Source organism: Aedes aegypti, chromosome 2 (assembly GCF_002204515.2).
Source record: "Aedes aegypti strain LVP_AGWG chromosome 2, AaegL5.0 Primary Assembly, whole genome shotgun sequence".
Classification (NCBI taxonomy): Eukaryota; Metazoa; Arthropoda; class Insecta; order Diptera; family Culicidae; genus Aedes; species Aedes aegypti.
In genome coordinates this window covers 327,453,708-327,597,886 of record NC_035108.1, presented here as the reverse complement: position 1 = coordinate 327,597,886, position 144,179 = coordinate 327,453,708, and the positions used below count along the sequence as shown (strand labels likewise).

Here is a 144,179-nt window from a genome sequence, read left to right as displayed (position 1 = left end):
TGATGCAGGATGTTGTTAAAATAACTAAAATCGTAACAAAAATACATATGAAGGGTAACATAATTATAACTGAATGTGATTCATTCCTAACAAAAATATATCAAATCCTGTTCTATGTGTTTTGATACAAAGTATCAAAATTATAATACTGTTTAATATACCCTTTCTAACAAAAATATATCAAATCCTGTTATATATGTTTGATACAAAGTATCAAAATTATAATACTGTTAAATATACGTTGTAACTTATCCAGTTACATGCTTTTTGATCAATAATATGAAAACTATATCAAAATATGATACGTTTGATATACTGCTTTACGTCGAAAATGGGTTAACCAACGTGCGAAGTTCGATTTTTGACCAACTTCGCCGTTCGCGACTCGCTTAGCTATATAATGCACATCTATTCCGTCCGCCGTGTGCATTATGCGCACTATTGAGAGTTGAATTGCGACGCGGCGAAGTTGGTCAAAAATCAAGCTTCGCCCGTTGGTTAACCCATTTTTCAATGCAAAGCAGTATATAAAAAAGTAGTTTAAAAATAGGCTTATGTAGCAACAAGTCAATTTTTAATCGCTTTCAATTATTCAATAATAGAATGATCATAACATATTGTGAACGCTGAAATTTATTGACCAATTCCAAAGATTTTTCTTTCATTCTCCTAAAATACAAACAAAGTAACTCATTTTTATCTTCAGTTTTTTATATTTATGAGGGTTTTCATAAATGATCTTATGAACAGCAATTTAGATTTCAAATTGTGCTAGTACAAAAAGCAAACAAAAACTTCGTCAAAAATTAAACTTAAATTTCTTTGAAATTCAACTTCTGAATTGTATTAAAACATTGAATCGGTGACAAATTATTTCTTACCATAGTAAATCAGAACGCGTGCGATCAGCTCGCGACATTGTTTAACCTTAACTCCAGCGACGGCCGGGGTTTCCCCTTGATAAACTCGGTGCTCAACAAATCGCTCTGTAGAAGAAAAATAAACAATGAAATTTATGTTAACTAGAATATATCTAATTTTAACCTTCGATGTATTTAACTTTCTCAGGATCTAGGCGAACTTTTTCCGGCATTTCGTTTTGAATCCGCTCACCTCCTTTCCGACCATTTGGATTGTTTGTTACACGACCCGTGAGTGTCATGTTTTTCAGACCATCCGTGAAGATTTCCATCAGCAATAGCTTGACAAAAATGTAGTCGCGGCTCCCAGCAGTTTCAGAAAATTTCTTCAACTTATTTTTGTCGGGGAAACCGGGCAATTCGGTGAACTTTTCGTCATGTGTCTTTCTCAACACTTTTGCATTTAGGGCGTCCGTCAATGTGAGACAGCGGAGTGAGCTTTTCTCATTAGCAAGTTTCAATTTCTTATTTTGCGCAATTAGGGCATTGTTCAGGTGGATAAGCTGATCGATCTTAGCCTGCTGTCCGCAAACACAGCCTATTAAAGTGAAAAAAGAAATGTCCACATAAAAATAAAACGTTTACTAAATGGTTAACAATTTGACGTTATCATCAGGAGAGTAACATGAGCCAATAATTAGCAACCCAACATTGATGGTTAGTAAAAAAACAAACAATTAAGTTGAAAAATATTAAAACTCATCAGACTTGTTGAGTCTCACTCTAACAATTTCCATCAACACTTTGCAGAAGCAAATTTCGAGTTTTAGTGAACCGATTAAGCTTTTACTGGCAACATATATAGAATTATATGATAAATTTTTCACATCGATATATGGAGTGGTACTTGAGATTTGCTTTTTCAAATGGATAGGGTGATTATGATGATGGCCAGTGTGGCCTTTAGCTGCATTTTTGGCATTTCTTGAATTTAGTATGGGAAATAGCAATTAAAGCTGGAAATGTTCCAATTTTCTTAGAAAGAATATTTTTCAATGTATATTTTTCAGGATTGTTATTTTTTAGGGTACTTATACTCGTCGAAAAAAAAATCTGAGGTACCGTAAAATGGGGCGAAGTTGATCACTTTTGAGTGTTTCTATCAAATAAATACTTTTTGAACAACAAAAATAATTTTAAGAAATTTAAGAATGAAGGCTGAAGATAATTAATTACTGAGTCTAGTAAACGACATTAAAGACGCCCTTACTGTTGAGGTCGAAATACACGTATCTGTCAAGGGATACAAACTCTAGTGGAACTAAATGGCGCAAAACTAAATGACACTTCGCTAAAAATTCTTATTTAAAGAGCACTTTTTTGTGTTTTTTTTTTCATCAGCTATTTAAGAACTACATTTACTTACGGAAATCGGTGTCTGCCTCGACTAGTGGATTTGGCTGAAAAGATCCGATAGCTGTGGGTGATGGTGGATGCATTACATCATTTAACGGCAGCTTTTCGATTGTTGGCAAATCAATCAACGGCTCTCGAACGGCACATCGTATTGTAGATGGAGCTTGTTGACGGAGCATAGCTTCCTTGATCTGAACAAAGGAACCAGACTGATGGCGGATTGATTTTGCTGCCTGTTGTTTTGCGGCGAACTGTTGCTGCGGAACTGCTGTTACTCCTACCTGTTTTCCGGATGTTTGCTTCTGGCCCGACTTTTGTTGTTTTACCTTAACCGCACCAGTCTTTGATAGATTCTTAGGACGGTCATCAAGGTCGTCGTCTGTTTCACACGCATTTTGTGTTTCCGATTCACAGCTCTCACTTTCGTCTTCTTCTTCTGACAGCCAATCTTTGAGAAACTGTAGATTTCCATCTGTTGGAAAATCAATCAAGGGTGCTCGGAATGCCAACCGTTTTGCAGGAAGAGCGAATGATGGCGTTTTGTTTACGTCTTGTTGTTGGTGAAAATCGTCCTCGGTCTGGTCAATGGAACTGGTGACTGATATTGCTGCCGGTCTCTTTTCACGGCCCTCTTCCTGCGATGATTTCACCTGATTAGTGGATGTCAACTCCTGGCTAAACTTTTTAACAGCTCCTGAGGGATCCTTTGAACGGCCCACGCACGGCATTTTGTGGTAGTTTTCATCCGCATTCGACTCGAAGTGCTCTTCATCGTTCTCTCCATCCGACAGGCTGCCACGGAGCAGTGTTGATCTTTTATTTCCGCGCTGCAGATTTTGTTTTTCGAGATAAATGACCGGTACACGGATGGCACATCGTTTAGCAGATGGAGGTGATACGGATACTCCATCACCCTGTTGACAGGGCGTGTTCTCCTTGCTGCGGACCAAATAACTGGAATGACTGCGGACAGACAATTCCACCGGTCGTTTGCCACTGCGATGTCGCTGCGGAACTGCTGTGGAAGTTGAAGGCTTTTCGGGGCTTATCTCTTGAATTTCTGTGTCGACATTTTTGTTCTGTAAGAAAACAACCAGCTTTGAGGTTAGAGCAAACATGTTAGTATTCGATCTACATTACCTGATGAGGAGCGAGCAAAAAATCAAGATTTTTCGATTTAGCTTCCTTCCGAACACTTCGATGTACTTTTTTCGATGCGGTCTGCTTAACCGCTGCCGAAATCACAACCTTTTTCTTCGATTTCGCCATTTGCACAAAAAACTTCCGAATCAGGCAATTTGTTAACACGTGTGAAGAAAAATGTAGTATTCAATCGACGACGGTGACAAGTTGACAACAATGTCGGTGGTGCAGGGCTCCCGTTTTTCAAGAGGAAGTTACGACTAGGGCTTAGCTGACATATCAATAACAATGAGAATAAATATACTGATTCGGATTGGAAAATGGGCTAAACAGTTCGACTTTTAACCAACTTCGCGGCGTCGCAACTCGATTCTCAATAGTGCGCATAATGAATATGGCGGAGGGTATAGATTGCGCACTATAGCGAAGCGAGTCGCGACGCGGCGAAGTTGGTCAAAAATCGAACTTGACATGTTGGTTAACCCATTTTTCGACGCGAAGTAGTATATTATGAATGAGTTTGGCAAATATAATTTCAAATCCTTATTGGATTTCATATCCTCAAATAAAAATCTATTTTAATGAAATACACATTATTATGTCAGTGTTCAGCAACAATATAATTATTTTATGTGCAACCAGGCACGGCTCACACAAATTTGGAGAAATAGTAAAAGTTTCGTTAAAAAACAACTCTATTTTTAAGCGTGAGTATTGATAAGTATTAGCGCATTTGCTCAAAAAAACACGCACGTGAAGAAAAAGAACAACCGCGGTTTGACTCTTTTTACATCATTATTGTTGGAGATATATAAAATTGCGGTGTTTCGTCCAACACGCAGCGAACTGGACTATCAAATTTCATACATTTTGCCTTATGAAAGGTGGAACGATTATTGCAATACGAACGCTTATGTATCGTTTTAGCATCACTCCACGTCAAGGCGTCGATTGGCGCGTGGTGTACGCTCGGGCCTATCGATCGCGAGGTTCTTGGTTCGATTCCAGGTTGCCGCGAAAATGTTTTTTGTTCTCAAATTCTGGTTTCATAAGGCAAATTTATGAATTTCAATCCGATTTCTTGTGGCGAATTTTCATAAGGGGTGTTTATGATTATCGTTAGTCCATTTGCCTGAGTGAACCAGTTGTTCCTTTCTTTCCTAAAACATTTTCCGTGTGGAAGTGGGGGACAATGCGCTTTTTTGGAAACTTTACTACAGTCGCGCGGTGTATTATATTCAGCGAACCAGACAATAGTGAAGCATTCATTCAGTTGCCGTAAAAAATATTGATAGTCGTTGTGGTAAACGCACAGCTTTTTAGCGGGATAGAGTTTAGGGTTGTGGGTTCGAATCCCATCGGTCAAGGATCTTTTCATAAGAAATATTTTCTCGACTTACACATGCAAAACCAGTAAATTGGCAAAGAAAGCTACTTATGGACGTGTTAATAACAACAATAAGCTGAGAAGCAGGCTCTAGTTCAAATGCATCGCCAGAAAGAAAAGAAAAATGATTGAAAACCTAAAAGAGCCCTTATCGCAAATTGGTCCGGATATGGCAACACTTCATATGAAAATGTGTATTCGTCGAATAATTTTCCAAAACAGCGAATGTTTCATTCCTGTTCGTTTCATTTCATTTCATGAAAATTTGCATATTCATATCAAAGAAAAATATAAAGCCGTTGATCATTATTTTCTTTGCCTTATTGTCATGGTCTTTTTCAAAATAACATCAGATGTAGAGTATAAATATACAAGACAATGTGATTTAACTTAATCAAAACAAAACACTACTTGAGTCAATCTTACACTGGTACAAAGACGTCGTAAATAATTGAACAAAACTGTGTATCATTGCCATGTGTCATTATGATTTTATGAGACAATGACTGCTTACATGTGAAGTTTTAAGGATTCACGTGAAAAATGTTATTCCGTTTTGAAATACCACAAAGTGCACAAATTTAACGCATCGCCTTATTCCGCACATTTGGTCCAAAATTTGGCAAAATTCAAGAAAGTTTTGATTTTTGCCCATATTGCTATCTGTATATGATGGTTATACATCACAATTGCACTTGATATTGTCATTAACCATCATTTCCAATTAATTAGATATATTGCAAAATGCGCGGAATTAGGGTCTTCATTACGGCACTTTGCGGAAGATTCACAAATAAGGTTTTAATTCTTTCATTTTTTTCTGGGAATCGTGTGAAAATTATTTACGATCAGCTTGAGCTTGAGCTTGAGCTTGAGCTTGATTGGCCGCCCGTGGATGCACTCCAGTATCGCCAGATCAGCTGCACTTACACAAGGAACCAACCGAATGACTGCTTGGGACTAACAGGCATCCTCAGTGTATAAGTGCTAGTGATCTTCTATTTTTAGGCAACAATGGCACCTGCCACGTCAGAATGCAGACCAATGAGGGGAAGGGGGAGGAATTGATGATGCATTGAACGGACTCCCACGTAGACCGTATATTCCACTGCATCCACGTCAGTTCATGCGGGAGTGTATGGATTGGGGGAAAGGCATGGCAGAAAGGTTTGCTTTTGTGGTTAGCAGACTGCCTATGTATCAGGCGTAAGAAAGGCGTGCGCGTGGAAGTAGGAAGCGTTAGGGAAACGGTTTCTTGTCCGTCTCTGGTTCTAGCGTTTTTGCTATGAACGAATAGTTTGAGTGGGATATATTTAGAATGGAAGATAGAAGCAAGTGAGAGATATACAACTACTACAAAGTACGAGGAAAGGGACGGGCCTGGGATTGAACCCATGACCTTCTGCATATGAAGCAGAAGCGGTAGCCATCAGACCACCAACCCCGTCATGTGTGAAAATTATTTGTGAAAATTATTTACGATCACTTGAAAAAGTAATCGAGAATTGTTCCAGACTGTGTTGCCGATTGTCCCTTTGTTTACCAGTAGTCCATTTTACGAAACGACAACAATTATTGTTGTTGCAACCGCCTCCTGTCAAAATTTTATTTTTCAAATAGACAAAGGGGAATTCCGAAACATCTAGTAGAATGGACTTCGACAAATTGATTGCATTGTAAGGAATAAGTATTATTAATTTGGAAGTATTAGCGTTATAAAAGCCTTAAGTCGGTATCTAAGATGAGTGAAAAGCGAAGACCCAATCATTATTGGTTAATGGATCCATGGTACAATCAACAATACGTTAAAAAGGTATGTAGGTAATTTCCAAACAAATTAATATTATATTAATCAATCTTTTTAATAGCGCAAGAAAGCAGAACAGCCCCGGAGAACTACTACCGATTATCTTGTCAACGATGGCGTCAACGAGGTTTTCATAGAATCAGGAGAAAGTTTGCAAACAGGTATGCACAAGTTAAACGTTCTTGATCCTCTTTTACAACATATGTTATTTCAGATACTTCTTCGGATATCTCCGATAACAACAACACAATCAATCCAACAGAAGTAAACAGTTCATTTTCAGTAGCATCAGAAAGTGAATTACCGGACCTTCACAATAATGAATTACACGTTTCCAATGAAGCCACTGATCAGGAAGATTCTCAATCCGATTTTAGCAGGCAAACGAGTTCGTGCAATGCATCGGAAGTGCCAAGTGATTTCGATAATCAGAACAGGGAAGGAATAGAGGAATCGGTGAGATGTTTTCTTATGGGATCCAACCACAATGTTGCATTAGAACTTTCACAAAAATCTATGAAGATCTGACGAAAGAAACATCAAACATTGTCACTGTTCTAATTAGCTGTTTGCAGTGGTACAAAATATAAAATTAGAAGATCAGGATCGATGGATTGCTATTTCAGCGTTTGTGAAATGTGAATAAAGGCCCAAATCGGAAGTTTTTGTACTCAGAGATGTTTACCGGGTAGAAGCGAATTGCAAAGGAATAACAATATTCACCATTAAAATGGAAAATTTGAATGTCAAAATTTGTTATTGGTTTGTTTGAAATAAGAGCTAAAATAACTAAAATAACAACTACCTTTGTATGAAACAAAAAAAAAACAAACTAATAACTAAATTTTGTCATTATAATAGCAACATAATAACAAAAGGATAAGCAATAGTAAACAACAAAATATGTTATTATTTAGGTATTGATTACAAAATAATAACTAAATAAGCTATTCACGAGTAGATCAAAATAATGCTAAAGTCAGTTCTTTGACTTAAAAAACTAAATTTGGTATGATTGAAAAATAAGCTTTTTGCTTTCCTATAAAAAGTTTTTGCTTTCCTGCAAAAATCTTTTACTCTTTAAATCTTCAATGGATATCATACGAATAGTAAAATTAACCATTATGGCAAAATGTGACATTGGTTTGTTCTCATAAATTATTTAAATACAGTTTTCAAATATCAAAATAATGACATATTTTACTGTGATGATGACGATGTTTGTTATTCCTTAGATATTTTTGCACAAATAACAAATTTTACCATGATAGCATATTTAGTTATTGATTAGTTATAACATGACTTTCAAGGATAAAAGACCAATGACAAATTTGGCTATGATTGTATTATTTGCTATTGAGATATTCAATGTCATATACTATAAACATAATAATGGTTAAACTAGATATAATTGCATAATTTGTTATTATTTTATCATTATTTTGTTATTCACCTCTACCCGCATTCACCTTAAGCACAAATCTAAAGAACCAAACAGTTATTTAAACTTCAAAATTTATCGATTGGTTATATGTTAGTGGTGAACAATCGATCAAGTTTTTGGCATAAATTATAGTATGGTTCTTTAAATTTTCGCTGTTGAGTAACACGGTTTCGATTTATCTGCACCTTAAGTAAAAGGGCTGTGATGATCGTATTTCGGGTTCTCCAATAAATCGCATGGGATTTAAAACTTATAAATTTGGACAGCTCTCAGTTAATAACTGTGGAATTGCTCATAAGAACACTAAGCTGAGTAGCAGGCTCTGTCCCAGTGGGGACGTAACGCCAGAAAGAAGAAGAAGAAGAAGAAATTTGGACATTTTTAAACTATACAGTAGTTTTTAATTCAAAGATAAAAATAAAGTAAAATATTACAAACTCATGCATTTCCTATGTATACTAAATGTATTGTATCTTTTTTATTCTAGGAGCTAATTGATTCAAATGATCAGTTCATCAAATTCAAGACGAACGTTCGTGTTAATGATGTGCTGTTTATGATACTTAATATTTACATTAAATATAAGCTACCGCAGCAAGGCGTAGAGCATCTTTTGCGAATGTTTAATGTGATTTCGATGGGTAATATTTTTCCAGAGTCTTTCGAATCGTTCAAAAATATGTTCCGAAATGATTACGAAATGGAGCGCATTTATTTCTGTCAAAATTGTCAGTACGGGTAGGGTTCTTTTTTTTATTTTATCTATACGATATTTGATATTAATGTTTGATACATATTTTCCAAATAATTATTTTTCAGATACACTGGTACACCCAGTGCAGAAACCAGGTGCCCGGTAACAAATTGTAATGCAAAAGAGAAAGATTTCTTCATTGCTTTCTCATTGGAGCAACAAATTCGGGAAACCGTTTTGAAATATTCCGAACAAATCAACAATTATGAGAAAAACATTATTGAAAATGATATTTGCGACATCAATAGAGGAACTCTGGCGCAGGCAACAATATCACGTGAAGACGGCCAATTCATAACGCTATCAGCAAACGAGGACAGCGCGGCACCGTACAAAAGTACAACTAAAAAACCACTGTATCCACTTTTTCTCACAGTCAACAATCTGCCTCCTCAATTGAGATTCGACAAAAATAACCTCATGCTTGCTGCTTTGTGGTTCAACACGGGAAAACCTGATATGGCATTATTCCATAAACATTTCATTCAACAAACACGACGTCTCCGTAAGGGAATCAAAATTGGATCCGAACACTACAAGATCCTAGTTCTGCAAGATTGTTTGGACTCGGTAGGCAGATGCGAAGTGTTTTGTTCGAAGCAGTTTAATGGGACATTCGGCTGCACCATGTGCCTTCACTCTGGAAAATCCATCAATAATCAAATCAGGTATCCTTACCAACGATCCAGGCTAAGAGATGATAGTTCAACAAGAAAGCTAATGCTAGAGGTTCATAATTCGGAAACGCAGAAGCCCATGCTTGGCATAAAAGGCTTGAGCGTTCTCACTGGTGTTCCTGATTTCGACATCATTAGAGGATTGCCTCCAGACTACATGCATTTAGTAAATTTGGGCCTAATGAAGCTGATATGGGAGCTACTTCTTGAAGGCGACGCTGAGAACAAATCAAAACCTTATCACATTGGGAAACACAAAGTGTTGATAGAACAGAGATTGCAAAGTATTCGGTTACCAAGTTGTTTTCCAAGACGGATAAGGAGTATATCTGAACATGCCAAATTCAAGGCCAGTGAATGGGAAACTCTTCTGTTTCACTGTATTTATCCTTGTTTTAACGACCTCCTGCCGAACAAATATATGCATCATTTAATGCTTCTGAGTTCCAGTATATTTCAGGTTCTCGAGTTCAAAATTTCCAGAATCACTATCTCATCTTGTGAAAAAAAGTTGGATTTATTCGTAAAGGATTTTGAAAAGCATTACGGTGCAAAGAACATGGTATACAATGTACATTTATCCTCTCACCTGGCTCAAACCGTTCGAAATCTTGGTGCTCTTTGGAATTCTTCACTATATCCCTATGAAAACGGAAACAGCATGCTAATAGGTTTTCAGACTTCGAAGAATCATCCTGTTCTTCAGGTTTCTCAAAAGTTCCTATTGAATAGGATCTGTCGTTTTGGTGAGGTGAAGAATTCACTTGCAAAGGATTGGATTTCGAAAGTCTGGAGTCCCATGCACCAAAAGATAGAGTTTAGTCAACATAATTTATCAATATTACCCGATCATGTAGATGTAAGTACTGAGCTAAAAAGAGTTGAGTTCTGCGATATCGGAAAGTATCATTACAAAGGCATTAGAATTTGTTCAAAAGATGTGTGCAAAAACTTCAAATATGATGATTCATTTATTCATGTTAACGGTGATTTCTTAAACATTGATCGCCTGCTAATAGATAAAAACAAAAATGCATATGTACTTGGCACAATTTTAAAAACCACAAAAATATTTGAGAACATGTTTATGTATGAGTTATCAAATACTCAAAAACTAAGTAGCATAAACGATACGCTTCGACTATGTGTAAATGTAGAAATTGTGATGGATGGTGAACCAAAAGACACATTAAAATACGTTTCGCTCTGCAAATCAAAAACGCAGATAGATTAAAGTAAATTAGATGAATAAAAAAAATAAACCAAATATTTATGGGTCTAGAAGAAAATGAAAATTTTAAATTAATGTAAATTATTTAAACTTGTATCAAATTTTATTATAAAACTGTTAAAATAAAGCAAAAAAAAAATATTCAAAAGAAATGTAACACAATATGTTATATTTTTGTTTTAATATTTTCTGTGAATAAAGGTCCCTAACAAAATTATATCATAATAAGATATACATATCATATTATGAAATAATTTTATTATATTTTTGTTATGCTCCTCTAGTCGGGTTGGTATACACTCGTGAGCTGCTTCGTGATGCGAACTTTTCCAGCACTGTTCTACCCAGACAACCAGAAATCGCATGAAAGTTTACGTTACAACTCGTTTATTCATACTAATTACATCAAACCCGCAAAACATCCTGGATAAACTCGTCAGTTTGATGAGTTTCCTCGCATAAAACACTTCTTTTCTGAGTTCATTTATACATTTTGTTTCGTCTCGTACACTCGTACAAAGTAAGTCGCATCAATCCGTAGCAGCTGTCAAATCAACATTTGTTATCATAAGATAAGTCGCATAAGATCACAGGTTGATTCGGTAGAATATTTATACACTCGCATTGTATGTTATTATTCATCACATAATTTATGAACGCATATCGCCTCCACTTTTGTACGTAGAAGGCCTTTTCGCGACATCTTATAAGTGAAATTTTGCACATATAAAGCCTCCAGGTGATTTCGTTATACGTACATTTTGGTTGTCTGGGTAGACATAGATAGAGCATTCCGCAGTTTTTGACATAGAGGCTTGATTGTAAAATTAAAAAAAAAACTTTAATTTTCTAACATACATTATTAGAATGATATAAAGTTATCTGTCATACGATTTGAATTAACCTGAAGTAATTATCAGAACTCCATATTTGCAAGACTTCCTGTAAAAGCTGATGTTCTTCAAGGCAGCGTTTTGGGACCAATATACACCCGATTCTGTTTTTGCACGGGGGATGCGTACCGTGCAAAAAAAGTTTTCAGTTCAAAATTTCAAAAACCGTGCAAAAAAAGTAACACCTTTTCTCGACGTTGCATGCAAAAATAAGGTTTTGACGAAAAAAAATGTATAGACACTTTTTTTGCACGGTCGTGTAAAAAAAAATCCGTGCAAAAACAGAATCGGGTGTATTACAAAAACATATTGATCGTCAATCAGTTCGGACGCGTTTTTAATCGCTCCCGGTCGCGCACTTTTAATTTAAATTGTTATTGCTAATGTTTCGTTTTTCTTTTTTTTTGTACGTGCCAGATACCGGTGTAAAGTGTTTTTGTGAAAATGAATTGTGAAATTTGCTTGTTGGACTCCGTTACCGACTCAATTATGTGGTCGTGCATTGGGTGCTCCCGTAAATTCCACCCTGCTTGCGTGGGAGTCAATATTCAAAGAGGATCGCTCCGGAAGAAGGAAAGAAGAATGGACACTTCATCCTTTGTGTTACCATGCTGCAGTTCATGTCAAACCATGGTTACTGCAAGCTTTGAGTTTAAGTCGCTTGCTGATCAACAGGCGCAACTAGCAAAACAAATTAACAAGAACACGGAGGTGATCCATCGTTCGATTCAACCGAACAGTTTGGGCGTGATCGATGAAGCCATTGACCGGTTGGAAGCTCTAGTGACCGATGTCAAAAATCAGCTCGCGACGGCAAAAAGCAGTTGTTTTGCTGGCAATGTAAATGGTGTTAAAAACCACATCACTGCGATGTTTGATGTTGCGCTTGAGTCGTCCAAATCAAGCATATCAACGGCAGTGCAGTCAATAGCAAACAATATCACTGACGAGGTGAAAGGTCTTAGCAAAGATGTAAGAGAATTAGCATCTTTGACCTTAGACATAACTTCGTTGGAGCCTATGAGAAACAACCCATTACTGGAAATAGATATTTTGAATGAGCTGAAAGCCATATCAGCAAATATTATGACGAACTCCAGCACCGAAGTTGAATCACTAGACCCCACATTGGATTCACCTCCCAGTTTAAATGCTGAATTGAATGCAAAAAAAGAGGACAACTCTGGCTGGCGACTTTTAGGTACGAGGAAAGTATGGAAAGCGAATTGGGAGGAATACGACAAACGCCAACTCCGCCGCTTGGATCAGCAAAAGCATGCCGGGAAGGCTCGAAGGCGACGTAAGCGGAACGCAACTCGAAATTCTACAACCAGCAGAAACAGCCGTTTGGAAAATAATGTAAACAACGATTGCAACAACAATTACACCAATGCCCCGCGCCGCACAGTTTTCGGCAGTCGTAGATACGATAATGACAACAGCAATAAATCAAATATGAACGCAAATTATCTTCCACCCGATCGTGACCTCCTTGCGGCGGCAAAAAATCAATTTTCTCGACCACCATCTAATTATCGTCCAACTATTCGATTTGAAAAACGGGAAACACTCAACCCTTATCAACCGGACGGCCCCACGAATCCACAACACATCATAGCACAGAGAAGTCCACCTTCACCACCTTGCAAAGCATGCGCATGCCAACATTCGTGTTTTCGTCGGACTTGACGCTCTCTTCAGAGGAAGTAGATGACAACTTGACGCGTTCTTCAGAGGTAGAGTATAAGCAAACGACCCAGATAGCATTAGATAGTTTTAATGAAATTAACTCATCGAGTTCTTCAGTTAACTCATCAGGTACTTCAAATGAAATTATAACTTATTGTCAAAATTTTAACAGGATGAGAAGCGCAGCCAAATTGACTGAAATTCATCGTAAAGTATCAGGTTGCGCATACTCTGTTATTCTGGGAACTGAAACGAGTTGGGATGAGAGTATACGGAGTGAAGAAATTTTTGAAAATAATTACAATGTTTATAGAGCTGATCGTGATTATCAATGGTCTGAAAAAAAGTCGGGTGGCGGAGTTTTAATCGCAGTTTCAGCAAAATTGAACTCTGAAATTATCGTTACCACTAAATTTAAAGAATTTGAGCACGTGTGGGCGAAAGTGCAGTTGTCTGGCGAGACACATATTTTTGTCTCCGTATACTTTCCTCCTAACAATGCGTGCAAAGAAACATACGATAATTTTTTTAGTGTAGCGGAAAATGTTATGTCTAGTTTACCCCCTGAAGTTAAGATTCATATTTACGGTGATTTTAATCAACGCAACATTGATTTTATACCAGATATGGACAATGATTATATATTACTCCCAGTCATTGGAGAAAGTGAATTGCTACAGTTTATATTTGACAAAATTGCAAACTTAGGTCTTAATCAAATCAATCATGTAAAAAATCAACAAAACTGTTATCTTGATCTCTTGCTGACAAACGTCTCTGATGACTTTTGTGTTAATGAGGCATTGACTCCACTTTGGAAAAATGAAGTGTTTCATACGGCAATGGAATTTTCTCAGTTTATTTCTAATACAGATTTCTATATTGACAATGAATTTGAGGAAATATTCGACTTTAATTCAGCTAACTATGACAACATTAGAAATAAATTAAATAACATTAACTGGCAATCGATTTTGAGAAGCAAAGATGATGTAAATAATTCAACAGAAGTTTTCTACAACTGTTTGTTCAAAATAATATTAGAAGAAGTACCAATCATTAAAAGAAGGTGTAATGGTTTTTCAAAACATCCTGTTTGGTTCAATAAAGAAATAATAAATTTGAAGAATCGTAAACAGAAACTACATAAAATTTACAAAAAGCATAAAAGTCAAGAGAATTTACAAGTATATTTGAATATGAGCGTACAACTCAACTCAGCAATGCGATTGGCATATGAAAGCTACAACTCCAAAACTGAGCAAGAAATCAAAACCTGTCCAAAGAATTTCTTCAACTATGTTAAATCTAAACTAAAATCCAATAACTTTCCTTCTGCAATGTATTTTAATGAAAAGGTTGGCCATACCTCACAAGATATATGCAACTTATTTTCAAATTTTTTTCAAGAAGTATACACAACATACTCTGAAGCTGATCGTGATTATGAATATTTCGATTTCCATCCTGAATTTCCTAACGATGTTGGTATCAGTCATATAAATGTGCATGAAATATTGAAGGGTTTGAAAAACTTGGATGTAACCAAAGGTAATGGACCGGATGGAGTTCCACCAATCTTCATGAAGACTTTAGCAATTGAATTAACTACTCCCTTATTTTGGCTCTTTAATATGTCACTGGAGTCTGGAGTCTTTCCAAAGATGTGGAAAAGCTCATACCTTATTCCCATTTTCAAATCTGGCAAAAAATCTGATATTATTAACTATCGTGGCATTGCCCTTATTTCGTGCATCCCGAAGCTCTTTGAGGCCATCATAAATGAAAAAGTATTCATCCAAATCAAAAACAGAATAACTACAGCGCAGCACGGCTTTTTTAAAGGGCGATCGACAGCCACTAATTTGCTCGAATTTGTAAACTATTCATTGAGTGCTATGGAGAATGGAAATCATGTAGAAGCTTTATACACAGATTTTAGTAAAGCATTTGACCGTGTTGATATACCCATGCTTATATTTAAACTGCAAAAAATTGGTATTGAAGCCAAATTGCTGAAATGGATTGAATCATATTTAACCACTCGCGAGCTAATAGTGAAATTCAAAGGAAAAAAGTCAACTCCAATACATGCCACTTCAGGGGTTCCACAAGGCTCTCATTTAGGTCCGCTTTTGTTTATACTGTTTGTGAACGATTTGTCGTTTATTCTTGACAAAATAAAAGTATTAATCTATGCTGACGATATGAAACTTTATTTGGAAATAAAAACTGCACAAGACATACATACTTTTAAACACGAAGTACAAATCTTCCACACGTGGTGTCAGAAAAGCCTACTACAACTGAATATAAAAAAATGTAACCTGATATCTTTTAACAGGAAAAGAGACATTCCCAATGTAACAATAACTTTAGGCAATCAAAATGTTGAAAAATGTAATAGAATCAGAGACTTAGGCATAATTTTAGACTCAAAACTTACTTTCATTGATCACTATAACACTATGATAAATAAAGCTAATAATGAGTGATTCCAAGCAACAGCACCAAAATTTGGTAAATTTTTTAATTCATTTTTTTCTATTGTGCTGAAACTTTGCACAGTTTTCCAGTTCCATCTAAATCGTCATTTTCCGATATCAAATCTTTAAGTTGAGTCACGACTAACTTTTCAAAAGGGTGTATGTGAAAATGGTTCAAAAATATTCAAAAAGCTGCACAGCAAAAACGGTTCGTTCGATTGTTAGACAACTAAAGAAACAAAGTTAGACAACTAAATAAAGATTCCAAAAAAATACACACAGTAAAAAAAAAAATTTTTTTGCATTAAAAAACATAATTTTTGACACAAAAACTCAAATATCTCAAAACCCTATCGGAATACCAACGTAATTTTTTGAGGGAAAACGGTTCATTATATTAGCTATCTACCATAAAAATTTGGTGATGGTAAACCAATAAACAAAAAAGTTATGACATTTCAAACATGTCACAACTTTCACATTTAGTAGAAAAAAAAATTTTTTTTTCGGTGTAAATTATTACGGGAACCGCAGTTTGTTGCTGATTTTATTGTTAAGGGCCTTGCGTGAATTAAACAAGTCGTTTTCATGTATTCATTAGTATTATGTATATTATATGTATGAATATTATGTATATGTATAAATATTATATGTATATGTATATATGTATAAATTAAAATGAATTAACAGATTACACGAAAATAATTTTTTTTTACCAGGATATTTTTTTTTAGAGTATGATCGATGAGTTTCTAAATGTTATATATAAACTTTAAAAGTTTTGAATTTGGGTATGCGTTATGAGATCATGAAAACATTTTATTAATACTTATTTATTTATTTATTGTTATTCAATTTTTTTACAATATCGAACACTTTTGCATCATTATCAGTACAGTTCGAGTATAGTTTTGCTTTAATTTTATTTTCTGACAATGGAATGAAACAGTGAAATTTTTGGGTTCCTTGGATCGTTTTCGCGTTATTATATTGCTCGCTGAGCTCTGGTCCTAATCTGGAGGTCCTAATTTGAAGAGGTTTCTTCGTACAGCTTCGTTGATTTCACGGTATTTTTTCTCGGGATAATTGACGTAACCCATCTTCGTCCATTTAATCGGAGTCACTTTTATTCCAGCTATCCCTTCATTGAAGCGTTCGATGTTGACCTTCTGGATGCACTCATCTTCTGATTGATTTGTTGAAACAGATGTCGCTGATGGTACCGTGGCAAGACTATCTGCACTTGGTACTTCTGGTAACTCCTCAGTTGTTGTCGGTGCATCTAGTAATTCCTCAGTTGTTGTTGTTTTCGAACTTCCTGCAACCTGATCCACCGATGATGTACAGATTGCCCGTTTGCCAACGTTTAAACGGCCGGACGTACAAATGCGTAAATTTGTATTCAATGTAGACATTGGAGCATAACCAGCCGCTTTCAGTTTATCGATGGTGCTTTCGGTGAGATTTCGTAGCTCTTTTGAACACTTTTTTTCTGCAAACGGCCTGCAACAGTTGAGAAAGCGACTACTCATGTTGATCGTTAGATTTTAATAAACAAAATCACTTTTAAGTTTTTACTGACTAGTTTGGTGTCGTTTGCTTGACTGAAGAAAAATTTTACAATTAAATCTTTTATAACCTTAGTGGTAGTATATTTTTAGCTTTTTCGTGAGTATGTTCATGGTATGTACCTATCATGTTTTTGATGTTGTTGAAGTTACTCGCTTTCTCCCAAATATGATTAACAAAGTCTATTCTCTACCAAGGCGGGTCTATACCCAGGTGTCATCAGATTTTAACTTTGTGGAGAAAACCAGCGCCGAGAAAACCGACCTGCTTTACGTATACTAGATCACCTGGGTATAGACCCGCCTTGTTCTCTACGAGGTAAACTTTTTGCAGGTAAACTAGTCGTATACCTGTATAGAAAACTTTTTTTGTAGCTTTTGTCTTCAATATTAGATTTCTTATAGGTTTCTTTTATCAAAAGGTTTCAACACTATTGAGAGAATTTTTCTTCAGTTACGTACAATAAAAAATATGACACTATCAAGACTTTAGATCACAACACTGGATCGCGTCTAACTTACTAATAGATGCTATAATAGTTATGAATAATTAAATAAAATATCATGAAAACAACTTGTTAACCTCATGTGGTACCCTTAATAAAAAATTCAGCAACAAACTGCGGTCCTAAAAAAAATTAACAATGAAAAAAAAAAAATATTTTCACTAAGTGTCAAATTTGTGAAATATTTGAAATGTCATAACTTTTTTGTTTATTGGCTTACCATCACCAAATTTTTATGGTAGATAGCTAATATAATGGACCGTTTTTTCTCAAAAAACTACGTTGGTATTCCGATAGGGTTTTGAGATATTTGAGTTTTTGTAACAAAAATGATGTTTTTTAATGCAAAAAAAAAAAATTTTTTTACTGTGTGTATTTTTTTTGGAATCTTTATTTAGTTGTCTAACTTTGTTTCTTTAGTTGTCTAACAATCGAACGAACCGTTTTTGCTGTGCAGCTTTTTGAATATTTTTGAACCATTTTCACATACACCCTTTTGAAAAGTTAGTCGTGACTCAACTTGAAGATTTGATATCGGAAAATGACGATTTAGATGGAACTGAAAAACTGTGCAAAGTTTCAGATATTTTTGAAATTGTCGATCAGAATCGACTTGCATGCCTCCGTGGAATCCCTCTAATATGTTAGGCTTAATTAAACGCTTCGCTTATAACTTCAATGATCCATACACAATAAAAACATTGTTCATTGCCTATGTTAGATCAATACTTGAATATTGCAGCATAATTTGGTCACCTTTTTCAACAGTACATGATGAAAGGATAGAGTCGGTGCAAAAACAATTTTTATTATATGCTTGGACAGAATTTCCATTACCAACTTACAATGCTAGATGTATGTTGATTAAGAGAGCGTCGTGAATATGCAATGATTTAATTTATAAACGATATTGTATCCCATAAAGTTGATTCACCAGAATTATTATGTAAATTAAACTTTTATGTACCATCCAGACGTTTACGCCATCGAGAACTATTTGCAATCAACTATCACCGTACTAATTATGCAAAATTTGGGCCAATGAACCAAATGATGACTACTTATAATAAACATTACAATTCAATCGACTTAACTTGGTCCAAAGCGAAGCTAAAACAATACTTCCGCACATTATCTTAAGAAGTAAAATTAGGTAATTGAATGTAGAAGTGTAACTAGCGCATAAGAAACTCTCTGTAACGGTCTACAAACATGATTGACGACAATAAATAAATAAAAAACAATATTTTCACATCTGACTAACCTGAGTTACCTCAGGGATATCAAAAATATTTGTTTGCGGATGACACAGGCCTCTCCACCAAAGGACGATGTCTGAGTGTCATTTGTAATAGATTGTTAAAAGTTTGGATATTTTTCTTCATACTTGCAAAAATGGAAGATTTCTCCTAATGTTTCCAAAACTACAGCGAGAACTTTGTCGATTGAATAGTGCACCTTTGTGTTTTGTCCTTGATATTATACTGCCAAATATAGAATCTAGGTCAATATGACCCACCCGTCCTGAAAAGGTTAGGTCTAATTAGCAATAAAACCGATGCAAAAGCAATAAAACAATGTCCCATCATATAACCAAGTAACGAAACGAACGATATATACTCCCAAATCCCGACCAACCACCAAATGTTGATCAAAAAAGGGAATGTCGCGATAAAACCTAATCCACATGTGAACCTGATTGATCCGCGTCTACCGGTATCACTTCCCATCATCGATTTCATCGAATCCCAGAGCAAAGAAGGCAAACACTTCATCCCATCTTGAACCACTCGGCGAAGATTCGATGGCTGTTTATTAAATCGAAATCAAATGTAATGTGGGTGGGTGCTTGTTGACTGACTATGAGCGATGTTGTCGATATTGTCATTCCGGAATCGTGTATCAAGAATAAATCAGCAATCTCGTCGGAAACGCGCGAGAATATACTGTTTGGTCCATCGAGCTCTATAGAGGCTGCAACAACTCTCAAAAAAGGCGTCTGGCATTTGTCGACAACATATTTTCGTATCGTCGTCCCCATATCAAAATATCACAATCGTAGCGACACCATCCGATGTCAGTTTTCACAATTCCTCGTACGGCATCATCATATGTACACATTTGCCTACTCCCGGTATAGGCCTTTGTAGACGACGACGCTTCATATTCCAAACAAGCGATGATGTATGAATGGGGAATCGTTTTTCCTCTCAACTCGAGCCAGCGGCAAAATACCTACTTTTAAGATCTATGTCGGGGAGAACTTCGTCCTTTTCACCTATCATTCATTGCTTCCGGACGATGTTCGGCTGCTGTACCCTAGAAACGATGGACGGCACACATGGGCGTTGCCAGGATTTCATTCATGAATTTATACAAAATACACATTTTTATACACAGCCTCTGCACCTTTATGTTAAACTTGTACTATAACTTGCTTTTTTTTACAGTGAGTAGATTATTGACTCTTGAATACGGGTTTCATATTCATAGACGATTTCATACAATTCTTTCAAGAAGAGATCACTTTATTTTTTAAAACCATATATGCAAAATTTTTAAAATTTTTTATTTCTTGCTGAACTGAAACACTATTCTGTAACATAACTTGAACAATTTGGAAGATGAGAGTTATTATGTTAGTTTTCATGATTTGTTTAAATAAAACATTTTTTATGAGGTTTTATGGCTATATTTTTATGGTAGTAAATGACTGGGTATTGCGTACCATAGGTACTTCATGTATCTGCAGGTATAAAATAGAGCCCATTTGTGGTTCTTAGCCTCTTATCCAGTAACTCATATCACTTGCCCCCCTGGGGTACGAGTAATCATAAGAAAAATCGAGTAATCAACCCAGATGGGACCTTGGTCGTATGCTGACATGGAAGGGGGCTTCTCTCTTCGGAGGGTGTAGCTCATCAGAGCATCTGTTCTCCTTGTTAAGAGCGGCTGATCATAGTCCTAGTGCCAGCATGGGACTCTAAACAGTGCTGTGCACGATGGTCCTCCGGCGAGATAGGAGATTGGTGCCGGACTTATAAGCCAGCCGTAAAAAATATCAGTACAGGAAAGATACAATGTAAATTCGCACTGGAACAATCGGCATAGATCCAGGCATTGAAAATGGACTAACGATTGGAAACTAGGATCATAGAACTGAAAATCTATCATTTTTTCGGGCAGTACCCGCATTTTTTTCGACGCGTAATTGGATGGTAGTCAATCAGCAGCCGAACGTGAAAATTGGTGATTGAAGGTCGTTTCTTCAATTTCAGCATAATCAACATGCACAGCCTCAGTGCGCATCGTACCTTCGTGCTGTGCGTACACGAATTCTCTCTGCTCTTGGAAGTTTTCTTAAAAACTACCTAAAGCAATAAAACAGTACTTTTCAGTGCTACAAAAACAGTACTTTTCAGTGCTAAAATTAAAAACGGTACTTTTCAGTGCTACTAAAACAGTACTTTTCAGTACTATTTTTTCTACTATTGATCCCTTTACGATCCTTGTTTGGACCCGTGCCTTCGATTTTTCGTTGGACCCGTTGGCGAAAGCTAGCGGTGGTAATCCTTCTTGGACACCGTCTTGGGAAAAAACCTTTCGAAGGTCACGTCTTCTTTCGTTTATTAATTAAACATGGTATCAACAACAAACAAAAGGAAGGGTGAATCTCTGAATTCACAACTTCCTTCCAAAAAAGTGGGTTTTAAAACTGTCACTACACGTGGCAAGAATGGAAGAAAGGACGCTTCCCCGGAATGCGAACTTTCTTCCAAGGGTGAAATGAATAATTGTATCGAAATGACCAATCAGTTCGATGCTCTAGACAAATTTTCCGAACACCAAATCGAAGCAGCCTCTAGCCCAGGCTCTTTGATTCAAGTGAGGAAGCAAAGAGTGCCGCCTATCGTGGTCAGTTGTTCCGAATTTGCGGGTTTTAGGCAGGAGATCTTGAACTCCATTAGGGGAATCAAGGTTTCCTTCCAAATCGCAAAGAAAGGAGACTGTCGCGTTTTGCCGGAAACTCTTAAAGATCGTGAACTTCTTCTCAGACATCTTGAAGAGAAGAAGCACAATTTTTTTACTTATGACGACAAAACTGAACGTTTGTTCAAAGTTGTCTTGAAAGGTCTCTCAAGTGACTATAAATCACCTGAAGAGATCAAAAATGGAATAAATGATTTACTTGGATTTTCCCCAGTCCAAGTAATCATTATGAAAAAGAGAACCCAATCTGGCATTGTTCGGAAAGGGCTTTCTCAAGAATATTATTTAGTTCACTTTAACAAAAAAGAACTAAATAATATTAAAGCTTTAGAAAAAGCAAAACTTTTGTTTGATGTCCGTGTGACATGGGAACATTTTCAGAAACCTGGAGGAAATTACCAGAACCCCACTCAGTGCCGTCGGTGCCAAAAGTGGGGTCATGGTACAAAAAATTGTCGCATGGATGCTAAATTCATGATTTGCGGAGGTTCTTCTCACGCCAAAGACGTCTGTCCAGTGAAGGAAGATACCACCAAATTCATATGTTGTAATTGCGGGGCTAACCATAAGTCCAATTTTTGGAATTGTCCTTCACGCAAAAAGGTCATTGAGGCTCGTGCCAGGCAGATGAAAGATAATATCCGTTACGATAACGGTCGTTTCCGGAATTTGTCTGGTAGAGTATCGAACAATGCTCATTTTTCAGTTAACGATCGCTTGATCATGAATCATACCCATCAGGAAGATCATAATCATGCTCATTCACAAACAAATATTAATCCGTCGGGTAGCCGTTCGAATCTTTCTATTTCGAATGTATCTACCCACGGTAAATCCTTTGCCGATATCGTAGCAGGAAATTCGAACTCCTCCCCTGTTCGATCCATGGGTACCCATTCTACTTGTTTCAAATCAAATGGAAAAAAAACCCTACCGCCACAGGTAACTCCTTCCCCGCTTCTTCGTCTACCGGAAATTCCAATGCAAATCACATGACATGTCTGCCTCTGATTTTAATTTTCTAACTGAACAATTGAATCTAATGATTGATGCAATGTTCAAAGCCACCACTATGACTGAAGCAGTCCAAGTAGGTGTAAAATTTACAAATCAAATTGTTATTGGATTACGTTTTTCTAATGGATCCAAATAATAATTTAAATATTTTAAATTGGAATGCTCGTTCTCTGAATGGTAAAGAGGACGAGCTGTTTAATTTTCTTACGGTTAATAACATGCATATAGCAGTTATTACCGAAACGTATTTAAAACCTGGATCTAAACTCAAAAGAGATCCTAACTTTTTTGTTTATCGTAATGATCGACTTGATGGGGCATGTGAGGGAGTTGCAATCATCATTCATAGGCGTATAAAACATCAACTGTTTTCATCATTTGAAACTAAAGTTTTTGAAACTTTAGGTGTTTCTGTTGAAACACAGTTTGGTAAATATACTTTCATAGCTGCCTATTTGCCTTTTCAATGCTCTGGGCAACAAGTTAATTTGCTCCAAACTGACTTGCGTAAATTGACTCGCAATAAGTCAATTTTTTTTGTCATTGGTGACTTTAATGCCAAACATCGGTCATGGAATAATTCTCAAAGTAATTCCAACGGCAGAATTTTATTTGATGAGTGCTCTTCAGGATATTTCTCAATTCAATACCCTGATAGCCCCACATGTTTTTCCTCTTCTAGAAATCCATCTACGATTGATTTGGTCTTAACCGACTCTAGTCATCTTTGTAGCCAACTGATTACTCATGCTGATTTTGATTCTGATCATGTCCCTGTTACATTTCAAATATCCCAAGAAGCAATTCTCAATCCTATCAGCTCCACTTTCAATTATTTACGAGCCGACTGGAATATATATGAAACGTATGTTGACTCTAATCTTGATGTTAACATTTCTTTAGAAACTAAACTTGATATTGACAATGCTCTTGAAACTTTAACAAATTCCTTTGTTGAAGCCCGGAGCATTGCAATTCCAAAATGTGAAGTAAAATTTGAATCCGTGATTATAGACGATGATCTTAAACTCTTGATCCGTCTTAAAAACGTGAGGAGAAGGCAATTTCAACGCACTTGCGATCCTGCTATGAAAATTATATGGCAGGATTTGCAGAAAGAAATCAAGAAACGTTTTGCTCCATTAAGAAACAAAAATTTTGAAAATAAAATTTCTCAATTGGACCCTGGCTCTAAGCCCTTTTGGAAATTATCGAAAATCTTGAAAAAACCTCAGAAACCAATACCGGCATTGAAAGAGGAAAACAAATTATTACTAACTAATTGCGAAAAAGCTCAAAAACTTGCTATGCAGTTTGAAAGTGCGCACAATTTTAATTTAGGACTTAATAGTCCAATTGAAAATGAAGTTACTCAGGAGTTCGAAAATATTCTCAATCAAGAGAACGTTTTCGAAAATGCCTGGGAGACTGATTTGGAAGAAGTGAGAACTATTATTAAAAAAATCAAAAACATGAAAGCTCCTGGCGATGATGGAATTTTCTACATCCTCATCAAGAAACTTCCAGAAAGTAGCTTATCATTTTTAGTTGATATATTTAACAAATGTTTTCAATTAGCATATTTTTCTGACAAATGGAAAAATGCTAAGGTTGTTCCAATTTTAAAACCAGACAAAAATCCTGCAGAAGCTTCTAGCTATCGTCCAATCAGTTTGCTTTCCTCCATCAGTGAACTTTTTGAAAAGGTTATTTTGAACAGAATGATGGCCCACATCAACGAAAATTCAATTTTTGCCAATGAACAGTTCGGATTCCGCCATGGACATTCGACCACTCATCAACTTTTACGTGTAACAAATTTGATCCGTTCCAACAAATCTGAAGGCTATTCTACTGGTCTTGCTCTTCTAGACATAGAAAAAGCATTCGACAGTGTTTGGCATGAAGGTTTGATTGTAAAATTAAAAAACTTTAATTTTCCAACATACATTGTTAGAATAATTCAAAGTTATCTGTCAAATCGTACACTTCAGGTTAATTATCAGAACTCCAGATCTGAAAGACTTCCTGTAAGAGCTGGTGTTCCTCAAGGCAGCATTTTGGGACCAATAATATACTATATTTTCACATCTGACTTACCTGAGCTACCTCAGGGATGTCAAAAATCTTTGTTTGCGGATGACACAGGCCTCTCCGCCAAAGGACGAAGCCTGCGTGTCATCTGTAGTCGATTGCAAAAAAGTTTGGATATATTTTCTTCATACTTGCAAAAATGGAATATTTCTCCTAATGCTTCCAAAACTCAACTAATAATATTCCCACATAAACCAAAAGCTCTTTATTTGAAACCTTCAAGTAGACATGTTGTCACGATGAGAGGGGTTCCAATAAATTGGTCAGATGAAGTTAAGTATCTAGGGCTCATGCTAGATAAGAATTTAACTTTCAAAAATCACATTGAGGGCATTCAAGCCAAATGTAATAAATATGTAAAATGTCTCTATCCCCTTATTAATAGAAAATCAAAACTTTGTCTTAAGAACAAGCTGTTGATATTCAAACAAATTTTCAGGCCAGCCATGTTGTATGCTGTACCAATATGGACTAGCTGTTGTAATACCAGGAAGAAAGCTCTGCAGAGAATTCAAAATAAAATTTAGAAAATGATTCTGAGGCTTCCTCCCTGGTATAGTACCAATGAGTTACATAGAATATCCAATGTTGAAACATTGGAACAAATGTCAAATACAATCATTAATAATTTCAGGCAAAAATCGTTACAATCTTCTATTGTCACGATTAATGCGTTATATGTTTAGGTTAAGTTAGGTTAAGTATATTAAAAACGTTTTTTTTCTCTTATAAGCAGGTGAAATCAACTCACCTGTAAAAAAACTGAACTGCTACGGCAAATGAAATGTAATATGTTGTTAACAAAATGTTAATTAAATCTTAAATTTGTTTTACCAAATTAGGATGATAGTGTTGTCAAATAACACAGAACACCTAGATATAAGAAATGAATGTAATGTTTGGAATAATACTAATAAAGAAATTAAAAAAAAAAAAAAAAAAAAAAAAAAAAAAAAAAAAAAAAAAAAAAAAAAAAAAAAAAAAAAAAAAAAAACATGCACAGCCTTCACCTAGCAAGTGACGATGACGATAAGGACGCTGTCTACATGCAGGTTTTTTTTTCTTTATTAACGAGATTTTCGGCCATTGGCCGGTTCATCTCGGAACTACATGTAGGTGCAACGTGAATACGACAGCTGCCCAAGCCAAAATCGTAGTACCTACTTCCAGCAGTGTTCCGTATCGGTACACCTGCAAATCACCCCAACAGACTGAATAACAAATCGACCACAATTTTATTGATAGACGGCACTTGTCGGATATAATCGACGTCAGAACCTGCGCGGCGCAAACATATATTCAGACCACTAACTTTTTTTTTTCTTCTTAGCAATGGAGGGATAATCTGCTCAACAGACTCCGGACCAAGGTGCAAGCAGTAAACAGGACTACACCCCCGACCCACTAAACCATTCCCATTGCCGCCAAACCCTTCGTCTCTCCGGGACCACCAGGAAGGCATTGCTTCGGAGAGGGGCTATTGCACATCGCAACCTCCATGTTAGCTGCGTAGCCATGCAGCAACGAACATCGATGACACGCTTAGGGGGGTCCATCAAGGTAGCATGCTGGCGCTTTGCAAGCTTCCCAGGAGGTCCTCACCTCCCATTGTCCGCTGAAAGCGGGCAGGGTCGACCACAACGCCCGCGCCCAGCTGCACCGCAGGTATCAAGAACTGATACTGCGGGCTTCGCCATTTGACCTACTGAAGGCTCAGGCCCTATCAGCTAGCACCAGCTGGGATTGCTGACGAAGGGGCCTCCACCTGCCCCGAACAACCAGAGGCTCGTATCCAACCCAGTAGGCCGGCGCCACGACAGCAGCGCTACCAGGATGTTCTCCCCGCGGCCACTTAATCGCTGTAAGGGTCGATTTCAACCGTAAGGCACCGGTATGACGTACGTAGCCGACTGCGAGCCCTTGGACCACCTGTTGCTTAGCGTTATTTTTCTAGATCCATCCACGACCCAGTTGCCGTTGCCGGCGGGTACTCGGTATGGGTCCGATATGATGACGATATCCGTCCCCCACTCAGCAACTGCCTGATACAGCAGTTGCTGAGCTGCGTCACAATGGTTCAGGTTCAGCTGAGTTACCTGCACTGTGACTTTTCGTTTATGGCTCTTTTGAAAGTCGGGCACCTTGAGCCTCCCGTTGGATGCTTGTTGTTCACGAACTTCCCGGAACAAATCAAGCACTTGGGAGGGTTCTTGCAGCCTAGTGCCTTATGACCTTCCTCACCACTTCGCCTACACAACTTGGTCCTATCAGGGCCTTTACACCCAGACAACCAAAATGTACATATAATGAAATCACCTGGAGGCTTTATACGTGCAAAATTTCACTTATAAGATGTCGCGAAAAGGCCTTCTACGTACAAAAGTGGAGGCGATATGCGTGCATATATTATGTGATGAATAATAACATACAATACGAGTGTATAAATATTCTACCGAACCAACCTGTGATCTTTTGCGACTTAACTTATGATAACAAATGTTGATTTGACAGCTGCTACGAATTGATGCGACTTACTTTGTACGAGTGTACGGGACGAAACAAAATGTATAAATGAACTCAGAAAAGAAGTGTTTTATGCGAGGAAACTCATCAAACTGATGAGTTTATCCACGGTGTTTTGCGGATTTGATGTAATTAGTATGAATAAACGAGTTGAAACGTGAACTTTAATGCGATTTCTGGTTGTCTGGGCAGCCCCATGACTTGTGTCCTACACCTAAAGCAGATCACGGGTTGCTCGTATATGGTCAGTGAGCATACTGACCAACCAACCTTGATCTTACCTACCTTAGCGGACTTATTTGCGTCCGCCACAGGTGGCTTTACTAAGGACTGTTCATTTAAGAAAGCTCGACCAACCAGTCTTCATAATTCTTTATAGATCTTTAACCAACGATGACGATCGCTAACGGTTCAAATCGAATCTATATCGATCGCTATCGAAAATCACTGACTGGTTGACATGGAGTGGACACCTAAATATTAGCATTTTGGTGTAAAAATTCCATAAAAACAAATAAAATTTTGTTTCAGTGTGATCTCAAGTGTTTATTTTGACAGCAGACAAAAGTTGACATAAAATAATTATAAATTCTAAACGATGGGTCGAATTGACATGGCGACTCTCAATTTTTTTCTGCACAAATGGTGTACAGAAAAACTGCCGTTCCGAGATTTGGCTTAAATCGCGAAGTGTCCAAATTGAATTTTTTCAACGCTGTGGCCAAAACAGATATTCCTGACGACGTACGATACATCCCAACAGAAAAATTTGGGAAAAATGATTTGGTATGGCAAGCAATTTGCTCCTGCGGTATGAAAGTACTACATATTTCACGACGGGTTCAATCAACGGCGAAAATTACAAAACTGAATGCATTAAAAAATGGCTTCTGCCCATCTACTGAAAGCATACCATGCCTCCATTGTTTTTATCAGACCTAGCATCGGCTCACTATGCTTTAGCTACTTTGGAGATGCTCAAGAAGGAATAAGTCGAATTTGTAGAAAAATGATCGAATCCATCAAATTGCTCAGAACTACGCCTCATTGAAACATATTGGGCAATAATTAAACGGCATCTTAAGAAAGATGGAAGAGAAGCAAGCTCCATCGATTTTTTCAAGAAAATGTGGTCAGCAGTTCGAAAAGTCCCGAAAAAAGTTGTGCAGAATTTTATGGGAGGTATCTAAAGAAAAGTAAGAGCATTCTCCAGCAATGCTCAATAAATGTTCAAATTTATGTGAATTTGATCGAAATTACGTTGATTTCCATGTATTTTAGGTAAACTCATGAATTTGTTCGAAAATAAACAGTTTACTGTAAAAAACACGTGTCCAATTTCTTAAATGAACAGTCCTTAAGGCCACCTGAGTTCCTTCCGGACCTTTCCGTAGCTGAACGGCAGCGGTGGGCACATGTACCTCGCACTGTTGCCGCAGTGCCGTGACGAGCTCTTCTGCGTCGGTGATCTCGTCAAGGTGCATCACCTTCAGAGTCACTGCCTGCGTTAGAGCCCTCACCTCGACACCCTCGCCAAGGACCACTTCCGCCAAACTTTTGTAGGCGGCGCCCTTGTGCTCCTTGTCGCGCTTGAGCTCAAGGATCATTTCACCTGTACGAGTGCGTCTGACACTGCGTACGTCGGCTCCTAGATCTGCGAGCTTCGCGTCGCTGCGCATCGCCTTCAAGACTTCCGAGTACTTGGACTCTTCCGTCTTAATGATGATCGCATCACCCTTTTCGCGCTTGGCACCTACCCTCCTACCTTTCTTCGGCCTGGTATCCCTGCGCTCCTGTACTTCATGCTTCTTTTTCTTCTTCTTCCGCTCTACGGTTGTCCAGGAAGCGACCGCCCCCCCCCCCTGATCCGTCCTAACCTGTGGTGATTGAAGACCTCTCAATGGTCGCAACCCCCTGTTCCCATCAATCCGTGAGGGGCCAGCATTTTCGGGCCGACCCTTCTCGGCTTTCCGGGACGCCTGGCTGGGGTCCGATTTTCCGGCACTTCTGCCGACTTTCGGGGTTTATATTTGCCTGGCCTTGCGAGCGCCGTCGGGTAGCTCCTCCCCTGACAGCTGCCTCGCACGGTTCTGCGATTGCTTGTTGTAAGCATTCGCTTCCGCACTTTTGGGGCTACCCGCGAAAACGAAGGGCTCCGTCTGGGTAAACTTCGGCACCTTCAATTCCACGGGTTCTGCCGCTGCTACAGTCGCCATGGATTCAGCATGGTTCTGCTTGGCCGCAAACATCGACTTACGAAGTCTGAACAGGGCCTGCTTAAGGTCCTTGCTGATGTTAGACTTCGAGGACGCAAAGTCAATGATGGAGTCAAACTGCTGTGCAGCCACTTCCATCGCAGAGAGCCCATCTCTACTTTTATTGATGGTCCTCATCAACCACGCTCCTTCCATAACCTCACGTTAGTCGGGGATGAAATATGGTGTCCAGCACTGGCACTACGTGCACTGCTGCCTCCTCCTGCTTCCGCTCTCCTCAACGGAGACCTAGCTAACCCACTTCTTGCGAAGGGGTTCGCTTCCCTATTACTGCTACCAGCGCTATTACTGCTGGTTTGATTTGAATTTGTACTCATTATGGATCCCACGAGTAGCACGGGAAATGAGGTCCACTACGCCAGAGCCCTGCATTAACGCGGTAAGGGACAAATTACTGTGAGGGGTGCCCAGGTGCCCCACAGGCTCCGTTAATGGCCAAGCATCTTTTCACCCCCTCGACCCCTCATTTCTCAGCACGTTTTTTCACTTCACACCTTGAATTGGGGTTACCCTGTTTGGTGGACTCTTACCACCGGAACAGGTCATCAGTAGTTCTATTCTAAGCCGGAAACTACACAGCAACAGGACCACTACCTTCTGATGGTTAAAGTGCGACATAGACTTTCCGTTGTGAACAATATTCGGTACCGGTGTCCACCACGGGACAATCTGGAAAGACTCAAACTACCCGAAGTCGCAATTGATTAAGTGCAAAGCATTGAAGCAACGTTGTCGAATGAGGGATAGCTCTTGAGGACTGGTGGTCTAGTATCAAAGCAGCCATTAACAACGCAGCATAAGGTGTCTACCGTACACCTGGAGATCACATCAGCAAACAGAATCGCAAATCGACCACGTTTTGATCGATGGACGGCACTTCTCCGACATAATAGACGTCAGAACCTATCGTCGCGCTAACATTGACTCCGACCACTACCTGGTGATAGTAGTATGGTACCGACGCCCGTCTCTGTACAATCTCGAGCGGCTGAAACAACCGGATGTCACCAATGCGTACGCGCAGCATCTTGAGGCAGCGTTGCCGGATGAGGGCGAGCTCAATAGGGCCCCTCTTGAGGACTGCTGGAGGACAGTCAAAGCAGCCATTAACGACGCTGCCGAAAGCATTGTCGGATATGTGGAACGGAGCTCAAGAAATGATTGGTTCGACGAGGAGTGCCAGAAGGTTTTAGTGGAGAAGAATGCAGCACGGGCTGCAATGCTGCAGCATGGTACTCGGCAAAACGTGGAATGATACAGTCTGAAGCGAAAACAGCAAACCCGCCTATTCCGAGACAAAAAGCGCCGCCTGGAAGGGGTGGAATTCCAAAAGATGGACGATGGACGGTGTGCAAAACTTCGTGAAGATCTCGGGCGAAAACTCCAGTTCGTTCGAGTCTTGGCGGCGACTACGACAAGGCGACGGACTTTCGTGCCTATTGTTTAATATTGCGCTTGAAGGTGTCATGCGGAGAGACGGACTTAATAGTCGAGGCACGATTTTCACGAGATCCGGACAATTTGTTTGCTCCGCAGACGACATGGATATTGTTGGGAGAAAATTTGAAACGGTGGCAGATTTGTTCACCCGCCTTAAACGCGAAGCAACAAGAGTCGGATTAATGGTGAATGCGTCGAAAACAAAGTACATGCTGGTAAACGGAACTGAGCACGACGGGACCCACCTTGGAAGCAGTGTCACGATAGACGGGGATACCTTCGAGGTGGTGGACGAGTTCGTCTACCTCGGATCATTGCTGACGGCTGAAAACAATGTTAGTCGGGAAATACGAAGGCGCATCATCAGTGGAAGTCGTGCCTACTACGATCTCCGGAAGAAACTGCGGTCAAGAAAGATTCACCCCGCACCAAATGCACGATGTACAAAACGCTCATAAGACCGGTAGCTCTGCATGAGGCATGGGCTATGCTCGAGGAAGACTTGCAAGCTCTTGGGTTATCGCCGAGTGCTTAGGACGATCATCGGTGGCGTGCAGGAGAACGGTGTGTGGCGGCGAAGGATGAACCACGAGCTCGCTCAACTCTACGGCGAACCCATTCAAATAAACTGTCTCATACATTTCAGATTTGTTTTCTGAATCCAGTTTCAAATTTGAATTGAGTGTAAAAAATTATTTCCAGAGAAAAAAAAAGTTCTTTTCGTGAACAAGTTGCAAATTTCAAAGAAAATTGCCTAAACTTAGGCGTTTAATGTAGTTTATTCTGTAATTCATAAAGTTCAATTGCAAAATTTACCGATTTATCAACAAGTTGTGAGATTTGTTAGATTTGATTCGGATTCAGTGACCCCATATTTAGTGAATAGCATGTCTTTATATTTTTAGAACCTATCACAGTATTTAATCAACTTCATTTTGAGATCAAAAACGTCACTTTTAAATTTCTCAAAATTATGTTTGTAATTATAGATTTTTGTCAAAATTTCCTTTACATAATCCGATAAACATCTGACCAGTACTTCAAAAATGTTTGTATGATAATACATGCATCCCACCACATTTATTTGAACATAATCCTTCAAAAGTGATCAACTTCACCCTATTTTATGGTAATTAATGTTTTATCAAACTCTTTCGATGTAGTGAGTTCAGCTTCATGAAATGTAGTACCGTAATCCAGGGTAACATTGATCATTTTTCTGAATGTTTCTTGAATATTTCGTTTGAAAATGCAAATGTTGCAGGTTTTATATTTTTAAAACAAATACTGCCACCCATAGCTCGAGACTATATACTGTATTTTGTTTATTGAAAGATTTAAGCATGTTAAAAAAAATGTTTTAGGCGATTTTTTGATTTAGTTGATATGGGGTAACATTGATCACCTATATAAACGACGTTCGGTAATACTGAAAATATCGTTACTTACTTAAATCATGGCCCCTGAAGCTGAATATGAAGAAGCGTTTGGTTACAAGTCATTTACTTTTTGAGTTATTTTTAAATTAAAAACACCTCGAACCGCGGAATACGCCTAAAGGTAGGCAATTTCCTATGGGAATTTTACATTGCAGTACAGTAATTCAGTAATGTTGCCTAATTGAGCATACTTATAAAAGTTTTGACAACGGAATCGTTTTCGGCGATGTCATTTTTAGTAAGAGCCACATTTTGCTTGCTTATATCGTTTGCAGAACTCATGTGAGACATGAATCTTCGGTAGTGTCATTCTTAACAATTAAAATAATTATTTCGAAAAGTTGACAAATTCACGCATAAGGTAAACGCAATTTTTACAAAAATATTAACTTTTATTAGCTTATGAATATAAGAAACAGAAGCACCGTTCATGATTTGAAAATGTTTCATCAATAAGTGATATTACAAACTTTTGATGAGGTAAGTCATTCCGATCAATGTTACCCCGCTGATCAATGATACCCCGGATTACGATACCATTAACAAACAGATAGCGAAATAAATCGCTAAAAATTCAATAGCTGCTTTCGATAAGTGCAAGAATATAATGATTGAAAATCAGATTTTTATCTGCTCTAGTCTTGAAATGGCAGCATGTTACAGCCTGGACACCCTTTGTGTGACCTGTTTAGGCTAAAGTTTGCTACGATTTTTGCAAGAAGAAATGTTTGAAAAATAACCGAAGATTTTTTCCTATCTAGAGTAATCCCTGGAGATGTTACAAGCGATGATCCCTGTAGAAATCCTTCGATAATCTTAGCCATTTCGAAGAATCCATGCCAAATCGGTCAGTCACAGAACTCGACCATCTTCGATTTGGATTAAATTTTTGCACATGTTTTCAATATGGTAGAATAAGTGGTTTTCATAAAATAAGGTTTTTGTGTAAATTGGGTTTTGAGTATTATTTTTGATTTTTTTTTTCTAGATGAAAAACAAAATATTTTTTCCGCGTATACTTTTTTCTTGTAGCCTTGAACCGTTTCACTATAAGTTTTCCATAGAACGTCGATTAACTATTGTTTCGTCCAAGATAAGGCTACGTTGAGATCGAACAACTATTTTTTAGGTAAAGTTCTTAAAACAACTTGCATGCAGTGCCGTAGCGTGCGGTTGGCCAGGTTGGCACCCGCCAAGGGCGCCAGCCTAAAGGGGGCGCCAAAATGCGTGAATCACTCGGTAAAATTCTCAAAGGTGCATATTAGATTAAAGCTTATTATTAGTAACAATTCCAAAAAAATATAGGACATAATAAAGAAACATCCAAAACAGGTTTTGAAAGGCTTTAACAAAATATGCAATAAGTTTCCTATATATATTTTTAAAGTTTGAAGTTCAAATAAAAACACATAAATTAAGTTTGTTAATGAGAAGAAACAAAGATTTGTATCATTCAGATTTGTATGTATGCTAAAAGTTAGACAGTATGTTTCAATCACTCGTTTTTTTAGTAAAATTACAAAAAAATATTTTCACAGAATACTGAACATGAATCTAATATTATCCTGAGTGGGATCCACGAAATTATGGGCAGATTTTCAACAGAAAATTGGGCAAGATTTTCACAGAATCAATTACAAGATTCTAAGCAGCAGGCTCTTGCTTTATCTTGATCGGTCTTTCACATAATTCTAGGCGTCATTCTGATATAATGTTGCATAATTTTTTCATAACTCTAATCATTTTGTAAACTGCTCTATACCTAGACGAAAATTCTCACACCAGACATAATTCTAGAATTTGTAATATATTTTTAACTAGTGTTTCCAGCAAACTTCGTCTTGCCATCAAGTAGTCTGTTGAAAACCGCTATGGATCGTCCCATACAAAATGACAGTTCCGTGCATTCTCGTTCTTTCAACGTTCCCGGTGAATATCCTGGGATATTTATACACACAAACTCGTTGGAACCCTTGACGAACAAAACGGAGAAAAAATCATTCAAATCCGTTGACCCGTTCGTAAACCATTTCGTGACATACAAACACCATTTCTTTTTTATTTATATAGATAACCGTAAACATGTTCTACACTAGCTGAAACTCGTTTGGTTTAAAAAAAAATGCGGTGGAAAAGTTGAATGTAACTATTTGGACTTCTTCTTTAACATTATTGTTAATATTTGATCACCTTTCAAGAAGTTTGCATGACTGACATTTTTCATGTTCACCTTCTCTTCCACCGTAAAGGTTCTTGGAAAAAACTTTAGATTTTTTTGTGAATATTTCCATTTTTCGATATCTCACTGTGAAGAATGCTTATGCTTGAATGGTAATAGCAATTCCTTGAAAGTAAATTGAAAACTCTTCAATATATTACACATATTTTTTATTGATTTACAAACAGCAGTTTTGCAATGAAGCTTTAAACATTATTTAAATGTCTTGACTAAATCTACGCAAAATTTCAAATAAAAATATTTCCTTTCAAATCCTAGAGAATTTTCTTTGCTTTCTCTATGAATTTCCTGAAAAATGATATTTCTATAAATGTCCAAAGAATCTAAACCATCCTATCATATCTCAGAAAATATAACAATTTTTCCTTTACGATTACTATTATGAGGTTGGTCTTTGTTTAAGAATCATAATTTTGTAAAGGATTGCTATGGCTTTCGAGTTGTATTTCTGGCATAAGCTCTAATATTCTTTCCAGTTATTCAGAGCGAAAAGTTTTAAAACTCTGCTTGAAAGCAAATGGTCCGACATGTACAGGAGAATTTCTTTAAAAATTTGCATTTCACCAAAATTTACAAATTTTGTTTGAAACATCTAGTAGAAACTGTACATTTGTTCTTAGCTATATAAACTCTATATTTCTTCGGAATTTGTCAATTCAGATATTATTCAAAAGTACTCAGAAAATTTTAATTAAAAAATAAAAGAATACTCATTTTTTCTTGCAGGAGATTTAGTCAATAATTTAATATGTTCTGATCTCAAGGAAATAATATAACCTTTTATGACACTTTTGATGATTTTCATAAAAATTATCGTGGAAATCGCTTAGAATTTTTTTTCTCTGCTGAGCATTGATTAAGGGGCGCTGAAATGGAGGTTCGCCAAGGGCTCCATGAAGCCACGCTACGGCTCTGATTGCATGCATAAACTCATAGGCCATTTTTAGATGTTATTATAGATGTTATTATAAAGTATTATGAAGTAGTCTCTAGCAAAATTCTACTCTTAGGAACAATTTTCTGATTACTCCTATGAACGGTTATTAGATAAACTCATTGAAGAATCTTAGGAGAAATGTTGTGGAATATAAAGAGGAGTCCTGGCAGGAATTGAAACCTTATTGAATTCATAGTAATATAACTGGTGAATCAGCTTGACAGAAACCATTTGAGTAGCAGATTCTTGGCAGATTTCTTGAACTGTCTAAAACACTTTAGATAATATGGTGAGAAGATCTTTTCCGATTTCGGAGGCCTAACCATTTGGTGGATTCCGAAAATTCACCAAGAGATCTATCATGAGGCATTTATTTTCTTAATATGAAGCCTATGCTAGAAACAATCTTTGTAAATTTAAACAACCCATCTCGCTGCCCCCTCTGGCTACGCCCAACGACGGCGCAGCCACTCGTTTGCCGCCAGAAACGAAAAAGTCGTTTGCCTCCCATCCATTCTTGGATGGGGCATCACTTTTCCAAATTTGACTCTTCCATATCTTCAAGTTCATATCTTCTGATACACATGGTTCGTCCTGCACACTTCTTTCCCTCTCTCTCCTTCTACTGGCTGAGGGAAACGAAATGTGTTCCATAAATCCGATACACATGGCTTAGAGTTATCCGAGAATGGAGCTGGCCGACTGGCTGGGAAAACTTCTTTGCGTTGTTCTGTCTCGAATGAGGCGTTAGTTCATATTGCAATGGTTAGTCTATTGGAATCTGTTGATCGTCGGACTACCGAGAACTTTGCCACGCACCGTGTGGCAAAATGTTCACTTTTTAATACTCTACTTTAAATATTGCTTTTATCAATTTTGAGTATTGAATTTATTGTGTTTTAATGATTTTGCCAATTCTTGTATAGAACTGAGTAAAATACCCTTCGAAACCATCATTTTCTATACATAATATGTTGATTCGTTTTCTGTAGCATATGAAATCTGATGACTGTAATAAATTAGGCACTCAAATCAGCATACAAACTGCTAAAGTTGAATGCAAGTTGGCTGAAATCAGTAAATAAATATTTTTCTAGAGTTAATATTTCAAACACTAGAGACTCAGCAATACTAAATTGAGCAAATGGCGATATTTCTGGACAAAAAGCGCTGTGTAAGAGTAGCGAAAGAGAACCCTGATCTTTCTGGTGTTATCCTTGGAGCGTTTGCTTGAAAAATCTTTGGAGTAATTTCCGAAAGAGACCTCGTAACCATTCTAAATTTTATTCTGGAGTAAGTCCTGAAGGAAAAGTTTCAAAAGGAATCTGGAAACAAACTTTTTAGAGTAGATTTTCTTGTAGTTATTCTTGGAGAAATTTCAGATTTGACAGATTTCTTGGAAGCAATTTTTTACTTACGGACGAAGACTTTCCCACCTAATCGATTTCAGCTTCAATTCAATTTAGATCAATTGTCCTCGGCGCTGATAAATTTCATAAAATATTGCGGGGAAATTTAAAAATTTGGATTGCCTCGCGGAAATAACGCGCAGCAAGCAATCCCCGCACAGAGCAAATGAACCACAGTAAGCATTGCGGTTCTGGACATGCTTTTTTGATTCGATGACATTTTAGGTTTGCAATATAACGATAGATAAAGTGCATCTCATCATTCAGGTCAATATATTTCCATAAGTGCTTTGACCGTATTTATAACCGTAATGGCTCACAGTTGCTCATACTATCAGGTTCAAAATATTCAATTCCTCTTACATATCTCTTTTAAAGCTATGGGCTCCATGTGTGTGGTTCAACCAACCATCCGCGGTTGTTAGGCGGTCTTTACAGTCTCCCGTAAATTATGGGATTTAAACTGTTCCTCTTGTTAGATGGCGGGCAATCTGGTATCCCTATCATTTACATGTCTTTCAACGTAGTAGTAAAGGCAAAAATTCAATGATTTTGAACCAATACTTAATTCGAAATCCAATATGCTACGGATACGCGGTAAACTGAATTTCTAGATTTTCCAGATGCTACACGTCCCCATGTGTATTATTTGTGTCTAAGTGATACTCATTAGCATCCCACATGTAAAGATTGTTCACTCAATCCAACACCTGCAATTTTTTCGTTAAGGTTTCGACCAAAACCTGTGAAGCTATCAAATTTATTCTGACAGTTGAAACAGCATAAATAAAATTATTGCATTTCTTAGTCAGCGGTGACTATGATGATTTTTACGGAAAATTAAGCGATCAACAACTGTGGATTTTCCCGGAATCAAAATTTATCTTGCAACGCGTAATATCTATCATCCTAGATTCCATTCTCAAACAGTGTGCTAACACACTCTAAAGAATTTCTTCCGCCAATGATGCCAATGTCCTGGGCATGTTCAATCCTCCCTCTTAGTTCACTCGGTCTTCATCCGCCCTCCCAAAATGCCATCAAATCAACACATGTTTCCACCCACCAACGGAATCCACCGGAGATCTTGACAGCCCCCTAAGAACACCCCTTGGCTTCTTTTCTTCCGTTTCGCCTCAAGTTCAGCCTGGCACAAGCACCATCTCCGGCTGTGATGCCAACGACGACGACGTCGACAATGACGATAGGGTAATGATATAAATTTGAAAATATGACTCAATTTATCTTATTCTTCTTTCGTCTACTCTCGTGACTTTTGATTATGGCATTTTTTCTCCTTTCAAACGCCCATCCCCCCGAACTTGGCGGTATTTCCATTTGTGGTGTGTTATTCTCTGCAGCAGTGACGACGATTCTTGTCTCGTCGCGAACAACCGTGCGCGAACTTTGATCTGGATGGAACGATTTGCAGGCGATCGCTGCACTATGGGCCAGCAATGAAAATTTCATAGCATAGCATAGCATAGCATAGACTGACTGTACATGTCAATGGTTGCTACTCCGTGATTGATCGGAACTGGTAAGAATTGCACTACGATCCAAATGAATAAGGGATGGGAGTTTCCGCTTACTCTCGAAGTGCAATTTTAGCAGATCTAATATTATTAATCAATAACGGCTCCGGCCAAGTCCTTACAGTCAGTTGGGATGGGGAAGGAATGTTAGGGTGTAATGATTGTTGCTTCTAGAGACCGAGAATACCTCTGCATCTCCACAATCACCACGGGAAGGGTGTTTATTAGTGAGGGAGGAAAAGATCTGGGAGTCACTTCTGGTCGGTGATGCGATCCATGGACAAGGGGGAAATATACGACTTGTATTTAAAACTAGTTTTGTATTTTTGTCTCGAGAAGTTTTTGGAAAAAATACGTCAACATCTATAATGTCGAACAATTCAAAAGACGTTTTTATTAATGACGAAAACTGAAAATTACATGTATATATTTTAACTTATATGAAACAGGAATAATGCCGACAATTGTAGTGACGAACCATACATAGTTTGTTTGAAAATTACATATGAGTATTACTGTGCATTTTGTCTCGATATGGTAGAAGTTTTAGAAAATACGTCAACATTCACAATGTCGAACAATTCAAAAGATAATTTTCAATAATGTCAAAAAGAGAAAAATATATGTTTATTCAAATTGTATATGAAAAAAGCATAATGCCGACACCTATAGTGACAAACCATACAAAGTTTGTTTTAATATTACATAAAAGTTACGCTTTCAAGAAAATATGTGTTATCATAAGCATGAAACGAACTCACCAGTTGGTAATCCATTCTCGACTGAACACAAAACTGACACTGACAGCAAAACTTCTTGGCGTCCCGAAAATAAACCGTCTTGCTTGGGCCTTCCCAAATACGTACCCAGGAAGACGCTCCAAAACAGGGGAAAAAAATCTCCGGCGACGAAAACACGCGCGAAACCGTCAGCAAAATCAATCGGACGACGCAAAACCGAACTGTCCTGCTTGGGCTGATAATTTCGTAACAAAAGTCAAAAAATGAAGCTCTTCTATCGCATGAACTGTATGGGAAGAATCTCTTTTAATACTGTAACCTCAATCTACGAACTAGATCTGGGGTTCGTAAATTGAATAAAGTTAGGTTGGGCAGAACATCGGCCTTAGTGGAATAACACTAGTTTACAACATTTCTGAACTTAGTAAGCTGAGCTCCATTTTCAATGTAAAATCGTACGCTGAATCCAAAAAAAATGTCAAAAAAATTCACAGTAGAACCGTTTTTGAGATACGCTCAATATTTGATTTTTTTGGTTTTTCAAAAAAGTACATTTGCTAAAATTGATGTATCTCCGGATTTAGAGCACCAAATCTAAACTTTTTTTTAGCAAAATAAAGCTAATTAAATGTGCTTTCTACCGTCTCAACATCACTTTGTTGTGCAATTTACGGTTTTCTAGATATTTATGGCATAATCAAATTTTTTCGATATTTTTGAGTAAAATTTAACCAAATTTTCAACTTTTAGCTATGTTTTAAGCACGATGCTGATGTTTTAAAATTCGTTTATCATGTTGAACTCAAGGTATGTAAAAAACCAAAAGAAAAAAGTACCTAATGACTGAAATCGGTTGAAAATTGAAGATGTTATGGCATTTTTTGTAGAACACTTGAATTTTGAAGTTTTTACGATTTTCAAGCGATCTCAACAACATGAAGAAAATTTAATGCATTTTCATTTAGATTTGCTTAAACTTTCAACAGTTAATAAGTCTTAGTTAAGATTTAATGTTGTGTTATCAATCCATAATTTTAGATCACGACTAATCTGTAAAAAGGGCGTGTGTATTAACAGAGCTTCTACTTCACTCAGAACATAAGTTTTATCTCTACTTATTATCTCTACAACAATCAGTTCATTTCATTTATTTCAAAGCTTCCTTAAATTAAGCTATAAATTCACATGTAAAAAATATATGTTTGAAAATGGTTGTTTGAATCACTCCGTCTGTTATGCTTGCAATTTGTTTCTCGAAAGAGAAACCAACAATAATCGCCCATCATCGCTTCATCCCAAAATCCTTGATAACGACGTTCCATTATTTTCATTTGCTGATGAAAACGTTCCCCGTGCTCATCGCTTTCGTCGCCGAGGTTTTCAGGGAAAAAGTTCAAATGCGAGTGTAGGAAATGTATCTTCAGAGACATATTCACACCTGTTAAAATAAAATGTAAAATTTTACAGCTGAAAGTAAATAAAACAAAACTTTAAAATTTACCCATTCTCTTGTAGTTTTTGAGTAAATCGGCTACAATTTCTTCATAGTCTGGGCTCCTGGTGTTCCCCAAATACTCCGCAACTACACGCTGGAACGATTTCCATGCTTCGGCTTCATGATTGTTCAATACGGTGTAGAAATCTTCATCGTTTAACATTTTTTTAATTTGAGGACCAACGAACACACCTTCCTCAATCTTGGCATCCGACAAGTTTGGAAAAATGGATTTCAGGTATCCGAAAGCTGGTCCTTCCTTGTTAAGCGCCTTTACAAAATTCTTGAACAACCCAAGCTTTATGTGCAGTGGTGGGAGTATTATCTGTTCCTTCGCTACGAGAGGATGGCACCTTACATTCTCTTGACCAATTGTAAAAGACTTTCGTTCGGGCCAATTTTCCCGAACGTAATGTTGTTTACGTGCTCGGCTATCCCATTTGCAAAGAAAACACATGAACTTAGTATATCCCTGTTGCAAGCCAGTCAACATTGCAACAACTTTGAGATCTGAGCATATTTTCCAATTATGTTGGTTGTAGCATATCAGGTCAAGTATAAAAGCCATCGATTCGTATGATTCCTTCATGTTCACGGCATGAACTAGCGGAATCGAAGGCTTATTGTTCCCTTGATGCAGCAGAACAGCTTTTAAACTTAATTTACTACTGTCGATAAACAAACGCCATTCAGAAGGATCATATGGTTCACCGAATTCTTCAAACAAGCCTCTTATGTCATGGCAAAAGCAAGCACTGTCTTTTTTGGAAAAATATTTTCCAAATTTTTCATGACGCTTTCTGTAGGAAGTAACTTTTGTATCAGCAGAAAGAAAGTTTCGTTCCATCAAGCGCGATGCCAACAATTCTGATTTTTCTTTTGATAAGTCCAAGTCCCTTATCAAGTCATTGAGTTCCGCTTGTGTAAACAGCATCGGTTTTCTTTCGTATTCCACGTCGCTTTCATCAAAGAGTGGTTCGTCACTGTCATCCACTGAAGGCTCTCGTTTTCGCTTTGGACAAACAGGATAAGGAGATGAATCTTCATGTGGAATCGGTTTTGTCATTGATTGAACTTGTGGATATTCAACTGCTTTGTGACGTCCGTGTTGCATGACTTTGGTTAAGCAGAAATAACAATCCGCTGCATGACAAAATGGTTGGAGCCATATTGTCGGTACAACAAAGGACAAATGGCGGCTGGTACAAGATTTGTTAGTTAGTTAGCACTTGTTAGTCATTTGAATGTAGAAAATTAAATAATTACCTTTCTTAAGACATCCATCTAGCCAAGCATGTTTTGCACGAACTACACACAACGTTTGGAGTCCACGTTTTGTCGAGGTTTTTGGGATCAGTTTTGAAATAAAGCCGATATGCAGTTTGCAATGAACTAGTAAAATTTACCGGTGTCGTAAAAATGTAGTTTCCGCAGACGAAACAAAATTTTTGCGGATCATTTTTGCACTTAAATTCACGCTTTGCCGCACACATTGTTTCACTATGTTCAACAAACAGTACTACCTGTCAACAATGTTTTCCCTGCGACGAAAGTGCTGCCAAAATCATTTTGTCATAACAAAGTTATAACGTTCAAACGCCAAACAGACAAGCAGCATAAACTTATCATTAAACTTGAAACCACATCAAAAATAGTTATAACCACATCAAAACAGTTAAAGGACCAAACATTTCAGGAATCAGTCAGGAATTTATATTTCTTGTATCACATTAATCGCCATGATCATTCAGCCGTTGAGCCAGCAACACTGAAGAAAGCTTGACATCGCAGTAGCCTGAACTTTCGTATGCCATAATTGAACACGGATGGCTTCGGAAATTTTTCTTTTAAGTTGCATACAGTATGTAGCCAAGGCGGATACATCTTTCACGTTCTCAAATGAGTCCATGGCCTTATTTTATACACGTATTCATTGTAGTTTGTTTGCTGGATTTAATATTGAATCATATAAAGTTCATCATCATCATTATTAGCTTGAAATATATCAAGACTCCATGTTAGTAAAACTGGCCTTTTTTAATATATACGCAAACACATAAATTCTGCTTTTATATACGCCCTTTTCATTAATTAGTCGTGATCCAAAATTAATAATTGATAAAACGGTTAACAAAGCATGGAATCTGTACTAAGAGTCATTCAAAGTGAAAGGATTTAGTGAAATTTATATGGATTTCGTCTTGTTGTTTTAAAAGGTCAAAACTTCAAAATTCAAGTGTTCTACAAAAAATGCCATAACATCTTCAATTTTCAACCGATTTCAGTCATTAGGTACTTTTTTCTTTTGGTTTTTTACATACCTTGAGTTCAACATGATAAACGAATTTTAAAACATCAGCATCGTGCTTAAAACTTAGCTAAAAGTTGAAAATTTGGTTAAATTTTACTCAAAAATATCGAAAAAATTTGATTATGCCATAAATATCTAGAAAACCGTAATTTGCACAACAAAGTGATGTTCAGACGGTAGAAAGCACATTTAATTAGCTTTATTTTGCTAAAAAAAGTTTAGATTTGGTGCTCTAAATCCGGAGATACATCAATTTTAGCAAATGTACTTTTTTGAAAAACCAAAAAAATCAAATATTGAGCGTATCTCAAAAACGGTTCTACTGTGAATTTTTTTGACATTTTTTCTTTTGATTCAGCGTACGATTTTACATTGAAAATGAAGCTCAGCTATTAAAGTTCATGACTTTCATTTGTATTTGTAAACTAGTGTAATCAATATTTAGTTTAGTAGAGTGTAGGCGTTAGACGTGCAGTACTAAATAACCATACCGTAAGTTGATTTCAGACGCAAACCACAAGAAAATAAAATAAAATTGATAATTTTCATATGACTTTCTGACATGCATAGACAACAGTACAGGCTAAGGGTTTTTAAACAGTGTACAATGGTCGGGCTCCATATAACGAGGCGGCCAAAACTACCAAAATTTTTTTTTGAGATTTTTATTATTTTCATAATTTTAAAATATACCTCATGTGTTATATTATTATGATCCTTAATTGAAATTGAACTAAAATATAAATTTCTATGTTTTTTATGACGGCAAATCGGCTGAAGTCAAAACATTGAAAAATGTATCAATAAAATAAAGCACAAAATTTATAATTTAGAAATGCAATAATTCCCCAAAGTTACGCACTATCTGAAAGCTTATGGTTCATTTTTTTTTCGAGCATGAGGATGGAAAATAAATATTTGGTTGAAGTTTTAAAACAAACCCACCCTTCCCTGTCAGCATACGACCAAAGTTCCCACCGGGGTTAACCGATCTTCCCTAAGGTTACTCGTACCCCGGCCAGTATCCCGAGGAGGTAGGGATAGGAGTTGCTGGGCAAGAGGCTAAGGACCGCACAGAGGGATCTATTTTATTCCTTCAGGTACGCCATGCCTAGCCATTTACCAACCATCTCGATATCCTCCTTATTTCGATATCGCCATATCTCGATGTGTTTCTGTTGATTTTTCGTTCTCGATTTTCTCTCCGTATGTCGATATGGCCAATATCGAAGGTTATTGGACCAAAGTTTTGGGATTCGAAACAAATTAGGAGCGCAAAATGACGTTTGTTTGTGAAATACTTTCGTGGCAACGGAGTGTTTTTCCATCTAGTATTCATTAAAAATTTGTTCTTTGTCTCGATCTCTCCCTATCTCGATGGCCCCTTCAATATCGAGATGTGGAGAGGCGACTCACAGTGGGACGAAACTGAAAATTGACGGTCAAAACCTCTTAGAGGCGTTTTAGCCCATAGGTGTCTTCGGGACATTGTTTTGAATTAGCATCCCGAGTAATAATAAAAAATAATATTGATATTAGACTAAATAGGGCACCCGAGCAAAAATATTTTTTTGAAAAAATTTTTTTTTTTGGGCGGTCATACTTCAGCAAAGTTTTAGTTCTTTTTATTTTCAACAGGTTTGCTGAACATACTTGATTTTTTTGACTTCGTTTTCACGGTTGAATTTTTAAATTTAACCTATTTTACCATAAAAATCAGTTTTTTGACCTTTTCTATGCTCAATGTGCAATTTACGAACATGACATGTTCTACAACATTTTATATATTACAAAAATACACAAATTTGCTGAATATACCAAAGCTGTGAAATCTTCACATTTCAAGATATAATGAAATTATGTTAAAATTTATATAATTTTCGACGATTTTTCTAAGCAAGTTTCTTCTGGATCGGCACTTTTCGGCAGCCATATTTAGTATATTTTGATGCCTTATTATATCAGTTAAAGCCCCATGGCAACAGAATGATCGGGTCTCACAGGGCTTATTGATTTCAACCATTTTTTTTGACGAGCTTGGAATTTTGATCTTAAATAGTTTTTTGACCTTTTGTATACTCACAGTGCAATACTCTGTATTAGTTATATCATAAAATAACATATTAGAAAACACCTTTAACACACTAAAACTGCTCAATTTTAGCATCAAATTGTAGTTGTCGACGATAATTTGGCTTCGGTCACAATGCGTGAAAAACTTAAGAACAAATAATAATATGGTCGGTGTTCAAACAGACTAAACCAAGTGTTTTTATTGATTTTAGGAAAACGCCAGGCATTCAAAATATCAAAACATTTGCATTATTTGTTATGATGATGGAACTTATCTTTTTGATGATACGTCTGTATCAAAATACCATTAGAAAAATAAAAAATCGTGTTACCAACATATCTCTATGACACCAAAATATCATCTGGTCCAGTCTGTCTGAACACCGATCATATGTATTTTATGATAAAAAGTAAAAAATATTGAGAGCAAAACATAATTTCACCTGTTAAACACAATTCCTCTCATTTTTCAACCATTACCATTTTCAACCATTTCGTTGTGCCGGCCGAAGTAAACTTTTGTCCGAAATTGCTGATACATGAGAAACCTACCAAGTAAATTCTCAAAAATAGTATTTATTTTAATAAAACATTGTTTTTGATAGCTTGTCAGCTTATATTGATGTCTTCGACATAGTTGTTGAGATTTGTGATGTAAGAAATCCCAAGTTTATTGATTGCACTATGAGCGTACAAAAGGTCAAAAACTATCTGATGACAAAATAAAATTCCATGCTTCTCAAAAAATGGTTGAAATCAATTAGCCCTGTGAGACCCGATCATTCTGTTGCCATGGGGCTTTAACTGATATAATAAGGCATCAAAGTATACTAAATATGGCTGCCGAAAAGTGCCGATTCAGAAGAAACTTGCTTAGAAAAATCGTCGAAAATTATATAAATTTTAACATAATTTCATTATATCTTGAAATGTGAAGATTTCACAGCTTTGGTATATTCAGCAAATTTGTGTATTTTTGTAATATATAAAATGTTGTAGAACATGTCATGTTCGTAAATTGCACATTGAGCATAGAAATGGTCAAAAAACTGATTTTTATGGTAAAATAGGTTAAATTTAAAAATTCAACCGTGAAAACGAAGTCAAAAAAATCAAGTATGTTCAGCAAACCTGTTGAAAATAAAAAGAACTAAAACTTTGCTGAAGTATGACCGCCCAAAAAATTTTTTTTTCAAAAAAATATGTTTGCTCGGGTGCCTAATATAAATATTATTTTTTATTATTACTCGGGATGCTAATTCAAAACAATGTCCCGAAGACACCTATGGGCTAAAACGCCTCTAAGAGGTTTTGACCGTCAATTTTCAGTTTCGTCCCACTGTGCGACTGTAGTACTTGAGATTTGCTTCTTCAAATGGATAGAGTGATTTTAATGACGTCCCGTGCGGCCTTAAGCATCCTTGGGAGGAAAAGCTGTTTGGTACCGACGTGATCGAATTCTCCCCACTGATCAATTTACAACCGCATTACGGTATGTATATTTGATTTTGAATTACATTCAATTAAATATTTGTACATTTTAAAATTTTGTAAAAACATTTTGTCGCAAAATTTTGAATTCTAGCCCATAGCGCGGTGCCGGTGTGGGAAGGCTGTGTGCACGCGACATTAAGACCGACCGGATCAGCGGGTGAAAAAGTTCTGATACGGAAAATTCAATCTCTTTCAGGCGGCGGTGGCAGCGTGCTCCACATTATCGGGACGAGTGGGAAATCGACGGTGAAACAGACACAGACAGTGATTTCTTTTCTCGGAAGACTCGGTTTGCTGCTATACTTTTCACTTTTGCTCGTCACCCTCATCGCCATCCATTGGTTCGATTTGTGGGGATTTGGTGTTTGAGTGTGAAGTGTGGAAGGCGGAAAACAAAATAAATGGATTCGAAACGCCTTTTCATTGATTTATTTCGGTTTAGCCGGATCAAGTGGGATTACGATGATAATTCACTTTTGAGGCACAGAAAGTTCTGTGAAAGAATGATAAACAGATATGATATGGATTATTTTTTTAATTCCTTGATTTAACACGTACAGATCCAGAAAACGATATTATTTCCAATACCGCATTTGAACAAAGATTTAATATATTTCAGGTTTCCGTCATGAAGAGGAATTAAATTGGTAAGTACCATAAACGTTTGACGTGATAATTAAAAAAAATCCTTCCATGGCATCAAGCAGCCAAAGTTTACATTTAATAATTAATAATCAATAAGTTAATTTGCTCCAAACTGACTTGCGTAAATTGACTCGCAATGAGTCAAAATTTTTTGTCATTGGTGACTTTAATGCCAAACATCGGTCATGGAATAATTCTCAAAGTAATTCCAACGGCAGAATTTTATTTGATGAGTGCTCTTCAGGATATTTCTCAATTCAATACCCTGATAGCCCCACATGTTTTTCCTCTTCTAGAAATCCATCTACGATTGATTTGGTCTTAACCGACTCTAGTCATCTTTGTAGCCAACTGATTACTCATGCTGATTTTGATTCTGATCATGTCCCTGTTACATTTCAAATATCCCAAGAAGCAATTCTCAATCCTATCAGCTCCACTTTCAATTATTTACGAGCCGACTGGAATATATATGAAACGTATGTTGACTCTAATCTTGATGTTAACATTTCTTTAGAAACTAAACTTGATATTGACAATGCTCTTGAAACTTTAACAAATTCCATTGTTGAAGCCCGGAGCATTGCAATTCCAAAATGTGAAGTAAAATTTGAATCCGTGATTATAGACGATGATCTTAAACTCTTGATCCGTCTTAAAAACGTGAGGAGAAGGCAATTTCAACGCACTCGCGATCCTGCTATGAAAATTATATGGCAGGATTTGCAGAAAGAAATCAAGAAACGTTTTGCAGATTTAAGAAACAAAAATTTTGAAAATAAGATTTCTCAATTGGACCCCGGCTCTAAGCCCTTTTGGAAATTATCTAAAATCTTGAAAAAAACCTCAGAAGCCAATACCGGCATTGAAAGAGGAAAACAAATTATTACTAACTAATTGCGAAAAAGCTCAAAAACTTGCTATGCAGTTTGAAAGTGCGCACAATTTTAATTTAGGACTTACTAGTCCAATTGAAAATGAAGTTACTCAGGAGTTCGAAAATATTCTCAATCAAGAGAACGTTTTCGAAAATGACTGGGAGACTGATTTGGAAGAAGTGAGAACTATTATTAAAAAATTCAAAAACATGAAAGCTCCTGGCGATGATGGAATTTTCTACATCCTCATCAAGAAACTTCCAGAAAGTAGCTTATCATTTTTAGTTGATATATTTAACAAATGTTTTCAATTAGCATATTTTCCTGACAAATGGAAAAATGCTAAGGTTGTTCCAATTTTAAAACCAGACAAAAATCCTGCAGAAGCTTCTAGCTATCGTCCAATCAGTTTGCTTTCCTCCATCAGTAAACTTTTTGAAAAGGTTATTTTGAACAGAATGATGGCCCACATCAACGAAAATTCAATTTTTGCCAATTAACAGTTCGGATTCCGCCATGGACATTCGACCACTCATCAACTTCTACGTGTAACAAATTTGATCCGTTCCAACAAATCTGAAGGCTATTCTACTGGTCTTGCTCTTCTAGACATAGAAAAAGCATTCGACAGTGTTTGGCATGAAGGTTTGATTGTAAAATTAAAAAACTTTAATTTTCCAACATACATTGTTAGAATAATTCAAAGTTATCTGTCAAATCGTACACTTCAGGTTAATTATCAGAACTCCAGATCTGAAAGACTTCCTGTAAGAGCTGGTGTTCCCCAAGGCAGCATTTTGGGACCAATATTATACAATATTTTCACATCTGACTTACCTGAGTTACCTCAGGGATGTCAAAAATCTTTATTTGCGGATGACACAGGCTTCTCCGCCAAAGGACGAAGCCTGCGTGTCATCTGTAGTCGATTGCAAAAAAGTTTGGATATTTTTTCTTCATACTTGCAAAAATGGAAGATTTCTCCTAATGCTTCCAAAACTCAACTAATAATATTCCCACATAAACCAAAAGCTCTTTATTTGAAACCTTCAAGTAGACATGTTGTCACGATGAGAGGGATTCCAATAAATTGGTCAGATGAAGTTAAGTATCTAGGGCTCATGCTAGATAAGAATTTAACTTTCAAAAATCACATTGAGGGCATTCAAGCCAAATGTAATAAATATGTAAAATGTCTCTATCCCCTTATTAATAGAAAATCAAAACTTTGTCTTAAGAACAAGCTTTTGATATTCAAACAAATTTTCAGGCCAGCCATGTTGTATGCTGTACCAATATGGACTAGCTGTTGTAATACCAGGAAGAAAGCTCTGCAGAGAATTCAAAATAAAATTTTGAAAATGATTCTGAGACTTCCTCCCTGGTATAGTACCAATGAGTTACATAGAATATCCAATGTTGAAACATTGGAACAAATGTCAAATAAAATAATAAATAATTTCAGGCAAAAATCGTTACAATCTTCTATTGCCACGATTAATGCGTTATATGTTTAGGTTAAGTTAGGTTAAGTATATTAAAAACGTTTTTTTTTTCTCTTATAAGCAGGTGAAATCAACTCACCTGTAAAAAAACTGAACTGCTACGGCAACTGAAATGTAATATGTTGTTAACAAAATGTTAATTAAATCTTAAATTTGTTTTACCAAATTAGGATGATAGTGTTGTCGAATAACACAGAACACCTAGATATAAGAAATGAATGTAATGTTTGGAATGATACTAATAAAAAAAAAAAAAAAATTAATAATCAATTGTGTAGTTTAGTCTTGTGTAGTTCAAAAATCTTCAAAAACAATGCCTTTTGACTACTGCTTTGTTAACTAATATGTTGATTGTTTTTGATTCCAAACAATGGAAAAAGTTTCACAAAAGTCAGGCTGTTGAGAGATCGGAAGAAATTTTCTTAGTAAAGCTCCAAATACATATTTTATCGTAAATATGCTTGAAAAATTACTGCTCAAAATATTTTTAAGAAATCTTAGCATCAAAATTGGACACCAAAAATCCCTAAGAATTAAAATTTAATAAAATTGACTCTTCGGTCGTCATGATGTGGGTTTCACCGTATGTTAATCCCCCGAAAAAGCTCATTATCATTTACCACTGGTCTGATGGTCAAATAGCTAATCTAACTGCTACAACAGCCATTCTTCTTTCCAACCCACAGCACTATGATTAAAATATGTCCTTATCAGGCTTCGCACATATGCACACATCTACACAAGCGATAACGAAGCCATTTCCGTCGCTTGTGCAAATACTTTCTCATCAGTTATATCTCCAGAATCTCATTTTCCCAACTCGTCCTCCATTTTTCGACGAGCTAAATAAACGAAACCTAATCTCTGCACTTTGTCGCCACCTACCGGTCGGCGAATTGTGGAGCCACACCGAAGCTTCTATTCCAGCGTTTCCCAACCAATGGTCCGCGGACCCATGAAATAAGACACCGATACGTTTTTATTTCCAATAGACGATTTGCCCTATGAAGGAGGCACCACACTAGACAACGAACTAGCATTCACGCCCAGTGGCACAGTTAAAATACGTTTCTTACGAAAAGTTTCCCGGACTGAAGTGGGAATCAAACCCACTCTCCTTGATTCGATGTGGCTAAATGCTTGGTAACACCAACCGCCCAGTAAACACATGATCGTATATGGTAGGATATAATGGGACAAATGTGGAGGCGATATACGTACATTTTGCATGCAGTCTAATGGCGCATGTACGTATATCGCCTCCACAATTGTACTTTTATGCGCTATCGTATACGAGTTTGTGTTTACTGGGCGCACGACAATGAAGCCCATCTGGCTCAATGACTACTAATGTGTTTCCATAATGTTGTACAACACAATTTTCTGTAAAAATTGAAAAGGATTCGCAGCCTCAAAAAAAGTTGGAATTCACTGTTCTATCCTATAACAGAACCCTAAACATATGTCATCAGCGAGGGTAACTCGAATAAATCATTTCACGCAACAGGAACCTCAAATTAAACACAGCACACTTCCCGAGAGTCGGCATCAAGTGGTGTGCTCCCTCCCCAACGACGAGCGACCGTGATAACGAAATGCGGCACTGTCACAATCTAGGTTAGGTTCTTGGTGAGGTCGAGAGTCAACATAAATCCTACACGTATCGCCGAATGGCATATGCTGTGGCCAATACTCAGTATTCCCTGATAGCACCACGTGGACTTTTCCGTGTGAGAAAAACTTTGACATTTTCTTCCGTGCTAGGCAATATGGGTATCGTGGGACGTGACGCAACGGGAAAATGTTGATCCCAAAATGCGTTTCCGTATGCTAAATTATGTCATTTGACTTGGCTTTGATACTCTCGTCGTCGGTCCCGCAGGATCAATGTATCATAATCAGTTTAACGGAGCACGTACGTGGGAGCAAACGGTGTGGCGCGTCAATGTGGAGCTAAGTACAATTTGGTGGATGGAAGCATCTCGCTAAACTTATAACGAGAGTTGAAATGGGTGTATTTTTACTGCTTTAAGTTGAACATCGTCTTCTTTTTCTTCTTCTTATTCTTCCTGGTGTTACGTCCCAACTGTAACAGCGTCTAATTCACAGCTTGTAGCAGTCAGGAATTTTGTAAATAGTTTTTATATAGCTTGCGTAAATAATGGGAATAAAATAGTTTAAGTCTTTAAGAATGAATTTGAATTTTGAAAAGTATTCCCTGGGCATACACTATCATCGTACCTGTCACACGATATACGAATGCGAAAATGGCAACTTTGACAAAGAAACCTCTCAGTTAATAACTGTGGAAGCGCTCATAAGAACACTAAGCTGAGTAGCCGGCTCTGCCTCAGTGGGGACGTTAATGCCAATAAGAAGAAGATACGAGGCAAAATTAAGGAGACGAAAAATGACGTTTAGGCGAAATATCGGTTGCTTTTATTTTTTATTCTCAATTTACTTATATTCTAATTTACAGCTCACTTCGCCATTGGGCATCACTAGAGCGAGGATGAATTCGACTGTTGTACTAGAGCACAACGCCTAAATTCATACTTTTCTGTTACTTAATCTATTTTTGGATCTACTGCTTCGCTGTCTCTTTGCGCTCTCTACTTTTCGCAGGTAGATCGGAGAGCACGCAGAAATGCTTTTTCTCAGTCCAAGAGAGGTCCATTTGTTCATAGCCGTTTTGTCGATTGCCGTGTTAATTCGAGTACAGTTGAGCGTTTGCTCAAAGGAGGGTCAAGATGTCAGTCCGTTTTCAGGCAGCCGTGGTGTTGGAAGGATGGGCTCGTGTTGTTCTTGAGTGGACTGACGATTTTTTTTTTGATGAGGGGGCTGGGAATCAGACCCATGACCATCCGCTTATGAAGCGAACGTGTAGCCAACTATGCCACATTGCCCCCCAAATATCGGTTGCTGGGATACTTATTTAACCCTTTGGGGCCTGATTTTTTCCAAGAACTATTATACAGTTTTTTAAACGCCTTTCAATAGTTTTGGTGCTCAAAATGGTAAACATAACAAGAAATGATGACAAATATTTTTTGGGAGGTGCTAGGTCTTCCAAACTGCTCTTGAGTTCATAACTTGAAGTCTATGCTTGTAATAACAACCTTGTTCATCATACAAAGTGATGAACTGTAATCTACCGTATATTCTGAACCTTCTGAGTGTTCAGCAAATATTATCAGATCATTTCGAATGTTCTAGATTATCTAACTTGTCGGGATGTTCAGTACATAAGATCTACAACGCGATGAGAGTCAGGATTTAGTGGTAATAAATTAATAACCACGAAACGAAGCACTTCCGAAACATGGTGTATTCGACAAAGTTTCCAGTCATAATTAGCGACATTTATTGGGAAGCATCCATAAATTATGTCACGTAAAAATATACTATTTTCAACCCCCCTGCTTTTCACCTTTTTTTGAGAACAATTTGTGAAAACGTCAGTAGAGTCTAAACGCGTAAACGAGTAGAAACACGTTTTGAATATATGTGTTTGTCGACGAATCTTCTTCTTTTTTCTTGGCATATCGTTCCCACTGGGAGGAAGCTGGCTTCTCAGCTTAGTGTTAGTTTAGCACTTCCACATTTATTACCTGAGATCTTTCTCAGCTAATGACCTTTTTGCATGGATATATCGTGTGGCAGGCATGCGCCCATACTCTGTGCCCAAAGAAGTCAAGACTCTTTCCTTTACGAAAAGATCAGGTAATCGTCATACAAATCTCGTGCTCTACTTCTTTTTTGCAATCGTGCAACACGACTATCCGTGTAGAGGCGTCACTACTGTACTGTCACAGACAAACAGACGTAACACTCTTGAGAAGCTCATGGTACATGCGTTTAACGATGAATTTGAATTTCATTTGACCGACGCGATCGTTCCTCCAGAGGCGCTAGTGTTCGACCGCTTTGACTTTTGATAGTGTACACGTTGCTGAATGATGCGAACAAAACTTACAGGCAATTCGTGTAGTAGTGTGCGTGTTAGGCAAACGTCAACTAAAAATCCATCATGGCAGACAGTGCTTCGCGCGGTTATTGCAACAGATGGCAGTGTGGACTATAAGACTATCCATGAGGACACTTCGCGATTGAGTTGACAGCTCAAAGTGCAAGCACATTGAACACTAAACTTACCGAAATTTCGTTAAGCGTCATCAGTGCTTACCAATCTCCTTTGTTCCCCAAGCGATGATTGTCAAAAATTCATGGTAAACAAAAAAATTTAGCTGATCACAGCTGTCTCATGGATTGCCTTATTGTCAGTTAAGCACTTGGTACACTCTTTGCCAAGGGTGCAAATTTTACCGCACGCATAAGCTAACACTTCAATGGAAGCTTGCGCAGTGACGACATTATTTATCTCCACCTCTTTCCCTCATTCGGCGTCGCTCCGTATAGCCGGGAGGCTTTAGAAGTTTCACGACACTCTCACCCAAATCTAGTTGAGAGTCTTCCATAGGGCACTTGGTGGCTTTGTTTAGGTGCTAAACGGCTCCATTTTATTCGGCTGCAAAATGCATCGTAGTTTCACACCATTTCCCAGCCGAATCAAATGAGGCCGTAAGGCATGTCACTAATGCACTAATGTTTACACGCGTGGAAAAAGTCAGTCAGAAAGAAAGAAGTAAACAGTTGGGATTTGTATGGCTGTGCAGTAAATTTTCTGTAACTGCAAAGCATCCGTAAATACGAGTAGATAAACATGGTTTTGTTTCTTATGTTTTCATGTCTTTTTGAAGACAGTCGAGTAACTGAAGAAAGTATGGGTTCACATGCAAAAAACGGTTGATTCACAGGATGTGCAGAATCTCATGGCCGGGGTTGAGGCCAAGGTGCGGGCATTTACGCATGGACTGTAAATAAAATACGAGTAAAATGGTAAAATGAAGTTTAATAGTTATTTCTCAATCCCTGAAGTTTTGATGGCAATCGGATGAAAACTCGAATTTTGCGAATCAATTTTGTGTGTGGCAATTTCATCGTGGACACCCTTTACCCTATGCCCAAGGCAGTCAAGAATATTTTCATTACGAAAAGATCCAGGATCGACCGGGAATTGAACCCGGAACCCTCAGCATGGTCATGATGAATACCCGCGTCTTTACAGCTTCGGCTATGGGGGCCCTATATAACCTGGTAGATTATATAACTGAATTCTATTTAGCGAAAAAAAAACACCGCCACAAGGGCAGATTTGAAGTTCTGAGCTCCAGGATAGTTTGGAAAAGCTTTTGAGATTCTCAGAGGTCAATAGATTCCATTTGAGTTGAAAATATTATTATTTGCAGCGTTGCCAGATCTACGGAAATTTCCGTAGATCTATGGAATTGAGCACTTTCTACGGATCCGTAAGATAATTCTACGGAAAATGTATATTTTCTACAGAAAGCTACGGAAATTCTCATTTTTCTACGGTAATTTACGGATTTTTCCAACGGAAATCTACGGAATTGCAATGCCGGGGATCTCTCCCCCCCCCCGCTTATCACTTTTCGTCTACGGAATGATTTCCAAAGAAATCTGGCATCGCTGATTATTTCTAGCGCAAGCAACTACTGCTGTAAATTTCGAGAATTGAGCTTCGGGATAGTCTGAACGTCGTCAGGACATGAAAAGGCATGTGAAGCAGCGTTTTTCTTGACACAATAGGTATGTATTACCAAGTACGAACATCAATTGTATTTACAAAAGGCATTTTAAGCTACTTTTATACTAAGTATTCTATTTGTCAGACTTCTGCATGTTCAGGATGTTCTAGGTTGCCAAGTAGGACATTAAGGCATACACCTTGAATTTTTCCCTGACAGGGAAGTATATTTGCAAGGACTTTTCCGAAGACAGTAAATTTTATTCATTGGTTCTTTTTATACAGCTATTTTCCGACTGCGGTCATAAATGACCGTGCCGGCCCCAAAGGGAAAACTTTGATCATTTTAACGAGAAAAGTTACTGAAACAAGGGTAGACCTGAAGTTCTGAACTCCAGGGTAAATTGGAGGGCCTGGAATATCCCAAACGTTCCTTGAAATAGCTCTTGAGATTCTCAGAGGTTGGTAGATTCTATTTGAATTTGTAATGTTATTGTTTTTAACCCAAACAATTACTGTTACGGTTGTAGATTTCAAAGAGTGTGCTTCAGGACAGTTTGGACGTCCTAGAACATCCCAGGACATAGCAAAGCAAGTGAAATAGTGTTTTCGTTAAAAGAGTAATTCTGTATTATCAAGCCTGAACATCATTTATGTTCACAAACAGCATTTCACGCTTCGTATGTACTTATAGTTCAATTTTCCAAACTTCAGGATGTTCAGGATGTTCTAGGTTGTCAATTAGGTCATAAAGGCATATACTTCATATTTTTCTCTGATAAAAGAGTATATTTGGGACAACTTTGCCGAAGATAGTATATACATTTGTTCATTGGTTCTTTTTTTATAGCCTTTTTTGTACTGCGGTCATATATGACCGCGCCGGCTCCAAAGGGTTAAATAAGATGAGAAATACCCTGAGTCTCCGTTCACGATCGACCAAGAATTAGATTTGATCTGCTCTAGAATTTCGGAGTTGAGAAGTAAGTTAGCGAATGGGTTGGATGATCGATCGTTCTCCCGTTTGAAACACTGGTAGGGGGTAGGGTCTCCAGGATAATGACCAGGGATGGTGAGTTGGAGCGAATGCGGAAAGAACTGCTAAAGGATATACGAACCGAGTTGAGTAAATTTGAGGGACGAAAAGAGCTAGCGCAACGGCCAGATCCGTTTAATCTTGAAGATGAGGATCAATCCAAAAAACGGCACAAGGCTGAAAGAGCAAGTTGATCAAAACGGGAATCAGGAAGGGGCAGAAGATAGAGCTAGCGCGAGCGAGAAGGCGTTGGAGAACTTAAAGAATTGCAACAGAAATTGGAAATTTTGTTGCTCGAATCAAAAGAGGCTGAAGGTTGTGACAAGAATAGCGATATGGAAAATGAAAATTTGAAGGGTGTTAATGATGGTAGCCGAAGATACGCAGGTTCGGTGAGCCATACCGAGAATCAAAATGAGAGAGAGAAGGTTCACAGGGATTCTAGAGCTTATCTAAGCGGTCAAAGCTCAAAGCATAATGAATTAGCTAGGGATTATGCACAAGGGAATGAGACGTACGATAACTACAGGCAAAACCAAGAGCGTGGCAGTTACTCCAGACAGTAGAGCAGGAATTACCGGGCCGTAGAAAGGAACGATACAATAAGGGAGCGATTTCACGGGGATGTGGATTGTGACATCTATGACAGACGTCCCGATGGACTGGGCTTCGACAGGTTCGGTAATGAAAATTTGGAGCGAAGGAACGAAAGGTTTCCTTTGAACAGAACGAGTCAGATGCATCGAGAGGTAGTACAGTGACAGTATGAAGTGCGAGGACCGTGGAATGAAGCGGTGACCCGTAGAACGGAGGTGGATCAGGATGGGGATGCCTGCCGAGGTCATCAAGCTAGCAATGCCTTCCAAGATGAGCAGATCGGACATCCATTCGAGAGGTATCGCTCAAACGGACCTTGGAGACATCAGCAAGACGTACGGAGGAGCTACGATCAGCGTTGGTCCGGTAAAAATGCAGAGCGGCATTGGAGTCGAATCGAGACGAACAATTTAGACGAAGTGTTGGTATAGAACCTGAAATTCAGTAGGAGTTCAGTTCAGACGAATTCTCAGAAGACAAGAGGAGGTTTACCAGGAGACAACGCGAGCCGAGAGGTAACTGCAGACGAATTAGTGAGGCTGAGATTCGGGATACGGATCGTAGAATGGAGCACTTCAACAGATATTAACTGAGAACTCTCTTTAACAAACGATCATTTTCTGCATTTGTATATCTTGCGGCAAACACAAAAATACTTCATGCCTTGGATTTAGAAAAGCCAAGGTGATTTCCGACCATAAAAGATCCAAAACCATGTGTTGTAACCATATCTTCATTCATTTATTTTTCGCGATTTAAGGAGAAGATGAATCAAAGCCTGGCTTACGACTAATTGATTTCGCCGCCTTCAAGAATATGGCCATTCGTAGCACCTACTTCCAGCACATCCTTCCATAGCGATACACCTGGAGATCACCACAGCAGACAGAATCACAAATCGACCACGTTCTGATTGATGGACGGCACTTCTCCGACATTATCGACATCAGGACATATCGTGGCGCTAACATCGACTCTGACCACTATCTAGTGATGATCAAACTGCGCCCAAAACTCTCCGTCGTTAACAACGTACGGTACCGACGACCGCCCCGGTACGACCTAGAGCGGCTTAAGCAACCAGATGTCGCAACTGCGTACGCGCAGCACCTCGAGGCTGCATTACCGGAAGAGTGTGAGCTGGATGAAGCCCCTCTTGAGGACTGCTGGAGAACAGTAAAAGCAGCCATCAACGATGCAGCTTAGAGCAACGTCGGATACGTGGGACGAAGTCGACGGAACGATTGGTTCGATGAGGAATGTAGGCAGATTCCGAAGGAGAAGAATGCAGCGCGGGTGTCCCTGATGCAGCAAGGGACCCGGCAGAACGTGGAACGTTATAGACGAAAACGGCAACAGCAGACCCGCCTCTTTCGGGAGAAAAAAACGCCGCCTGGAGGAGACGGAGTGCGAGGATATGGAACAGCTGTGCCGGTCTCAAAAAACGCGTAAGTTTTATCAGAAGCTCAATGCATCCCGCAACTGCTTCGCGCCGCGAGCCGAGATGTGCAGGGATAAGGATGATGGGCGAGCGTGAGGTGATCGAAAGGCGAAAGCAGCACTTAGACAAACACCTGAATGGCGCTGAGAGCACAGGCAATTAAGAACGGGGCAACGGAGGAAATGCATTCGTCAGCACAGCAGACAGTGGAAACCAACCAGCCCCCACTTCGAGGGAGGTTAAGGATGCCATTCATCAGCTGCAGAACAATAAAGCTGCTGGTAAGGATGGTATTGGAGCTGAACTCTTAAAGATGGGCCCGGTGAGGCTGGCCATTTTTTATAGGCACAATCTGGGAAACAGAACAGCTACCGGAGGAATGGAAGGAAGGGATTATATGCCCCATTTACAAGAAAGGCGACAAGTTAGATTGTGAGAACTTTTGAGCGATCGCCATTCTAAATGCGGTCTACAAGGTATTATCCCAGATCATCTTTCGTTGTCTGTCACCTGTGCTCGTGGGAAGTAATCAAGCCGGCTTCGTTGAATACCGATCGACAACGGACCAGATCATTACTGTACGGCTAATCCTCCAAAAATGTCGTGAATACCAGGTCCCAACGCATCACCTCTTCATCGATTTCAAGGCGGAATACGATAGTATCGACCGCGTAGAGCTATGGAAAATCATGGACGAGAACAGCTTTCCCGGGAAGCTCACGAGACTGATAAAAGCGACGATGGAAGGTGTGCAAAACTGTGTGAAGGTTTCAGGCGAACACTCCAGTTCGTTTGGATCCCGCCGGGGACTACGACAAGGTGATGGACTCTTGTGCCTGTTGTTCAATATTGCGCTAGAAGGTGTTATGTGGAGAGCCGGGCTTAACAGCCGGGGTACGATTTTTACGAGATCTTGTGAATTTGTTTGCTTCGCGGATGAAATAGACATTGTCGGCCGAACATTTGAAAAGGTGGCATACCTGTACACCCGCCTGAAACGCGAGGCAGCAAAGGTTGGACTGGTGGTGAATGCGGCCAAGACAAAGTACATGTTAGCTGGTTGGGCCGAGCGCGACAGGGCTCGCCTAGGTAGCAGTGTTACGATAGACGGGGATACTTTCGAGGTGGTCGACGAGTTCGTCTATCTTGGATCCTTGCCGACGGCTGATAATAACGTTAGCCGTGAAATACGGAGGCGCATCATCAGTGAAAGTCGAGCCTTCTATGGCCTCCACAAGATGCTGCGGTCAAAAAAGATTCAGACCGGCACAAAATGTACCATGTACTACAGAATGCCAAGAATACTAAGACCTTATGCACCACTTGCTTATTGATTTAAAAGTGGCATACGACAGCATACAACCTTTAGAGCTATGGAAGGTAATAGACGAGAACAGTTTTCCCCGGGAACCTCACAAGAATGATCAAATGATGGACTGTATGTAATACAGCGAGAAGATCTTAGGCTAACACTGTATGCGAATCTGGCCGGGGACTACGACACGGTGATGGACTTTCGTGACTATTGCTCAAGGGCTAGACTGGGTATACCAAGAGTTGGGTGTCAAAGTCTAGGAACGATTTTAAACAGATTCAGACAATTTGTTTGCTTCGCGGATAGTATGGATGCTGTCGGCTAAATATTTATAAAGGTTGAAAACTTGTATAGCCAGTGAAATTGTCGATTCAATGTTATCTGTCTTGATGTAAACTCAATAAATGAAATATTACTGAATTCCTGGCGGAATTTGTTTACGAGTTTTTGTTAGCATTTCTCTAAGGATACTACTAGAAATTACTCCATGGTTTCTACGAAGAATTTCAAGATCACCGATTTAATCGAAAAACCTTTAGTTGAAGAAGTTGCACTATATTTCAGAACCAGCGACACGTTTTAAAATAATCGTCTTAAATGAATATATGGAAACTAAAGCACAACACATCCGTCACAACCCTTGAATTTGCTCCCACACTGTAATCCATCAGTTGTCATTGGAAGCACAAACACAGCCAATCACATGTATCGATGGCCTCGAAGGCGCCTTGAAACTTCATCCCCCGCCGTGGGCAAATATATTTACATAAAGAGCCCGTTCAAACGTCTGTAAACACAGATTGTCCCACAGAGCCATCCCTCAGCAGAAATCGTGTTCAAAACCCCCTTCGGTACACGAAGATCGTAGAGACAGACACATATTCCAGGGGACATTGCGGAACAGCTCAAGATAGAAATCTTTTCGGAACGGATGAAAAATAAAAATAATACCGTATTTGTGCCACAAACGGAGTTTACCTGCTTTCCTTTCCTTCTTCCGGATCCGTAGGAGTAAAATCGAACCTTGGTTTTTCGCAATGTTACCCGTTCTGTATCTACAAAGATCAAAAGGGTTCTCCTCCTGAGCAAGGTAGGGCAATGCCGCAAGCAACGGTGGCGATAACACGATATAATCGAAATCATTTATCATCAAGTCCTCGGGAAACATCATACGCGAAATTGGTGCCGCGGCGGAAGACCGACGACACCTATCGCTTTGCTTATCGCTTCCTATCGCATTCAAGTGAAGTGACGATGCCGAACAACAGGGTCGGTTCAAAGCTCTGCAGGGGATTTAAAAGAAAATTTTGAAAATGATTCTGAAGCTTCCTCCCTGGTATAGTATTAACGAGTTACATAGAATATCCTAAGTTAAAACATTGGAACAAATGTCAAATATATAAAATAATTAATAATTTTAGACGAAAATCGTTGAATCTTGTTTTGCCACGATTAATGCGTTATATATTTAGGTTTATTTAGGTTAACCCTCTAATACCCAAATTTTTATTTTCGATCTAAATATAATTTTTTAAATCGTTCTGAACACGTTTTAGGCAATGATTTATTTTTATTCGCAAATCTATAAATTTTGGTTATTATTTCTCAATGTCTCAATCCATTTTCATTTTTTCTTGAAGCTTACCAAGCAGCACAGTTTGTTTCAAATCAAGAAAAAAAAAAATATCTCTTGAAACTAATTAGAGTTTTCAAATGTTGAAAATATGATAGCACTGAATAGCAACGCAAAAAGCGCAAGAGGCGGAGTCTGTTGGCAACATTTTTGTGTTATAGTGAAATTGCTAATTTGTTGCAAAATACTAGAGAGAAATAAAAATATAAACGAGAATCGCACTTTCGACCTCAAGATCATAAATCTACTCCTCTGCTAGCTCTTCGAAAAATTGCTTCGCCAATCCACTATATAAGCGACCACATTACCTCTTAATGAAGGCTTGTTGTTTGTTACTTTACTGTACCCTTCGGTAAACAAGCTCATTTCTGGGAAAATTAGGCCACACCTCAAATAAACTAAAGTTATTGCGAAAACTTTCCCGCAACATATGAGAAACACCATTTAAACAGATAAACTGTTGCTAGAACATGTTTTTCGTAGTTACATGGTGTGTAATGTGGAACTCAACAATATTGCAACTGGATTGAAACAAACAAACTTCTAGTTGTCAAGCACGTACCGTTTTGACTTATATTCCGAACACTTAAAGCAAACAGTGACTTCAAATGCATCTGATTGGCATAAACTGACTGATATTTGTGTAAATTTTAATTTCTTCGCAAAGTCTAACTGTAAGCTGTTGTATGTACCAATAATAATGTTGATTTAATTAGATTTAGTATTGTTTTACCTAAAAGTTTGGAACAACTTTTTGATTCAAATACCGAACACTGTGTTTATTCTGTCTCATATTCCGAACACCTTGATTCAAATTCCGAACAGCACGAATAAATCGTATTCAAATGAATAATTGCGCAAATAAGTTTATCTCAGCTTGTTCTACGGGTCTCAAATTAGAGAATCATAACTACCCCCGCGGTATAAATTATATTGAAGACGTTAAAATTAAATTGCAATTGATTGCTATTTCCTTGTTATTTCGTGACAAATTTCAGCGAAACATTTCAACCAAATCGCCATACAAGACCGAGTGTTCGGAATATGAGTCTGTTTGGAATTTGAGACAAAACGGTAGTAAAGTGCAACTTTCGCGCAACAGGGATGAATCTACTTGAGTAGTGGACATTGAAACGGAACTTTAATGCAATAAACTCAAGTTGCGGATGCTTTAATTGGAAGTAATTTGGAACATAACATTTTAAAAGGCGTTTTGGGAGAAGTTGCAAGAGTTTGTTTGTAAAGTTACTAAATACATCTTGATAAACTTGACTTCATTGCTGTTTGCAGAGAACATTTGCAGCAAATCTCGTTGTTTCTATAAAGTTAAACATCAAACAAGGGGTGAAATGCATGATTATTGGAACGATATTGAAACTATATGAGCTTTGATATTAATATGCAGATGCATTTATTGATACATATTGAGAATTTTTAGAATGTATCTCTTTGAAAGATGTTTCACATGTTACTTGGGTTCTTCTAGTTACTCATTTTTGGCAATAATAAAAATTCATAAATGGATGTTATGAGCCAAAGCATAAACCAAAAATAAAATCATTTTGATTTCCGAGCTACGAAAAAATACACAAAATTCCAAAGTGTACCCCGTCTGAAGGCGGGGTTGGGTATTTGTAGTAAAACACTTGTTATCAGTTTCAGAGTTTATTCGGGAATGATGTCTGGCTAGTAGAATGTCAATGATTGTCCTAAGTCATAGTCTACCATGATTGGAAGTAGCTTAGTATATAATTATTGTAATTAACAATAAAACATACTATATTCGGTCATCGTGACTCGTCAATGTCCCCATCGACGTCATAATTAGAATTTAAATTGGAATCAGAGAGCCATTTTCGCATATTATTTGGTGAACAAACTGAGCTGAATGGTAAATTTTATATAAAAATCGTCTATATCTGTGACTAAGTACCGATCATTTGGCAAAACCTTCTTTCTGATGTATGGACCTCTAAACCTTCTTGATAATTTATTATTAACTTCATTTTTAAGCACAATAAAATCGCCTTCTTTGTTATTTTGAACAGCTTTTCGCTTTCTGTCCACTATTTCCTTATTATAAGCCTGAAGTAGGGTGAAGTGATATAGGGTAAGTGTTCCCTTAGTTGTGGGTGTTCCTATAGTTGCGGTAGTGTCGTTTTCACTGAGCCGACACTGCCTATCGACGTACTGGCCTGTTGATACACGGAATAGTTGAAAAGAGCGTTCAAATTGCTTTAAAACTGATGAAATATCACTAAAATGGATCATTGAAGGTAGTTTTTGCCAGTGCTCACCGCATCAAAACAAAAGCGCCACTGTATATGGGATTTAACATTGTGACAGCATTGTTGTTCTGTCAAACACACAAGGCTACGGTGGCGCTATCTATGCTTTCCATAGCGGCCGTTTTGGTTATTTTAATGATCCATTGCTAAAACTATTCTTGCTTGTACCAATAGTTGCGGTAAAGTGTTCCTATAGTGGAGGATCCCATAAGAAAACAACTGATAATGCTACTATAGGAACACAAATTAAAAATATACCGCAATTAAAGGAACAGTGTACCAATAGTGGAGGTATTATTTTTCACTGGCATGCCGTGGATTACTGCGATGAAATATTGTTTCCTCTTTTACTAACGTTTCTATGTTATTTTTTTTATTGTTTGAATTGTTCTGAAGGGTACAAAAAAAAAAAATACTATTATACGTATTATTATATACATATTCTAAATTTGATACCAATATATCCCATTTTAGATTCGTATCTTCAATTAATTGACATGGGAGTGAGTATTCTATTGATTATTTTAGCTTGGCAATTCGCTTATATGCTGCTATTTTAATAAGCTCGATACAACGATCCATACAAAAGTTTTTTAAAGCATGTAGATGTAAAACAACTACCTTTATCAGTAACAACTCTTAATGGTTGATGTATCCAGCTTTTTACGCTAGCATGCCATAATATTTGAATCATCCCTTTCTGACATTTCTTGCGTATACCGTGTACCCCCGCTAATTTGAACGGTACCTCATGCAAACCATCGGGGTTCATTTTTAATTTGAACATCTAGTCACCCTAGAATCGTGTTTCTGTTTACCTCTTTCACTGTTTTGTTTTGATTCTGCGTTCCGTTCCACAGCGTTCCATTTCACTTTACTCCAAATGACGGAGCCAAATGACGTTTGAACCATTTTTAATCTGAACGATGTGCAAATTAGCGGAGTACAAATAGTGTTCAGATTAAATGTGGTCAAACCAACGGGGGTACCCGGTACTATATTGTTTTATAGTTAGGTCACAGCAAGCTTTGTTGCGAAGAAAACTGTTGATGTTTCCACGAGACCAAAACAAAAGTGTTGAAGCTTGCGGTGATGGCCTTCGTCTGGGTGTTAAGAAAGCGTGTTGGAAAATGCTAAATCGAGTGTCCTAACCAGCAGTTAACAGAGTGCTTCGCGGGAAAGCTCGTGCTGCGAAGGTCGATGTTGTGAACAATAGGTGCTTTTTTTGTAGTAATATTTACTTATTGGATATATTCAAGTTACATAAAAGCTCAATCAACTTATATACATGATGTTCGTTATTCTCTAGACTATTTTCTCACATACATTCAAGATTCACTATTTTTATTTCCAAAATAATCAAATTTTGAACAAAGCTATCGTGGCACAGCTAACGAGCTGTCCGGAATTTTAATCAAAGTGTCCGGAATTCGAGGCAAGAGTAAGCAAGTGTCCGGAATAAGAATCATGGAAAGTCTATACATTTCTATTTATTTTAAATTATTTATGTTGCGGAATCACAATCTTCACCCACCATTCGAAAGTTAAGTGTTTTGAAGGCTCGATTACGTGGAAGAATCATACAGAATAATTTATTTTTTCATTTTCAACGGCATGGCTAGACTTGTTTTTCGACAAAATATTCCAGAAATGTCTCCTCCATTCTCCACTTTCGCAGTTCAAGTTTTCTTCTTACTTCAAATGTACTAATTGTAACAGTAAAGGTTGTTTGAATGAGATTGAGTTCTTCTGAGTAGGTTTTGTTGAACAAATTTGATTGTGACGATAGCCAAAGTTTTGCGTTTTTCTGCAGGTGTTTGAAAATTATAAGTTTCATAATTTCTTCTTCTACCTTAAACGTTTTCTTGTCTGCTCTACGGTATTTTTTATCAATCACATCTTCATTTGATGATCCCGAAAGTAACGGCAAGAAAGCAGATAATTCATCCAACTTGATGGCATGCGTACATCGACTTCGAGAAGTCGAGTCTAGTACGCGACACTGAAGACGGCCTTACAGTTGAGGTCGAAATACGCGTATCTGTCAAAAGATACAAACTCTAGTGGAATTAAATGGTATAGTACTAAATTCGGTTTTTTCATCTACTTATAGGTATTCTACTAAACAGCTCGAAGATTTATTATCACTTGTTATCAGTTTCAAAGTTTATTCGGGAATGATGTCTGGTCAGTAGAATGTCAATGATTATCTTAAGTCATAGTGATTGTGAGTAGCTTAGTATCTAATTATTATAATTAACAATAGAACATACTATAATATTATTAAATTTGGTTATCCGGAACCAAACTGGATTAAATATGATCCTCCTTGGAAACCACAGCAATATTAGATTTAAGTTATTTCACTATTTTTTTATGCTGTTCGACAGCAGTGTTGCGCGTACGCCTGCGCTTGCGCTTGATGATTGATGATCAATGAGAATATATACCAAGGTGTGGAAGAAGAAGAAATGGTTAAGTTACTAATTATAGAGAAAAAACGTAAACACAAATAACTACGTCATTAATTTACACGGCTTCATATGGGAGCTCACTCGCTAGTAGTGGTGAAACATTTTGCACCGTACACGGATGTCACGCACACTAAATGTCTTTTCCACACCTCGGTATATATTCTCATTGATAAGCCATTTTACGAGACACTCGGTTGACGTTTTCTGGCGGGCCGCTCATTGTTATTGTTTTAAAAACTAGCATGATATGTGAATGGCGCTGGTAACTTTTTTGTTGGTGATGACATTTTCGTTTCTTTCTGGCTATTTTTCTACGCGGTTACATGTCTGATGTTACCCGTAAATATAATAAATTCTTCTTAGCCTGTTGATTTTAATTTTACTGGGGATGATTGAAAAGCTCGTTGCACGCCATTAATGAATGAGCTCCTCCCAAATGTGGCGCTAGAAGAAACGTAAATAAATGGGCCCGCCAGCAAGTTTCAAAGCTGGTAAACAAACAAAAAACATATGATTCAAAACGTCTCATAAAATGGCTTATTGATGATTCTTCTGAATACACTCCAAAGTGTTTTAACTCAAATTGAAATACAATATACATCAAGTATTAGAGATTTAAGTAAATTGGAAGCGGTTTTTTTCTTCTCTTACATGCAGGTGAAATCAACTCAAATGTAAATTCTGAACTACTACACAGAAAAAAAATCCTTTCTTGTATCCGTGAACAGCAGACGCGAACTCGTCAACAAGCAAAAATACATTGTGAACTAGATCATGTTTATGTGAACGCGTTGCCTAGTTCCGAGAACGATGATGGTGGTCCACGGTGTATTTTTGACAGTTCACGTTTTCCAGAGCTCTTTTTTGAGCGTGTACGGCAAATGAAATGTAATATGTTGTTAACAAGATGTTAATAAATGCCTAAATTAGTTTTACCAAATTAGGATGATAGTGTTACATAACATAGATCATCTAAATATAAGAAATGAATGTAATATTTGCAAAGATACTATTAAAAGAATTGAAATAAAAAGTCGTCGATCAAATTTAAAAAAAATGAATAACTAAAACGCATCCAACAACCGCATAAATTCGGTCCTGACGAAGAAACACCCCAACCCGACGGTATGGATGATCGATATGCTGAGGATGTTTGTGTCTGTATGTTGTTCCTAATCGAGGGTGGGAGAGCGCTGATGTCGAGCCGTGCGTTTGTTCTGGCAACCATTTGTGGGGGCGATACACTTCCCAGAAGGGACGAACGATGAGGAGGATTTTCACACCTGTTGCTTGCATCGCAATTAGATGGCAGGGGCGGAAGGGCGACGTCGGAAGAGGAAAATCGGATTGTGTTTCTATATTATTCGTGTTGTAGCACCGGGCGGGGTATTATGTTGAGATTTCTGTGTGCTTCCCTCGTTCACATGTGCTTTCCCTGCTTTGGCCCTGCCTTGTGCTGGAGCTCTGGAATCGTAATGGGCTTCGACGGCAACACGCAAGGAATTTATTATGCAACCTGTTGATTTCATTTTGGAGTGGAAATTTATTCAACAGGTTAACTCAATTGACTGCCACAATGAGAAGGTGCCATGAATAAGTAAATGGGTCGTTCGACTTTTATGATCGTCGGGGGACCTGCTCTTGGTGGTTTAGTACAGCTTATTAGGTTTATCTTATACCGTTTACGCCACTTGAATTTATGATGATTTTTTTCTTATTTAAATAAGTAGTTGAGATGAATGAATACTAGGCCGTTTTTTCATTTAAAATTACTAGTTTCTTTAAAAATTCATCAAGGTGAACGTGACGTAATTTGTCATAACAACAAACTAGACTCATTCAGAAATATTTTGCTGACTTTTGCTGAACTGAAGTCTTCAGCAAAGAAAATTGCTGGGATTTCAGAATTTCAACGAAAAGTTGCTGATGATAAGCAAAATTTGCATGAATTCAGCAAACTGGACTGATATTTCAGTAATAAATTGCTAAAAGCTCCAGCTTGTTATTGCTGATCTAATCGAAAAAATATTGGTTTGTACGACATTCAATTTTGATTCATTTGATTCGTCGAGCGTGATTTTTTCTAAAAAGGGCAATTTTTGCACGAGAAAGCATTGCAGTAATGGTAAGCCTCAAAAAGCATTTAGACAGATTCAGTTCTAGAACGTATTCTACGTTTTCGATCTCAACATTTTCCACTGCAATCCATCTGAGCAAACTAGTCTCAATTGCACTATTGTTGCCATGTAAGGAACTATTTCCCATCAAGTAACGTGAACCACTTGGCTGTCACGTATTATATACTATGTACCGCTACTGACTGGAACCTTTAGCTGCAGAAAGGCGTCTCACAACTGGAAATAGCTACAGTGATACAGCCAGCACTCTGATTGGTACAAGAGTAAGTGGTGTAAGAACGAAAAAAAATATTCCACATCTTCTCCCTCCGAAGAAAAGTCCCCGGAGGAAATGGCTCGGAAAACATGCCATTATTTTTATTATTATTTGATTATCGACTCAGTTGCAGGCGAGGCTCGGCGTGTTTCGTTAAAGTGTCACTATGTCATCCGGGTTGTTGCCACTTCCACGCCACCCACTGATGGTCGTTTTCTAAGTGGCCCGGAGAAAAATATGGCTCATGATGCTTTTACAAGAAGCTTGCGGTGGTGGCCTTCGTCTGGGTGTTAAGAAAGCGTGTTGGAAAATGCTAAATCGAGTGTCCTAACCAGCAGTCAACAGAGTGCTTCGCGGGAAAGCTCGTGCTGTGAGGGTTCAATCGTTCCGAACTCGCTGCGAAGGTCGATGTTGTGAACAATAGGTACTTTTTTGTAGTAATATTTAGTTATTGGATATATTTAAGTTAAATAAATGCACAATCAACTGATGTACGTGATGTTCGTTATTCTCTAGACTATTTTCTCATATACATTCAAGATTCCCTACTTTTACTTTCAAAATTAATTAAATTTTTAACAAAGCCATCGTGGCAGAAGTGCATTCTATCCCATTTCAACATGTTTTATGAGCAAAAAAACGTTGATCTCTTATGTATACCATCTAAGTCATACGAACACACAATTCAATGTTTGCTTTTAGGTTATCATCAGACTTATCTATATATTTGCTTTTAGGTTATAAGCACACTCAAAAATAAAAATAGTCACATCATTCTTCTTTTTCTTCTTGGCACTAACTGGGACAGAGCCGGCTTCTCAGTTTAGTGTTCTTGTGAGCACTTCCACAGTTATTAACCTTGACGTTACCGACCTCCAACATGGCGTTTTCAAATAGCTGCCATTACGCCAATTTCAATTCAATTTTTTTAAACCACCCTCAGTTTACTTTAAAATGATTTCAGTTATCTGTCATAAATGGACAATGCTGATTTCGGAACCATACCGAAGATATGCCGGGTTGTACTGGGGTCACGAGGGTGCCTAATTCGGGAAATGTGACTATTTTTTATTTATTGCAGTTACAACACTGAAGTTTTTATGTAAAACGTGAGATAATGATCGATTGTCATCATTTCAACATAATTTGAATAAGTGGACCGTTCCGGAACATCGTAGCCGGTTCTGCCAGGGGCCAGTTTGGGGACATTTCCGTTTTATGTCCAAAACATACCGGACGACGTCTCCATCTTCTTGAATTCGAAAAAAAAACATGCCAATAAAGGAAGAATAAACCAAATATCAATATATTTGACCACTCCAGAGCACCTGATACAGGATCCGCCAGGGCATCTTTGGGAACACTTCCATTTTTTGTCGGAAATATACCATGTGACGTCTCACGCTGTCTGAACCAGACGATTATTAAAATCGAATGTACATCGGATTTTTTCTCGCTAGAGGCCAGTATTTGATCTATATTTTCACAATCGGAAGGTTTTAAAATATTCTATCGGTGAAATTTTTTCCATACATTTTGTATGAGCGAAAATGCGTCGAAAACTTGATTTTCATAGGATTTAGTATGCAAAATGGCTAAAAAGTGGAAGAAATCAAAATTTCACCGATGGAATATTTTAAAACATTCCGATTATGAAAATATAACCCAAATACTAAACTCTAGCGAGAAAAAATCAGATGTACATTCGATTTTTATAATCGTCCGGTTCAGACATAGCGTGCGTCTCAATCTTCTTGAATTCGAGAGAACTTGTCAATAAAAGAAGAAAAACCTGGATACGAACAGATGTGGCCACTACAGATCTCCAGGCACAGGTTTCACGTGGGCTTCTTGGGGACATTTCTGCTTTTTGTTAACATATGATGTGGTCACTTCATAGCTCCAAGCACAGGTTTCGCCAGGGTCTCCTTGGAAATATTTCTGTTTTATATCCAAAACAAACCGTGTAGCTTGTAAATCTTCGTGAATTCTAAAGAACATTCTAGTTGATGAAGAATGAACTAGGTATCAAGTAATTAGGTCACTCCTAACCACCTGGTACTGGCTCCGCTAAGGCCACTTAGAGGACATTTCAGTTTCATGTCCAAAACCTATTGCACAACGTCTCAATCTTCATGAATTCGACAGAACATGTCAATGAATGTTGCCACTCCTGAGCATCACGCACTAAGAAAACTAACAAGGAATACACCAGAACTTTGTTTCGAACATCATCAGAAATCCAACAAGAATCCTAAAAAGTTTTGGCTAGAATGTTAAGAAGAATCTTTTGTAAACTTCGAAAAAAAATTCAATTTCATAAAATAATTTCTCTTTTAATTACTCAGGGTTCTCCATAAATTTGTTAATAAAATCTCAAATGGAATTCGCTATGGAGCGGTTTCGCAAACCCGATTATTTTTCTATTTTTTGAATCGCCTGAAAATTTGCATACAGATTCTTTATGACCAAAAATGCCATAATGCACTTTCAGACCGCCATTTTGAACCTCGCCTTATTTTTGAGAAGGGCGTATCGGAAAATGCATGGCAAATCTTTAAAAAACTGTAACTCGAAAACGGTTTGTCCGATCGATTTGAGATCTTCTACAAAATTGTAGATATGGAGAAAAATATGCACGGTAAAAAAGTTACAGATTATTTTTTATTTCAAAAACAAAATTTTAAAATCGATTTTCTCCTGAAACGCAGTTTCGATTTTTTTTTTATTTTTGGATATGTTTGGACAACTTATGTGATTTATTGCACAATGTTTCAAAATGGAAGAATTATGAACAAAAAAGTTGATTTTTCAAAAAATTACAGATTTTGAAAAAATCGAAATAGAGGAAAACATTAATTTTTTATGTGATTATTTGAAAGTACAGAAAAATTGCAATCGAAAAGTACTTAAGTAAATTTTTTCTAGGTTGCATCAATTTCGAGATATACTCATATTTATATAAAGTTTTCAAATAAAAAAAGAAAAATAGGCCCTTTTCAAGCATATTTCGTGTTTCTCCATTCCAGAAAAAAAATATTTTGATTGAGCAAATCGTAGCTAAATCGTTTATCGTTTGATCAAAACATTTATGCTTAAGTATTGAAAAAAGAGTGCACGGTAAAAAATATAAACGATATTTTCAAATGAAAATTTGAAGTTAATAGTTCTTAAAACCGCAACATTGATGTTTTTAATTTTTGGATATATTTTGCGGTTGTTGTAGGTATTATTTAGGACTATTTGGAAAAATATTTGCACGGTAAAAAATAATGACAGATTTAAAAAAAAAAATTAAATCGATTTTCTATGAAAATGCATCTGTGATTTACAGTTGTGTTCAGAATAATAGTAGTGAAAGCCGATTTTCATACAAAATGCTCAACTTTGGCATGCTGTAACTTTGTTTCCATATGAGCAATCGACATGAAATTTTGACAGTGAACTACAAATATACTCAAATTTAATATCACAAGATTTGAAAATTTTCACACTACCGGCTAAAAAGTTAAGCACCAGGTGAAATCGCTCAAAATAATAGTAGTTTTAATAATTTAAATATCTGCTGTATTTAAATTTTTTGAATTTTTCTCTATTCATCGTTTCAACCATTTCCACCTAAGCTATGAATATATAAACAACCCAATTTTTTACAAAATTGTTGCTGAACAAAAATTTGCAAAAGAAAAACTACTATTATTTTGAGCGATTTCACCTGGTGCTTAACTTTTTAGCCGGTAGTGTGAAAATTTTCAAATCTTGTGATATTAAATTTGAGTAAATTTGTAGTTCACTGTCAAAATTTCATGTCGATTGCTCATATGGAAACAAAGTTACAGCATGTCAAAGTTGAGCATTTTGTATGAAAATCGGCTTTCACTACTATTATTCTGAACACAACTGTATATTATTTTTGGACATGTTTTAGGGGACAACTCATGTGATTTATTGCACAATGTTTAATAATGGAAGAGTTATGGACAAAAAAGTTATAATTTTATGATATATTACAAATTTTGAAAAAAAAATCGAAATAAAGGGAAACATTATTTTTTATCAATTTTGCGGTTTTAAGAACAATGAACTTCAAATTTTCATTTGAAAATTTCGTTTATATTTTTTAACCGTGCATACTTTTTCAAATACTTTTGTATATAGGTTTTGATCAAACAATAAACAATTCAGCTACGATTTGCTCAATCAAAATAAAATATTTCTGGAATGGAGAAACACGAAATATGTTTGAAAGGGCCTATTTTACTTTTTTATTTGAAAACTTTATATAAATATGAGTATATCTCGAAATTGATGCAACCTAGAAAAAATTTCCCAAAGTACTTTTTGATTGCAATTTTTCTGTACTTTCAAATAATCACATAAAAAATTATTGTTTTCCTCTATTTCGATTTTTTTTTCAAAATCTATAATTTTTTAAAAAATGATAGCTTTTTTGTCCATAGTTCTTCCATTTTGAAACATTGTGCAATTAATCACATAAGTTGTCCCCTAAAATATATCCAAAAAAAAAAAAAAACAAAACTGCGTTTCTGGAGAAAATTGATTTTAAAATTTTGTTTTTGAAATATAAAATAATCTGTAACTTTTTTTTACCGTGCATATTTTTCTCCATATTGTCCTAAGCAATACCTACAACTTTGTAGAAGATCTCAAATCGATCGGACAAACCGTTTTTGAGTTACAGTTTTTTAAAGATTTGTTATGCATTTTCCGAAACGCCCTTCTCAAAAATAAGGCGAGGTTCAAAATGGTGGTCTGAAGGTGCAAAATGGCATTTTTGGTCATAAAGATTCTGTATGCAAATTTTCAGGCGATTCAAAAAATACAAACATTAAATTTAAAAAAATATTCGTCATGTTCAATGGAATTGCTCTATGGAACTCCACATGAGTACACCTTAAAAACAGTCAATGATATCCTTTTAGCTTACTGACATCTGACATATTTACTGCCAATAATTGTTTTAACAGTTTAAAAAATAGTACAGCCTATTGCCTATTTAAAGAAGAGTAAATTCGACCAAACGTTGATTCCGTCAATCGTACCGCTTATGCATGAATGGAATACCACATGCAAGAGAATAAAAATTTTGCTTGGAATATGTAAAGGCTTTCATCAGAAATTATACAATAATATAGCCAGCAATTATCTAATTTGGAACTCATTCGAGATTAGAGTTACCAGACGTACTCTTTTTAGAGTACATGTACTCCTTTTTGCCATAAAAATTTCTGTACTATTATTTTTTACTAAAACGGGTCAAGTGTACTCTTTTCCAGATACAGTGAGATTCCGTTTTTGGCATACTCCAGTGGCGCAACCAAGGGGGGGTTTTGGGGGTCAAAACCCCCCCCAGAGCAGATTTTTTTAAAGAATTTCTTTCCAAATATACCATTTTAATTTAACACTACAATCCAAAAATATCGGATCAGTACGTTGTATTAACAGTAATGTTCTTAAAAATTGGGCTTTCCAATAGTAAGACCCCCAAAGAGTTTTTTAAAATTTAAATTATCTCGCTTATTCTGATAAATAAACAGGTTTTTGACGAGAAATTTGTCATAATACATGCAGATATGCATGCATATTGAGACCGTTTGACTGTATTGACAGCTGATTGATGCAAATTCCGATGCCTCAAAAATCTCTTAGTTGGCTCAGCATTTAGACGAATTTCAAAGCTTTCGGAGCACGTGAATCATAAGAGAAGCAATATCTTAGTTTTTAATTATTACAAATAAAAATCCCCAGATAGCCGTAGCGGTAAACGCGCAGCTATTCAGCAAGACCAAGCTGAGGGTCGTGGGTTCGAATCCCACCGGTCGAGGATCTTTTCGGGTTGGAAATTTTCTCGACTTCTTAGGGCATAGAGTATTTTCGTACCTGCCACACGAAATACGCATGCAAAAATGGTCATTGGCATAGTAAGCTCTCAGTTAACCTTTACGTTACCGGCCTCCGACAAGACATTTTCAAATGGCTGCCATTTCGTCAATTCCCATTCAATTTTTTTGAAACCACTGTCAGTTTACTTTAAAAAGGTGTCAGTTATTTGTCATAAATGGAGAATGCTGAATTCGGAACCATGCCGGAGATATTCCGGATTGTACTGGGGTCACGAGGGTGCCAAATTCGGGAAATGTGATTATTTTTCTATTTATTTCAGCTACAACACTAAAGTTTTTATGTAAAACGTGAGATAATGGTCGATTGTCATCATTTCAACATAATTTGAATAAGTGGACCGTTCCGGAACATCGTAGCCGGTTCCGCCAGGGCCAGTTTGGGGACATTTCCGTTTCATGTCCAAAACATACCGTGCGACGTCTCAATCTTCATGAATTCGGGAGACCATGTCAATAAAGGAAGAATAAACTAAATTCCAATAGATTTGGCCACTCCAGAGCACCTGACACAGGTTCCGCCAGGGCCTCTTTGAGGACATTTCCGTTTTTTGTCGGAAACATACCGTGCGACGTATCAATCTTCGTGAATTCGAGAGAACATGTCAATAAAAGAAGAAAAACTCCGGAAAATACAAATGTGGCCACTCCAGATCCTGGCACAGGTTCCACGAGGGCCTCTTTGGGGACATTTCCGTTTTATGTCCAAAACATACCGTGCGACGTCTCAATCTTCATGAATTCGGGAGAACATGTCAATAAAGGAAGAATAAACTAAATTTCAATAGATTTGGCCACTCCACAGCACCTGACACAGGATCCGCCAGGGCCTCTTTGAGAACATTTCCGTTTTTTGTCGGTAACATACCGTGCGACGTATCAATCTTCGTGAATTCGAGAGAACATGTCAATGAAAGAAGAAAAAACCCGGTAAAAACAGATGTGGCCACTCCAGATCTCTTGGCACAGGTTCCACGAGGGCCTCTTTGGGGACATTTCCGTTTTATGTCCAAAGCATACTGTGCGACATCTCAATCTTCTTGAATTTGGGAGAACAAGTCAATAAAGGAAGAATAAACTAAATTTCAATAGATGTGGCCACTCCACAGCACCTGACACAGGATCCGCCAGGGCCTCTTTGAGAACATTTCCGTTTTTTGTCGGAAACATACCGTGCGACGTATCAATCTTCGTGAATTCGAGAGAACATGTCAATAAAAGAAGAAAAACTCCGGAAAATACAAATGTGGCCACTCCAGATCCTGGCACAGGTTCCACGAGGGCCTCTTTGGGGACATTTCCGTTTTATGTCCAAAACATACCGTGCGACGTCTCAATCTTCATGAATTCGGGAGAACATGTCAATAAAGGAAGAATAAACTAAATTTCAATAGATTTGGCCACTCCACAGCACCTGACACAGGATCCGCCAGGGCCTCTTTGAGAACATTTCCGTTTTTTGTCGGTAACATACCGTGCGACGTATCAATCTTCGTGAATTCGAGAGAACATGTCAATGAAAGAAGAAAAACCCGGTAAAAACAGATGTGGCCACTCCAGATCTCTTGGCACAGGTTCCACGAGGGCCTCTTTGGGGACATTTCCGTTTTATGTCCAAAGCATACTGTGCGACATCTCAATCTTCTTGAATTTGGGAGAACAAGTCAATAAAGGAAGAATAAACTAAATTTCAATAGATGTGGCCACTCCACAGCACCTGACACAGGATCCGCCAAGGCCTCTTTGAGAACATTTCCGTTTTTTGTCGGAAACATACCGTGCGACGTATCAATCTTCGTGGATTCGAGAGAACATGTCATTAAAAGAAGATTTGTCCACTCCAGAGCAATACCTACAATTTGAATTTGGGCGAATAAACTGGCTTATTGAGTTTCAAGCATCAAAAATTGAAAAAAGAAAAATGCATGAAGAATTTATAAGTAAAACCTTTGCGATCAATGAGCATGAGCTCAAGCATAGATGACAGCTTCATAGATGCACTCCGTGATTGACCAGAGCAGTGGAAGATGCACAGAGATTTTATGAATGGGGCTTGGGATAAGCGAACTATTCTCAAAAAGCACGAATCGAGAGTTCAAAGACTGAATATACCTCTGCATTGTCCACAATTGTCTTGAAAAGTACATTGGGTTAGTGGGTGTTGCTGGTCCCATCGCTCGCTCCAGCGGATGCAAGCAATACAATCGATGCACCAAACATTTATGACTGGATTACACCACTTTTCTTCGCACTGCGCGAACCGGACACGTCTGATTTCCATTGCATCGCTCTCCCCCGTAGGGGCAAGCGACACAATCGATGGACCGAACACTAATCTGTAGGAAAACCCTTTGCGGGTAATAGATGAAATCTCGAAAGGGTTCCAAATTAGATAATTGCTGGCTAGATTATTGTTTAATTTCTGATGAAATCCTTAACATATTCTAAGCAAAATTTTTATTCTGTTGCAAGTGGAATTCCTCCATTCATTAGTAAGCAGTACGATTGACGGAACCGACATTCGGTCGAATTTACACTTCTTTAAACGGGCAATGGGTTGTTCTTTTTTTATACCGTCAAAACCATTATTGGCAGTAAATATGCCAAAGGTCAGTAAGCCAAAGGGATTTCATAAATCATAAGAATGTTTTTATAGTGTATTCGTGAGGAGTTTCAAAGCGAATTCCTTTCAAGTTTTTATCAACAAATTTATTAAGTAATAAATAGAAAATTTTCTTAGAAGTTTACAATAGATTCTTGGTAACATTCTAGCCAAACCCCTTTTAGGATTCTTGTTGGATTTCTGATGATATTCGAAACAACCTTGTTAGTTTGCTTCTCAGCTTCCTGCTGAGTTTTAACTAGTTACACAGTGCATTCCTGCCATGGCGTATTCATGAAGATCTGCATAACAGGTTTTCCAAAAATTGTGGAAAACATCTGTTCAGAAAGATCCTGATAAAGACTGACAGAGAAGCCACATCAGTTTGTATGTATTTTATCCTAGATTTATTTGAATATTTTTCAAAATTTTCATAATGCTTTACCCGTGGCACATCATGTTTTGTTCAACTAACGGAAAATTTTCAAAAAATGTTTTCGGCGAAACCTATTTCTTGTGCTCTGGAGTAGCCAGATCTGTTGGCAGCGAGGTCATCCTTCATTTATTGACATATTCAAATAACGGTAATGTCATAAAATAGGCCTTTCTGGAATCTGTACGTGATGTTCAGGAGTGGAAACACAGGGTCTATTCCTCATTAATTGACATGTTCTGTCGAATTCATGAAGATTGAAACGTTGCACAATAGGTTTTTGACATGAAACTGAAATGTCCCCTAAGAAGCCTTGGCGGAACAAGTACCAGATGCTTAGGAGTAACCTTACTAGTTGATACCGAGTTCATACTTCATTAATTGACATGTTCTTTCGAATTCACGAAGATTGGCACGTCACACGGTTTGTTATGGATATAAAACAGAAATTTTATTTTGTTTTATGGCTATAGCGGTCATGCGACTCAAAGCTAAAGGGAGTCTATAGAAGCAAATGATGGAAACGAATAGGTGCATAGGCATCGCAAGGGAGCGACAAGATTGAAATTTTTTAATTAGGTGGTGGAAATTGAGCAAGCCATTTCAAAGTCAGTAAGCATCAAAGGGTCCTGTATTTTGCCTAGCTTCTCTACTGGAAAAGGGTTGACTCAAAGCTTTGAGCTTTGATACCAACACAGGCAAAATACAGGAGGCTTCAATGTGCTCATATACTGACGGCAATCAACCGAACGGTTCTATCGATCGATGACTGATATTGGGAATTAACACTCAGTCAGAGATGGTTTGTCTCTATCTTGTGTGCTCTTCCCGCCAGTCACCACATGATCCTGTTAGAACCAGTTCTATAGCCATAAAACAAAAGCTATGGAGTGGCCACATCACATGATAATGAGTTGATTCTTCCTTTAATGACATGTTTTTTTACAATTCACAAATATTGAGACAAAAGTAGAAATATCCCCTAAGAAGACCTTATGGAACATGTGCCAGAAGCTCTGGAGTGGCCAAATCTTTTATTACCGTGTTATTTTTAATTTAGATTGAGCTATAGCACGGTATGTTTTTGGATATAAAATGGAAATGTCCCCCAAGAAACCATTGTGGAACCTGTGCCTGGAGGTCTGGAGTGGCCACATCTGTTCGTACCTAGCTTTTTCTTCTTTTATTGACAAGTTCTCTCGAATTTACGAAGATTGATACGTCGCACGGTATGTTTCCGACAAAAAACGGAAATGTGCTCAAAGAGGCCCTGGCGGAACCTGTGTCAGGTGCTCTGGAGTGGCCACATCTATTGAAATTTAGTTTATTCTTCCTTTATTGACATGATCTCCCGAATTCATGAAGATTGAGACGTCACACGGTATGTTTTGGACATGAAACGGAAATGTCCCCAAACTGGCCCTGGCGGAACCGGCTACGATGTTCCGGAACGGTCCACTTATTCGAATTATGTTGAAATGATGACAATCGACCATTATTTCACGTTTTACATAGAAACTTTAGTGTTGAAGCTGAAATGAATAGAAAAATAATCACATTTCCCGAATTTGGCACCCTCGTGACCCCAGTACAATCCGGAATATCTCCGGCATGGTTCCGAATTCAGCATTCTCCATTTATGACAAATAATTGACACCTTTTTAAAGTAAACTGACAGTGGTTTCAAAAAAATTGAATGGGAATTGACGAAATGGTAGCCATTTGAAAATGCCTTGTCGGAGGCCGGTAACGTAAAGGTTAATAACTGTGGAAGTGCTCATAAGAACACTAAGCTGAGAAGCATGCTCTGTCCCAGTGGGGACGTAACGCCAGAAAGAAGAAATAAAAATCCTGAGAAAAATTAAAGGAGAGAGCGGTTCCGACCCTATGCTGAAAAATCACAAACATTCGTTACAAGCTGGAAATGCTGATTGATCTTCGAAGAACTGCTAATAATAATCATCACAAATTGCAACTTATTGCACTTGAAGATTATTATGTTTTTTTAAAAACTTGGAAACGTATTTAGGAGGCGTAGATTGATTGAACGCTATCACGCTTATGTATGTGCGTGCATTCATGTAGCCTGGTTAATCTTTCAAACATACTACGAAAGATGTAGAATAAATCGATATCAGAATATTGTAGTCTCGTTAAACTAATCTTGCTTTAGAAGTATAATCTACGCCAATTTTTTTATAAGGAACGAATTATTCTTTGGAATCCGAAAGTTCTTTTATCCTCCATCACCGTCCTTAGCAAAACTTGGGAAATTTCGCCATAGAACTGTATGTCTAGGGTGGACGAGAGAAGCTTAGGTTTGCAAATGTTGTTTCGTTATTTATTGATTTCAATCCAGAAAAAACATCTGTCCTGAATTTTTTATCCCGAATAACATTTACGAAAAACATCACTTTTAAGTTTGCAAAACCCCCCCTAGAGCCAAATCCTGGTTGCGCTACTGCCATACTCCGTTTTTGGCAACATTTTTGTATACCATTAAAATTTGTATTTTTTTTTTTTTTTGTAAATATTATCGTGCCTGTTGCTTTAGTCACTTGAATAGCAAGTCAACTACATACCGACTACATTCCAGAGCTCCAATTGCATCGATATTCCCCAAAATCTCACCAACTACCTCTCGTACGCGCTTATTTACTTCGGGGTGGTCATGCAATCGCAACATTTCATAAGCCCAATAATCTCCACCAGTATCTCAACTAGAGACCAATCTCTTTTCTTAGGCATTCATACTTAGTGACCAGCCCACTTGAGTTTGCCAATAGGTGATACACTAAAAAAGCAAAAAAAGGCTATGACTCACACAGAGTATCAATCATAAATTTCTCATTTATCATTCGTCTAACCATTTTAGCTGTTATTATTATTATTCACAAATTCACAAATCATTCACAAATCATTCACAAATTTCATAACGCTAGAGGGGGTGGGTGGATGTCCTAAGGATGTTACGGTCCATACAAAAATTATATAATGTTCATACAAAAAGCGTTACAAGGGGGTGGGTGGGTGTCTAAAATGGTCAATTTTAGCGTTATGAAATAAATGAATGAGCCCTATGTAAAAACACAACGCAGTAATAGATATAAATAAAGCAAAATGTCCTGTATCATAACTTTCAAGCAATTCTATCAAACATATTGCGTTATTATATCAAATTGAAGAAGTATCAGTATATAATCCATAAAAAGTGAATATTTTACTATATCAAATAGTTGTTGATAAAATGTGTATGTTTTTGACGATATGTTTTTTTCTAAAAATGATTATAAGCTATAGTAAAAAAAGGATTTTTTCATGAATTGAGTGGGTTTATAAAGTTTTCATGGATGTAACAGTCACAATTTTCAACGTAATGCGAAGTATGCACTTCAACAGAAAAGTAATCGCCTATCTCGATGCGTGGGAAATTTCTTGCAAGAAATGCTCAAGAAAAGCATTTTTCTTTGATCGCAGTACGCAGTCGAAACGAAATGTCATTTCAAATGGAGCTCACTATAGGAAATTTCTTGACCATTTCTTGAGCAGAAAATTTTACTTTTCTTGAGCGGAACAGCATACTTAGCTTAAGACTCTAGTTGGTATTTATTTTAGTGCATGAAAGGATTGCTCCGATGTTGGTAAATATGGCTTGAATTTCATTTGAAGCTTGATGATTAAAACGAAGCCAACAGACTTTTTTTAGAAACACAAACTCACAAAAAAAGAGAAGTAACCATACAAATTTACTGGTATAAAATATATATACATGAAATACGAAAAACTCAAAAGAAAATTCCACCAAATTTGCTTTATTTTCTCGTTTTTGAAAATTTCCCGGGATTCCGGGATTTCCCGGGAAATGGCAATGTTATTTCCCGTTTCCCTGGAAGTCGAATCCCGGGAAAATTGCAAACTCTATTCGTCTCTGTACCAGTGTATCAAACCGAACCCTGTACATGTGTACTTCGGTTCAAACTTTGGTTCAAACTTGGGTTCAAATAATGGCACGAAGCAGGCCGACAGGGAACGGTTGAAATCCACGAGGATATATTTCTACGATCATATATGGAACTTCTTGGTTCAAATCGCAATACCCTTGAGGCTTGAATAAATGTTTCATTTAAGCAGATCAACTAAGATCAATACTTTAAATAACATTTAGTGGTAGCTTTATGAAAAAACCGAGGATTTTACTATATCAAACAACAAGACACGATAAGTAGAAATTGATGAGCGTGGATATCAACAATTTTCTGTCTCTCCGTTTGTGTCATCATTCTTAACCACGGATGCAACCGAAGATTAGCACCAAAATTTGAATCGTGGTACAAATGGACCGGTTTTCGAACCGGTGCTTTCACTTTCCACATGTTTAGGTTTAGGTTGAGTTTCGAGAGTTTCGGTTTGCACACGAAAACAGAGTACAAGGAGAGTACGAAACCGCCTGAACCAACGTGTTCGGTATTCGTTTGGGAAGACTGCCCCATACTGGCCCTGGCGGAACGGTCCTCTTGTACAAATTATGTTGAAATGATGACAATCGATCATTATCTTACGTTTTACATAAAAACTTCAGTGTTGTGACTGCAATAAATAAAAAAAATAATCACATTTTCCGAATTTTGCTCGCTTGTGACCCCAGTACTACCCGGAATATCTCCGGCATGGTTCCGAATTTAGCATTGTCCATTTATGACAAATAACTGAAACCTTCTTAAAAAATCTGAAGGCGGTTCCAAAAAAAAATCGAATAGATATTGACGAAATGGCAGCTTTTTGAAAATGCCTTGTTGGCTGTCAGTAACGTAAATGTCAAAACGAGTTTCCCAATTGGGAGCTTTTGAACGGCAAATTTTGAAGCATTTCAATTGAAACCTTTCCCATAGAAAGTTGAGTGTCCGGAATTTAAAGCTTTTCTGAATTTGAATCAGAACGGTATACATATTCTCAATAATGAAAAATATTGATTCCTGGCCCACAGTGCATAAATGGAACTGTAGTTAAAGAATTTCTTTCATTATTAATTCGAAGATTCTTGGGTAAATAGAGAAGAGATTGCAACCATTCGGAATACTTTTTGTTAAGAATCGACAAAGGACACTGAAGTTTGGATTCTGCCGGGGTGGATAGGGCAAAACAAATCAGTTTTTGAACCACGGGTCTAAAATGTTTGAATAATGTTTTGTTTGTTTGTGTATTGACGACACTTTACATCAAAAGGGTGCATTGGTGTCAGCATCGGTTTAAAATTTACAATTTAACTGTATAATTCAATGTTACAAATGCTTGTATAACCTAGTATCATGCAAGAATATCAAAAGATTTTTCACTGTTTCTTCTTCGTTTGCAACTCACAAAATTTGAACGCAATCGTAGCACTTTCGAAAAATAACATTTTCCTGTGAAACTGCCCATTTGAAAATTGCGTTCAGAATCCCTAGTTATTACTTTTTTGTTTCCTTATTCTGTTGTTCAAATCAATAATAAAATAAATTCTCCCACTAGCGCTTATCCTCTAATCCTCATAAAGTATTGATTATAAGCCCAAAAATCTAACGCCTCATTTTCAGCCATTACATAAGTGAGAATACAGCATTAATATGAATGCCAATAATCTAGCCAAAATCATGATCGTTTCGAGCCAATCAAATATTTTCCAATGCTCATTACCAATCGATGCCGCACACAACTCAATGAAGCAATTTTAAACTCTATTGACCACAGTTTAAACCGCATGCCACCCAGGATTGTCCACAAAAATCTATCGCTAGACAATAACCTAGACCGGGCTCATGTTGTACATTGTTCTCCAGAGCAAATATTGACATCGTTGTCCGTACTGTCATCATCCGTGCTGTCATCATCGTCATACGCCGGGTCGTAAGTACTTGTCATTTTACTGCCCGAGAGTTCCTGCGGCACAGGAAGTAAGTGCCTCCTCATTCAGCACTATAAATATACACTCCCGGGCAAAAGTTTGGGGTCTCCCCATAAAAATCATGCTTTGTCCACATTCCTGTGATAACATGCCCAATTGAAATTGAATTGAAATAACATAATCTTATGTCATAATATCTCTGTTAGAAACCGTCCTGGATTTGTATTCTCAATTTAAATTCATTGATGCAAAAATTAATTCATTAAATCGATTGAATTATCTGGGACAGGGAACATTAGCTTTCTGTGTAACTTCAAAATTCGGGCCTAGTTGGTGGTGGTTGTAACAATTTAGTAAACGAGATTCAAATATTTCTTGCTCAAAATACCTACGAAGTAAAAGGGAGTAAAACGACGTAAATTTAGAGCACAACCGACGTAATGTTTACTTCACATTGTATATAATATTGTTAGAATCACAAAACAATGCATTCAGCTTCTTCTTATTATTGGTATTACGTCCTCACTGGTACAAAGCCTGCTTCTCAGCTTAGTGTTCAATGAGCACTTCGACAGTTATTAACCGAAAACTTTCTTTTGCCCAAATTGCCATTTTAACATTCGTATATCGTGTGGCAGGTACGATGATACTCTATGCCCAGATATGCACAAAAAACTTTTGTATATTATCTAGCGGGTGATCACAAACTTTTGCTCGGAAGTATACATGTCTCACTGAATTGCGTCCAGCAAGAAGACGACTTAATTCTGGGAAGCATTTGTCAAATATTTTAATTTTCTCCTAAAACTTTTCTCCCTCTCGGTGGTTTCCGAGATGTTGCCACCGAGAAATGGAATGACTTGTTGCCCTGCCCTTTCCGCTATCTAGTCCTGTAATAGCAGAGCGCAAAGAAGCGTAGCAATTCCGTTTCCTTCAAGCCGGCAGATTGGTGGTGTAGTTTTCACTTAGTTTGCCAACAGGAATGGGACCATTCTGCAGCGTGACCTGACCGTAGAACTCTTAGTCTTGCCGAGTGGATGGAGCGGGAGGGAAACCCAGTTTTCCTTCTTGTTCTTGCTGTTTGGATGATCCGGTGTGCTTGCCCGGATATGAGTGGGAAAATTTAAATACAGTGCAAGTTTTATTTGCTTTTGTGCTCACTTTATATTTGCGAACTAAGTCTAGAGCGCCAAAAGGAGTTTATATTAAGCCACTTCATTAAGGTTGACGACGAGGATGCTGGACTGACGATTTTCGAAAGGGGGAAAACGCTGTGTAGGTAATTATCAAAATGAAAAGCTGAAATATCTTCAACGCGTTCTTTTTAATATTGTGGTTCCTATCGTAATACGGAGTGACAGCGATCAGTTTTTGGCATATTTCTAAAAAAAAAGTTCGAAAATGCGTTTTATACTTTAAAAGCAAGCTTTTTCTTCATTCTGGCGTGATGTCGCAACTGAAACAGAGCCTGCTTCTCAGTTTAGTGTTCTTCGAGATAATTTCCAGAACCTTGATCGGTGGTATTCTAACCCATAACCCTCAGTATGATCTTGCTGAAGAACTGAGCGTTTACGGCTACAGCTAGCTGTGTCCCAACCGCATACTGTACCCAAAAGTGTATTGACACCCAAAATCTTTGACTATATAGGGTGCCGGTACCAATGGTTGTAATGTACCGGTAGATTGGACTATGGAATAAAAAGTACAATTTTCGATAAAAACGACATGCGGTAATTTTTGATCGATAGGTCGCCTCCAGTTCAGTCGATTTGCCAAATTTCATCTTTCTATTTTACCAATAAGTCATATAAAAATTTGTGCAAAAAATTTGCTCCCTTGCACCAGTAGTTGCTGTCGTGTTCCAGTAGTGGATCAACTGACGGAAGCAGTTTGTAAAATAGATATATAAAAATTATGAAACGTCCCAGAGATGATCTTTATGCTTCATTCGAAAGATTTAGTTGCTGTTCCGAGGGAAAAATAATTAATAAACGAAAAAATCAACTATTTTGTTAAAAATTCCTTACTTCATTCTCGAACGTCTACTACTGGAGTACTAGCGCAACTACTGTACCAATAGTGGCTCGTGCTCAAAAAGCCAAACGATATCTGATAAGGTTTTTCGTTATTATGTTATGATTTTTTATAGCTTTGGTAGTCCACTAATGGAACCGGCACCCTAAATACAATATATAGTCATATGAAAATTTAAGACATGTAAAAAAATTGATTTATTAAATTTTAGAATTGAAAACAAATAAATGAATAAAGATGTTAATAATACGATCTGAAGCGAATTATGACATCAGTTAGTATGATCAATCGATACTAATTTTGCAATAATCACGGAAACAGTATTTTTTCACGTTATAATCAATATTCAATGTTAGGTAGTATTTATGACCTAATTTAACTGATTTGATCGTTGAAAATATATTCCATGCCCGTGGTTTCAACAGGAAAATCGATAAACATACCTTTTCCCCTCATACAATCACAGCTAGAAAAAAATCTCCAATTTGTTCAGCAAACAAATATTTTTCGTTTTCATCTTTTACGAGCACAACCTTAAAGACCACGCTTCAAATTGCACGACCCATTGCACTTGTAAGCGGGTGTATATTTTTTATATGATAATTGCTTCCCGCTCTCCTACATCTCATTGCATATTCAATTGAGCGTAGACAAACTACCACATACCTACTTCCTACTTTGAGCTGCTAGAACATCTTCCACCAAAGCCAAACTGAAGCAAACACTCCACACGGGCGAATAACACCCCAGCACACCAGTACTCCCCAAACTGTGCGCCGCAGTGCGAATCGTACCTTCGTGCTGTGCGTACACGAATTCTCTCTGCTCGGGGAAGCTTTTTAAAACTACCTAAAGCAATAAAACAGTACTTCTCAGTGCTTAAAAAACGATACTTTTCAATGCTATTTTTCTACTATTGATCCATTTAGGATCCCTGTTTGGGCCCGTGCCTCCGATTTTTCATTCGACCCGTTGGCGAAAGCTAGCGGTGGTAATCCTTCTTGGACACCGTCTTGGAAAAAAAACCTCTTAGGAGGTCACGTCTTCTTTCGTTTATTCACTAAACATAGTTGCAACAACAAACAAAAGGAAGGGTGAATTCACTACTTCCTTCCAAAAAAGTGGGATTTAAAACTGTCTCTAAACGTGGCAAGAATGGAAGAAAGGACCTTTCTCCGGAATGCGAACTTTCTTCCAAGGGTGAAATGAATAATTGTATCGAAATGAGCAATCAGTTCGATGCTCTAGACAAATTTTCCGAACACCAAATCGAAGCAGCCTCTAGCCCAGGCTCTTTGATTCAAGTGAGGAAGCAAAGAGTGCCGCCTATCGTGGTCAGTTGTTCTGAATTTGCGGGATTTAGGCAGGAGATCTTGAACTCCATCAGGGGAATCAAGGTCTCCTTCCAAATCCCTTAGAAAAGAGACTGTTTTGTCAGTAACTCTTAGAGATCGCGAACTTCTTTTCAAACTTTGAGCTGCTAGACTCTTGAAGAGAAGAAGCACAATTTTTCTACTTATGACGACAATACTGAACGTTTGTTCAAAGTCGTCTTGAAAGGTCTCTTAAGTGACTATAAATCACTTGAAGAGATCAAAAATGGAATAAATGATTTACTTGGATTTTCCCCAGTCCAAGTAGCCATTATGAAAAAAATAACTCATTCTGGCATTGTTCGGAAAGGGCATTCTCAATCATATTGTTTAGTGCACTTTAACCCTCTAATACCCAACCCCGCCTTTAGACGGGGTACACTTTGGAATTTTGTGTATTTTTTCGTAGCTCGAAAATCAAAATGATTTTATTTTTGGTTTAAACCTTGACTCATAACACGCATATTAGAAAAAAAAATTATGACTTTTGAAACTTTTTTGTACTTTTGAAAAATGTTTGAAAAATTTTATTCTTATATAATTTACAAATGCCTGGGGTTCATTTAACGTGTAATATAAAACATCGTACCTTTTATATTTTTCTACCATCAACCTATCACAGAAGAAGAGCTTGGTCGTATTAAAATAATTTCAAACCAGTTTTTTCTTAATTACACGGAAAACAAAAAAAAATCCCAGGAAGAAAATAAAAATTTCATATTTTTTTAATGTACTGTGAAAACTTGATTTTTTATTATTGCCAAAAATCAGTAACTAAAAGAGGCTTCAAGAAAAAATTAAAAAGGATGGGGATGTTCAAAAATAAAAATTATAAAAATTAAAAACCAAAATTCATAGATTTGCGAATAAAAATAAATCATTGCCCAAAACGTGTTTAGAACGATTTTAGATAACTAAAAATGATATTTAGATTGAAAATAAAAATTTGGGTATTAGAGGGTAAGCAAAAAGATCTAAATAATATTAAAGCTTTAGAAAAAGCTAGACTTATGATCGATGTCCGTGTGACATGGAAACATATTCAGAAACCTGGAGGAAATTTCCAGAATCCTTCTCAGTGCCGTCGGTGCCAAAAGTGGGGTCATGGTACAAAAACTTGCCGCATGGATGCTAAATGCATGATTTGCGGAGGTTCTTCTCACGCTAAGGACATCTGTCCTGTGAAGGAAGATACTGATCAGTTCATATGCGCAAATTGCGGGGGCAACCATAAGTCTAACTTTAGGGGTTGCCCTTCACGTAGGTTAGTCGTCGAGGCTCGTGCCAGGCAGATGAACGGTAATGTCCGTTACGATAACGATCGTTTCCGGAATTTCCTTGGTAGAGTATCGAACAATGCTCATTTTTCAGTTAACGATCGCTTGATTAGGAATCATACCCATCAGAAAGATTATAATCATGCTCATTCACAATATAATATTAATCCGTCGGGTTGCCTTTTGAATCTTTTAATTTCGAATGGATCTACCCAAGGAAAATCCTTTGCCGATGGCAGGTAATTGGGAATCCTCCCCTCTTCATACTGTAAGTACCATTTCTAATTGTTTCAAAACAAATGGAAAAAAACCCTGCCGCCACAGAAAACTTGTACTTCGCCTCTTCGTCTTCCGAAAATTCTAACGAAAAATCATCAGATGTACCCACTTCAAGTGATATGTCTGCTTCTGGTTTTGATTTTCTAACTGAACAATTGAATCTTATGATTGATGCAATGTTCAAAGCCACCACTATGACTGAAGCAGTCCAAGTAGGTGTAAAATTTACAAATCAAATTGTTATTGGATTACGTTTTTCTAATGAATCCAAATAATAATTTAAATATTTTAAATTGGAATGCTTGTTCTCTGAATGGTAAAAGGGAGAGCTGTTTAATTTTCTTACAAAATGACGTGCATATAGCAGTTATTACTGAAACCTATTTGAAACCTGGATCCAAACTCAAAAGAGATCCAAACTGTTTTGTTTAGTGTAATGATAGACTTGATGGAGCATTTGGAGGAGCTGCAATCATCATTCATAGGCGTTTAAAACATCATCTGTTTTCGTCATTTGAAACTAAGGTCTTTGAGACTTTAGGTGTTTCAGTTGAAACACAACTTTCATAGCTGCCTATTTGCCTTTTCAATGCTCTGGCCTTTTCTTGCTCCAAACTGGCTTGCGAAAATTGACACACAATTAGTCAAACAATTTTGTCATTTGTGACTTTAATGCCGAACAGCAGTCAAAGAATAATTCTCAAAGTAATTCCAACGGCAGAATTTTATTTGATGAGTGCTCTTCAGGATATTTCTCAATTCAATACCCTGATAGTCCTACATGATTTTCCTCTGCAAGATACTCATCTACGATTGATTTGGTCTTAACCGACTCTAGTCATCTTTGTAGCCAACTGATTACTCATGCTGATTTTGATTCTGATCATGTCCCTGTTACATTTCAAATATCCCATGAAGCGATTCTCAATCCTATCAGCTCCACTTTCAATTATTTTCGAGCCGACTGAAATATATATGAAACATATATTGACTCTTATCTTGATGTTAACATTTCTTTACAAACAAAACATGATATTGACAATGCTCGTGAAACTTTAACAAGTTTCATTGTTGAAGCCAGGAGCATTGCAATTCCAAAATTTGAATCCGTGATTATAGACGATGATGTTAAACACTTGATCCGTCTTAAAAACGTGAGTGTGAGGAAGTAGTGAACTGTAATTGAATTGATAAGCAGGCTTAGAGATATAAGAAATAAGCAGGCTTCGAAAAATAAGAAATAAACAAACTGTCAGTTATTGGTCTAATCTTGGCTCGCAAAGATGCCTCTCAAGTTACTTTTCATTGAGAAGTTGATCAACATAACGGCCTACTTTTCCTACCAAAAGACACAGTGCTGAAAAGTGCTACTTTTCAGCACTCTTTTCGGTGCTGAAAAGTAGCACTTTTCAGTACTGTTTTGGTAGGCGTAAACCGAATAACCCAGTGTCCCAGTCTCTTCAAGCCATGCTTATTCTGCGCGGCGTGTGAGTCGAGACGAATCGTTCTCACCTCGGGTGACGTGAGGCGACAAATGTAAATCAAATGGAAGCGAGTCGACACCTCACCGACTGGTCTTGCCTTACATGCCGCAAGAATAAGTACAATTGCATCTGATTCTTTAGTTTATTCTACGTCTGGCGTGAGGTGAGAATGGTTGGTGTCCTATAGCCAAGGTGACAATTTCCGATTCGAGCGAAATGACCTTCCATTTTGTTTACACGGTGTGTCACTTCACTGAGTCTACATCCTGTCTGTGATTTCTTACCTGTTCATTCCTCTAATAGGGAATGGGGCTTTGCACAAAAATCATCCTCTCTCTTTCACTCTACCATGAAATTAGTAAACAACAAGGCCAGTAAACGTCAAAATCTCATACATAATCAAAACAGTGCAGAGCCCCATAGATCGGCATGATACCTATAAGAGCGAGAAAATTTGTGACATTTATGGGTACTACTGTGTCACAGCCTACGTGATTGAAAAATACTGAATTGAAACTACGCATGGCTGTATGCCCATGTGGGTCTCCTGAAATGTTTGTTTGTGCTTTTAGAGTTCATCAAGTTGAAATGGCATTTTTCGAAACAGCAAAAAATGTTGTATGCAACTCGTTGCAAAACTCGATTTTTTCAGCACTCGTTGTATTTATCCAACTCGGCGAGCCTCGTTGGATAAATGTACAACTCGTGCTGAAAAAATCATCATTTTGCAACTTGTTGCATAAATAACTATTTCAATATGCTAATGATAAACTACTGAATGCATACGGTTCTAACAGAAAAAAAAATCAAGGTTATTCTATGAACTCACTTCCATCAGATTAACATTAATCGTGTCATATCATGTAAGCTGAAATTTGATAGTATTTGATGATCGTTCGGTGCTAACAGAGTTGATCTAATGAACAAAATCCAGTCAATTTTGTGTTTCAATATAGCTTTATGAAACAGTGCTATAGATGTTGGAGATGTATTAAGTGTATTAAGTGGTTCATATTTAAGATACGGGTTATCTGGTATGGTTATGTTTGTGCATTATGATAGTACATTGTAAAACACATCCATGTACATTTCAATTAGGAACATTGCATGTTCATCCAGAGCTTTTCTGTAACCAAAACAATGATATTTAAATGAAAGATAAATAATTTTTGAACATTTCATAGCCTTCAATCGTGGAATCAACATATGCTCACAATATCGATGTACGATGTATGATATCTGAAAATAAATTTTGCTGTGGACACGTCGAAAATTTCGTGTAAAAATTACTATAATTGCAGAAACAGTTGAAGTACTAAAAACTACAGTATATTTAGTACCTTGTACTGTAGATTACTAGGCTCCAGTACTCAAAGATAGTAAAATTGTTCTTCGCAGAAAGCTACCAAATTCGAATGGTGTGTTTAATAAACCATCTAATTGACAAAGTTTGTTTTGAATACTACTAGAATATTGTTGTATACTGTGAAAAAAAAACAACATAAGGATAAAGCAGACGAGAACGGTGAAAAAAAAACAACACAAAAAAAGAGCTCCAAAATAGACAGCAGAAAATTTAACCATTAGAGCACGTTTTGAAATGGCATATAATTCAAATCTTTGGTATTGAAATTCGATGAGCATTGTTCAACGACACGATTCACTGAAATCCACATTGAACGACTGACTTCGTTGTGTGAATCGCAAATGAATACCGCTATGAACAGCATTCCTTATAACGCAGAACGTTCCACAGTTTTAACCGTTCGAAGGAAGATCGAAGTGGATATGCAAGTAGACTTACACTTACAAGAAAATTTTGAAGCATCGCTGATCATAATCAAGTAAATATGCGGTTGAGAAGTAGAATTTCTAAAATATAAGCTGGAGAAGATCTGTTGGAAACTTCAACGGAACGGTTTCAGAACAGGATGCCTGATGAAACGTCATCGGATGTTTAGCTGTGATGTATCAATAGTATATTTGGTTTCATAAACAAGCAATCTGATGAAAAAGCCGTTACCGATTTGTGTTAATACATCAGTATTATGAAGCTTGAAGTGATTACAATGACTCTTACGAATAGTACCAATTACAGTACCGTTGGTGATGTTTAATATCAAAATTGATCAAAGCGAACATCGATGAAATGATGTAGATATCGTTGGAGATTTTAATAAGGTGTAATATCAGGTAATATCTTATGAATAGCCATTCTGTTACTCAAAACGTTTGAAATTGTTCGTCCTACAATGTTTCAATGTAAAGTATTGCAATCTAATGCTACGGAAGCACGTTCTGTGAAGCTTATTTTTGTGGCTACTATGCTTGGAAATTAGCCAATTTAGTTTTTGAATTGAACTCTTAAAAATAAACCCTGAGAGACCTTCAAATCTTTGCCGATGTAACAAATGTCACTTCATATTGTTATCAGTAACATTACTGTTATTATTGTGGCGTTTCACCCTCGGTGAGTTTACCTCTGAATATTTGATTTTTGGGTATATCCTTTCGCCGTTTAAAGTGAAAATGGTACATTGGAAGACTAAATTTGTAGTTGAAACGAACTTTCAAATTGACAATCTCAATTGACTTCGTGTAATATTTGGATACATTTGAAATACATTTTGCTAAGAATTGTAATAAAAACATAAATTGAACTATATCTGAAATAAGCGTATATCTCACATTTCTAATAATAAGAGAAATAAAACACATAATAAGATTTAAAAAGGAGTAGGAAAAAAAGTAATATGAGGAAGTAGTGAACTGTAATTGAATTGATAAGCAGGCTTAGAGATATAAGAAATAAGCAGGCTTCGAAAAATAAGAAACAAACAAACTGTCAGTTATTGGTCTATTCTTGGCTCGCAAATATGCCTCTCAAGTTAACTACAGTGAGGATAAAGCAATTTCAACGCACTCGCGAGTCTGCTATGAAAATTATATGGCAGGATTTGCAGAAAGAAATCATGAAACGTTTTGCACAATTAAGAAACAAAAATTTTGAAAATAAGATTTTTCAATTGGACCCTGGCTTTAAGCCCTTTTGGAAATTATCTAAAGTTTTGAAACAACCTCAGAAGCCAATACCGGCATTGAAAGAGGAAAACAAATTATTACTAACTGATTGCGAAAAAGCTCAAAAACCTGCTTTGCAGTTTGAAAGCGCGCACAACTTAAATTTAGGACTTTCTAGTCCAATTGAAGATCTTTGAACTTCGAAAATTTTCTCAATCAAGAGAATGTTTTCGAAAATTTCTCGGAGACTGATTTGGAAGAAGTGAGAACTATTATTAAAAAATTCAAAAATATGAAAGCTTCTGGCGATGGGAACCTCTGCCCTAGACCTAACCTTTAGCCCATTTCCTCCTTTCGCTTTTGCCGCATCGGGGATCCATCGTCAGACAGTCTAAAATTCAAACCAGATTGTTACCACCCAGCAAAAGGAAGCGCTTCGTCGAGATTGGATGCGACAAGAAGTGAAAAGGCGTTCGTGTCGTAGAGCACCAATTTGCAACGGCTGATTGCCGAGCAAGCGACGATAACAACAATAACCACTGAATGGATGAATGAATTGCAACTATCATTTTCTCCGGTTGGAGTTGCTCCGAGGGCGTTCACAAACGGAGATCCTTATCATTACAACGATGATCAATGGAGAAAAATCCTCTGGACTATTGTGCGGGAAAGGCAAATTGTGTGTTACTATTTTGAATTCGAATCTGAAAAATCATCTTTATCGTATGATTTGCTACTGACTGAACTTTGAAAAATGGCAAAGTGATGAACAGCGTTAACAAGCAATCTGCACTTATGAAATGTTTCTAAAAGTTTGCAAACTTATTTTAGGTAAGTCATAAAAAAAATCATCCACTCGCCGCTATAAAACACGCGAATTTAGTCGCGTTGATGGGAAAATCTCGTCAAATTTTGTCACATGCCTTTGCCTCCCACTCGGTCTTTTAGCTGTGAACAAAAGCCTGTTGTTTTCAATTTGTGTCTTGGTCTAACAAGTGAGTTGAATTACCTATTATTTTATTTTTTCTGACAGACGCAAAACAAAGCGCCAACTTTGTCTAAAACAAAAATGGGGGAGTTCAAGTGCTCAACTCTGTAACTGCTGATTTGGTGGCTTGTAATCGCATGGTCTGATGAAGTTTAAAAACTCGTCAGCTACTACGGCTCATGTGGTGCTGGGTGGTTGTCAAATTCACACCAGGCAACTTAAGCCTGTGAGCAAAGTTTATACCTCCTAGCTCATTATCAGGAAGTACAAGTTCCTCTAAGCGATGAACACACCGAAATAATACCTACATAATATACACTACTCACCATAAGTATGGAATCGCTGCAATACTGAGTATTGCAGCACTTTTCAGTTTAGCATCACCCAAAATCCAGTTTTTTCAACAAAAATAAAAAAATCGCAGGGGCTCAAAGGCGTATTTTTTAAGATGACCTCAACAATCCATTTATTTAGCACACATAAATGTGAGTAATCTATATCCTCGCTTGTTTTGCAATAGATCATTATTTGTAGGTTCAAATTATTGTATTCTAAATATTTTATGTAATTATCATTGCGATTATTGAAACATATTTGAATTGTCATTCTGTCAATAAGAGATTACAAGCCTACTTTCACCTCATCGACTTATGTCCAAATTTCAAAATGCTATTTTAATTATTCCTAGAGGAATCTTTAGAAAACTACTGACCTTTTCTTGAAAAGAATCTTTTATCTACGAAAAAACCATTGGCGTAAATACGGGGGGGGGGGGGGGGGTCTAAGCCCAGCCTATAAAAGTTCAAGCCCTCCCTAGAAAAATATATCTCTCATGCTAAGGTCGCATCTTGCTTAAGGGATTTATTTTTATCAAATAGGTCAAGCCCCCTCTAGGTTTGAGTTTAAGTGACGCTAATAGAAAAAACTGAAATGATTTGCTTGTTTACTCAAATTATTGGCGAAACCTTTTGATATTTGAAAATTTGTTTCGAAGATTCTTGATGGATGTTTGACAAGGTTTTTGAAGAGATCTAGGTGTTTTTTTTATCAAATTTAGTTGTCTGCCGTTGATGTTACTAACAATGATGTATATAAAGCAGCTCACAGAGATAATGCATGGAGGATAACCGACTAAGGGTACACAACAAAATTATATCAGCACATGTTATTATAAGGTTTTTTTTTCGAACATAGGTTGTTACAAACTTGATGCAGGATGTTGTTAAAATAACTAAAATTATAACAAAAAGTGTATGAATAGTAACATAAACATAACAAAATGTGTTTTAATTCTATCAAAAACATATCAAACCAAGTTAAAATGTTTGATACAAAGTATCAAAATTATAATACTGTCTCATATACGGGGGTGACCCATTTCGTATAAAGACGTTTCGCATAAGGACATTTCGCATACGGACGTTTGGCAGGTAGCATTTTAAAGAAGGCATATAATTATCTCTATGCCAAACGTCCATTATGCGAATCGTCCACCCATAACATTATGCGAATCGCCCTTATGCGAAACGTCTTTATGCGAAACGTCTTTATGCGAGACGTCCCTCCCCCCTCAATAACAAGCTTTTTGATAAATTACATGATAATTCAAACAAAGTATGATACTTGGTGCAATTGACAGAAGAATGTGTGATTTGATGTAAAATAAGCAATTTAAAAATTGACTTATGTCCCAACGATTCATAACGATCATAACATTCTGTGAATACGTTGATAGTTTGGCATTACCAAGAGTTTTTTATTTATTCTTCCGAAATGAAAACAAAGTAACTCATTTTTATCTTCATTAAGTTAATATTTATCAAAAGTTTACGTGCTCTGATCAACAACAATATAGATTCAGATTTTGTTTAAATGTTCAAATAATGAAGAATGGTGACCAAGGACACATAAAAAAATATATTTTGCTTTGTAAATCGAAAACTGAAGATGAATGATTTGGATACATTAATAATAAATATTATACTATTCAATAATCGTTTGTCTAAAAGAAAACAAAAAGTTTCAAACATTTTATATTATTGAAATGCATAAATATGTATTCAATTTTGTTATAAAGTTGTTAAAAATGAACAAAAAAATATATTCAAGGAAAATAAAACACATTATGTTATATTTCTGTTTTAATATATTCTGATGCATATCATATTCTGATAAAATTTTACTTTATTTTTGTTACAAGACTCTAGTCGGCTAATCTTTCTTTGGAAATTTTCTGATGAGAACTTCTGGTGGACGATTGAGGATATTAGAAGAAATCTTTAAAATCTTATGAAATCGTTTAAGGTGGTTCTCGAAGAAATTTTTATCGTACTATTAGGTATATTTTCAAAGAATTGCTTATGTGAGTTGGAAGCTTTTCAACTACATTTTTGTATGGATTTTGGCAAGATTCTTTTAAGAAGTTACTAATTAAACTCTTAGAAAGATGTTTGGCAAGATTGTTACTGTAATACAAAAAAAAATCTTAGCATAATTCTTGAATTACCTGCATACAGATACACGTATGGCAGATCGTAGAGTTTTCTACATCTCTTTTAATTAGTGGCTCAAATAACCTTCGGGCTGTCGCGCTGTTGTACTTTGTAGAAATGTGATTTATGTGCTATAATTTCAAAACAAAGATATCTATCGACATCAAACGAAAATGAATTTATCAAGAATCTTCTTAAGAATAATATTCAACTGTTTTTGTTTACATTATGGCCCTTATAATACAGTAAAACCAGTTAATGTACATAGAAGTCGCATAAAAATGAACGCACAATATATGGTTCGAGTAGACCACAATTTGAAATAGATATATCTCAAAACACAAATTATTTCGAAACATGGGGTCTTTAGTAAAGATGTTCTGGAGAGCAATCTAATGGTACCTCCTTTAATTCCTTTAATTTTGATCGCTAGGTGGCACTAGTGTGCATGAAACTTTTAATTTTGTTTTGTAGATATAGTGCGTTACCTCAAATTTGAGTAAGTGGCACAGTACTGGAAGTTGAGTTATTTGATCTGCCGATTGAGTGAAAAGAACTTAGCCAGTAGGTATTTTTTCGCATGGCTGTAAATGAAAACAACTTCTACCCCATCTACTCAAAATTAGATTAACGCACGAACCCCCGGAATTGAGTGGAATGAACTCACTTTTGAGTACTTCATTTTCTCCGTGTAAGCAAAGAAGCGAAATGTTCCAATGGGGCTCTGCACTGTTTTGATTTTGTATGAGGTTTTGACGTTTACTGGCCTCGTTGTTTACTAATTTCATGGACGAGTGAAAGAAATGAACTGATTTTTGTGCAAAGCCCCATGAACTAATCTACGATGACGTCACGCCGCAACTTCCAGCGGGAAGAAAATCTTTACTGCGGGCCGTGTTTACAAAAAATTAACAATATCGCTGCACATTAATCCACTCAATGTTCATCCGGTGAACATTAATTCACTGGATGTTGGTCTGGATGTCATTTTATGTAAACATGGCCCGCATTTACAGCGGAAAAGAAAAAGAAAGTCGACAATAAAAGAAGACCGTGGATAAGTCCATTGGAATTCCAAGTTTTCTGTCAATGTCATTCCAATCGAGCAGGAGACTTGTCAAACACTTTTTCACACCAGCTGAAAACGGCTCACACAAAAATGTTACCGCCCACGAAAATTTTGGTTCTAATGAAGTAGCATGTTTTCTGAATACACGAGTGTCGGTTGCAATTTTCATGCTTTGCATAAAGCCTGCTCTACTCCTTACATTGGTTTTCCACACATTCAGTCAATTTTTCATTCGTTACCCAAGCTAGTGTAAATTAAACACATGAAACTTCTTGAGTAACACATGTGTTATAATTGATACATATTAATTCTTATGTGACAAAATCTAGTCATATAAGAGTTATTATGCATCAATTATAACATGTGTGTTCCTTGGGTTGTGACAAACTTTTAGCGTGGGATTCAACATTGGCAGTGCTGCGTAATAGATTTAGCATAGTTGCTAGCTGATTTATTTTGAATATGATCAGATTTCGTCTCTTTGTATTTTAGACTTTTTAGCTGAGATGTTTGCAAAAGAAATGTTTCATATTCATTGGCGCCACCTGGTGGCGAAATTTAGAATCAACTAGTTCGATCCATGATTGCCCTTGGTCTATTAAACAACTTTGCCGAAAACGCCATTGTCAGGTTTCTGAGATATCTTCAAAATAAAAGGTTCACTGGCGATACCTGGTGGCATAATTCGGAATCAATTGCCTCTAACAATGATATTCCTCGAGCTATTGAACAACTTTGCCCAAGACGTCATCTTTCTAAGTAGTCAGATTCCTGATATATCCACAAAACAGTTTCATGCGTACTAGCGCCACCTGGTGACAGAATCTCAAATTTCTTGGCTCAAATAAATAATGACAGCCTTTGAGCTACTGAACTTGCACATGGTTTTGATATGGTAGAATAAGTGATTTCTAAAGAAAAATCGTCCATTTTGACTCAAGAATAACTTTTAAAATTGGCCTATAAGTTTTTGCATGCAGTTTTTTTGAAAAATATTTAATTTTTTTCATGAAAAATTCAAAAATAAAACTTATATTTTAAATTACACAAAAACCCCATTTTTAATCAATTTAAAATCCACATAATAGAATCTTGATTGTAAGCAGATATCCGAGGCAAAGTTCAATGATGGAGAAATGTTTAATAAAAAGTTTTTTTAAGAACAACTTCTAGTCGATTTTCAAAATTTTGGTTTTTTGTCAAAATACGTTCTGGTGATACAATAAGAATCTTTAAATTATTTTCAACCGTAATTCTCCATCAAGAACCATACGTTTTCGAGAGTATAGACTATATTTTTCTCCACGTATTTTTGCCAATAGAGAATCGCGAATAACTAATGAAAATGGCCTATTTTATTATTTAATTAATATTTTCTTGCATTGAACTTGATATTATTCGAATACTTCTAGAAAAGTGATCAATAGGGAAAGTGTACCAGTTATGGCCATAGTGGTTCCCTATTTGGCCATATGTGTTCTCTCGAAAACTTTTACATTTTGAATATTTTTGAATGTTTTAACATCAAGATATATATGATATCAAACTACTTAAACACACAGAACGATTAAAAACTTGAAGATAATCAAATTATTGCGTATGGTGAAAAAGGGAACCACTATGTCTATAACTGGTACACCTTCCCTATATTCATTATGGTCAAGAATAAGTTGAAGAATCTAATTGTATCATCAGAACGTATTTATTTTGTTAAAAAAAAAACAAAATTTTAAAATTTTACCAAAAGTTTTTTTTTAGAAAAACTGTTTTAATTGAAAATATTTGCATCATTAAGCTTTGTCCTAAATATCTGTTTTCTATCAAGATTCTAAACTTTAAAAAATATTAAGAATAAGCATCTTGCGTGATTTTAAATTTAAGTTTTAATTATGAATTTTTCATACAAAAATCTATTTTTTTCAGTGCATTTTTTTTGTAGTCTAAACGGTTTACTACAACTTCTTCATAGAACATTTTTCAATGAAATCCACAGTTTTGGAGTTGGAATTTATCAAATAAATTGCAAGCACAAACTTATGAGCCACTTTCAAAACTTATTCTTGAATCAGAAAGATCGATTTTCGATTTAGAAAACACTTATTCTACCATAGGCAGCATCCATTTATTATGTAACGCTAAATTTGGGAATTTTTGACAACATAAAACCCACCCTCCGTAATGTTTTTTGTATTATTTTTGTATGAGCCGTAACGCTTGGGCCTACTTTTCCCCTCCCCCCATACTGCCGCCATACATAAACCATGTGCAAAATTTAATCAAAATCGAAGATCATCGAGCACGACTTTCATTTTTTTGACTTATTCTGGATGAAATTGTCAGTTAATAACTGTGGGAGTGCTTATAAGAACACTAAAGTGAGAAAGCGTTCCAGCTGAGGCGTAAAGCCAGAAAAAAAACCGGAAAAATTTGATAGTAAGTATTTGCACCCGAGCGCATTTGCTCATGATCTGCTCAAGTTCAACTTCTTGGCCATTGAATGTGTGAGCATGAGCAAAGTTCACATTGGCTGTAGCTAATTACATGCCTTGCAGGAATCACAAAAATATGGAAACACGTGATCATTTTGGTGATGCAAATCCATCATGCTTGATTGTAAAGTTAGAGAAAAAATATATATTTTTTAAGAATTCTGTGCCAAATTTCGGATTTCCATACAGAGTAGGCCTAAACCGTATAAATGGGTCGAAAATTTGTGCCTTTCCCCTATAATTTTGAATCTAGGTATCAGTGACATCGAAATTTTTCAGCGCACTGCTCAAATTTAGAATAAGACCCAAGTTCATGTTCTGTACAAAATGCATCTCAGATTTGCACTTAAAAATGCATCATTTTTGTTTTTTAACGTCCAAAGTAACTGAAACTTATTGTGATGCGATTCATATGTCGGGCACATATTATTTAATTCATGTAAATTATTTTGTTGTAGGCTTGTTGTTTACGTAAATCGTTTTTTACATTTTCATTTAAATTGTTTTAATAAAACAATTCCATATGGCATATGGCATGAGAAATCCTATCAAATAGCTGATAAATATGGAGGATTTGGTTAAAGTGAACATTGTAACAATCGACGAGGTTAGTTCAATTCCATAACTCACTTACTCAGACTATTATCGCTTAATGGTAAATCAGTAGTTCATAAACAGTTTCCCATTTGTAATATGAAAAATCCTATCAACCTGATACTTTGGGGAATTCGGGTAAAATGAGCTTGATACCGACCCATGCGATCAGTTTTAATTAATGGACTCCCTTCTCTAGACTACTACCACTTAGAAAACCTTATGTCAATAGCTGATAAACGCCCCCATCCCTGCTGATATACGACTTATAATATGATAATTCATATGAAAAACCTGATAAAAATGGAAAATTTGGGTGAAATGGGCGTGATAATCCTTGCGATCAGTTTCAATTCCTGAACTCACTTACTCAGACCGTTATCGCTTAAGAAAAAATAATTCAATAGATCATAAACAGTTTCCCTCCATAAAATATGTGAAATCCTATTAAAAACCTGATAAATTGAGATATTTGGGTGAAATGAGTTCGATACCTATCAGTACTGTCAGTTTTAACTCATGCACTTCCTTCTCTAGACTATTATCGCACAGGTAACGTTATGTCAATAGCTAATAAACGGTTTTCCTGTATATAATATGATAAATAATATAAATATTTGATAACAATGGGGAATTTGAGTAAAATAGGCATGGTAACGATCCGTGCGGTCAGGTCTAAGTCCTGTACTCGCATCTTTACACTCCTATCGTCAAAAAAAAACCCCAGTTTCCATGCACATAATGTGCGAAAACCTACCAAAAATGTAATGTAAATGGGGAATTTGGGTAAAATCGGCATGATAACAATCCATGCGGCCATCAGAACCACTTTTTCCAAGGATTAGGGTAACCCCCTTACTTACTTTTGCTGGCTCTACGTCCTTCAAGACATGACCTGCGCCACAATGTTACGCCAATTAACTCGGTCCATAGCTGCTAACCTCCAGTTTCTCGATCGCCCCACACTTCCAAGATCCTGCTCCACTTGGTCAAACCACCTAGCTCGTTGCGCTCCCCTTCGTCTTGTACCGGCCGGATTTGAGGTGAACACCATTTTTGCAAGATTGTTGTCCGGCATTCTCACAACGTGTCCCGCCCATCGTACCCTTCCAGCTTTGGCGACCTTCTGGATACTGGGTTCACCGTAGAGTTACGCAACACAGAAAAAAATATTTAATTTCCAATGTGATGTAAATTGAAGTCTACTGTAAAAATAAATCAAATTCGTGTGTTGCTACAGCATCATGTAAATTTAAATAAATATACATTCAATTTTCAACTAAAAATTGTTGAATATTACATGATCGTGTAAATTTAAAGTGAATTCGATTGAAAAATAATGGATTGGTCGTTGAAATTTAGGTTTATTTTGATGCTCCAGATATGTGCATGAAAATAAACTTAAATTTACAACATTTTTTTAGCTGTGAAGCTCGTGGTTCATTATTCTCCTCCATACGCCGTTCTCACATATTCCGCCGAAGATCGTCCTAAGCACACGTCGTTCAAAAACTCCTAGCGCTTGCAGGTCCTCTTCGAGCATTGTCCACGCCTTATGCCCGTAGATGACTACCGGTCTTATCAGCGTCTTGTACATGGTACACTTAGTACGGAAGAGAAGTTTACCTGACCGCAAGGTCTTGTGGAGTCCGTAGTAAGCACGACTTCCGGCAATGATACGTCTTCGAATTTCGCTGCTGCAGTTAATATCCGACGTTATCAATGATCCGAGGTAGACAAATTGGTCCACCACCTCGAACTCATCCCCGTCGATCATCACGCATCTGTCAATGCGAGCTCTATCGCGCTCGGTTTCTCCAGCCAGCAGATATTTCGTCTTCGAAGTATTTAACTTCCATCCAACCCGATCTGCTTCACGTTTTAGCCTGGTATACTGTTCAGAAACCACCTGGAACGTTCTTCCGACAATGTCCACGTCGTCAGCAATGCAGATGAACTGGCTAGATTTATTGAAGATCGTGCCTCGCATGTTGAAGCCCGCCCGTTTCATAACACCTTCTAGCGCAATATTGAACAGGAGGCAGGAAAGACCATCGCCTTGTTGAAGTCCTTTACGTGTTTCAAACGGGTCCGATAATGCACCCGATATCTTCACACAGCACTGTACACTATCCATCGTTGTTTTGATCAGTCTAGTCAGTTTCCCGGGAAAACCATTCTCGTCCATAATCTTCCATAGCTCTTCGCGGTTGATGGTATCATAGGCCGCTTTGAAATCGATGAATAGGTGGTGCACAGGGACTTGATATTCGCGACACTTTTGGAGGATCTGCCGCAACATAAAGATTTGGTCTGTCGTCGATCGCCCGTCCACAAAACCGGCAGTGGCGATAGACGGCGGAAGATGATCTGGGAAAGCACTTTATAGGCTGCGTTAAGAATGGTGATCGCTCGATAGTTCTCACATTCTAACTTGTCACCCTTTTTGTATATTGGCTATATTATTCCCTCCTTCCACTCCTCTGGTAGCTGTTCTGAATCACAGATCCTGGCTATCAAGTGGCCAACCTGTCCAGGCCCATTTTAATAAGTTCCGCTCCAATACCATCCTTTCCAGCTGCTTTGTTGTTCTTGAGCTGTTTGATAGCATCCTTAAGTATCCTATTGTGGGAGTTGACACGTCTCCCTCATCCGCCGTACTGATGTAGCCATTCCTCCTGCTATCTTGATCTTCCTCCTCTGCGCCGCTTAGGGATTCATCGTAGTGCTGCTTCCACCTTTCAATCACCTCACGTTCGTCCGTCAAGACACCTCCATCCTCCATGTGCCATCCGGCACATTTCGGCTCACGGCACAAAGCCTTTGCGGGATGCATTGAGTTTCTTGTAGAACTTACGCGTGTCTTGAGAACTCTTCGCACTCCAACTCTTCCAGGCGGCCCTTTTTATCCCGGAATAGATGGGTTTGCTGTCTTCGCTTCTGTTTGTATCGTTCCACGTTTTGACGGGTGCCTTGCTACAGCATCATCGCCCGCGCTGCATTCTTCTCGTCCAAAACCGTCCGACACTCCTCGTCGAACCAACCGCTCCGTCGATTTCCTTCCACGAACCCAACGGCACCTTCCACTGCGTTGTTAATGGCTGCTTTGAGACTACTCCAGCAGTCCTCATGAGGGGCTTCGGTGAGCTCTCCCGCTTCCGGCAACGCAGCTTCAAAGCTTTGCGCGTAATCAGTTGCGACTTTGGGTAGCTTGAGTCGTTCCAGGTTGTACCGAGGCGGGCGTCGGTACCGAATGTTGTTCACAACGGAGAGTCGTTGGCGTACTCTAACCGTCACTAGGTAGTGGTCCGAATCGATGTTTGCGCCGCGATAGGTTCTGACGTCGATAATGTCCGAGAAGTGTCTTCCATCAATCAAAACGTGGTCGATTTGCGATTCAGTCTGTTTGGGTGATCTCCAGGTGTACCGATACGGGAGGCTGTGCTGGAAGTAGGTACTACGTATGGCCATGTTTTTGGAGGCGGCGAAATCAATCAGTCTAAGGCCGTTTTCGTTCGTAAGCTGGTGAGCCCTGAACTTCCCTATAATCGGTCTAAATTCCTCCTCCTGGCCAACCTGAGCGTTGAGATCTCCGATAACGATTTTGACATCATGGCTTGGGCAGCCGTCGTATTCACGTTCCAGCTGCGCGTAGAAAGCATCCTTATCGTCATCGTCACTTGCTAGGTGAGGGCTGTGCACGTTGATTATGCTGATATTGAAGAAACGGCCTTTGATCCTCAACTTGCACATTCTGTTGTCGATTGGCCACCACCCAATCACGCGCCTCTGCATTTCGCCCATCAAGATAAAAGCTGTGCCCAGCTCATGTCTGTTGCCGCAGCTCTGGTAGATGGTATAACCATCCCTATACGTATGTACCGTCGACCCTTTCCAGCAAACCTCCTGCAGCGCTACGATGTCGAACTTGCGGACCCTCAATAATTCGGAAAGAATGCGGGTACTTCCCAAGAAATTGAGAGACTTACAGTTCCATGATCCGAGTTTCCAATCGTTAGTCCGTTTTCGATGCCTGGGTCTATGCCGATTGTTCCGGTCCGAATTTACATTGTATGCTTCCTGTACTGATGATTTTTACGGCTGGTTTGAAAGGCCTGCACCAACCCCCTGTCTCGCCGTGGGATTATCGTGCACAGCACTGTTTAGAGTCCCACGCTGGCACTAGGACGATGATCAGCCGCTCCTAACATGGAGAACAGACGCTGTTTCGAGCCGCCCTTGACATGGAAAACAGACGCTCTGATAAGCTACACCCTCAGAAGAGAGGAGCCCCCCTTCCCTGTCAGCATACGACCAAGGTCCCACCAGGGTTCGTTACCCGATCTTCCCTACGGTTACTCGTACCCCAGGCGGCACCACGGGGAGGTAGGGATAGGAGTTACTGGACAAGAGGCTAAGGACCACAAATGGGGTCTACAGTGAAACATCCATGAGTCGATATTGAAGGGACCATCGACTCATGGAAATATCGAGTCATGGAACAGCAATCCTTTGGAAGGCTGTTTCAAGGGACCATCATAGTAACCATGAAATTTTGTTTCTAGTATGGTTCCATGAGTCGATATCGAGTTATGGAACATCGACTCATGGAGGTTTAACTGTATTTTATACCTGCAGGTACGCGAAGTACCAATGGTACGCATTGTCCAGTCATTTTTTTTGTCCCAATCAATTAATTGCACAGCGTAACCAAGTCAAATAACATGCCAAAATGTAGAGAAAAACTTCCTCTACGAGGTTAAAATAACCATACGGTCATGTAGGATCCAAAAAACGTCGAAAATAATTGAATTGTGAAGCACTGTTTTTAATTATTTTGGACACAATAATACATTTTGGACCCTCAAAGTATATATTTTGAACACCCGGCATTTTTTATCGTTTGGCGACAAAGTCCACGACATTGGTTGTATAATATGCTTGCCGATAGTCTTATCAATCGATTGACAATGAAAATCCGAAGAAATTCTACGCTTTTAGTTCGGAAATTTGGAACAAGTTTTTGTTTACATTTGAAAAATTACTGACGGCTTCAATTTCTGCGTGTGTAACGTGTTGTAACAAAAACTTGTATCTCAAAGCATAGTACGATGACGCCCTAACATAAAAAAATGAATAAGTTTAATTTTATTTTTGTCTTCTGCGACTTCTTTACGCGACTGAAATTATTTTTGGTCAAAATTAAATACAGAAATTTCGAACAAATATAAATTTCAGTCGCATAAAGCACACTCTAGAAAATTGACCTTTATTGACTTGAGCGAAAGAACATTCTCAATCGTCATTATAGTCCATTCCCCAATCCTCCAGCAAAACCCTAAATTCAGGCCAAATATCAGCGCTTTATAGCCCCATCAAACGATTACATTCAATGATCCCCCGATAATCTTCCGTTGATGACCACCGATTCCGGCTAAAATCCCTAAAATCGTTGTTAGGACACCGAACTCCATCCACACCAATCCAATGCGGGGCGGAAATGAAAACACAGTTGTTAAGTAACGCAATCAAACAGAAAACACTGCTACTGAATACGCAATTCATAACACTTCAGCGTGGCGGAAAGGCGCGAAAGAGTGCGCCATAAAACCGTGTGCCTTAACTCCTCTTCTAGGACGAAATTGCGTTTGTATGTTCAATCATCATCACCATCATCGTCGTCGTCGTCGCCACCGCCAACTTCCGGCCCGATTTCGGTATAGGTGCATTGCTGGCCACGTCCTTTGTTGGGTCGATCGGAGCCAGGATATTAGCCATAATCATTTAATCCACCAATCAATCTCCGTACGCTTCCTCTGCGTTCTACCGCGCGCGGAAATCATCCCCTGTCGTCAACGTTGGCTCATCAGAGGAAAATTGTAGTGTCCAAAATAATAAAAACCGGGCGCCCCCTCTCTTCGAGGCAACGTCCACTAATAGCTGTTCGTTGTAGAAGGATTTTTTACGGCGCTGAATCGATCAGTGCCGTTAATGATTATATATGAAAGCACGAAATCCGGCGATTGTCCTCCGGTTCCGGCCAGCCGGGTTGCCAGCAGTTTAGTCACGTGTTAATCAAGGCCTGTGTTGCAACCGAAGAAACTGTTCTGGGAAGCCTATTTCGAGGCTCCACGCTCAATTGTTGCGGACGGGGGACAGGTTTAATCCCAGTGATTCGCAAACGAGCGACGCGGCGTCACGGTGTTTCCGAAACCGTTATTAACCAATAAAATTATTATTAGGCTGTCCAGAAGCTAACCGGATAAAAACGGGACAAATGAAGAACAAAAACAGGGAATTCTCAAAAGACGTAAGATAATGCTATAGATAACTCCGTCTCTAATGATTCAAATAAAACAACATAGAAACTCATTCGATGATTTCTGATAGCGTTCTTTCAGAATTTCCCTAATACATCATGATTTAGTTTAAAAATGTACTTTTATTAACAGTAAATCCAATCAATTGCGTATCAGAAGTGAAAGCAGTTTTGATTTCCAATAACATTATTTGTTAGATTAGTATATAACAAGATTGATTTGGAATATGTATTGAATCAAATTAAATAGCAAAAGTGATTTGTAGATAAAGGGATAGATAAGACAGGTTTATTTGAAGATTTCCGTAAAACTTTATATCGATTACTGACCTACAAATTGTGATAAATAAAATTAATAAATATTTTAAGAAGTATTTATTTAGTTCCATTTCACGATTTAAAAAGCAAAATTTGCAAAAAAAAGATTGGAAAAAAATATTCGATTGTTCGACTCACCTCCACGATTGGTCTTCTCATGTTTTAGCCTCAATTTAAGGCTAGTCTTTGGAAAACTTCTTCGTCAACAATATTTCGAAAACAATTCTATTTATTCTTGATTATTTTCGGTCTTATAAGAAAAAATACCTTACAAAGATCCGCATATTTTAAATAAAAATTTATCCTGAAAATGAGCAAATAAACACAGAAAGTTCATCAAAAGCATACGATGTCTTCAAATCAAGTTTAATTCTGTTAGATGATTAAGGCAATAAACACTGAAATATTATTAATAACTGTTTATTATGCTGGTGTTTTTTTTACCGGTGTTAAATATTTTGCGCCTATTATCCATTTCCCAAAATACGGGACAACTCGACGAATTTTTGCGTAAAACGACGGGACAACTCGTCTAGGTGGTGAAAACGGTTGAACACGGTCACTGGTCAGCCTAAATATTATCATTTTTACACCCACCATGATACCCTCTCATCTCTCCGTGAGTTTGAAAATGTTTCATTGAGGGAAATGAAAATTTGAGTGATGTGAAGGCACATTAGGGTGCCAATGAAAATCGATTTTTCGAATTTCAAAAAACGGTAGTGCTCAAAAGTTTTGTCTCCTTGAAAAAAGTCCTCATGCTAAATTTGAGCTCAATCGGACTTCATTAAGTGGACCCCCAAAGCGGTCAAAGTTTGGCTTTTTTGACCCATAAAAAATCTCCAAAGGGGTACATGAAATTTCCGAAATCGATTTTTTTTTTTGATGCCAGATGTCTTAGAAATGCATGAAACGTCGAGATCTGGTGTTATTTGGATTTTTTTTTTTAAATCGACCTTTCGGGACTTTGTGAATTGAATTTGAAATGAACGATTTGAATTCAATTGCTGAGAAATTCAAAGCAATAGTATTGAAACATATCCTATATCATTGTTGGCCACTGAAAGCATATTATATGTGATATTTCATTAGGGTGGTTCATTTACTTTCCAATAGGGTGGTCCTTTTTGTTAAAAAATAAATAAATAAAATATTGAATTTTAATTGAATATTGAAGACAATAGTATTGGAACATCTCTCACATTATCGTAAGCCATTTTCTACATTTAATATGTGGTATTTTATTAGTATGGTTAACTTATTTTCCATTAGGGTGGGCCTATCTGTCGAAAAATCATAATTTGAATGGTATATTAAAAACAATAGTATTTTATCACCTCTTTCATCATCGTAGGGCATTTCCTTCATTAGATTCGTGATATTTTATTCCACCCTCACTTATTTTCCATTGGTGTTTGCCGAAAATTAAAAAAAAAATCAAGAAATTTTGAATTTGATCCTTTTAGTAGTTTAACACCTCTTTTATAATCGTAGGCCATTGTCTTCATTTTTGTTTAGAGAGGCTTTAAATTCCTGTGAATTCATACGCCTCTAGTTCCATTTGATATGCGACATCATCGTAGGACACTGTTAACATACAGTCATCTCTCCCTTACTCGATATTGAAGGGACCATCGAGTTAGAGAGATATCGAGTTACAGAACACAAAACCAATGCAACTGCGATCCAAGGGACCATCGAGTTAGCCATGAAAACCAACTTTTACTATGGTTCTCTAACTCGATATCGAGATACGGAATATCGAGTAAGGGAGAGTTAACTGTATTTCATTAGGGAGTTTCTCTTATTTTCCATTAGGGTGCATCATTTTTCGTACAGTTTGAAACCATAATTTCTCGAAAAAGTCTTGTCCACTTCCCTTAATTATGGTGTCATTGTAAAAATTTCAACCTTAATATCTATACAGACCGAAAGATTATGGTGTGAGCTACTACATAATATTTGCGTAATATTCGACGAAAAATGTAAAGGCAACTTAGTTAACAACAAAAGAGTTTTCTAGAAGGAAATTCCAGAGGTAATTCCGAAGGAAATTCCAGAGATAATTTCGAAGAAAATTCTAGGGGAAATACGGAGGGAAATTCCAAAGAAAATCCCGAAATAAATTGCAGAGGAAATTCCAAAGGAAATTCCAGAGATAATTTGGAAGAAAATTCTAGGGGAAATACGGAAGGAAATTCCAAAGGAAATTCCGAATGAAATTCCAGAGGCAATTCCGAAGGAAATTCCAGGGGAAATTCCGAAGGAAATTCCAGAGGAAATTCCGAAGGAAATTCCAGAGGAAATTCCGAAGGAAATTCCAGAGGATATTCCGAAGGAAATTCTAGAGAAAATTCCGAAGGAAATACAGAAGGCAATTCCAGAGGAAACGAAAATTATAGAGGTACTTCCGAAGAAAATTCCAAAATAATTTCAAAGCTTCAAAAGAAATTCCAAATGAAATTCCGAATCAAATTTAGCATGAAGCTCCAAAAGGAATTCCGAAGTAAACTCCAGAAGAAATTCCGAAGCAAATTGCAAAGTAAATTTCGACGAAAATAACGTAGAAAATTCCAAATCAAATCCCGAAGGTAGCTCTAAAAGAAATTCCAAACGAAATTCTATAGCAAATCCCGAAAGAAATTCCAAAGCAAATTCAAAAAGAAATTCCATAAAAATAAATCCGAATGGATTTTTGAAGGATGTTCCGAAGCAAATTCCGAAGAAAACTCGGACGAAAGTTGCGCAGGAAATTCCAAATGAAATTCCGAAGCCAGCTCTAAAAGAAATTGCAAAGAAAATTCCATAAGAAATTTCAAAGGAACTTCCGAAGCGAATTCCAAAGGAAATTCCGTAGGCAATTCCAGAAGAAATTCCGAAAGAAATTCCAAAGGAAATGCCGAAGAAAATTTTGAAGAACTGAAGAAGGAAATTCCGAAAGTAATTCCAAAGAAATCCAAAACAACTTCCTGAAGCAACTAACTGAAAGAAATTCATGAAGAAATTCCAAAGGAAATTCTGAAGTAAATGAGATATGGAGTTCCGAAGAATACAAAGGAATTTTAAAGGATATTCCTACGAAAATTCCGAAAAAAACAATTCGAAGGAAATTCCAAAGTAAATTCCGAGAAAATTCAACGTAAATTCTGATGAAAATTACGGTAAACAGTCCAAAGGAAAATTCCGTAAAAAATTCCAATCAAAACTTCTAAATAAAATTCCGAAATCTCCATAGGAAATTCCAAAGGAAAATCCGAGGAGACTCTATAACAAATTTGGAAGTAAACTTCAAACGAAATTCCGAAAGAAATTTCAAAGAGAATTTTGAAGGAAGTAATAAAGGAATTTAAAAGGAAATTCTGAAGAAAATTTGATAAGTAGCCTCAAAGAAAACTGCAAAGGAATTTTAAAGGATACTCCTAAGAAAATTTCGACGGAAATTCCAAAGTTAATTCCGAAGGAAACTAAAAAAAAATCCAACGGAATTTCCGAAGCAAATTTCAGAGGAAATTCTGACGAAAATTGCGTAGGAATATTCAACGGAAATTCCGAAAAAAAATCCAAAGGAAATTCCGAAGAAAATTCCGTGCAAAATTCCAAAGGAAATTCCAAAAACTCCATAGGAAATTCCATAAAAAAATTCAAAGCAAATTCCGAATGAAATTCAAAAAGGAATTTCTGAGGAAATTTCGAAGAAAAAATCACAGCTCCAAAAGAAATTCCAAAGGAAACTTCGATAGTAACTTTCAAAATATAAGGGAAACCCCGAAAAAAAAAATTTAAAAAAAACTGAATAAAATTCTAAAAGAAATTCTGAAGCACATTCCAAAGGACATTCGACGACAATTCTGAAAAATATCCAAAGCATATTCAAAAAAAGGGAATTTCTAAGGAAATTCCAAAGAAAATTCCAAAGCAAATCCCGAAGCAAATTGCAATTGAAAAAGGAAGTTAAAAGGAAATTTCGTAGAAAATTTCTAAGGAATTTTCTATGGAATATCCAAAAAAAATTTGTAAGGAAATTCTCAAGAAAAGTCTGTAGAAATTTCAAAGAAAATTGTAAAGGAAATTTCTAAGAATATTCCGCACTAAATTTCAAAGGTCCAAAAGAAATCCCAAATGAAATTCCAAAGAAAGCTCCAAGGAAAATTTCGAAGGAAATTCCAAAGTAAATTCCAATGCTTCGAAAGAAATTTCAAATAATAATTCGAATACAATTCTGAAGGAAGCTCCAAAGATAATTACACAGGAAATTCCGAAACAAACTCTAGAAGAAATTCGGAAGGAAACTACAAATAAATTTCAAAGCCAATTTCGAAGGAAACTCAAAAAGAAACTCCGAAGTAAATTTCGAAGAAAATTCCAATGAAAAGTTCAGAATGAAATTCCGAAGGACACTTCATAGGAAATTTCGAAGGAAATACCACAGAAAATTAAGAAGGGCACTTCTAAAGATACCGAAGAAAATTCCACAGGATATTCCGAAGCAAATTCAGGATAAATTTCCAATTTTGATGAAAATTCCGTAGAAAATTTCAAAGGAAATTTCGTAGAAAATTCCAATAAAATTTTTTAAAAGGAATTTCGAAGGAAATTCCGATTAAAATACCAAAGGAAACTCCAAAGAAAATTCCGTTGAAAACTTCAACGAAAAAATCCATATGAAATTCCGACGAAAAATCTATAAGGAACTTTGTTACATCTTTGAAGAATGAGCGAGAACTGATTGTTAAAACTCGAATTGCCTACGTTGTCACAACCGAATCGCGTGTACTATAGCAAGCAGAAGGCAACGTACTTTTGTTTCGGGAATGAAGGAGCCCAAGGCTGAGAATCTCTTTTGAAAATATCAACTAAACACTTTTGTTGCCCTTCATCGTCGCCCATCAAGCTATTGTCATAATTTGAATACGTCAAAAATTATTTCATTCCTTTTTTATCTGTATTTTGATTATGGCAGTTAGAGTTGTGCTTCACTGAATTCACTGATTATTGTTATTGGAACGTTTATTCAAAATAAAACCTTAATGAAAATATCTTAACGAAGAGTTGCATGCCAATGAAGAATCATGATTCAAAACTATACAAGCAAAGTGGATTTGTTAGATCTGTTGAGAATATTTTTTTTTAATTTACAAATTAAATGATCACCTTTATGCAAAACTGAGGACAATAGCCCCAATGAAATATCACTTATTATATGTTAACAGTGGCCTACGATGACATAGGAGATGTTTAATTACTCTTGTATTTATTATTCCATTCAAATTCTCAATTTTTTTTTAATGACCACCGTAATGGAATATAAGTGAGCCTTCCCAATGAAATATCACGAATCTAATGAAGGAAATGGCCTACGATGATGAAAGAGGTGATAAAATACTTTTTTTTATATCCCATTCAAATTATGATTTTTTGACAGAAAGGCCCACCGTTATAGAAAATAAGTAAACCATACTAATAAAATACCACTTATTAAATGTAGAAAATGGCTTATGATAATGTGAGAGATGTTCCAATACTATTGTCTTCAATATTCAATTAAAATTCTATTTTTTATTTTTTTTATTTTTACCAAAAAGGACCACCCTAATGGAAAGTAAATGAACCACCCTAATGAAATATCACATATAATATGCTTTCAGTGGCCAACAATGATAAAGGATATGTTTCAATACTATTGCATTGAATTTCTCAGCAATTGAATTCAAATCGTTCATTTCAAATTCAATTCACTCCCCCAACTCAAAAATTTACTAAATCCCAAAAGGTCGATTTTTTCAAAAAAAAATTTTTCCAAATAACACCAGATCTCGACGTTTCATGCATTTCTAAGACATCTGGCATCAAAAAAAAAAATCGATTTCGGAAATTTCATGTTCATGGTTAAATGACAGAAGACCTGGGAGAATTCAATCATCGACATCAGTTTTCGCGATGATGATGGTTGATGACTGTGCGCATTTCTAGCGTATCTTTTAATCCAGGCGAAAACATAAACGGAGAAAGTTTTGAAATATTTCAGATCACAAAAGTGCCTTTTTATGTGCAATATGAGTAGCAAAGAGGTAGCTGACACAATAACCTGGTGTAATGTTGCAGTAACGAACATTTTTGGATCTCTTTTTTGTCATTTTCTCCATGTCCTCGTTTGGTAAAATAAGGCGTTGTTAAAAATCACGCTGAATTTAAGGCCGCACGGGACGTCATCATAATCACCCTATCCATTTCAAGAAGCAAATCCCAAGAACCACTCCATATATCGATGCAAAAATGTATCACTATGATTCTATATATGTAGTGCACAACCTGATAAATTTTCAGCTTCATCGGTTCACTAAAACTCGAGATTTGCTTCCACAAAGTTTTGATGATTATTGTTAGAGTGAGACGAAAGATAGGGAAAATAACACGGTCTCCCGTGTCCCCTTAATCCCAGGTCTCTTGTCAATTGACGCAGTTGCAGCGATCAGCTGTTCCGAAATGACTTGTAAAATGGCTTATTGAGATATTTTAATGTTTAGAAACAAATCTCGTACAATACATCATTCACAGTTCAAAACAACCATCAAATCACCAACAGGTTTACATTCAACACTTAAAATGTGTGATGTCTTAGCATTTTCTCTGTGAATTTGGAAACATTTCGTTCGCACTATATTCATATGTTTTATTTTCGGGCTATAGTATATGCCTAGTAAGGTGTCTCAAAATTTCACTTTGTCAGAAAACTTTAGGGCTCAACCTAGCTAAGGATATAAACACAGACAAGCAGACGTAACACTTAGAACAAATTTCTTCAGAATCCATCGCCCAGTTTATACCATCATCATCTGGTGAGCATTCTTCTTGGCATTTACGTCCGCACTGGGATAGAGCCTGCATCTCAGCTTAGTGTTCTTATGAGCACTTCCACAGTTATTAACTGAGAGCTTTCTTTGCCAAAGTTGCCATTTTGGCATTCGTATATCGTCTGGCAGGCAAGCATGGGAAACAATCACTCAGTTATTGCGTTTCCCTCACTCGCTTCCATGTACAGTCAGGATCGAGAAAGTCGTTTCTTTAACCAAGCCGAACGTTTCAATTTCCAGTACATTCTGATTTACATTCTGAATCCATTCGAGTGGCATTCGGGTTTGAATGCTGATGACAATCCACACCACGGAATGATCCGTGAGCGGGAATTCGCTCTAACGAAGGTACGGTGCTGCCATCTGGAAAAAGTTTACTCTATGCGTGAAGCGTCGAAAATTTAACCCGGCAAGGTATAGGAAGTAAAATTTCAAATGCTTATATAAAATTAATTACAATAGCTATTTCAATTCTTTTCAGTACATGTTGATAGACTATTGATGGGCTACATTATAGACACATTATTTTGATTTTTATATTTTTTCCTCAATATTCTACGGATTCTATAGCTTATCATATATCTAACCCCGTACACTTGACAGAATTTAATTAAATTTAGTTTTGAATTTTTTAGAAGCATTTGAAAATTGACTTCCTATGCTTTGCCATGTAAAGAAATCGGAGCTTCACGCATAGGGTCAACTGTGGTAATTGCCTCCGTCATCGCGAATCCGCTTGGTCAGTTCAATGCATTCGGCGAATCCGTTGCGCTGAAAAAGGTGTTGGTTCGAAAATCCATATGGGACAGTTATGCTTTTAAGGGCAGAATAGTGATGCTACGTACCGCTGCTATCCAAATTTTCCCAATCAAATGTTTTTAAATCCACAAATAAGTTTCTTAGCTACTTCTTCTTCTTGGAATTACGTCCCCATTGGTACAGAGGCTGCTTCTAAGCTTAGTGTTCAATAAGCACTTCCATAGTTATTAACTGAGAGCAAAGAAAAAGTTGCCATTTTCGCATTCGTATATCGTGTGGCAGGTACGATGATACCTTATGCACATGGAAGTAAAGGAATTTTCCATTGTGAAAAAATTCTGCACCGACCGGGAATCAAACCCAGACACCTTCAGCAGGGCCCGTATCCTTAGTGTATAGTGCATGTCGCATTACTTCATTTCCATTGATGCATCTTTCTGTACAGTTCTTGATTTTACAGGTGATGAATGTAATAAAAAAGGTCCCGCTATTTACATCCCTCATAGAGTTTTACATCTCATAGAGTTTTAAATCTTAGCAAAACACAGATTAAATTTCTGATGAATCAAATCGGTACAGCACATCTCGATATCGAAGGGACTAAAGTGCCTGTAAACAAGAGTAACGTCATGTTCCAAGTTTGACAGGTCTCCTGCGCAGTTCGCCGCTGTTCGAATTTTGACATTGACGCCACTCTTATTTAAATCCACTCTGGAAGGGACCATCGCCGAGATAGGGAGAGATCGAAATGTGGAGCAATTTTTTAATGAATACTAGATTGAAAATGACCTCGTTGCCAGGTATATTGAAAACAAACAGACGTCATTTCGTCTTCGCAAATTGTTTTATCTAGTAACCTTGATAATGGGCATATCGACATACGGAGAGAAAATTGGGAATGGAAATCACATCGAGATAGGGAGTTCTTCCTTATCTCGAGGAAGATATCGAGATATGGAGAGTGAAAATGTATGTTGAATGAAGGCTGTTTGGGCACGTCAGGAGTTAATCATCAATGTTAGATTCCTTTTCCCGATCAGCCTAGATAGCCGTGTAGTGTCGGTAGCGGTTGTTTCAATTGGCTAAGAATTAACACTACGGACTGCCTGTTCCGGTGGTAAAAATCCATCTAACAGGTGACCCCTAATTCATGCGGCTTTAAGCTTACCGTGCCTAAGAATGAATGGTTAGGGGGGTCTAACCGCAAATGGTTAGGGTCTAACCGCAAACGGAGCCTGTGGAGTACCAGGGCGCCCTCTACAGTATTACGCCCTTCCTGTGCTACTCGGAGCAATGGTGCAGGTGACCTTGTGTTTCTCCGAGATAATCGGCTGCCCTTCTTCAGTCTCAAGCCTGAGACTAAATAAGGGTAGGATTATCCAAGGAACACACATGTTATAATTGATGCATAATATCTCTTATATGACTAGATTTTGTCATATAAGAGTTAATATGCATCTATTATAACATGTGTGTTACTCGGGTATTAAAACGTTGTAATTTAGTTGAAATTTTTACCTCTGGTTTCGCATTATGCGTATTACACAGTGTAGTCTGTGCTTTTCGCCTTTGGCGACTTTTAAGAGATACCGATCTGTTTTTTTCGCTGCTGGTCTTTTTCGTTCTGAAATTGCAAAAAGCTTAATCCTGCCTAGTTTGGGTAGTGGCTTAGGATAGCTTAGTTAGACCAATCTTCAGCATAAAATATCAGCAACGATCAGTCTTCGTAGACTCATGCAAATAGTACAGTTCAAATGGCGCAAAAACCTTACTTTTGTGAACTTTTATCTAGGTAACCTTGTGGACCCAGTTTTTGTTACTTTCATAAACATGAAATGGCAAACTCGCGTGTTATAACTCGTGCATGCGTGCTCATAAATAGCGCTACACTCATTTCTGAGTTAACAACCAGAGATGTATGTGATGTCACAATTGATGTTTCTGTTGATGACCTCAATAGGAAATACGTCTTTCGTTTCGTGGTGTATTTACCACATGATGAACCATCCTCAATGGATGATTTCAAACGAGTTGTCGTTCACTGTCTATGAAAAGGCCTTCTGCTGATTTGTGGGTAGTGATACTGATACTCATCACATCATCTGGAACAGCTCAGATATCAATTTGAGAAGCTCCAGTCTGATGGAATGCTTAAGTAGTTCAAATCTTGGATTACTTATTTTAGGGAATTACCCAACCTTCATGGTATCTGCTAGAGAAGAAGTGTTAGACATAACGCTCTGCTTGAACAGAATCAGTCACGAGTTGACGAATTGGCATGTATCAGATGATGAATCATTATCTGATCATCGCTACATCTCTATATGAACATATACTCCACAAACTGGGAATTGGTTGTGACCAAATTCTATGAATTCTCTCCATCTATTGGAAATCATAGTGATTTGAATGTTTCCACTTCCGGTGAATTGGGACACAATTGTCCTTACTTCGAGTGAATTCCACAATTGCTTGTCACTTTGTTCCTCACAACTCCCTTCGCGGGACGAGTTGACGTCTGGCTATTTGTAAAGGAATATGTCAGATAGTCAGGCTGCTTTTAAAGCTCTTGCTTAGGCCCACTCAAGGTCTAAGCTTGTTATCGCACGTCGAACTCAATTTGAGGAACTGAATTCAGTGAACTCTGTAAAACTTACATAGGTCCTTGCTATTCTTCCATTGCTGGGAATGAATTGGCTTATGAATTAGCTCGCAATGGAGCATCGCATGACTTCATTGGCCCTCAGACAGCTATTCTAATTTCGAAGTGCTGGGTGAAGCTTCAGAAATTCTTGGGCGGCAACTCAGCACCAGAAATATTGGAATAATTTTGAGTCATGTCGTCAAACAAAATTGTACATTACTGAGCCATTCCAAAGGTGGCTAAGTATTTAACAAATCTGTCAAAGCAGAATTGCAGTCTCTTGGTAACAACCTTGACTGGTCACTGCCGACTCAACTACCACATGGCAAATATTCAGTGTGTTGATACATTGGTGTGTGATAGTTGTGATTCCGATTATGGAACATCTTATCACCTGACATGCAACTATCCAATCTTCGCGTAATTGCGATTCCAATTACTTGGTTAACACTTATTAAGTGAAACTGATTTCAGAAACCTGAATCTTCAGGACATTCTGTTATTCTTAACCCGCTGTGGTAATGAGCTATAGGCTCTCTTTATGCTCATGCGTTTTGCAGAGTCCTTTTTAGGGCGCTGTTCGAACCCATTGTGGTATGGAGCTACATGCACTCAAGTCGCTTATGCGATTTTCCCTCTTCAAGGGACCCCACTCCTATTTCCTCCCATCTTTCCCTTCCCTTTCCTCTCCCATCGGGTAGATGATGAAATAGTCTCAAATATGGCGATGGCACAAATCTCCCAAATGGCGGGGAACGTGCCTCTGGAGCCGGCCTTCTGATACCTGATAAGATATCGAGAAATGGAGAGTGAAAATGTATACTGAATGAAGGAACCGAAAAAATCATCGACAAATAGAACATCGAGATGTGGAGAGTCGAATGTACTGATAGTTGACCATGCAACGGAACTATAGATCTTTGTTTCGTTTTTAGTTAAGTCCCAGAATGATACTAGATAAAAGGGGCTTTTTAACTAGCAGCAATACCGAACCAAGCTAGAAATTTGTTTAGTAATCAGCATTCACGTGAGTCCTTGAATAATCAGTACTTAACAGCCCTTGTTGAGTTGATACTCATGGTTGTTATCCTGGCTTCAAGTGTAGTCTCGGGACTGACAAACTCCGAATCTTCAACCATATGCTAGAAAAAGTCATTTTTTTATTCAGTTTGAGAAACTGTTGCCAATAGCAAGGACTGTGTCCCCCGAATCCTTGAATTTCCAGAACATATTACCCTAACCTGACAAACGAGATGAAAATAGGGTTCAGATTGGTAAATCTTACCCCGCAACGCACCACAAAAAGGTGATCTACCTGCGTTACGGGATAAAAAATGTATAGTTTAAAATTAATGTAACTTTCTCCTTCTCCTCATTAAATTTTCTCGACTATTCGGAGAAGATACACAAAACGCAGGACGAAGCAGTTAAATTCAATTTTTTTTTTTGCGAATTATTGATATAATTCATCTGACGCATATCTGTTTCGATCTTTGTTTGTAATCGCACTATTCGTAACTTGAATAAAATATTATTACGTCCAAAACTTCATATCACTGGTTTTTCTTTCAACCGAAAAAAAAATTATCTGCTTTCACAGTCATTGGTTTTTCTATCGAATCCATTACCTGATAACCATTTTAAATACACAAACCACGGTAAATTGTTATTCCATCCACGAAATGCTTACAAATTCACATGTGAAATGCTTAGACTACTCTTTTACCGTTACATATGTCACGAAAAGAGGCGCGTATATATCGTTTTTCTTCGTAAATGACGTTTCACACTAGCGCCACCTGTAGGCCTTTTTGCATAAAATCCGCTTCCGTGCAACATGATCACATGTTGACGAAAATGTGATGATAGTGATGGATTTTAAAACAAATTGTTCTAAGTGTTACCTGTGATTGCCTGTGTCATACCTTTTGAATGGATGGTATTTTTTTTCCGTTAATAATAGTTTTAGGCACACCGTGCACGTCAAATCGCCCGAAGCGAGCACAACAACAGCAACGGCGACGACGACACTCTCATCAGCAACAAAAGTAATAACAATAATAATCACCACCATCACCATTATAATGAAACACACAACTCACCCATTCAGCATCCGTGACACCCACCCTTACCCTAAGCCTAAGTAACGTGATGCCTTGGGAGAAACGAACGATGATGGCATGGGAGGAACCATCCGCCATTAAACGTAGTGGGTATAGTTGAGCAAACATTGGTGCCCAACCATGTAGCCAATGCAACACGATTTGGATGTTCATAACCCGGCTCTCTAAGATTATTTGCTGGAGCTGGATGGCACTGACGAAGAATTGGACGATCTAAATGAAGCGTGAAAGGTATCTGGTGGGAGGTGACGGGAAATTGATAAAGTCAACAATCTGTTGTTCTATTTGTTGGAAAATCCACGCTTTATGTTTAGTACCTTCACGTACTTTTTATTGTCGTTAACCTTTAAAATGTAGAAGCGTTGTGTTCCTTGATATTTTGTTACTCTTGCGTAGTACATACTTACCTTATCATGATTGAAGAAGTTTTTGAAATATTTGAAATTTTGGTATAATTGCCTTTTCAAAGCATTGAACAGAAATTTCATTTACATTGAACTGACTTGCGGAAATTGACTCGCAATAAAGTTCATTTGATACTTAAATTCCGAACATTGCTCGTTGGCCAATTCTCAAATCAATTTCAAGGGCAGGATATTTGTTGACTCTCAGGATATTTTTCAATTAATATCCCTGAAACAGCTACTTTTTTCTCTAAAAGAAACTCTTCTCGATTATTTTATCAAAATCGACGTAAGTAACTTTCATATGCGTTTAAGAAAATTTATTAAGAAGAACCACAACCTGTCTTCCAAAACTGTTTTAAACTGTATTCCCTTTTAAACATTTTTTTCGCCGTGTTCATCGCTTGAATTTTGCATGCAATCAAATGAAGTTAAAATACTAGGTAGTTTCTATCGTTTCCCTCAAAAATTGCATGACGAAATGATAAGCCGTTTCATTCAGTTACTTACGACGTTTTTGTGTCAGTGTAAATTTGACTAAAGTAGTGTTTTGTTTTGATTCGTGGTCTACCTGCAGCTTCAAATTTTACCATAATAAAAATATTCAAACCACGATAACTTTTTTGTTTCTCGATATTTTTGCACCATTATTTCACAAGTTCTCAAAAAACTATTCTAGTTTTAGAATCTTATTAATATTGTTCATTGGTCAACTGGATTCTGAGATATTCCGAAATTCCTTGAGGACCAACGAGTAGGTATAATGCACGTAAATAACTCAGGATACAAAGTTTTTATCGTATTCAGATATTAACTGTTCGGAACAATACATTACGGAGAGTATGTTGTGAAAACATGGAGCAATTCAAAACAGCCGTCTTTGAGTAATGAACATTCATGTGTCTCGTACCACGCCGGCCAAATAAAGATCTTAAAAATTTCAAAAAACATCATATCGCAATTTTCAGATATCTCCTAGAATACATAACCGGTTTCCATGATTTTATCAGAGTAGCTCGTTAGAGGCAGACCGAAAAGCCTTCAGTGTATTCGTACATAAAGTACTGCGGACAATTCTCGATGAGAAATTAGAAAATAGTGTGTGACGCATATGCATGCATTACTAGTTATATAAAGTGTGTAAAGAAGCGAATATTTTAAATTGTATAAAATCCGGCATGATTCAGTGACCACTTAGTTGAGAAAATCACCCTTCACCTCACATTTTGGAAAATCTCCAATCATTACCATTCAAATGTCATTCATTATCTGTGAAATCAGACTAAAGTTTTGAAATAAATCTTCGATTTGGAAAATACTTATACTATGACTCCTAAATTTGCAGAGACATAACAATAATTTCATAACATAACGTGAAAGCTCGCTCAGTGCCAAGAAAGATTTCCCCCCATAAAAATCTACACTTGTTGCAATCCCGATAATCCTATCTCGTGCGACAGCTGAACATCAATTTTTCTCCACAAAACAAACCGTTACTCCCATAACGGGCTTATGAACTGTGACACCATAAATCAATCCTTCTTCCGCGAAATTATCCACCTTTGCCTGCTTCCCCTCAAGATCCTTCCTCCGAAACCGATTACCGCGATTGCTGATGATGCTCGGCGGCAAAATCTTCCTTACCGTCTTCTCGTGTAACTTCCGGCTCATCCACATGTCTCGTCCTTGGCTCTGTCGAATAATGCTTCGCATTACAACACACGGCTTTTATTGAATTATGAATCAAAACATCCGCTGAGTTATGGTGGAATGTTAAAAGGAATGGCGCTATATTCTTCTTCTAGCTAGCCTTATGGTTAGCTATGAGAGCGTTTCCAGCTCATAATGAAAATAACATTTTCAGACTGACTTTTTTCAATGTAAATGAATTTCATTCTTTTTCATGAAATTCAATTCATTCTTCAAATAGTTCGATTTTGCTCAAACCATGATTAAAAAATATTTGTTTTTTCCTTATGTTTTATTTTAAAGGCACTCTGTGCTCGTGGCCACTACTGTGCCGGAATCAGTTCATCTGTATCTTCTTTACCGATACAGATCTATTTTTAACTAATCTATATTTCCATCTACTTTCACTCTCTTCTACTCTTTAACCCTCACACCAACCTGCTCGGGAATGCTCTGCTGTTAGTCCAATCGATTTCCATAAGCCGTAGCCCATTTTACTTGCGGTGGTTCATTTTTGGCGTGTTCCTGAGTCGTTTGAGGCTAGCTGCCTTCGAAGATGGTCAGTTTGTCTCGGTCACCATCTGATACTAACGGAGGATGGATGTGCTCCCTAAAGCACGGCGTCTTCTGGTGGCTGGACGGTTTTTTGTTTTGTGGACGGGTTGGGAATTGAACCCATGACCTTCCGCTTATGAAGCGAAAGCGTAGCCTCAAGGCTACGGACCCCCTTATTAAAAAAAAAAATTAGACCCATCATTTTTATGTTGACATAAAGGTGTTCTTGTTTCGGTTAGGATGGTCCATATAATTTGTATAAAATAATCTTTAAACCTTTGAAAAAACGTACATTTGTAAATCTTCATTCAATTAAGAAAAAATGACGATTTGCGTTTTGAGCTGGAAATGCTCCATATAGGAAAGGTATGGGACTGTACTGCCGTGAATCGCAAGTCAGTCCCATCTGTAGAAAGTAGGCATTGAGAAAATGGGGTGTGAAGTTTCCAAACCCGTTTTCCATACGAATATTCAAAAATTTCCAGAGGATTGGAATGTGTTCAAATCTAAATGAAACTTACACAATTTGCTTTTCACTACGATATCTTTTTGAGAAAAACATAAAGATGATCAAAACACGGTTAATTTTTGTGTTACACGGTGCGAAAATCTGTAGTGGGACTGATATGCGGTTACTTTTCATTATGGGACAATTTGACTTGCTGTTTTTTCCTACTTTTTCCGAACAAATCTTATTATCTCATTAGGGCAGCTGAAAGAGCATTGGGAGATATGTTTAAACCGAAACTCAACTCAATTTTGACGAAAATGCAGATGGGACTGACTTGCGATTCGCGGCAGTGTACGTGTGATAACATTTTGCCGCATTTGCGCCACATGTGGGTGGTGCTGGTGGTAGTGGGTTTTATAGAATGTGAACGGTAAAGTGCCTTCCTTTAGAACCGCGTATCCGAGGTTTCACATCCGTGTCCGGTTCAGGAGCTGAGGTCGGGTCAAATGGCAAAGGAACAACGGTTGTTTCCCGCTTGTGGAGCGAATTTCTTGCTCTTTCCTAGAGAAGTGGGTGCGTACCGTAAACGTAAACCTTTACCACAAGCGGTTCTCGTTTCGCCGGTATAAATCATATCGGGGTTTTACGGTCAACTAAGAAACTACACATAATCTAACACCCAACAAAACCCATTCTAGGTAGAGTGTTTTACAGCCAGGGATAAACGGTGAAACTTAAGAGCTGTATGAGCTTTGGGTGGGGTTGCTGAGTCTTGAAAGATTCACTGGCTCGTATCCCAATTACTTTAAAGCGCAAAAGTTGGATACCCGAGTGGAATTCTGGTGAATTTACAGCAACTAATATATGATCAATTATAGTTGTAATAAAAAGTAGCGTTTTATCGAAATATTTAATACATGATGGTTCCAAACGAAATTGGACGAAATTGGTAGGAACAGAACAAAATGAAATGGTAAGGTTTCCGTTTACTCACCTTCATCTTTCCTAAGTTCTTAGTTAGCTATCTTTTTTTCGTTTGTTGCTGATAACTGAATACCTACTGAATTACACCCGAATCCATAGCTGAAAAATTGCGAAGAATGTGCAGTTGATGGCAGCGTCTAATGGGATATCCGACTGCTTATATTATACGTTGGTACCAGTTTTCAATGGGTTTCTAACCAAGCACAGTGACGAATATCAAAATATTGTATCAAAGGTTTCTTTGCTATTCAGGTGTTCGAGATTATGCTTCTACCACCTTTCAACATATTCGTTTATCCAGTAAAGATGATTACTGAACAACGGGGGATATCATTTATCAGTGGGTAACATTATTCGGTTTACCCCCACAATGAGAAAGAGAGTAGTTCGTATTATTAGAGCGGGTAATTCGTATTATCAATGTAGGGAGTCGATGCTGGTTATGGACCCTTTGCGTATTATGGACCCCCTACAGAAAAACATAAAATTAACACTCAAAGCAACCTTATTCCTATGAAAATCCACCGGAGGAACTTCGGTTGCATTGTTAGTCAGCGGTTTTAGGCAAAATATTTGGTTTGAGACGCATAAATACAAATATTTGAACAGTTTTGTAAATGAAACCATACAAGAGGGTCCATAATACGCATTTTCAGGTGGGTCCATAATAGCCACGTCGGCAGCGAGACGGATTACATGGGAATCAAATGGAAAATCCATAATAGGAAACGTCAAATTTGTAAACATTCCTATTATAGACCCCGGGATCCATAATAGGCATTCGGACAACAGTTTTCCAAATGCATAGTTCGCTGGGTAAATCGAATGATTTCGTATGTTTCATAGACATAGATGGAGTAAAAACATTGAACTTGTTTAACAACTACCGAAAAGCTAAACATTACATATAATTTGCAATTGGATTAGATGGACAAATTGATGTGAAGATTTGCGAAAAAGTTACACGTCTTCTCAGTGAGAATCGAACTCACGACTCCCCGATCTCTAGTTGGGGCGCGTTAACCACTACGCCATGAGAGGACTCATGAACGCAGAAGTTAACCTGAATTCGATTTCAGCTCAATAATCACGTGGTCCTCTTTCGCAAAGTGCACCTCTTTCGGAAGAATTAGATGCCCATCCAAACACAACGCTTTCTATATATATATCCAATGCCTAGCCCGAGAGCGCATTGTTTTTTAGGTATAGGAATAGCACACTACACTAGCCAGCAACTGCGCTGGCTGAACTTGTTGTTAGATGCCACAAAACTTATTTGCGTCTGAGATATTATTGCGGAAAAGCGTCAAGAATGAATTTCAGCTACTAAGGGGTCCATTACTAGCATTGAAACCCTATCTTTTGGAAGAAAACAATATATCTTTTGCTCCATGGTTTCTGCATGGCTATCTCTAGGGCTTATCCAAAGAAAACACTAAGGAATCACTCATGTATCCCTCGTGCAAGACTGTTTTTGGTGTTTCCTTCAAATCCCTCCAATGATTTGTTTTTTTATCGATTTTTATCGATAAACACAGTCCTATAGTCGTATACTGCCCTGAATCGCAAGTCAGTCCCATCTGCATTTTTGTCAAATTTGAGTTTATACAAGTTTTCAACATATATTCCTGAGATCTTTCAGCTACACTAACGAGACTATGTAATTTGTTCGGTGAAATTAAAAAAAAACACCTAGTCGAATTGTCCCATAATGAAAGGTAACCTCATTTTGAATGCTATTTCCCCGACTGTACAAATACCTTGAATGACATTTCCCCGTGATATTGTGATTCAGGGTAATGGATCGCTCGGGGATATGGAATTCTGGGTGATGGCATTCGGAGTAATGGGGTAGAATCAGTCCCACGACATAGTTTTGTAACGTGTTAAACAAAAACTAACGGTGTGTTGATCATATTAATATTTAGCTCAAAAAGGTATAAGAATAATAAGCAAATTGTGGAAGTTTCATTGATGTCCAAACATGTTTGAATCTCCTGAACTTTTTTTTTGTATTCGTTTGGATGGTTGGATGGGACTCACTTGCACCGTAGAATAGAGTTCTGAACAGTTTTTATAAAATTGGTCATGCTGTACACAAGGAAATGGTACACACCTATGGTTAGAAGGCTCATTTTCTATTCTGATTTACAAGAGCATCAAGTCATGGTTTTGGCCATGTGATATCGGTTCTGGTAGATCTTTGTGTGGGCATTTTCTGAACATCATGTTGTACCATCATTCGACAGATCAAAATCTATAAAAGAGCAAACTTATTTAATAGGCTATATCGGAATCCTTCATTTTATGACAAAACACAAGGATAGAACTAAATTTTTATTTTTTTTTATCCAAAAGTTATACAAAACGTAAAACCAGCGACCAATAACAAGGTTCATGGAATCGGTACAGATAGAACTCATGAAAATTTCTCCAGAATTTTCAACAAATATCGCATGAAGAATTTCCAGAGTGATTCTCCCGGCAATTTATCCAGAAACTCCTCCATTGATAAATCCAAAGACTGCTCCAGGAATCACACCGCGAAGATTTGTCCATAGAGATCTCCAGGAATATTTATTGCTGTGTAATCCCTGTGTATGGCTCTAGGAATTAATTATGAAGCTCGAATTTGAGATTCCTTTATTTCTTTCAAGGATTGCTTCAAAAATTCCTCCATGGATTTATTTCCAAATTACTTCGTAATTCATCCAGGCATTTCTTCAAAGGATTCTAAGAATTGATCCAGGAAGTTAGTAGAGATTGAACCGAATTTTATTTCAATCAATCAATTAGGAATTTTTGTAAAGGTTCGTCCAGGAGTTCCTACAGTTATACCGCTTTTATAAATTCCAAGACTCCTCCAGGCATTATTTTCAAGACGACTCCCCCAGGCATTTTTCCAAAAGAAAAAGTATTTCTATATCACGTCCTTCTAGGATTCCTATGGAACACTCTACAAGAAATCCCTCATGAATCCGTACACGACGTCTTACCTGCACCTGCAGTGTTTGCCCTGAGAATCCTTAGGCGGCATCCACAAATTACGTAACGCTGTAGGGGGAGGGGGGAGTAGGCTCCAGCATTACGGCTCATACAAAAATTTGAAATTTTTCATACAAAAAGCGTTACGGAGGGGGGAGGGGGTCAAAAATTTCAAATTTTAGCGTTACATAATAAATGGACGCTGCCTAACAGGAAATGCTCCAAGATTTCCACATGATTTTTTCTAGGAAATGTTCAAATGATTCCCCTAAAAAAAATCCTATTAGAATTCCTTCAGAATTTCTTCAAGACGTTACTAAAAGATTTCTTATACGATTTCAACCAGGATATCTAATCCGAGGAAAAAATTTCCTCGGTTTACTTGGAAAAATTTTTGGAGTATTTCCCAAAAGCATTCCAGGAAAAAAAAAATGGAGCAAATTTTCGAATAAAACACAGAAGAAATAATTAGAGATATTCCGAAAAAAAAAGACAATTCCAGGACGAATTTTCAGATGTATTAATATAATGGATGAGTTTTTACCGGCATTCTTCAAAGAATTTCAGGAATTTTTCTTGTTGTTTTTCTTTTTACTAAAGAAATCCTGAAAGGAATTTCAGGATGATTTTGTTGAGGAATTACTAAAAGAATAAAGTGGTTAACGGGGCAGTTATTCCTAACAAAAAAACCGTCAAGGTGCTTGGAGTCACTGTTGACCATGGGCTCACCTTCCGGCATCACTTTGACTCAGTGAAGCAGAGTTATAGCAGAGCCTCAATATAATCCGGACGATCTCACGACCCCACAGAACCAACAATCGGGCGGTACGCTTCCGGGTTGCGCAAGCCATAATTGATAGCAGGCTAACATACGGGTTAGAACTCACTTGCATAGCGTTAGACCGACTCATTACCACTCTCGCTCCTGTATACCACGGGTACATACCTATAATATCAGGATTACTCCCATCAACTCCGGCGGACTCAAGCTGCGTTGAAGCAGGTCCTCTCCTCTTCCGCTTTTTCATTTACACGATTGTCTGCAGAAAAGCTGCTGCTATTACCGAAAAAACATCTGGAGACGACAGGATCTTTATCTTATCTGAAGGGTGCAGAATCCTTCGGACGGCCGCCAACGTGGAGCTCCCCCCAGTGGCCAAGGCTCATTGGTACGGAGACATTTGTTGGCACTCATCGAAACCAAACATTGACAACACGATCGCAAATCAGTTTCGCGCAGGGGATAATTCATCGATCCTTAGGGCTACCGTCCTCGACTGGCTACATACCAAGTATCCTAGACACGAAAAACGCTACACCGATGGGTCACTCTCCAATCTCGGCGTCGGCCTGGGAGTCTCGGCCCCCGAAATTTCACTAAGCCTCAGTCTACCTCCTATATGCTCCGTTTTCTCCGCGGAAGCCGCTGCTATTTTCACAGCAGCCACCATACCATCCGACCGGCCAGTAGTAATCCTTACAGATTCAGCAAGCGTTGTTGCTGCCTTGCAATCCGAAAGGCCTACACATCCATGGATTCAGGGGACCCTGGAAAATGCTTTGCCGAACACAACCTTCGCATGGATCCCCGGACATTGTGGGATACCCGGAAATGTAGCTGCCGATAACCTTGCCGGTACTGGCCATTCTTCTCCGCGTTTCGAAGAAACGGTTCCCTTCGATGACGTCAAAAGATGGATTTTGAAAACCTTCAAGACCGTATGGGGTGCTGAATGGGCTCAGTCCTACGCTCCACACATACGGAAAATCAAAATCTCAACCGAAAATTGGACCGATTGTCCGTTTCTCCACGATCAACGAGTCATCTCCCGTTTGAGAACCGGGCATACACGGGTTTCGCATAACATGGCGGGACGTGGTCCTTTCAAACGGATATGCTCTATTTGTGGCGTTCAGAACTCTGTCGAGCACTTTATATGTGCATGCCCACAATACGAATCAGCCCGAAGATCATTCGGAATTTCAGGAAGTATTCGCAGCGCCCTAGGAAATGATGCGGCCACCGTGTCAACTTTAATAGGTTTCCTTAAAGCTACCAAACTGTTCGAACAAATCTGAGCCAACAACCCAAGCCAGTAATCAAGAGCCACTTCATCGTGGTTTCGCAGTTCTATTGAGCTTTCGAATGTGAACATCACTAGGATGAGGGCTACCGACAATCTCGGTAGTTACACACAATTAGGTTATCAAATTATTTCAAAATAGGGAGGTTTCGCATGCTGCGGCCAAAATTTTCAATTAGGATTTTCAAATTAAGACTGTCTGTGGGTGTTACACGTATAACTATGACGGGACGACTGTCATGCAATGTAGCTAAAACAGCTTTACTGTATTATGGCGAGACCCCTTGGTTGGGCTCGAAAGGGGCACCCCCTAAGGGTCCTCTTCTATTTTTAAGAGGCACCGTTCCGGTGACCTCTCCTGACGAGTGTTGAACTAGCTGTAAGTTAAAAAACACTAAAATAAAGATAAAAAAAAATAAATAAATAAAAGAATAAATAAGGCAATCCTGAAATTAAAAAACATCAGGAAATTCTGGTCGATTATAAGAAAAATAACTTAAAGAAAACAGGTTGAGTCCTTTAGAATAGGGCGTACAGAAATCGCTGATTAAATGTATAAAGGAAAGAAGGAATTCTTGAGGAATCTCTGTGAGAAAATTTGTTTTGGAACTCTTGAAAGAACCATAGGAAAATGTTTTGGAGGACCCAAGCAATATTTGTGGAACATTGGTTGGAGAAATCCCTAAACATTTTTCAAACCAAATACTTGCAGCCATCTCTGAAGAAATTTCAGAAGGATGCCCATAAGTAATCCCTAAAAGTTCTACTGGAGCAATTTATAAAGGAACCCTTGGATGAATTATTTGAATACTTGCAGGATTTTTTTTTTTCGAGGAATCCCAGAAGAATCATGGTAAAATTTGAAGAAAAAAATCTGTAGCATAAAAAATTACTCGAATAATTCCAAGCATAGTTCTTAAGAAACCTCTGACACAAAATGCCTAGAGGAATTCCTGGAATATTTCCAAACGAAATTTCTTGAAAAATTCATGAAGGCATCTCTGGAGGGGTTTCTTGAGGACTTCGTGGAAGTTTTACTGGAGGAATCTCATGAGAATTTCTAGAGAACTCTCTGAAGGAATCTTTGTGAGAATTTTCCCGTGGATGAATCTTGAATTAAAAAAATCATGAAGAAGCCTGGGAGAAAATTTCAGAAAAATCCATCTGGAACAAATCCATATCGAATGCATGGAAGAATCTCTGATAGCGTTCTTGAAATAATTTAAAAATATATTTAGAAGGAATCTCTGGAAGCATGAATGATGGTGAAATTATGGGAGAAATCCCTAATAAAATTCCTGTCGGTAGCATCCCTGATGGAATTCCTAACAAAGTCCCTGGTAAAATTCCTGCTGCAATTGTTTCAAAGTCATTGACCATTTTCACCCTCAATGCATGATGTAAAATGTTTGTTTAATACATAACCTTAACAAAGGATCATCAAAAAAAATCCTGAGGAAAAAGGGGAAATATCCAGGTTTTATTCCAACGATCAAGCTCTTACTTCTACGATGAATGCTACCAGAAGTATCCAAAAATATTGTCCCTAATTTTTATTTTTAATTCGTGAAATTCGTGCTTTAAGAATTAAGCATTCAATTCTAGAAATTTATCCAACATTTCCTTCGTATTGTATTTTGGATGTATTTTGGAAGATTTCTCCAGCAGTTTTGCCAGGAAGTTTTCACGGGTCAAAAGTCTTTCAAAAGTATCAAGAAATTTATTTTTAAACTATCGTCAAGCTACTATTTCCCGTGCATTAATAAAAAAACATGCACTTCAAAATATTGTATTTTTTTTCCAAATTTTAAAGCGAACTAGAATACCTCCGCTTCGCTTTAATCTTCTTCAGGTCAGCGTTGGTCATTCTCCTGATGACGACCTTGAAGGGTTTATCCACCAGGGTTTATCAACCAGGGATGTCGTGGGTGAAGAATTCCACCTTCGAGTCCTTCAGGATGGAACACATCCTGTCGCATTCCGGCTTCGTGTTCACCATCACATTGATGCCGATTCTGGTGAGTTTGTACTCCGCGGAGACACGCAGAGCGGAAATCTTGCTGGCTAGTTGGTCCAGTAGCAGGTTTTTCACTACCAGCGGTGAAAGCTTAACCTTCACTGTGTCGCCGGCTGCTCGATGTTGAGTGGATGGACGAGGGGTCGACTCTTCACGCTGGATTTCAACTTCGAGCACCTCGCCGAAGTCCCCCAGGTCGCTATCGTTGATGGCAGTAGTACCGGTGCTGTACCGATTGTTGAAGAGCATCGTTCTTCCTCTTATTCTTCCCCAGCTCTGGGGTGCTGACTATGGTGTTCGCCGACCGATTCGCGTCGGCCTTCTTACGACGACGGACCATGCTGTCAACGGTTCGCTCCGACTGATGATGATGACCCGTCTACGGATCGGGAACCTCTGTTTATCAAACAGCTGCAGCGAGGAAACTCTTCAAAATCTCGCCACAGTCTGTCTGCTACCAGTTCCTCACCTTGCTGCTGCTGCTGTTACTGTTGTTCTTATTGTGACTCGTTACGCATCCGTCAACTAAATGATGATGATGAAACACGCAACGCTACCTGCGGAGTCTTTCCAAAGAAGCGGGCACTATAGCTTATCTCAGAGCTGTCCCACGTACATGAAACTACCAATCGATTCTTGAGAAAAATTCCTTTCGAATGAACTGTAAAACTTATTATTAATCTTTCTATTAAGAAGTTACCGTCGATGGGGGTGACAATGGGTCTAGGGGGTGAGATTGGGTCAAAAAAAAGTTTTGTAAAATATTTCAGCTAATAACGCTGATATTACTAAAATTAATAATTCATATGTTAGGGAACATATTATTACACATAATTCATAACAATATGCTTTTTAAGAAATAGTAGTTTTTGTTTACTACATCAATAAACTTGAAACTAGATAAAATTTACAACATTAAATTTCTCCTGTACAAAGTATCACGCATGTACTCTAGCCTCTATCGTTATATTAGTAGAATGTTGAAAGTCTTTTCATTACACATCACAGGTATTTTCCGGAATCTGTTTGATTTTCCCACAGAAAAAATATTTTTTTCGGTACGATGTCTAAAACATTGAAAATGGGGGTGAGATTGGGTCAAGCAAGAACGAAAGTAAATGAAATTCCAAGTCAACTTTTTTGACATTTTACGATGCCGGGTGTTCTCTTTTTTCATAAAGATGTGTTTATTCTTTCTAAATACAGCATCTCTGAAACATCAAACAAGTCTACTTGAGTATTCCGTGCATTGAATAACAATACAACGCATTTTGACAACTTCTCAAACCAGCAACTGTGTTTCGTGCGCAGCAACATCGTAAAATTTTATCAAAAGGGTGAAAAAAAGGTTTTTTTTCTAAACGTAGAAACATCTCACGGAAGTACAAATGAGTTGGATCGCTGAAATACTGGGATTATGACGTCCACTTCTGCCTGAAATTTATTAATCGTGGAATGTCGCACCGAAATTTAACTATTTGCGAAGGTTTAAAATAATCACTGTTTCAGTACACCTTTGGGGAAACTGAATGGGCTTTATAGCAATGGGGATGAGACTTTGAAGACAATTTGAGGGAAACCCAGAAAATGTATGTAAACTTGACGATAAATGTTTCGTTTACATATTTTTTCTCATAGCTCTTCAATTTTCAGTATAATCTTTCTTTTCATTGGGTTTATCATACTTGTGAAACATCTTAGATATCTTTTTGTCTTGTTTGCATCGTTTTTTTATCAATATTTTTCAGTTGTGAATGGTTTTGAAATCATATTCTCAAAAACAAGTTATTTCAATTACAGTGACCCAATGTCACCCCCTCTATGGGGTGAGATTGGGTCATTTTTCATTCACTTGCGGTGCCGCTGTGAATAAATATTTGTCTTTAATTTTTTGAACAGTTGTTAATGTACCATCAAAGTACATACACACCAAATTGGAAGTTTATTGGAGTTAATTTGCGATAGTTATTCAAAAAATAAATCGCACATATCCCTTTTTGACCCATTGTCACCCCCAACGACGGTATCAATCTTTTCCACTTTTGGGTTCGGATTTCCCCAATGTGCGCAGGTTTTATACCCTGCTGGTCGTTGTTGCTTCCACTTCTTCTTCCGCCCGATTGTCGTCTCGTCGCGTCGTTGCATGCCAGATGGGCCTCCGCCAAATGATCTTCAACATGGTCTTCGGTCTCACTGACTGGCGGCTGTGAGTCGTCGTTCAAATTTGGACGTGAACAGTTTCTACGAATTTTCCTTTTGAAAGATCTCTAAAAATGTTTCGAACTATCTATCCGTCGATCCTTCTTATCACTCCTTCAGTATTAACCTTAAGAATTCCTACGGGAAATCTTTCAGGAACTCCACAAGAAATCATCCAAACTTTCCACCTTCAGCAAAAAAATAAATAAAAAAGAATTCAGTTCGACAGAATTAAGCTAAAAGTAATGACATCTGCGAAAAAATATTGGTTTGCAGGGTTTGTAGAGAAGTCCTGGAATAAATCCCTAGAGGGGTCCTTTAAATATACACAAATAGAATTCTTGAAATAAACACAAATGGGATTCTTCTTGGAGAATTCCTATGGTAATTCATAGATAAATTCTCAGAAGAATCACTTGAGCATTTCCTGAAGCTATCGTTGAAAGAATCTTTATACCAACAATCAAAGAAGAAGTTTTTGGAACAACCCTCTAGGAGTTCATGCAACAAGTTTTTTAATCATATAAAAGTCCCTGCAAGAATCCCTGGAAGAAATTTCTTGAGGAAATTTAAGCGCTAATATATGTAAGAATCTTTGGAAGAATACAGATAATCCTTGAGAAATCAACGAAATAGTCTCCAAGGCATCCCTGCTGGTATAACTAAAGAAGAAACCACTATAGAGGAAATCTAGGGGTATTTATGGAATAATTCTCGGAAGAATCCAAGGGAAAAATCCCAGCAGGAATTCTTGCAGAAATTCCGAGACAATGCTCCGGAGGATTCAATGAAATATAGCTACAGTCGACTCTCTACATCTCGATGTTCTACATCTCGATGTTCTACATCTCGATATCTCTCTAGGGGGAGGGGGGAGTAGGCTACAGCGTTACGGCTTATACAAAAATATGAAATTTTTCATACAAAAAGCGTTACGGAGGGGGGGGGGGTCAAGAATTTCCAATTTTAGCGTTACGTAATAAATGGATGCCGCCTAAGTCCCTTCAGTCTGCATACATTTTCACTCTCCATATCTCGATATCCTCCTTATCTCGATATCTCCATATCTCGATGTGTTTCTGTTGATTTTTCGTTTTCAATTTTCTCTCCGTATGTCGATATGACCAATATCGAAGGTTACTAGACCAAAGTTTTGGGATTCAAAACAAATGAGGAGCGCAAAATGACGTCTGTTTGTGAATTACTTTCTTGGCAACGGAGTGTTTTTCAATCTAGTATTCATCCAAAAGTTGTTCTTTGTCTCGATCTCTCCCTATCTCGATGGCCCCTTCAATATCGAGATGTGGGGAGGCGACTGTAGAAGAATTCTTGAAAAAGTATCTAAAGAAGTTTTTGGGGAAATTCCTGCAATCTCATGCAAATTTTTAAGAATAATCTCTGGTTGAATATTACAAAAAAATGAAGTAGGGGAATTCGAGGTAAAACCGACACCCAAAGCTTATTGATAAAATTTTTGTACTTTCGCTTTTTAAACAAACCTAAAATTGCTGTAGAATCACATATCGATTATAAATCTATCATTCCTTGCGATTGCTGGATGATATATTAAGGTTAGATAGTGATTTAAATCAAATTGATATTTCATCATTTTGCCATCACGTTGTGAACATAACTATCACATGGCATATTAAAAAGAATGCTTTAAACTTGACTATCGACTTTTATGACTCCTTCCTCCAAAAGGTTATACACATATTACGTAAATTATTGAGGAAAGGCCAAAGATCCACTAAATATATATGAAAATTTCAAATGTTCCATGCTTAGTTTATAAAGTTGGGGTGAATACACATGGATATGATCAATTTGTGTTCCTGGAATATTTAGGAAGATGAAGTTGTGGCGAATGATTGGTTTTAAAAATAAATACTGTTTTGTTTTAACTAGACAGAAAAGTTTAATTATTTTTAGTTATTAAAAACTGTCGAACCTCATAGTTTGTAAATAAACAATAAGATTAATTTATGTGAAAACATTTTAAATTCTATTAATTCTTCAATTTCAAATGAGAAAAATTTCTTCAAACTTTATTAAATAAGTTTAAACGTGAAACATAGAAATATTTTTTAAATGCTTAATGATAGCTTGTGACAAGTCATATAGTGTCATATTTAACATGTTAACAAGTTCGCCACCCATGAACTTCACTGGAATTCAAAAATAAAGACTCACATAAACTACAGAGGAAGTCTTCCGATAAGGAAGATTTCCTGAAGTTAAATTATAAAGCAAAGAAAGGTGTCGATTTTACCCCAAATGAAAGTGTCGATCTTACCCCGAGTGGACATTTATTTTTCAATAGCATTTTCCTTCATGTTGTATGAACGTAATAATAGTAAATGATGATGTAGACGCAGAACAAATAAAGACATTTTAAAAGTTCCACATGCGAAATAGCTAAACAATAACAGCGAAATATTGCAACCGCTGTTGCTTCTATATTATCCAATAAAGGTTTGCACCTAACTTGTCTCAGAAGTAGTGTATGGTCTAAAAAGCATTTCAGAATTGGTTTGTAAGGTAATTTATACCTTCACATATTACCTTAAAAACTGCTTGATTTTCTAAAATTTAATTTCTATTTCAAGAAATGTAACATATAGTATTACAAGTCAAATGCATACTTAGGCTCCAAAGCAGAGTTTTCAATTAAAACGTCTCCTAGTGGAAGTATTTTTTGTCGTCAAATCAAATGCATCCTACAATCATCTAAAATATAATATTCCAAAAAAGAAAACTGTATATATTTCTGGAAGACTGTCCGATGAAATACCAAGAAGAATAACTACAAGAATCTTTTAAAGAATGCCTGGAGAAGTTCTGGACTAAAATCCTTCGAGGAATTCCTAAGGACATCTTTGAGGAAATCCTGGAGGAATCCCGGAGAAATATTCACTCAATTATGACCTCTTCAACTCTGAACACTCAAAATTTGACCAAAAATCCATCTAGTGCAACCACCCTTACATCGAATATTATGCAGCAAAAACGATCTGATCATTGCCACAAAAGCCATTTATTATCCCTATCCAAACTTTCAATATTCCTTACGAATCCGCAAACCGAAAAGAACATTCCTTACGATTGGATAAACATTTCAATACACCACCCCAGTATACCTCTGTACATATAGTGAGGCTCTGCAGAACAACTCTCCAAAGCAGAAGCAATCTTCTACAATCAGCATCTCTCTCCCAATTGGAAAGCAACAAGTGAAACTTGTTGCTACTGGGTACATTCTGCCAGCCAGGTTCACCATCCCCTTTGGGAGCATTTGTAAAATCGTTTTGCAGAAAACTTTCACTTCCTGTCGTGGAAGCTTTATTACTATCGGAATAGTGAGCTCCGGGCAGGCAGGTCAGAGGAGTAATGAATACGACGAGACTCCCCGATGAGAAATGCATATCACAGTTTTAACACATTTATATCACTTACTTTTTATGTAAAATCATTCTCCTCAAAATGTTATAAGACTTATTACAGCTAGGTACTTACAGTATTAGCGTTGGGCAAGTTTGAGCAAAACATCGATGTTATGGAATCGATTCAAATTTGATATGTCGCATCGATTCACCGATTTAATGTGTTTGAATCGAATCGATTTTCAAGAGTGTTTGAAAAACAGAAAATATAACACTCCAAATAGCACCACATTCTAATAATTTTCACCATACTATTTCGAAAGAAAAAAATGAATAGAGAAAATCGATTCACTCGATTTTGTGTGTCCCTAACATAGATTCAAAAAATCGATTACTCGGAACAAAAAAAAATCTATTTTTGGAACATCGATTCAAAATCACCCATCGCTGCTAGTACTTACTATTTACAAACCATTGTAAACAAAAACATGAACTTGTTAAAAAAAAATTCTTTGCGATTTCAGTCGATCAAGTTTTTTCTACTTCATACCTGAGAGAGACTCGCGAAGAGGAAAAATATCAACGTCATATGCAGCCCAGATTTCGTTGTCACGAAACGTCAAATGCTGAAATGGCTGAAAAAGTTAAAAGTATTGTATTCAAAATAAACTATTATTAAAAACCTCAGTCAACGGAGAAGTTTTTCCAAATATGCTGATAAATCTAAAGACAATGCTAGTTATTTTTAATGTCTGCTACGTTTTCTGGTATGAAATTTCACTCAAAATGCCATTTATGCTTCGATGTGACGCAAAATCAAAAGTTTTTTTGCTGAGATGGCATGTGAGAGCTTGAACGGCTTGCGCAAGATTGATATAAACACAGAGTGGAAAAAGAAAAAAAACTCAGCAATCGCAGAAAAAGAAGACCGTCTCCGCGAGTCTCGTCTCAGCTTCATACCAGCTAATTTTATAACACATTCTATAAAAGGCCTACATTGTTATAATTCTGTTAAACCCTTACACTCGGGTCTAGCACGATAAAGGTCTCGGTTCGGACAGAAGGAAGCACGACAGGCAAACTATATACCCAGGAACTGGGAACTTGTCGAACGACTTTAACTTAATTGGAGCGCAGAAAAGTTCACTTTGAGATGGCTTTGGCACAGTCATCGTATTTACAGTTGTGATTCAAGTAATTTAGTTTTAATTTAAAGCTGGTTTGGAGATGATGCTTTACAAGTTTCAGTTAGAATGGTTCTACTGGAGTTTTATTCAGTTACTCCACTGGTTACCATACACAAAAGAAGCAGATATTTCAAGTTGTAAATTTTTAATGCAATGGAGATTCTTGGATTCAACAAGTATAACAGCACCATCTAGCTACTTTAATTTATGGCTGTGAGCGGTTTATTCACGTGGAAAGGCTATAGCAACAGATGGGGGAACTCAGCGACTTCACCTACTCAGTGAAGTGGTGCTACATACACCCATAAAGTAGCGTTCTTGACAGAGCAAGCACACCTGGCGACAGCCATTGCCGTTGGATTGCCGGTCGGTATCAGGTGTGAAAGTGCACTTGGCGGTGAGAATTACACGTGTATTATGTTACGAGTAGCTTCCTTACTTGCCATTCAGCTAAAACCGATTACACGTACCAGAACCAGAACAACAGCGTATTCTTGAATACGGTTCGGTAGTAGCACGTGTAATTTGCTGATGCATCTTTTCCGCTAGCCTCCTAGGTCCTAGATTCTTTCGTGAAATTTTGTATTAATCTTTAGTAACTTTTGATGCCGATATTATGATTTTTTTATAATTATGATTTTTTTGTGTTCATGTGTTTCATGTGTTTCATGTGTTCATGTTTTCAGTGAAGGTGATATGTTAACAATTTCTACTTAGAATACATTTTCTACTGACTTTTGAAATATTTTGAATGCGGCAAAAATGTCAAGTTAGTGTTTTTTGATATTCTTTTGGGTATACAAAATTGAAATCGCTTTCCAAATGAAAAAAAAAAACTTAGAGTAGAGTGGAGCAAAAAGATTTCTAGCTTACTTAAAAACGAATGTTAATAATCTTGTGCTCGAATGTTATTCAAGTAAGATACTTTCACTCTAAATATCGTAGTAATCGATTGAGATTTGGAAGAGTTATGGCTGGTATAGTGTGTGAGTGTTATAGAAATAACATTTTTTAGCCATTCTATTAATGTCACCTTATTGCCGGAGCAAGAGAAGGTTATTCGAGACAGCACAATTTGGGTAACACACCAACTGCAGATAAGCGCTTGATCTGACCGAATAGTTGACTTGCTGCTGTAGAATGACGTATGAAACTGGATGGGTCCCACTTGCCCCATTTAGCAGGGTAACTTCATCTAATGGCTCATTTTACAATTTTCTTCTAAAAGGTTTTCAAAATTTCGAAATTTTAAGTAAATATAAAATGTTCGTTTAGACCACCCGTGCCCATTTCTTGCACCATGGCCTCCTATGTAGTTTGTAAGCAAATTTGGCACGATAAACAAAAAATACTTAAATTCAGATCCGAATAACTAGATAATGAATCAGATCTTAAATACTCTTAGGTATACAATAGCTCAGACCTGGAACACATGATATGACTTCGATCTTAATCACTTCCACTTCAAAAAAAAAATGTGTGTTGATGCAATTGAGTATATTTATAGTTCGCTGCCAAATTTTCATGCCGATAGCTCATATGGAAACAAAGTTACAGTATGCCAAAGTTGAGCATTTTGCATGAAAATCAGCTTTCACTACTATTATTCTGAACACAACTGTAGGTACAGTCAACCCTCCATAACTGGATGTTCCATATCTCGGTATTGAGTTAAAAATCCAGAGTAAATGTTGTTTTTCAACTTGCTATTTCATCTGGGTCTCAACATAGAACCACACCGCCTCCTAGCGGGAAAATTACGAACTATACTGTTTGCCTAACGAATTTCTTTGACCTTCTGAACAACTGTGCTAAAATCTTTCTTTTATTTTATGCTTTTCCAACAAAATTATAAGATAGAACTAGTATAAAGTATTCGTTTGAACATTATCAATAGCACCAGCTGATGGCGAAATTTTAAATCAAACGGTCTACCTTCCGGATGTCTTTGACATCCTGCACAACTTCGCCGAAGACTCAGAGAAGATCAAAAATTTTATTCCTGGAACTTCCGAGCCATCGCCATATTTGATGTTGCAGGTCTAATGAATAGCTCGCTGATATTAGTTCGATCTTATAAAAGCTAATTTTGATATGCTTATGGTATTCCAGGAGTAAATTTTAGACATAATTTCCAGATCGTTTTCTCTTATATCTATCAAGGTAATTTCACTTTTTGATGTCTATATCAAAGTTTGCTATTACTAAGCTATTTTCGCCTGCTAGGATACTAATGGCACTTATAAAAAATGAGATACAAACGTTTCGCCTTCTGGATGCCCTTGACTTTCGGAACAACGTCGCCGAAGACTCGATCGTTTTTAATTCATTTGGATCACAAGTTAAAACTAGTTTAAACTACTATTGCGTTTCTTTTGAAAATTTTCCGTTCTGCGGTAGCCGCCAAGTTCTACCGCAGCTGTCAAAGTCCTACCGCAGACTTGAGAATCATTGTATCATTGAACGAAACCATCTAGTCAAAGTATGCTAGTAGAGTCCACAGCTTTGGAAAAACAGCGGAAAACAACAATCATCAGCATGGTTTCCAAGGTATCATAGCGGCCGATCGATGATGCTTTGTGAAATCAGTAATGTGACAGCTGCGGTAGCTTTCTCTACAACCGCAGAACGGAAAGTTATCTCTGAAATTGCAATACATTTTGCATGTTCACTTCCGCCATTTAGCGGCAAATTTTCTAACCAAATTGTTTGCATTTCGGATATCCTTGATTTTTCTAACAACTTTGTCGAAGACTCGAACTCTGTCTTATGTTCTTTTAGATGCTCATTTTTTCTATGTTCACTGACTCCACCTAGCGGCACAATTTAGAACCAAATTATTTACTTTTCGGATGTCCTTGGCTTTCTGAAGAACTTTGCCGAAGACTTGAACTTCAGGGTGTCCATCCAAAACCAATTTTCCAATTCCCGGATTTTTCCCGGTTGCCCAAAATATTAACAAACTGATGGCACAATTATCTTTGGACTTGATATTTTAGTTTTTTTTTTCTCATACAAATTTAGGAGGACTTTAAACTAACTTTTTATTTTTATTTATATTTGTAAAATGCTATAAACATCAAACGGTTAAAATTTCGGAAACGTACTGGACAGAAAGATATAAACTATTTGTTGAAATATCTAAAGACCGTCCACCAACAAGAACTCACAGAAAGTTCAGAAAGAATTTGGAATTATATGGACAAATTTGTGCAATGTGTATCTAAATTTAGACTTTATTTCCACAAAAGGGCAAAGCTCAATAGTCAATAATCTGTCTATTGAGAATGTCTTTGGAACTATGCCCAAGACATGGCCCTTCCTTGTGAAATTTTTGATCTGATGGAACTCATGTTGAATCCAAGGAGAGATAAACAGATAATACATTTTTTTATCTCCTATGAAGTTGGCTAACACTTTTGACCTGAACCTAAAATTGTATCTTTCAAGAATCGCGTGTATAAAAAATCTGGCTAAGAATACCTAAAGGACCTTGCTATTTATTTATCCATCAAAGAGTTTGTAATGAATTCATAAAAGCATAATTCAAGAAATTTTTTGGGGATGATAAGAAGAAGTCGCAGTAAATATGAAGAAATCCATACAAAATCTCTTCAGGTGCCTCATAAGACCTTTATTATTAATCAAGGATAACTCCAATTAGTGATCGAGATAAGGCTTCACCAAGCAGTGCTGTTAAATGTCAATTTTTTTTTTAAATTGCTTATAGCACCCTACCAAGCGAAATATCACAGCAGCAAATATTGCCAACCGATAGTAGTTGGGAAAAAGTCACCGGGAAAAACATTTTCCGATTACTTTTTCCACGGGGAAGGATGATATTAGCAATATTCAATAGTCAAAGTCACGTGATATTCATGACATTTAATAGCTCTGTCACCAAGAATCAGTATCATCAATAATTTGGCAAGAAATTTGCCATTTTATTGTTTTTTGGTTCATATCAGTCAAGGGTCTATTCTGATACTCACTAAAAACCATAAAAGCAATCTACTGATAACCTTTTCAGTGATCTCTCAGAAAGAACTTTCAAGAAATTGATGGATTATCGTTTCGATAGCCGTAGGGATTCTAGCAAAGATCTCATTTAAAATTGGCTATGAATCTAAATGGAAATCTAACAAGAATCTCGCCACAACCTTGCCAAGAATCCCTTCTTGTAATATTTAGAAGAGCGAACCACCACTCACCAAAAGTTAAACATGGTGCGAAGTTCGAGTGACAAGCAGTCGTACACTTTGTGGAAAAAGTTCTAGTTTCGCCAATAGTGCTTGAAATTGTAACAAACTGGTTTTTCCGGAATCTTACTGAAAATAACCATTACTTTCACCGTTCCGTTGTATGGACAGACAAACTCATTTAACCACGAATCAAAACAAACCACTACTTGAGTCGAGTTGACTCTGGTAGAAAAACGGCGTAAGTAACTGAATGATATGGCTTATCTTTTTGTCAAACAATTTTTGTAGGAAACGATAGAGAAGCTACCAACACGCAAAAAAAAAAAAAAAAAAAATGTGCGGTAGGAGCTACCATTTTAAGGTGTCAACTTAAGCGCATGATTGTACCATGTCTGTAGTTGAAATCAGATTGATGAAAAAAAAATTCTGTCAAATGTACCAGGAAGACGGGTGAGATTTACTTTAAATAGTAATTTTCTCTGAAATTCTATGGTAGTTTTAAGAATGAACGTAGTCAGATAAAATAGTAATTTTAACCACAGATATTTTCCCGTGTAGTATTTCAACGCGAGCTGATTGCATGAAAAATTAAAGCGATGTACACGGCGAAAACATGTTAAAAAGAGCATTATTTTTAAAACAATTTAGAAGACAGGTTGTGATTCTTCTTAATTAATTTTCTCAAAACCGAATGAAGGTTACTTATGTCGATTTGAAAAAGTAATCGAGAAATGTATTAAATTAAAACTAATGCTCTGCTTTGTGATTGAAATCTCGCATAACTTCTGATCTCGCCCTAAAAGCCATTGGTAACCATGTGTGTAGCTCGTTGTTTCTGAGCATTTGAATGGATTTTCATGTTATTTAACAACGCTATGGGAAAGAAAGGATCATTATCTACCTGCCCGTGATGATGGTTTGGATGTTTATTCTTTCATTTGCTCAGAAACAACGAGCTACAAACGTGGCTACCAATGGCTTTTAGGGCGTTATCTCAGAGTATGCGAGAAATATACACCAGGTTGCTTTTGGGGGTGGGACATATCGCATAAAGACGTTTCGCATACGGACGTTTGGCGTAATGAGAATTATATTAAAATGCTACCTGTGCTTGTATGAAACTGCTTTATGCGAAATGTCCATTATGCCAAACGTCCTTATGCGAAACGTCTTTATGCGAAATGGGTCACCCCCGTTGCTTTTACAGTGACCTGGTATTTACGTCAATAGGGCGATATTCAAAACTGAAAAGACAATAGATGGTATTTTTTCAGTGGTAGTAAAAACGAAATCCTGAAGCAAAGAAAGCACCACGGAAGATGAACTAAACACAAAAAGTTATGTATTCACATTACACTTGATTTCTAATCACTACGTTTTTGATCCTGATTTCCTAATTGCAAGTAATTTATGTTTTTCATTATTTTCCATACGTTTTGACAGTTCTCCGACTACCATTCTTCCATGCGCTTGTGTTGGAAGTTTGAGAGATTTGAGAATCCAGCGTAGCGCGATCAGTGAGTGGAATACAAACATCAGTGTCGCTGCTCGGCGGCCAGTGAGAGAAACTGAATGTTCGAAAGGTTGTTGTCTGTACTTTTTGCCGCTGGCGCCAACTGTTAGCGGTTATGAACGAAATAAACAGTCGTTACCTTATTGAACATTTTAAACATGTTCTATTTGGATGCACATGAGAAAGAAAGTTCAACCAGGGTGTCCATCCATCCGGGAAATCCGGGAAAAGCGGGAAAAACCCGGGAATGACAAATAACCGGGAAAAATACGGGAAATATCCGGGAATTAGGAGAACACACCGGGAAACCCTCGAGGATTGGGATTTCTGGAAGAATTTCTGGAGGATTTCCGATACGATTCCCTATGAATTTCCGGGAGAATCTTAACGAAACTTATGGACATATATCGAAGGGGTTTCCGGGACAATTTTAGAAAAAAGTAGACGAAAGATTTTAAGAGGGCTGTCCGGAAGCATCTCAGAAAGATTTCCAGATGAATCCTTGTAGTAGAACAATCTCAGGAGGATTTCCGGAAGAATCATCGAAAAATAACCTGAAGAATTCCAACAAAATTTCAGGGAGAATCCTAAAGAGATTACAGGACAAATTCCAGAGGGTTGCCTGGAAGAATCCTCGAAAGATATTCCGATGAATTTCAACATGATTTGCAGGAGAATTCGAGTAGATTTACGAAAGAATTACAGATGCGTTTCCGAAAAAATCTTCGAAGGTTTTACAGATGCTGCCTAGGAGGATTTCATGAAGAATCCCAGAATTTTTGGAAGAATTCTCGAAAGACGTCTTGAAGATTTACAGCAGTATTTTCGGAAGAGCTCCAGAGGAAAAGCCCTAGAAAGATATCCAGAAGAATCTCGAAAGTGATTCCA

At 37.4% G+C, this 144,179-nt stretch overlaps 1 protein-coding gene and 1 long non-coding RNA gene across 2 annotated transcripts; one reads left to right on the top strand and one right to left on the bottom strand.

The window, feature by feature from the left end:
- Positions 1 to 822: 822 nt before the first annotated feature.
- Positions 823 to 3,545, bottom strand: LOC110675197. Its single transcript, XM_021839610.1, has 4 exons — positions 3,417 to 3,545; positions 2,287 to 3,355; positions 1,045 to 1,458; positions 823 to 986 (listed from the first exon to the last, which is right to left on the bottom strand). The coding sequence occupies exons 1-4, from the start codon at positions 3,543 to 3,545 to the stop codon at positions 871 to 873; spliced, it is 1,728 nt and encodes a 575-aa protein (XP_021695302.1). The 3' UTR covers positions 823 to 870.
- Positions 3,546 to 6,300: 2,755 nt separating this feature from the next.
- Positions 6,301 to 7,274, top strand: LOC110676777. Its single transcript, XR_002500711.1, has 2 exons — positions 6,301 to 6,619; positions 6,675 to 7,274. It is a non-coding gene; the product is annotated as an uncharacterized LOC110676777 (long non-coding RNA).
- The last annotated feature ends 136,905 nt before the right edge of the window (positions 7,275 to 144,179 follow it).

What these genes read in the sequence shown, in the direction of transcription:
- LOC110675197 (XM_021839610.1), bottom strand. Translation starts at nt 3,545, where the DNA reads ATGGCGAAATCGAAGAAAAAGGTTGTGATTTCGGCAGCGGTTAAGCAG. An exon ending in TTTTGCTCGCTCCTCATCAG is followed by an intron (nt 3,356 to 3,416) that starts GTAATGTAGATC and finishes GTTTTCTTACAG; the next exon opens with AACAAAAATGTCGACACAGA. An exon ending in CGAGGCAGACACCGATTTCC is followed by an intron (nt 1,459 to 2,286) that starts GTAAGTAAATGT and finishes TCACTTTAATAG; the next exon opens with GCTGTGTTTGCGGACAGCAG.